The following is a 126,853-nucleotide window of genomic DNA, read 5'->3' as shown; positions in this document are numbered from 1 at the left end:
GTATATGTAATCACACTATTATAACCCACCACATACCAACCATTAAAATATGGCATGAATTCTTGTTTTACCAGTCTGTATTTTCCATGAAACATAAAATGGTAACTATGGTATATGTAATCACACTATTATAACCTACCACATACCAACCATTAAAATATGGCATGAATGCTTGTTTTACCAGTCTGTATTTTCAATGAAACATAAAATGGTAACTATGGTATATGTAATCACACTATTATAACCTACCACATACCAACCAAAAAAATATGCCATGAATGCTTGTTTTACCAGTCTGTATTTTCAATGAAACATAAAATGGTAACTATGGTATATGTAATCACACTATTATAACCCACCACATACCATCCAAAAAAATATGGCATGAATGCTTGTTTACCAGTCTGTATTTTCCATAAAACATAAAATGGTAACTATGGTATATGTAATCACACTATTATAACCCACCACATACCAACCAATAAAATATGGCATGAATGCTTGTTTTACCAGTCTGTATTTTCAATGAAACATAAAATGGTAACTATGGTATATGTAATCACACTATTACAACCCACCACATACCAACCAATAAAATATGGCATGAATGTTTGTTTTACCAGTCTGTATTTTCAATGAAACATAAAATGGTAACTATAGTAAATGTAATCACACTATTATAACCCACCTCATAACAACCAATAAAATATGGCATGAATGCTTGTTTTACCAGTCTGTATTTTCAATGAAACATAAAATGGTAACTATAGTATATGTAATCACACTATTATAACCCACCTCATAACAACCAATAAAATATGGCATGAATGCTTGTTTTACCAGTCTCTATTTTCCATAAAACATAAAATGGTAACTATGGTATATGTGATGACACTATTATAACCCACCACATACCAAGAAATAAAATATGGCATGAATGCTTGTTTTACCAGTCTGTATTTTCCATAAAACATAAAATGGTAACTATGGTATATGTAATCACACTATTATAACCTACCACATACCAACCATTAAAATATGGCATGAATGCTTGTTTTACCAGTCTGTATTTTCAATGAAACATAAAATGGTAACTATGGTATATGTAATGACACTATTATAACCCACCACATACCAACCAAAAAAATATGCCATGAATGCTTGTTTTACCAGTCTGTATTTTCAATGAAACATAAAATGGCAACTATGGTATATGTAATCACACTATTATAACCCACCACATACAAACCAATAAAATATGGCATGAATGCTTGTTTTACCAGTCTGTATTTTCCATGAAACATAAAATGGTAACTATGATACAGTAACTGTATATGTAATCACCCTATTATAACCCACCACATACCAACCAATAAAATATGGCATGAATGCTTGTTTTACCAGTCTGTATTTTCCATAAAACATAAAATAGTAACTATGGCATATGTAATCACACTATTATAACCCACCACATACCAACCAATAAAATATGGCATGAATGCTTGTTTTACCAGTCTGTATTTTCCATAAAACATAAAATAGTAACTATGGCATATGTAATCACACTATTATAACCCACCACATACCAACCAATAAAATATGGCATGAATGCTTGTTTTACCAGTCTGTATTTTCCATGAAACATAAAATGGTAACTATGGTATATGTAATCACACTATTATAACCCACCACATACAAACCAATAAAATATGGCATGAATGCTTGCTTTACCAGTCTGCATTTTCCATGAAACATAAAATGGTAACTATGATATATGTAATCACACTATTATAACCCACCACATACCAACCAATAAAATATGGCATGAATGCTTGTTTTACCAGTCTGTATTTTCCATGAAACATAAAATGGTAACTATGGTATATGTAATGACACTATTATAACCCACCACATACCAACCAATAAAATATGGTATGAATGCTTGTTTTACCAGTCTGTATTTTCCATGAAACATAAAATTGTAACTATGGTATATGTAATCACACTATTATAACCCACCACATACAAACCAATAAAATATGGCATGAATGCTTGTTTTACCAGTCTGTATTTTCCATGAAACATAAAATGGTAACTATGATATATGTAATCACCCTATTATAACCCACCACATACCAACCAATAAAATATGGCATGAATGCTTGTTTTACCAGTCTGTATTTTCCATAAAACATAAAATAGTAACTATGGCATATGTAATCACACTATTATAACCCACCACATACCAACCAATAAAATATGGCATGAATGCTTGTTTTACCAGTCTGTATTTTCCATAAAACATAAAATAGTAACTATGGCATATGTAATCACACTATTATAACCCACCACATACCAACCAATAAAATATGGCATGAATGCTTGTTTTACCAGTCTGTATTTTCCATGAAACATAAAATGGTAACTATGGTATATGTAATCACACTATTATAACCTACCACATGCAAACCAATAAAATATGGCATGAATGCTTGCTTTACCAGTCTGCATTTTCCATGAAACATAAAATGGTAACTATGATATATGTAATCACACTATTATAACCCACCACATACCAACCAATAAAATATGGCATGAATGCTTGTTTTACCAGTCTGTATTTTCAATGAAACATAAAATGGTAACTATGGTATATGTAATCACACTATTATAACCCACCACATACCAACCAATAAAATATGGCATGAATGCTTGTTTTACCAGTCTGTATTTTCAATGAAACATAAAATGGTAACTATGGTATATGTAATCACACTATTATAACCCACCACATACCAACCAAAAAAATATGCCATGAATGCTTGTTTTACCAGTCTTTATTTTCAATGAAACATAAAATGGTAACTATGGTATATGTAATCACACTATTATAACCCACCACATACCAACCAAAAAAATATGGCATGAATGCTTGTTTACCAGTCTGTATTTTCCATAAAACATAAAATGGTAACTATGGTATATGTAATCACACTATTATAACCCACCACATACCAACCAATAAAATATGGCATGAATGCTTGTTTTACCAGTCTGTATTTTCAATGAAACATAAAATGGTAACTATGGTATATGTAATCACACTATTATAACCTACCACATACCAACCATTAAAATATGGCATGAATGCTTGTTTTACCAGTCTGTATTTTCCATGACACATAAAATGGTAACTATGGTATATGTAATCACACTATTATAACCCACCACATACCAACCAATAAAATATGGCATGAATGCTTGTTTTACCAGTCTGTATTTTCAATGAAACATAAAATGGTAACTATGGTATATGTAATCACACTATTATAACCCACCACATACCAACCAATAAAATATGGCATGAATGTTTGTTTTACCAGTCTGTATTTTCAATGAAACATAAAATGGTAACTATAGTATATGTAATCACACTATTATAACCCACCTCATAACAACCAATAAAATATGGCATGAATGCTTGTTTTACCAGTCTGTATTTTCCATAAAACATAAAATGGTAACTATGGTATATGTGATGACACTATTATAACCCACCACATACCAAGAAATAAAATATGGCATGAATGCTTGTTTTACCAGTCTGTATTTTCCATAAAACATAAAATGGTAACTATGGTATATGTAATCACACTATTATAACCCACCTCACAACCAATAAAATATGGCATGAATGCTTGTTTTACCAGTCTGTATTTTCCATGAAACATAAAATGGTAACTATGGTATATGTAATCACACTATTATAACCCACCTCACAACCAATAAAATATGGCATGAATGCTTGTTTTACCAGTCTGTATTTTCCATAAAACATAAAATGGTAACTATGGTATATGTAATCACACTATTATAACCTACCACATACCAACCAATAAAATATGGCATGAATGCTTGTTTTACCAGTCTGTATTTTCAATGAAACCTAAAATGGTAACTATGGTATATGTAATCACACTATTATAACCCACCACATACCAACCAAAAAAAATATGCCATGAATGCTTGTTTTACCAGTCTTTATATTCAATGAAACATAAAATGGTAACTATGGTATATGTAATCACACTATTATAACCCACCACATACCAACCAATAAAATATGGCATGAATGCTTGTTTTACCAGTCTGTATTTTCAATGAAACATAAAATGGTAACTACGGTATATGTCATCACACTATTATAACCCACCACATACCAACCAATAACATATGGCATGAATGCTTGTTTTACCAGTCTGTATTTTCCATAAAACATAAAATGGTAACTATGGTATATGTAATCACACTATTATAACCTACCACATACCAACCATTAAAATATAGCATGAATGCTTGTTTTACCAGTCTGTATTTTCCATGAAACATAAAATGGTAACTATGGTATATGTAATCACACTATTATAACCTACCACATACCAACCATTAAAATATAGCATGAATGCTTGTTTTACCAGTCTGTATTTTCCATGAAACATAAAATGGTAACTATGGTATATGTAATCACACTATTATAACCCAACACATACCAACCAATAAAATATGACATGAATGCTTGTTTTACTAGTCTGTATTTTCCATAAAACATAAAATGGTAACTATGGTATATGTAATCACATTATTATAAAAAACCACATACCAACCAATAAAATATGGCATGAATGCTTGTTTTAGCAGTCTGTATTTTCCATGAAACATAAAATGGTAACTATGGTATATGTAATCACACTATTATAACCCACCACATACAAACCAATAAAATATGGCATGATTGCTTGCTTTACCAGTCTGCATTTTCCATGAAACATAAAATGGTAACTATGATATATGTAATCACACTATTATAACCCACCACATACCAACCAATAAAATATGGCATGAATGCTTGTTTTACCAGTCTGTATTTTCCATGAAACATAAAATGGTAACTATGGTATATGTAATGACACTATTATAACCCACCACATACCAACCAATAAAATATGGTATGAATGCTTGTTTTACCAGCCTGTATTTCCCATAAAACATAAAATGGTAACTATGATATATGTAATCACACTATTATAACCCACCACATACAAACCAATAAAATATGGCATGAATGCTTGTTTTACCAGTCTGTATTTTCAATGAAACCTAAAATGGTAACTATGGTATATGTAATCACACTATTATAACCCACCACATACCAACCAAAAAAAATATGCCATGAATGCTTGTTTTACCAGTCTTTATATTCAATGAAACATAAAATGGTAACTATGGTATATGTAATCACACTATTATAACCCACCACATACCAACCAATAAAATATGGCATGAATGCTTGTTTTACCAGTCTGTATTTTCAATGAAACATAAAATGGTAACTACGGTATATGTCATCACACTATTATAACCCACCACATACCAACCAATAACATATGGCATGAATGCTTGTTTTACCAGTCTGTATTTTCCATAAAACATAAAATGGTAACTATGGTATATGTAATCACACTATTATAACCTACCACATACCAACCATTAAAATATAGCATGAATGCTTGTTTTACCAGTCTGTATTTTCCATGAAACATAAAATGGTAACTATGGTATATGTAATCACACTATTATAACCTACCACATACCAACCATTAAAATATAGCATGAATGCTTGTTTTACCAGTCTGTATTTTCCATGAAACATAAAATGGTAACTATGGTATATGTAATCACACTATTATAACCCAACACATACCAACCAATAAAATATGACATGAATGCTTGTTTTACTAGTCTGTATTTTCCATAAAACATAAAATGGTAACTATGGTATATGTAATCACATTATTATAAAAAACCACATACCAACCAATAAAATATGGCATGAATGCTTGTTTTAGCAGTCTGTATTTTCCATGAAACATAAAATGGTAACTATGGTATATGTAATCACACTATTATAACCCACCACATACAAACCAATAAAATATGGCATGATTGCTTGCTTTACCAGTCTGCATTTTCCATGAAACATAAAATGGTAACTATGATATATGTAATCACACTATTATAACCCACCACATACCAACCAATAAAATATGGCATGAATGCTTGTTTTACCAGTCTGTATTTTCCATGAAACATAAAATGGTAACTATGGTATATGTAATGACACTATTATAACCCACCACATACCAACCAATAAAATATGGTATGAATGCTTGTTTTACCAGCCTGTATTTCCCATAAAACATAAAATGGTAACTATGATATATGTAATCACACTATTATAACCCACCACATACAAACCAATAAAATATGGCATGATTGCTTGCTTTACCAGTCTGCATTTTCCATGAAACATAAAATGGTAACTATGGTATATGTAATCACACTATTATAACCCACCACATACAAACCAATAAAATATGGCTTGATTGCTTGCTTTACCAGTCTGCATTTTCCATGAAACATAAAATGGTAACTATGATATATGTAATCACACTATTATAACCCACCACATACCAACCAATAAAATATGGCATGAATGCTTGTTTTACCAGTCTGTATTTTCCATAAAACATAAAATTGTAACTATGGTATATGTAATCACACTATTATAACCCACCACATACCAACCAATAAAATATGGTATGAATGCTTGTTTTACCAGTCTGTATTTTCCATAAAACATAAAATTGTAACTATGGTATATGTAATCACACTATTATAACCCACCACATACCAACCAATAAAATATGGCATGAATGCTTGTTTTACCAGTCTGTATTTTCCATGAAACATAAAATGGTAACTATGGTATATGTAATCACACTATTATAACCCACCTCACAACCAATAAAATATGGCATGAATGCTTGTTTTACCAGTCTGTATTTTCCATAAAACATAAAATGGTAACTATGGTATATGTAATCACACTATTATAACCTACCACATACCAACCATTAAAATATGGCATGAATGCTTGTTTTACCAGTCTGTATTTTCAATGAAACATAAAATGGTAACTATGGTATATGTAATCACACTATTATAACCCACCACATACCAACCAAAAAAATATTCCATGAATGCTTGTTTTACCAGTCTTTATTTTCAATGAAACATAAAATGGTAACTATGGTATATGTAATCACACTATTATAACCCACCACATACCAACCAATAAAATATGGCATGAATGCTTGTTTTACCAGTCTGTATTTTCAATGAAACATAAAATGGTAACTACGGTATATGTAATCACACTATTATAACCCACCACATACCAACCAATAAAATATGGCATGAATGCTTGTTTTACCAGTCTGTATTTTCCATAAAACATAAAATGGTAACTATGGTATATGTAATCACACTATTATAACCTACCACATACCAACCATTAAAATATAGCATGAATGCTTGTTTTACCAGTCTGTATTTTCCATGAAACATAAAATGGTAACTATGGTATATGTAATCACACTATTATAACCTACCACATACCAACCATTAAAATATGGCATGAATGCTTGTTTTACCAGTCTGTATTTTCCATGAAACATAAAATGGTAACTATGGTATATGTAATCACACTATTATAACCCAACACATACCAACCAATAAAATATGACATGAATGCTTGTTTTACTAGTCTGTATTTTCCATAAAACATAAAATGGTAACTATGGTATATGTAATCACACTATTATAAAAAACCACATACCAACCAATAAAATATGGCATGAATGCTTGTTTTACCAATCTGTTTTTTCTATGAAACATAAAATGGTAACTATGGTATATGTAATCACAATATTATAACCCACTACATACCAACCAATAAAATATGGCATGAATGCTTGTTTTACCAGTCTGTATTTTCCATGAAACATAAAATGGTAACTATGGTATATGTAATCACACTATTATAACCCACCACATACCAACCAATAAAATATGGCATGAATGCTTGTTTTACCAGTCTGTATTTTCCATGAAAAATAAAATGGTAACTATGGTATATGTAATGACACTATTATAACCCACCACATACCAACCAATAAAATATGGCATGAATGCGTGTTTTACCAGTCTGTATTTCCCATAAAACATAAAATAGTAACTATGGCATATGTAATCACACTATTATAACCCACCACATACCAACCAATAAAATATGGCATGAATGCTTGTTTTACCAGTCTGTATTTTCCATAAAACATAAAATGGTAACTATGGTATATGTAATCACACTATTATAACCCACCACATACCAACCATTAAAATATGGCATGAATGCTTGTTTTACCAGTCTGTATTTTCCATAACACATAAAATGGTAACTATGATATATGTAATCACACTATTATAACCTACCACATACCAACCATTAAAATATGGCATGAATGCTTGTTTTACCAGTCTGTATTTTCAATGAAACATAAAATGGTAACTATGGTATATGTAATCACACTATTATAACCCAACACATACCAACCAATAAAATATGACATGAATGCTTGTTTTACTAGTCTGTATTTTCCATAAAACATAAAATGGTAACTATGGTATATGTAATCACACTATTATAACAAACCACATACCAACCAATAAAATATGGCATGAATGCTTGTTTTACCAGTCTGTATTTTCCATGAAACATAAAATGGTAACTATGGTATATGTAATCACACTATTATAACCCACCACATACCAACCAATAAAATATGGCATGAATGCTTGTTTTACCAGTCTGTATTTTCCATGAAAAATAAAATGGTAACTATGGTATATGTAATGACACTATTATAACCCACCACATACCAACCAATAAAATATGGCATGAATGCTTGTTTTACCAGTCTGTATTTTCCATAAAACATAAAATGGTAACTATGGTATATGTAATTGCACTATTATAACCCACTGAATGCCAAAGTCAATTTCACAAATTAAACATACATTTTTTTCATTATTTTTTTTCAAAAAGGGCAATTCATAATTCTAATACATAAAAATACATAGAAATGTGCAAAATGCAGCAGTACAAAAAGTTTTGGAGATGATCAGAGTGTTGTGAAAAACTCTGCAGGGCAGTGTTTATGTGACAATAATTCACTATAAATTAAAATGACAGTTTTACAAAAAAATGGACAAATTACGCAACACTGAAAATGCCATTTTGGCAAGATTTGCAGGTCATATTCCTGGTACTGTGTGGATTACTTGAGTTTTGTTTGCATTGACAGAAAAGCTGGTAGTTGCACTTCTTCTTCTACATCTAAATAACAGTACAGCAAGACCAATGATTCGATAACCCACCATTAAGCTGATCAATCCCACAACATCAACTATTATTTGATTCTGTAAAAGAAATACAGTAATAATGAAAGAAAGTGTACAACGAAATCCTGCATGTGGGAGTATTGGAGACATATTAAAAATTAATGCAAAATTAGCCTTTTAAACAAGAAGCTTGGAAACCAATTTTTGTCTGGTATTTGAGATGCACAACATGAAGCTATAATTACCAGTAAATATAGAAAATAAATTTTGTTATATTGCATCTGTAGTTTTCAGTCTAATTTATTCCAGAGCACCTCAATTTAAATTTAAATCTCCAGTTCAATTTAAATCTAATATTGAATATACATTGTCAACAGTTTTATTACTTTTGTCACAATTTTTCTTTGAAATGTTCCTGACTGAGTCTATGAGTATATTGTGTCATGCATGTGTATGCACACTGATCCTTTAATTAAGAACCATTTGTTCATACCTAAAGATAATTTAAAAGTAATGGTTGTTTTCAATGCTGCTGCTATTAAATATAACTGTACAAGTTTCTAATAATAAAACAACAGCAACTCTCATAGCAGATTGTGAGCTAGTGTGAGTGATATTCAGCTGCTGATTGGCAATAAATGTAAACAAAAAACATTACAGTGTGACAGACTACACTAGGTACAAATTGTAGAGGATTGGGTAGATGTTGAACACTCACTTGGTCATGTGGAATCCATATGGTGTAGCATTACATAATATAAATACTTGTTGATCACTCACCTGGTCATGTGGGAATCCATATGGTGTAGCATTACATGATATAAATACTTGTTGATTACTCACATGGTCATGTGGGAATCCATATGGTGTATAATTACATGATATAAATACTTGTTGATTACTCACCTGGTCATATGGGAATCCATATGGTGTAGCATTACATGATATACATACTTGTTGATCACTCACTGAGTCATGTGGGAATCCACATGATGTAGCATTACATGATATAAATACTTGTTGATTACTCACCTGGTCATGTGGGAATTCATATGGTGTAGCATTACATGATATAAATACTTGTTGTTCACTCACCTGGTCATATGGGAATCCATATGATATAGCATTACATAATATAAATACTTGTTGATCACTCACCTGGTCATGTGGGAATCCATGTGGTACAGCATTACATGATATAAATACTTGTTGATCACTCACCTGGTCATGTGGGAATCCATATGGTGTAGCATTACATGATATAAATACTTGTTGATTACTCACCTGGTCATGTGGGAATCCATATGATGTGGCATTACATGATATAAATACTTGTTGATCACTCACCTGGTCATGTGGGAATCCATATGGTGTAGCATTACATAATATAAATACTTGTTGATCACTCACCTGGTCATGTGGGAATCCATATGGTGTAGCATTACATGATATAAATACTTGTTGATTACTCACCTGGTCATGTGGGAATCCATATGGTGTATAATTACATGATATAAATACTTGTTGATTACTCACCTGGTCATATGGGAATCCATATGGTGTAGCATTACATGATATACATACTTGTTGATCACTCACTGAGTCATGTGGGAATCCACATGATGTAGCATTACATGATATAAATACTTGTCGATTACTCACCTGGTCATGTGGGGATACCATATGATATAGCATTACATAATATAAATACTTGTTGATCACTCACCTGGTCATGTGGGAATCCATGTGGTACAGCATTACATGATATAAATACTTGTTGATTACTCACATGGTCATGTGGGAATCCATATGATGTAGCATTACATGATATAAATACTTGTTGATTACTCACCTGGTCATGTGGGAATCCATATGGTGTATAATTACATGATATAAATACTTGTTGATTACTCACCTGGTCATATGGGAATCCATATGGTGTAGCATTACATGATATACATACTTGTTGATCACTCACTGAGTCATGTGGGAATCCACATGATGTAGCATTACATGATATAAATACTTGTTGATTACTCGCCTGGTCATGTGGGAATCCATATGGTGTAGCATTACATGATATAAATACTTGTTGATCACTCACCTGGTCATGTGGGAATCCATATGATATAGCATTACATAATATAAATACTTGTTGATCACTCACCTGGTGATTACTCACCAGGTCATGTGGGAATCCATATGGTGTAGCATTACATGATATACATACTTGTTGATCACTCACTGAGTCATGTGGGAATCCACATGATGTAGCATTACATGATATAAATACTTGTTGATTACTCACCTGGTCATGTGGGAATCCATATGGTGTAGCATTACATAATATAAATACCTGTTGATTACTCACCTGGTCATGTGGGAATCCATATGATATAGCATTACATAATATAATTACCTGTTGATTACTCACCTGGTCATGCGGGAATCCATATGATATAGCATTACATAATATAAATACCTGTTGATTACTCACCTGGTCATGTGGGAATCCACATATGATATAGCATTACATAATATAAATACCTGTTGATTACTCACCTGGTCATGTGGGAATTCATATGGTATAGCATTACATAATATAAATACTTGTTGATTACTCACTTGGTCATCTGGGAATCCATATGGTGTAGCATTACATAATATAAATACCTGTTGATTACTCACCTGGTCATGTGGGAATCCACATATGATATAACATTACATAATATAAATACCTGTTGATTACTCACCTGGTCATGTGGGAATTCATATGGTATAGCATTACATAATATAAATACTTGTTGATTACTCACCTGGTCATGTGGGAATCCATATGGTGTAGCATTACATAATATAAATATGTGTTGATTACTCACCTGGTCATGTGGGAATCCATATGGTGTAGCATTACATAATATAAATACCTGTTGATTACTCACCTGGTCATGTGGGAATCTATATGGTGTAGCATTACATAATATAAATACCTGTTGATTACTCACCTGGTCATGTGGGAATCCATATGGTGTAGCATTACATGATATAAATACCTGTTGATTACTCACCTGGTCATGTGGGAATTCATATGGTGTAGCATTACATAATATAAATACTTGTTGATCCCTCACCTGGTCATGTGGGAATCCATATGGTGTAGCATTACATGATATAAATACTTGTTGATCACTCACCTGGTCATGTGGGAATCCATATGATATAGCATTACATAATATAAATACTTGTTGATCACTCACCTGGTGATTACTCACCAGGTCATGTGGGAATCCATATGGTGTAGCATTACATGATATACATACTTGTTGATCACTCACTGAGTCATGTGGGAATCCACATGATGTAGCATTACATGATATAAATACTTGTTGATTACTCACCTGGTCATGTGGGAATCCATATGGTGTAGCATTACATAATATAAATACCTGTTGATTACTCACCTGGTCATGTGGGAATCCATATGATATAGCATTACATAATATAATTACCTGTTGATTACTCACCTGGTCATGCGGGAATCCATATGATATAGCATTACATAATATAAATACCTGTTGATTACTCACCTGGTCATGTGGGAATCCACATATGATATAGCATTACATAATATAAATACCTGTTGATTACTCACCTGGTCATGTGGGAATTCATATGGTATAGCATTACATAATATAAATACTTGTTGATTACTCACTTGGTCATCTGGGAATCCATATGGTGTAGCATTACATAATATAAATACCTGTTGATTACTCACCTGGTCATGTGGGAATCCACATATGATATAACATTACATAATATAAATACCTGTTGATTACTCACCTGGTCATGTGGGAATTCATATGGTATAGCATTACATAATATAAATACTTGTTGATTACTCACTTGGTCATCTGGGAATCCATATGGTGTAGCATTACATAATATAAATACCTGTTGATTACTCACCTGGTCATGTGGGAATCCATATGGTGTAGCATTACATAATATAAATATGTGTTGATTACTCACCTGGTCATGTGGGAATCCATATGGTGTAGCATTACATAATATAAATACCTGTTGATTACTCACCTGGTCATGTGGGAATCTATATGGTGTAGCATTACATAATATAAATACCTGTTGATTACTCACCTGGTCATGTGGGAATCCATATGGTGTAGCATTACATGATATAAATACCTGTTGATTACTCACCTGGTCATGTGGGAATTCATATGGTGTAGCATTACATAATATAAATACTTGTTGATCCCTCACCTGGTCATGTGGGAATTCATATGGTGTAGCATTACATAATATAAATACTTGTTGATCCCTCACCTGGTCATGTGGGAATCCATATTTTTCTAGAACCTGTTCTCCACTTGATATACAGAGAGATGTAATGTTTAGTTCACATGCTGTTCAGATACAAAATAATTGTCATTGGCAGCTTTAAAGTAGCATATATATTTCCTTTTATTAATAGGCTGATGTTATCTTCAATTTGCATATATCAGCTGTATGTAGTTTAGCTGCACACCATAAGGAGGTTAAATTGTGTTATAGAAATCCATTACAACTGTATAAGATATATTATTATCACTCCAAAGAATAACCACATGGCCATGCACTGACCCGCTCTAGACAGAGTCTATGGTAGAGGTAATCTGATGTAGGTACAGGCATAGGCTTTTTATAGTCTATGGTAGAGGCAATCTGGTGTAGGTAGAGGCATATGCTCTTTATAGAGTCTATAGTAGAGGTAATCTGATGTAGGTAGAGGCATATGCTCTTTATAGAGTCTATGGTAGAGGTAATCTGATGTAGGTAGAGGCATAGGCTTTTTATAGTCTATGGTAGAGGTAATCTGATGTAGGTAGAGGCATAGACTTTTTATAGTCTATGGTAGAGGCAATCTGATGTAGGTAGAGGCATATGCTCTTTATAGAGTCTATGGTAGAGGTAATCTGATGTAGGTAGAGGCATAGGCTTTTTATAGAGTCTATGGTAGAAGCAATATCTGATGTAGGTAAAGCATAGGCTTTTTATAGTCTATGGTAGAGGCAATCTGATGTAGGTAGAGGCATATGCTCTTTATAGAGTCTATGGTAGAGGCAATCTGATGTAGGTAGAGGCATAGGCTTTTTATAGAGTCTATGGTAGAGGCAATATCTGATGTAGGTAGAGGCATAGGCATTTTATAGTCTATGGTAGAGGTAATCTGATGTAGGTAGAGGCATAGGCTTTTTATAGTCTATGGTAGAGGCAATCTGATGTAGGTAGAGGCATATGCTCTTTATAGAGTCTATGGTAGAGGTAATCTGATGTAGGTAGAGGCATAGGCTTTTTATAGAGTCTATGGTAGAGGTAATCTGATGTAGGTAGAGGCATAGGCTTTTTATAGTCTATGGTAGAGGCAATCTGATGTGGGTAGAGGCATATGCTCTTTATAGAGTCTATGGTAGAGGTAATCTGATGTAGGTAGAGGCATAGGCTTTTTATAGAGTCTATGGTAGAAACAATATCTGATGTAGGTAGAGGCATAGGCTTTTTATAGTCTATGGTAGAGGTAATCTGATGTAGGTAGAGGCATATGCTCTTTATAGAGTCTATGGTAGAGGTAATCTGATGTAGGTAGAGGCATAGGCTTTTTATAGAGTCTATGGTAGAAGCAATATCTGATGTAGGTAGAGGCATAGGCTTTTTATAGTCTATGGTAGAGGTAATCTGATGTAGGTAGAGGCATATGCTCTTTATAGAGTCTATGGTAGAGGTAATCTGATGTAGGTAGAGGCATAGGCTTTTTATAGAGTCTATGGTAGAGGCAATATCTGATGTAGGTAGAGGAATAGGCTTTTTATAGTCTATGGTAGAGGCAATCTGATGTAGGTAGAGGCATATGCTCTTTATAGAGTCTATGGTAGAGGTAATCTGATGTAGGTAGAGGCATAGGCTTTTTATAGTCTATGGTAGAGGTAATCTGATGTAGGTAGAGGCATAGGCTTTTTATAGTCTATGGTAGAGGTAATCTGATGTAGGTAGAGGCATAGGCTTTTTATAGTCTATGGTAGAGGTAATCTGATGTAGGTAGAGGCATAGGCGTTTTATAAAGTCTATGGTAGAGGCAATATCTGATGTAGGTAGAGGCATAGGCCTTTTATAGTCTATGGTAGAGGTAATCTGATGTAGGTAGAGGCATATGCTCTTTATAGAGTCTATGGTAGAGGTAATCTGATGTAGGTAGAGGCATAGGCTTTTTATAGAGTCTATGGTAGAGGCAATATCTGATGTAGGTAGAGGCATAGGCTTTTTATAGTCTATGGTAGAGGCAATCTGATGTAGGTAGAGGCATATGCTCTTTATAGAGTCTATGGTAGAGGTAATCTGATGTAGGTAGAGGCATAGGCTTTTTATAGTCTATGGTAGAGGTAATCTGATGTAGGTAGAGGCATAGGCTTTTTATAGTCTATGGTAGAGGTAATCTGATGTAGGTAGAGGCATAGGCTTTTTATAGTCTATGGTAGAGGTAATCTGATGTAGGTAGAGGCATAGGCGTTTTATAAAGTCTATGGTAGAGGCAATATCTGATGTAGGTAGAGGCATAGGCCTTTTATAGTCTATGGTAGAGGTAATCTGATGTAGGTAGAGGCATATGCTCTTTATAGAGTCTATGGTAGAGGTAATCTGATGTAGGTAGAGGCATAGGCTTTTTATAGAGTCTATGGTAGAGGTAATCTGATGTAGGTAGAGGCATAGGCTTTTTATAGAGTCTATGGTAGAGGCAATATCTGATGTAGGTAGATGCATAGGCTTTTTATAGTCTATGGTAGAGGTAATCTGATGTAGGTAGAGGCATATGCTCTTTATAGAGTCTATGGTAGAGGTAATCTGATGTAGGTAGAGGCATAGGCTTTTTATAGAGTCTATGGTAGAGGTAATCTGATGTAGGTAGAGGCATAGGCTTTTTATAGAGTCTATGGTAGAGGCAATATCTGATGTAGGTAGAGGCATAGGCTTTTTATAGTCTATGGTAGAGGTAATCTGATGTAGGTAGAGGCATATGCTCTTTATAGAGTCTATGGTAGAGGTAATCTGATGTAGGTAGAGGCATAGGCTTTTTATAGAGTCTATGGTAGAGGCAATCTGATGTAGGTAGAGGCATAGGCTTTTTATAGTCTATGGTAGAGGTAATCTGATGTAGGTAGAGGCATAGGCTTTTTATAGTCTATGGTAGAGGCAATATCTGATGTAGGTAGAGGCATAGGCTTTTTATAGTCTATGGTAGAGGTAATCTGATGTAGGTAGAGGCATAGGCTTTTTATAGTCTATGGTAGAGGTAATCTGATGTAGGTAGAGGCATAGGCTCATTAAGGTAAACATCACAGCAGGGAAACAATTAACATTGACTTTGTTCACATTCTATATACTGGTAAGTTTAGATAAGTTGGATTTGTCTGTGAATTAGTAGTGTGTTTGCCTTATGTCAATAAAAGTCAACAAAAACATTTTTAGGCCAAAAATTACAAATAGATAATGAAGATATCAAGTATAAAACCAATAGAGTTAACAGTTATCAAGAAAAAGTGGAAAGCATGCATATTTCAAGAATGTAAATATGTAAAATCATAGAAGGTCAAAGTTCATTGCTTACTTATATTCTGAATTCCATGCCACTGATTGATGCACAATCCTTCAAAACCATAACGAAACGGTGATATATATTCTAACCATACTAAATACCAGGGTATTGAACTGTAGAGAAAATAACTCACAATTATACAAAATATAGCATATAGAACTTGATGCAACATCATTCATACAGTTTTATCTCTGGTTTTTATTTGTTTATTAATTTGTAAAAATAAACAAGCCATGCATGGCACAGTCCCTGTTAGTTATCAAATTTAAGATATATAGTTTTGTTTATAGTAATATAGTTGGAACATATAAACATGTCAGAGATATGGATCCAGAAGCTGATGCCTGATTATGATGATTTTTTAACATTAAAATTGTTGACATTCAGTCATCTTGTATCTGATCATCAAATGAGTACTTTTCCATACTGATCGAGTGATATTGCTCTGGGACAGCAATAGTTAAAACAAAATGGCCACCAGTCGGCCATTTTGAATATAAAATTTAAACATAATATCAGTCAAAGCATGTCAGAGATATGGCTCTAGAACTACATTCATTAAAACAATATGGCTGCCAGTTAGCCATTTTAAATCAGTCTCGAAAACAAAATTACGTGCATCAAGAACCAATAATGTCTAATGTATGTACCAAGTTTGAACAAAATCCATCCATGAAGGAACGAGAACAGGTTCTGAAATGCCAGAAATGCTTGATTTTTGATAATTTTGTAGTAGAAAAATGGTAATCATTCGGCCATTTTGAATCAAATGGTCAAACCAATACATTTGTATATCTATCACATAATGAATAATGAATATATAAAATTTGAACTTAAAATATGGCTCTAGAACCACATTCATTAAAACAAAATGGCTGCCAGTTAGCTATTTTAAATCTGTCTTGAAAACAAAATTACGTGCATCAAGAACCAATAATTTATAATGTATGTACCAAGTTTGAACAAAATCCATCCATAAAGGATCGAGAACCGGTTTTGAAATGCTAGAAATGCTCGACTTTGTACTAGAAAAATGGCCACCATTCGGCCATTTTGAATCAAGTGTTCAAACCAACACATTTGTACATCTATCACATAATGAATATATAAAATTTGAACTTAATCAGTCAAAGCATGTCAGATATATGGCTCTAGAACCACATTCATTAAAACAAAACGGCCGCCAGTCAGTCACTTTGAATCTGATCAGAATAACAAAATGACTTGCATCAAGGTGCCACATTGTCCAATGTATGTACCAAGTTTAAACAAAATTCATCAGTAAACAGCCAAGATCCAGTTCTGGAATGCCAGAAGTGCTTGATTTTTGATGATTTTGTAGTAGGAAAATGGCCACTATTCGGCCATTTTGAATCAAATGTTCAAACCAATACATTTGTATATCTATCACATAATGAATAATGAATATATGAAATCTGTCAAAGCATGTCAGAGATGAACAAAATTTATCGGTAAACAGCCAAGATCCGGTTCCGGAATGCCAGAAATGCTTGATTTCAGTACAAAAATGGCAGTCATTCGGCCATCTTCAATCAGATTGTGAAACAAATTGATGTGCATATGTATAATTTTATGAATGATGTATGTGTGAAGTTTGAATGTAATTGGTCCAGGCATGTCTAAGATATAGGTCTGAACAGGGACTAAAAATAGACATAAACATATCTTTGAGATGCATCCATTAGATAAATAGTGAATTTTCACATCATATGTGAAGACTAAAGATGCCCAACTGGGTTTTGGTTTTTTGACAAATTTTGGTAAATTAGTCTTCATATACAGGTTTGAACATTATTTGAAAAATCTGAAATCTACTTCTGTGACTTGACAATTGAAATTTTCACAAGAATTACATAACATTGATTGTTTGTGTGCAAGTGTATATATTAAATGTACTTACTTTACATTAATGTAGAAGCCACCTACAACATACAAAGAAATGTTGACCATTACTGCAACCACTGATGCTACAAATATTGTAGGACAGAAGCACGATATAGTTATTCCTGTCAACAAAGAAATTAATATGTCAAATCATTAAAGGCCACCACCTACCAAATGCTGCTTTCTGACCAATCAAAATGACAAAAAGACAAGCCATGAATGGCACAGTCCCCATTAGCTATCAAATTTAAGATATATAGTTTTGTTTATAGTAATATAGCTGGAATATAACCATGTCAGGAATATGATTATGATAATTGTTTAACATTAAAATGATTGACATTTGTATCTGATTGTCAAACAAGTACTTGTCCATATTGGGAGATATTGCTCTGGAACAGCATTGATTAAAACAAAAACCGGCCATTTTGAATACATGTATATATCTATAACATGATGTATAACGAATATATAAAATTTGAATATAATCAGTCAAAGCATGTCAGAGATATGGCTCTAGAAGCCTAATCACTAAAACAAAATGGCCGCCAGTCAGCCATTTTGAATCTGATCTGAAAAGTAAAATGATGTGCATCAGGAACCCGTAATGTCTAATGTTTGTACAAGTTTGAACAAAATCCATTCATAAATGCCAGAAATGCTTGATATTTAATGATTTTTTTATTACAAAAATGGCCACCATTGGGCCATTTATAATGGGACTGTCAAACCAATATATCTGTATATCTATGACATGATGTATAATGAATATTAAAAATTTGAACATAATCAGTCAAAGCAAGTCAGAGATATGGGTCTAGAAGCCCATTTATTAAAACAAAATAGCTGCCAGTCAGCCATTTTGAATCCGATCTGACAAATAAAATTGTTTGCATCAAGGTCCCATAATGTCTAATGTATATACCAAGTTTGAACAAAATCTATACCTAGTTAAACAGCAGAGAAATGCATGATTTTGATGATACAGGTCCGACACACGCACGGAAGCACAGACGCAAAAGGGTCAAAACATAAGTCCCAGTTTTCGGACTGCATCTGAATGGGGACTAAAAAAGATCCGATTTTTAAAATGATACATCACATCAAGGCTTCATTGACAAATGTTTATGGAAGTATGGGTGGAAGGTGATTTAAATTACTGCGCACAAATTCCACACTGTGTTGCTTTACTGTGAAATACTTTATTTTAGCTGCAATAAATTTTCGCTGAAAAAGCTTTTTGGGTGTTTTGTATGGAATTTATTTTCACTGATTTTTGATGAATTGAATGTGAGACATAGGAAAAAAGAATATTCGCTGGATTTTATTTTCACTGAAGCATTCCTTCAGCGAAAATAGCAAAAATAAATTCCAAGCAAAAATAAAGTATTCTACAGTAGTTTGTTGCATTTATTTTGTACTATTTTGCAATAGAGGAATGAATGTTTAACAAAAAGAATTACATTTGTCCACATTAACATACCCAGCATATACTTACCAATGGCTGTTAATGCATCCGTAATCATAACACACAGCAACACACAAATCAAATATCTTTCAATAAGTGGAGTTAGACCTGGCGATGATCAACGAAATGTAAAAAAAAAATTGTTTCCTAAATATCACTGAAGTTCTACAATTTTCACCAAAAATATAATATTTATAATTTCTTAATATGGTGATTAATTCGCAATAGATGAAGGAGTTTGATTTCTGGTAACTAATCAAATTAAAAACTATAACTAATCAAAACTGTTGATATTCATATTTTAACAGTTTAGTGGATGACTATCAATAAATATAGATTAATGTGAAGATAGTGTAACAATCTGTAATTGTTATATAATTGGAATTCAAATTTCCTAATATTGTAATGGGGTACATGCCAAGTATATGATAATTTGAGACTATATTATGAGGGGATGGTACAGCAAGTGTGTATAGACTGGTGTACAGGATAATTGACATGAGCGTATACTGTCAGAGTGTATACTGTCAGAGCCTATACTGTCAGAGCCTATACTGTCAGAGCCTATACTGTCAGAGCATATACTGTCAGAGCATATACTTTCAGAGCATATACTGTCAGAGCCTATACTGTCAGAGCGTATACTGTCAGAGAGTATACTGTCAGAGCCTATACTGTCAGAGCGTATACTGTCAGAGCGTATACTGTCAGAGCCTATACTGTCAGAGCCTATACTGTCAGAGCCTATACTGTCAGAGCATATACTGTCGGAGCCTATACTGTCAGAGCGTATACTGTCAGAGCCTATACTGTCAGAGCGTATACTGTCAGAGCCTATACTGTCTGAGCGTATACTGTCAGAGCGTATACTGTCAGAGCGTATACTGTCAGAGCCTATACTGTCAGAGCCTATACTGTCAGAGCGTATACTGTCAGAGCCTATACTGTCAGAGCGTATACTGTCAGAGCGTATACTGTCAGAGAGTATACTTCAGAGCGTATACTGTCAGAGCCTATACTGTCAGAGAGTATACTGTCAGAGCGTATAATGTCAGATCCTATACTGTCAGAGAGTATACTGTCAGAGCGTATACTGTCAGAGCCTATACTGTCAGAGCGTATACTTTCAGAACATATACTGTCAGAGCCTATACTGTCAGAGCCTATACTGTCAGAGCGTATACTTTCAGAGCATATACTGTCAGAGCGTATACTGTCAGAGCCTATACTGTCAGAGCATATACTGTCAGAGCATATACTTTCAGAGCATATACTGTCAGAGCCTATACTGTCAGAGCGTATACTGTCAGAGAGTATACTGTCAGAGCCTATACTGTCAGAGCCTATACTGTCAGAGCGTATACTGTCAGAGCCTATACTGTCAGAGCCTATACTGTCAGAGCCTATACTGTCAGAGCATATACTGTCGGAGCCTATACTGTCAGAGCGTATACTGTCAGAGCCTATACTGTCAGAGCCTATACTGTCAGAGCCTATACTGTCAGAGCCTATACTGTCAGAGCGTATACTGTCAGAGCCTATACTGTCAGAGCGTATACTGTCAGAGAGTATACTTCAGAGCGTATACTGTCAGAGCCTATACTGTCAGAGAGTATACTGTCAGAGCGTATAATGTCAGATCCTATACTGTCAGAGAGTATACTGTCAGAGCGTATACTGTCAGAGCCTATACTGTCAGAGCGTATACTTTCAGAACATATACTGTCAGAGCCTATACTGTCAGAGCCTATACTGTCAGAGCGTATACTTTCAGAGCATATACTGTCAGAGCGTATACTGTCAGAGCGTATACTGTCAGAGTGTATACTGTCAGAGTGTATACTGTCAGAGCGTATACTGTCAGAGCCTATACTGTCAGATCCTATACTGTCAGAGCGTATACTGTCAGAGCATATACTGTCAGAGCATATACTGTCAGAGCATATACTGTCAGAGCGTATACTGTCAGAGCGTATACTGTCAGAGCCTATACTGTCAGAGCCTATACTGTCAGAACATATACTGTCAGAGTGTATACTGTCAGAGAGCTTACTCTGTGGTATCTTCCTCATTAAATTGCTTGATGTAAGTAATCAAGAACTGAATAAAATTAATTTGAACTACTTTTCTAAAACTGTGCCTTGCATACTTTTAATTATTTTCATTTTCCAATATGATACAAGGCAGAGTATACCCCATGCCAATATAAAAAATATATTGAGTGATATCAGAGGTACATTACTTGGGGTTTGCAATGTGCATAGTACTGTATGGGGACATCATGCCAAGATTCCATTCAAGTCTCATCTCGTAGATAGCGAGACTGATGCTACGACCTTCTGACATGACATTGGCGGTTTGTAATAAAACAATAAAACATGTATTACCACATTCATAGTAAAAACATGTAATACATCGAAAATGTACAGAAAATATAGTTATCGTAATCCGTCATATCGTGGGCAACTATTTTGATCCACCTGGACATCTCAGTATCCTAGTTACTTTGAACATGCGCATTCGCATTTTTCTGAGTTGGAACGCTTATGCGAGAGCGAGACTGAAACGGTATCTTGGTATCATGTCACCGTAGTTCCAAACTCCAAGTATTATACATTGTACCTCTAGTGATATTTAATATTACAATTTGTAATGAAATCCTAATACTTTATAATAACCGTGTAATAAAGTGTACCATCAACAGCCATGCATAGTGTTCAGACTGTACTGACCCATTATCCAATATAAAAATGTTGTGTACAACACTGAAATGGTGAAGAAAGCTGGAATCTGTAAAAAAAAAAAAGCATTATTGAGAGAGTATAACCTAAGTTAGAAAAGCATAATTAAACTAATAAAGACTTGAAAATGACATTAATTCCCTGTCATTAATTTAGTGTTCTTGACATTCAGCATCATACATTTACCCAGCATGCACTATACAACACATTTCAGCTCAAGCACAGGTGGTCTAGGTATGAGGTAAAATATGATGTAAGCATACAATAAATCAAACAAAAGAAATAATATAATTTTGATGTGCATAATTTAATAACATACTTGTATTTTCACTGTCATTTATTCTTATATTTGTATTAATATATGTGTCATGGTCTAACTTATGGAGAGGAAGGCAGACATTCATAGAGAGAGATACGCATGGACACCTCAAGCAGTGAAACAAAACAAAAATGTTGAAATGATGTTTTTTGGTGAATGAATATGATTACAAGCATCAAAATGAAAAACATGTCTTTTTTCCTACTTTGAACAACTGGTAGAAGTGTATCAGAGAAGTTTTAAGTTTCATATGAAACCTTTTAGGAAGACTAACTTGTGACATTCAGATTGTAAATAGAAATATTATTCACATAATTTTCAAATACCTGTGATAGAATCTTAGTCAAGAAATATACATCAATACGATACATTCCACTATTGTTTTCTTTCGTGAAAATTGGCATTTCACCCTGAACAGCCTGGAATAAAACAGAGCACAGAGCCATTATTAGAAGGGTTTCATCCATAAAATACACAATTATCACACCAACAGTACCTTTGCTATTGCATCTAATCACTAAGAACTGGGCAATGGTTTTGATGGCTATACTATACTTACTCGTAGAACTGGTCCGAAAGCTTCACCACTACCACCCCACATCAGACCAAACAAGGAACCTGTAATATTCATTATCCCACTCTGATTATATTCTAGTTGAAAATATGAAAGACCCATAACGAGTGCCAGAAACTGAAAGGCAATCAGGTTGAAATAATTAGATTTAAAAAATTGTTACATTCAAAAACTGCTCCAGTAAAAATAAAAGTTCAAACATCATTTTAAACGGTTGTTTCACTATGGTACATCTATGCTAGCTGTTGTTTTCTCACTGTGAACTAAAATATTTCAGTTAGTGTCTTTGGTGTAATTGTATCTATTTCGTTTTCACTTATTCATATTAGAGCAGTGAAAATTATATCATTTTCTTGCATCTTCTGAGTTAATAAATCTATTACGGGCAGCTGACATTGACAATAACTATATTATGTCAATGTAACAATATTGTGATCCATAATACCGGTACTCACTTTTCACGTAACATTGTTTCTAGTTATCACAAATAAATACATTACATAATCTCAGTAGTCATAAAATTAAGGAAATATAGACAGTATGAACTGTCAGAGCGTGTCAGGGATCCAGCTCAAGAATTGCACAACTGGTAGCATAGTGGTTGTCGCATCAGACTCATGATCGGTAGACCCAAGTTCAAATCATACCTTAGGCTGAACATCAAAAGGGTCGACCCCTACCCTGGGTGAGAGTACCACAGACTCAATGGGATGGCCGATTCCACTGGCCAAGATTCATTCACTAACGAATGCGACTTTAAGGTCCGCAGGTGCTTGTGTTCGACCGGGCCTGGTTGACGCCAGGATAGCGCATTAGAAATTGCCATTTGACAGAGAGATGGCCACACAGCCCTGTCATGTAGTCCCAAACATGAATATGACTTCTGTGGCAAAATGCACTATGTGTCGTCACTAGCACTTGCAATTTGCACTTACAAAAAAAAAAAGTCAGGAGAGACAACAGAGACACTGAATGTCCGGAACTGTCGCCTGGCACAAAAAATATTTAAAAAAAAAAAAAAAAAAGAACTGTCAGAGCGTGTCAGGGATTCAGCTCAGGAATTGCACAAATTCCTGATTTTTGATATTAAAATGATCAACATTTGGCGATAATGAATGAGATCAAAAAACACATAGATGTGCATATGTGCAATGTATAACATATGACAGATATATAAAGATGAAGGCACGTCACACTATTGGTGTGTGACCATTAGATTCTGCAATTAGCTGTCATTTACAATATTTCAAAGAATGCATCCAAACGAATGACTAATTATTGTCATACTATCACCTCAGTAGACCATTCCCATTGACCATGCAGCTGAGCAAAGCCATGCTGAACGCATTTCTGAACTGAGAGTGACAAACAAAAATGCCATTTAAAATTTGAATTTGAAACAATTACTGAACAGCAGAAAATAACGTACAGTTCACTGTCCTGGTTTGGATTGGAAAGCAACCGTGCAGGAACACATTGTTAATGTGTAGAATTCCTGAATTGATTTATTTGTTTATGTGTTTGCACATAATGCATGACCTGAGATCAACAAACCGAAAGGTACACAGTACAGTAGATGACCTGAGGCCACTATTACCCGGTATTAGTAGTAGTCTAATATCTCGACGTCACAAATGCATGAACTAACTTTATGATAGTCACTTTTCAAACAGAGTCCAAATTTTACTAATGCGTGCAAAGTACGCACAAATCTGATTAATATGGTGCCCTAAATCACCATCAGTTTCAAAACGGACTCGATGATTACAAACTGAGTAAAATTAACGAGTAAAAATGCCTTCATGGGGGGCCTTCTAAAGTGTAAACAGAATCGGATGTTGATGATGATGATAAGAAGTCAAACAAGATATTGTATGAACGATCTGTAAGATAGGAAGTGAATCATTGTAGAACTGTACCTGTAATATCAAAACAATGTTGAAGACACTGAATAAAAATAGAGTGATCCGGGGTATCAAATGTGGCAAAAAGATTGAGCATGACCAACGTCATTTTTAATGTTAAACAAAGTATAGGTCGAGGAAGCTGAAAAACCCAAGAACAAACACATACCAAAAATACTTACCATTGCACCACCAAATCTGGCTCTGGTGACATTGGGTTCCCTGGTAGACACCAACCAGCTTCTCCATAACAAGGCATTGAATTGAGGCCACCAGCCATTCTTATACCTATAATGGTGAAAAACAGATTGCTGTTATGGATCCTGCTATAGCAGATGCGGTGTATCCTGCAGCCGTACTTTCACGAGCTTCGCTGTTAGCAATGCATATTTCAATTAAAGAACAGAAGATATCATTAGAAAATGAACAATACTGTATGTATAGTATCAAAGCAATCGGACAACAAGAATTCAAAAATATCACTTTTCACCAAAAATGACAAAAATATTCATCAAAATTAGATAATTGAAGATATCATCACAAAATGAACAAATCTGAGAGAGGTACACATGTAGTACCTATATGTATAATATCATAAAGCAATTGGACTTGTGGTTTTCAACAAGAAATCGAAAATATCACTTTTTACCAAAAATGACAAAAATATTCACCAAAATTAGAGAATTAAAGATATCATCACAAAATGAACAAATCTGAGAGAGGTCTACCCAAGGTACATATACACCAAGTATCAAAGCATTCAGACTTGTTGTTTTCAAGAAGAAGTCAAATAAGGAAAAACATTGAAACGGACGGCAGACGACGAACGCTGGACAATCACTCATATGATAAGCTCTGCTTGACAAAGTTGACAGCGGAGCTAAAGAAAACTATTTAATTCAAGATGACATATTTAATTTGACCTTTTGATTTTCAATCCTAACCAGCTATCTACAGATTCTAATTTTAATATAGACATGTATAAAAGATACACACTGTACCTGCATCCACTTTGTAGTTTTACCTCTTCTGTATCTCGCTGCAAAAAAAAACAAGTCAATTATCAATATTCTACATATGACACATATATTCTAAATCTTCATTCAGCATCACCCAAAGACAGTCTCAGTATAGTCTTGTTTTCATATAACTGGATTTCTTACCTCATGTACTACATTTATAGTTGATAGAACGTTGGCAGTAGTTTCTGCATAGCTGGATTTGGCATAGTTGCTGCATAGCAACTGTAAACAAAAATCAAGAAAAAATTTATTCTTTTTCAAAGATTACAATGTTATGTCAAATTTATATATCTATAGCAAAAAAGTTTATCCTGTTCAAGTGAACAACATGAGTGACCATCAAAATGTGTCATTATCATACTGAAATGACACAAAGATAGAACCACAGTAATTGTCATCATATTTGATGGGGACTAGAGGAGATGATAGCAATTGTATCATCAATAAACTTAAACTTTTAGATATATGTGGCTGTTTTGTCGTATAGCTATGACTTTAGATATATGTGGCTGTTTTGTCGTATAGCTATGACTTTAGATATATGTGGCTGTTTTGTCGTATAGCTATGACTGCAATGACATCTTCATTTTCTCCAGCTTGTACAACTCCCATATCTAACTCCTATACATATATCTAACTCTCTCCCAAGTCCTAACCCCCCCCCCCCCAACTTACACACACCCTATATAGTTACAAATAATTATACTTAACCTGAATTCGTTCTGTATCCTCAGCCAAAGAATCCATCCGACAAGATAACAAGATCAGAAAGTAATCCATTGGGGAATAATCTTCTGGACATCTGAATCCCTGATTGGCAAAGTAATTGACAGCTTCCGCAGATGATCCAAAATAAACAACACTGCCCTCACACAACAAGTATAGTCTATAGAAATACAGTTTTTTAATCTTTATTAACTTTTTAACTTTTTAAATAAATACATTTTTAACAAAATAGATATAATTTCCTGTTAGCTGAAGGTTTGACAATAATTAAGTTTTGTAAGTGTCAAATGTTGGCTTTCAATGAGTCAACTGCAATCTGCATTTGATGAATAAATATATAAATGAATCAGTATAATCAAATCATAAAAATTAGAAACTTGAATGAATCACTTTTAATCCCATTCAGCCATTGACCTAATATAGTGATTCATAATATGCACATCAACAGTGGATTTGCTTCTGATTAAATTACAATGTTCTCAGTAACTATGGTTACATAATTTGAAGTTGGTTACCTGTCAATCAATAGAAAGGTCTCAGATGATGGTTGATGTACGGTGCATATTACAGTGTGTCCTTTTAATGCTAAATCCTGTAGTTTGGTCACAACAATCTCAGCCATACTACTATCTAGTCCTGTAGTTGGCTCATCAAGAATAAACAGTGGTGGATTTGTAAGAAGCTAATTGGATTAATAAAGATAAACAGTGGTGGATTTGTAAGAAGCTAATTGGATTAATAAAGATAAACAGTGGTGGATTTGTAAGAAGCTAATTGGATTAATAAAGATAAACAGTGGTGCATTTGTAAGAAGCTAATTGAATTAATAAAGATAAACAGTGGTGCATTTGTAAGAAGCTAATTGGATTAATAAAGACAAGTCATTGTCAATGACACATTCCTGTTCCGTTCATATTTGAGTGACATATACATTCAAAGCAGATCATGACCAAAATGCACCTGCATATGTACAACACATTGTACTAAATCTGAACAAAATCCATCCATGCATGACTGAGATCCGGTTCCGGAATTGTGAAAATACGTGATTTTGATGCATTTTCGACCTTAAAATGGCCATCATTCAGCTATTGTTAAGCGGATCATGAAACAAATGCACATATCTATTTGTGACATGATGTACCATGTGTGTGTTAAGTTTGAACTTGATCAATCCAGACATGTCTTGGATACGGATCCAGAACTGAATTCTTTAAAACAAAATGGCCGCCAGTCGGCCATTTTGAACTTGATTGGAAAAAAAAAACGACGTGCATCAAGGTCCTATTATGTTTAATGTATGTACCAAATTTGAACGAAATCCGTCCATGCATAAGTGAGATCCGGGAGCGGAATGGTGAAAATGTGCGATTTCAATGCATTTTTGGCCTTAAAGCGGCCGCCATTTGGCTATGGTTAATGAGATCATGAAACAAATGCACATACATATTTGTGACATGATGTACCTTGAGTGTGTGAAGTTTGAACTGGATCAATCCAAGCATGTCTCAGATACAGATCCAGAACTGAATTCTTTAAAACAAAATGGCCGCCAGTCAGCCATTTCAAACCCGATCCAAAAAAAAAATGACGTACATCAAGGTCCTATTATGTTTAATGTATGTACCAAATTTGAACAAAATCCGTTCATGCATAACTGAGATCCGGGTCTGGAATGGTGAAAATGTGCGATCAGGATGCATTTTCGACATTAAAATGGCAGCTATTCGGCTATCGTTAATCGGATCATGAAAAAAATGCATGTGCATATGTCCCATATAATGTGTGATGTATGAGTGAAGTTTGAACTTAATCGGTCCATGCATGTTCGAGATACAGGTGATCACGGACGCACGGACGCACACACGGACGCACACAGGGCAAAACATAAGTCCCCGTTTTCGGACTACGTCCGAACGGGGACTAATAAACAGTGGTGGATTTGTAAGAAGCTAATTGGATTAATAAAGATAAAGAGTGGTGGATTTGTAAGAAGCTAATTGAATTAATAAAGATAAACAGTGGTGGATTTGTAAGAAGCTAATTGGATTAATAAAGATAAACAGTGGTGGATTTGTAAGAAGCTAATTGGATTAATAAAAATAAACAGTCGTGGATTTGTAAGAAGCTAATTGGATTAATAAAGATTATAAGTTAAGTCAATAATCCATAAATGAGTAGGGAGAGAAATTTTAGTACTCACAATGCAATGTGTCAACAAATAGAAAATTGTGGTGGAACATGCGGTAGAGACATTGTGAAACTTAAAGGGGATAAAAAAGTGAAGGCTAACAACATAATACTCTAGGCACATGTAAAAACATGCAATGTTTTTTTATATCACTTTTCATTCTCTAGATATTCAACTTTTCATCAATTTATGTAGTCAGCCATCTTGAATTTTCAGCAAAGGATCATGGATAGAGTATGACATCATAGAATCTGTTGTCAGAAATTGAGAAAATAATTTCATCTATAACTTCAAAAGTTGAACTTCGAATTGACTGAAAGCAAAGAAACATGGTAGCATACATGTACTGGTGCCATCCATGCTTATAAAATAGTTGTCTCGGAAACAGAACTGAAAATATTTATTTTTATGTTTTTCTACCAAATGCTCCAATTTCCTTATATTGTATAGAATTTACCGATGTGAGTAGGTTATATAGGTGATATATTACCTGTTGACCACAAAAAGTGGACAAACAAGTGTCATTCTATACTTCACGACTAAAATAATGATTTTTATTTTTTTAAGGTTTATGTGTATTTGTAATATTCTAATTTCCATTACAATAATTCTATACATAATATATGCACAACGAAAATTTGAACTAATTCGCATCAACATTTCTCATGTCATAGATGAAATTAATTTCTCACAACTGATTCTATGATGTCATACTTTACCCATAATCCTTTGCTTGAGAATCAAGATGGCTGACTACATAATACTGATGAAAAGTTGAATATCTAGAGAATGAAAAGTGATGTAAAAAAACTGTAAATTGCATTTCCCTACAATTGTAGAGCTTTTTCTTGAGCGGTCATTGTGTTGTTTGGATTGATGTTTCCTTCAACATTTTGCTAAATTTAATTTTGCACAAGATTGTTTTTTTTTCAAAAAGTAGGTTGCTTTTTTTACCTGCAACAACATTGTATGTGGCACTAACCTCAGAAGCTACAGCCAATCGTTTTCTTTCTCCACCAGAAATTCCCCTAAATTCTCCAGCGCTTCCAATCTTAACATTGGAACATTTGTACAAGCCTAGCTGTAAATGATAGAGAATATGGAGTGATTACTGTCATAGTGAATCTACAAGAATCTACTGTAATAAAGCAATACAAACTAAAATAACATTTTGACATATTTTAGTTTCTACAATAAAAAACGCTTGTTGTTTTGCTAGAAAAAAAAGAATATGAAAATACAGGGAAGATAATAATTAGCTTTAATGGAAGTAGAGCTCATTGATGAAATTATGGCAAGAATTTACATTTTGAAAGTTTGTTTGTTTGTAGATGTTTTTGTTTAAAACAAATGCCTTCTTTCTTGCAACATTTCTTTAGGTGCAATAACGCATTCACATTCAATGGAGAATTTTGTATGCAAAGAAAATCAAAGAAATCTTAGAACGAATTTGAGATGTACATTTACATCATGAAAACAATGTGATCCACAATATTAAAGTTTATATAATACATCTGTGTTCAGTCAAATTTATTCCAGAGCACCTCTACCCACAAGTTCAATTTAAATCTGATTTTTTGAGATATCTGAAATTACCCCAGAGCAAATATGAACCAAATTTCAAGAATAGTATTTAGAGTATTTATGTACTAATTAAAATAAGATAATGAGTGCTTGAAGCTAAAAACTGACTAATTATTAGATTTCATTGTAATGTGATGATTAATAAAAGAGATACACTGTATCAGTGGAAAGTTGAATATTGACTAATCATTATGCAAATTAGGTAATTAAAATGCATGTATTTTCACCCAAAACAAATTAGGACTGCGCATTGTCCCAGAGCATCTATGTACCAAGTTTCATCAAAATTCAATGAGTGGCTCTTTAGATATCAGTGGAACAGTCATGGGACAGCTGCAATTTAGTTAGTTATCATGCAAACCAAACCAAAACCATTAACTGAGTGAATGCTAATCAGCCAATTGCAATTTCAGCATGCTACAATCCCTGTCAAAAATGAGAAAACAAAACTAAAATGAATTGCTATGTATAGAAGCTACATATTAGACCCAGTCAATGCCAATGGTAGAATTGTGCTTGTGATACTTAAATCACTGACTATGTATCTATGGATTCATTTTTAATGTAAATCACTGTGGGCAATTTGTCATTTGTACATCTCAAGAACAGCATTATTTAAAAATGACTGTCATTCAAATCAGATCCATAAAACAAAAATGTCCCATGATGGCAAGCAAGTTTGAATCCAATCTGTCAATACATTACTAAGATACAATTTTAAAATCAAAGAAATACATTGGTGATTTTTAAAATTACAATGTTCAAAAAAAAGAAAGCAAACTTCAATTGTTTAGCATAGATAAACAAACATTGGTTTAAATGAAGAGATCATTAAATTATTTTTAGATCTCAAAATTAATTTATATATTCTGAGAAGCAAACACTACACACACAAACATAGTTGTTACTACAGACAGATAAAAACATGCAAAATGAACAAATCTGATAGAGGCCAACCCAAGCAGTTTAAATACTGTACAGAGGTCATCACATGTCCATTACTATTGTAAACCACTTAAATATGATGAGTTCCTAATCTTTATAAGTTACAAAAATGTCACTGTTTTTTTCAACTGTGACTTCCATGGGGTCTTCATAAAAGAACAGCTACAATTCTAAATAGCAGGTGAGAGGTGGGATGATACATATGTTGATTTATCACATGATTATGTTGGGTGCAGGAATAACTCATAATAATGCAATAATGAAAAAATAATGCTAAGAAAACCATCGGTAGCTATAACAGCAAATGAAATTAGACCCCATCACTAATTAGCATATGGTTAAGTACAGTTCTGTACAAAAAAATTTAAAAATAAGATTTAATCATGTGATATCTTTTATTCATAGAGCTTGTTGATATGTGTGTCATCATGAATTGTATTGTTAGATAATACATCCCATGACATCACTTGTATAAACCACCTTTAACCTCATATTATTGTGCTATATTTTTTAGACTAGAGTGCACCAAAAATCAATCTCATTAATATAAAATAAACTTCACAACATTTTATTACCAACCTCTTCCATCACTTCTTCAACCCGCTCCATCCTCTTCTCTTTAGAAATGAACTTGTCCATTCTTACAAGGGCCTGTAAAGTATTCCTTATAAGATGTTGATAATGCATTGTGGGTATTTAAAAAAAATCTTTTTATATAGCCTTGTGAAAAGGATAAGCAATGAATTATGGGTAAATCTCCTATATACAATATTTCACAATTGAATTGCCATAGTAATATCAAGTTGAATACCTGGACTCAGCAGGCGTCATTGTTATTACTATGTAAATATTGTTTTTGTGTTGTTTTTAGGAATTGAAACAATACAAGACAACAATGGATACTTCTTAGATGTGTCAGGAGTAAAAAGAAATGGGCCCCGGAAGTAGCATTTGAGATATACTGAGCAGCAGCAACGGGCCCCTGAAGTAGCATTTGAGATACACAGAGCAGCAGCAATGGGCCCCGAAGTAGCATTTGAGCACAGTCCCTCTATAGGGACTGTGATTTGAGATACAATTCCTACTCCAAAATCTAGTTTAGGAAACCATAATGTACATTACACTTTATTTGACCAATAATGCCTTACCTGAAATTGCAAATGTTCTCTGACAGTCAACAAACTAAAGAAGAGGTCATTTTGAGGTACATATGCCATCAGACTGGACATGTGATCTGATAAAGGTTCTCCATTTATTGTAACTTGACCTTTGACCTCAAGCTGACCAAAATCATGAAACGCAAGAACATTCAACAAAGATGTTTTTCCTGCACCACTGTAGATAAAACAAATCATCACAGTGAACAAAATTGACAGAAATGATAAAAAATACAATAATAATATAATAAAGTCACAAACCTAGATCCAAGTATTGCCAGCAATGAACCAGGATGTCCATACCCATCAACTGTGGAAAAAGAAATAACCTATTACAACATTTTTGTGAATCAGCCTACAGGGCTTGAAATTAATGGTTGTACATCCAATTTTAAGGTAGCGAGACTATTATTTGTGTTGAAAATTACGATTTTCACATTTATTTATTAATTGATGAAATGCACCATAAACTTTCATATGATAAAGTCAATATAACATAGAATGTCATGTAAGTTGGTTAAAATGTAGATTTTCTGAAGGGAAGCAAGGCAGCCTCAGTAGTGTTTTCCAAAATCAACAACACAGGTTTAATCTGTGTGCCTATAAGTTTCAAAGATAACCTCAAGACAAAGCAATGTTAGGATGTGTTATCAGTAGCTATCTGACACACAATGAGTGTTTCCAAACATTTGAGTGGTTTGTCTCCGCCCCTGTTTGTTTCACAGATTAGTCATTTGCATATGAATGTGTCAGACACAAGGTCACACAGCCACTGAAAAAAATCATTGATTTTGGTGTTTTCATATGCCGAATTTATCCAATTATAGCTATCCCATTCCTTTATTTTTTTGGTTTCCAATAGCCTCACACATTTGGATGTCCCTACACATGGTAAAACAGACCTTGATGGGAAAACAAATTGATTGTGCCGATAAACAAGCTTGAAAATCTTTGCTGTTACTTCATGGACCTTTTCTAGGAGTTTATGTTTTTCAAAATACAAGGTCTTTAACAAAAAATAACGTATACTTATTGTCGTCGGATTAACACCAAATTTTAACAGCTTTAAGGTGACAATGAGAGGAACTTGAATGTGTCCAGACAAACTATTTCATCGATTATTTACCAACGAGTTGTGGTTTGAGTTGGGGGCAATGCGACTAAAACAGTAATTGAAATTCAGGACACTATTTTTTAAAACGCGTTGCTTGAATAAAACTAACCAGACACATTCAATTTACCAGACTATTGAACAACTAGGAAAAGTGAAAAAAATACTTCTTATCGCCATCATAAATGCGTAATTTTTTATTTTACAGAAAAAGTAATTTTTCACCTTTGATTGAGTAACGCGTCGTAGAATGCAGATACGGGCATGCAAAAATACACTTGTGAAAAGCTTGAAGTCTGGCGATTCTAAAAATATATACTTTCCCAGGTCTATTTGTAGTCATTTAGTCACAATTAGAAGATGAAAACAAGTATGCAAATAATAGTCCTGCTACCTTAACATGACACAAGTACATTTGAGAACTAGTCGCCCCTTAAAACAACAATGAAAATAACATAAAAATAAAAATTTTGTTTCAATATTATAACCTATATTTTCGCTGAAGGAAAACAACACTTTCAAATACTTTCTGACTACAAAGTTTTGAGCAATTTTAAACCATAAGAACCCTTGTGGGGGATAGGGGTGGAGACAGGTGTCTGAGTTGCATCGTTTGAACTTTCTGGAGAGGACAACTATCTGAGGGGTACCATTTGAACACCCTGATGGTGGAGGGGCAGGTATCTGAGGGGTACCATTTGAACACCCTGATGGTGGAGGGGCAGGTATCTGAGGGGTACCATTTGAACATCCTGGTGATGAAGGGGCAGGTATCTGAGAGGTACCATTTGAACACCCTGGGGGAGGGGCAGGTATCTGAGGGGTACCATTTGAACACCCTGGTGGTGAAGGGGTAGGTATCTGAGGGGTACCATTTGAACATCCTGGTGATGAAGGGGCAGGTATCTGAGGGGTACCATTTGAACACCCTGGGGGAGGGGCAGGTATCTGAGGGGTACCATTTGAACACCCTGGTGGTGAAGGGGCAGGTATCTGAGAGGAACCAATTGAACACCATGGTGGTGGAAGGGCAGGTATCTGAGGGGTACCATTTGAACACCCTGGTGGCAGAGGGGCAGGTATCTGAGGGGTACCATTTGAACACCCTGGGAGAGGGGAAGGTATCTGAGGGGTACCATTTGAACACCCTGGTGGTGGAGAGCCAGGTATCTGAGGGGTACCATTTGAACACCCTGGTGGTGAAGGGGCAGGTATCTGAGAGGAACCAATTGAACACCCTGGTGGTGGAGGGGCAGGTATCTGAGAGGAACCAATTGAACACCATGGTGGTGAAAGGGCAGGTATCTGAGGGGTACCATTTGAACACCCTGGTGGCAGAGGGGCAGGTATCTGAGGGGTACCATTTGAACACCCTGGGAGAGGGGAAGGTATCTGAGGGGTACCATTTGAACACCCTGGTGGTGGAGAGCCAGGTATCTGAGGGGTACCATTTGAACACCCTGGTGGTGAAGGAGCAGGTATCTGAGAGGAACCAATTGAACACCATGGTGGTGGAGGGGCAGGTATATGAGGGGTACCATTAGAACACCCTGGGGAGGGGCTGGTATCTGAGTGGTACAATTACATTGTACACACGTACGTTGCGTGTAAATATTCGTTTTGTGAGCCTGATTTTATGTCTCACAATTAGCATGACTTTATCAAGTTGTATATATCTTTGTTTTATAAATCATTATTATTTTGTAATAATAATAACTGAGTAATGTGCTGAGTAAAAGTTGAAAATCAACTACAGTACTGTCAAAATAAATTTGAAGGAAAGAAAATGCAATCTTTGAAAAGTTTTCCATTAATAACTGAAAGAAACACTCATTAATAATTACATAATCATCAAGTTCATAAAAAACAATGAATTTGTGGGTTAACTTGTGCTCTTTCCTTGTATTTATCATACAGAACCATCTGGTGGTTTTAGTAGTTTAATAAAAGTAATTATTATAATCGCTATTATTGATATACATGTATATTTAAACAAAATGTCATGATTTATAAAGCAATGTAAACAGCTGAAACAGACGTTGATAAAATCTATCTCCAGTAATGGGGTAGGTCACATTAAAGGCTGCCATATTAATGCACTATTAAAGGCTGCCATATTATGTCATGTCATTGATGCTGCAGGCCGGCATGCGATCACATGCATATGATGTAAAGAAAGACAGAAGTTTGTGCAAAAATAAGAATTTTTCAATGTGAGTTGAGTTGTCAGATATTACGGATATAATAATAATTTCTTTACTAAATAATGATAAATGAAACTTAGAAACATTGTAAAAATAATCTGAACCTAAAATTATGTATTCGGCAATCAGTTTACATTGCTAGTAGATTGCAGTGCCTTTATTAGCTTTAATTGTGTGTTAATTTCTGTTGTTTCAAAGATTGAATTGTGTATAACATTAATATTTCACTCAATAAACCATACGCAATAAATGAAATAATTGTGATTAAACAGAAATAATAAATTCTGTGTATGTAAAAACGTGAGGCGTGTTATGAAAGCCAAAATTGGATAGTGATGTGACAACACAATACTGTCATGTAAGGGTGGAATATCACAAGGGGGTTGGAAGAGGTAACAAAATGGTTTCAAAATAAGAAAAGTATTTTTGAGAAAGGAAAAACAAAAAAAATGGCTTGCATTTAACTTAAGCGATTTGTGTATATAGAGTGACCGTATTTAAAATGATGTCCATTTCATCACAGATCGTAACTACTACTCTGATGAAAGGAATACTATTGCGGGTTATTACAGCAAGTCTCAGAAGTTTTGGGGCAGCCAATTTGCAAACTTGCTAGCAAATTGGCTAACTGCTCGAGTTTTGACTAAACGGTTGGCTTTCGAATTTCGCTGGCGCCAGTTTTGTGACCGCGTCCACTCTTTGCGAGTCTATATTGCATTAGGGGACATAGAATGTTTTTACGCATCCTCAGCCTGGTACATGTCTGGATCCCCCGAATGATTTGAGCCCGAAAGAAATGGCCACAGTCAGCTGGCGTGATAATATTATAAATGCGATTAATCTACCGATATTTATTATAGGAGGTTAACCTTCTTGAACACTGCTTGAAACTAAATAGACAAGTTGAGAAACAGTTTCTTACAAATCAGGGAGGAAATAACAAACTTTCACACTTAAATGATCCGTTGGGGTAACATTTAGCCAATCGCTGAAAAAATCGACCTCATTCGTTGTTTTTGTGTGGACCATATAATACTTTCCCTGGTATATTTCAAAGCGAAGTCGCCATCCAACTATAAGACCATCGCTGATTAGCTCCTAAATTATGATGATCGTCCCTAGCTACTGTTACATAGATTTGTCTTAAGTAGGCGTGACCGCAAGACGGCGCCAGCGTGATTCGAAAGCCAACCATTTAGTCAAAACTCAAGCAGTTAGTCAATTCGCTATCGAGTTTGCAAATTGGCTGCCCCAATACTTCTGAGACTTGCTGTAATACTATTATTATTACCACCATTTTAAAATAATTAGACATGTGACACTGTATTTAAAAATGTGTTTTGAAAAACACAATCTGCATTAGTTTTTACTTATGTTATTTCACTGGTAACATTTTATTTTTCACTTGTTACTTTTCTTTTATTACTTTAAGCCAAAAATGAATTTGTAATTTCATTACAGCGTGCCGTAATTTTGAGGTAATTGCACTGGGTATATTCATCCTACCATATTAGGAAACACAAATTCTAAATATATAATTATTATGCGTATATGCATTACTTTAATAAAAACAATCATGGCTGCCCCTAGGGTTTGACCGCGGTCCCCACACAAGCAAGTTTGCTAAATCTGTTCTAAATGTTTTGAATTTGGGCATTTCCATGATGTATCGATCCCTGGGAGGGAAAGATGTAAATAATAATAAGGTTATTATAGGATACTGTGCTGCAGGTCGGTCGATACTGTCGCCGTACTTTCGTCGTGCATACTTTGAGTATCCTTGTAGTAACCTCATATTATTCTTAATATAGTCAGCGGTTAAGAAAACAATATCACATAATGAAATTAAACAAGCCATCAGATTATTGAAAAACAACAAATCAACTGCAGAAGACCAAATCTGTAATGAGATACTAAAATGCGGTGAACATTACCTCATCAAACCTATTAAAAAATATTTAACTCTATTTACAATGCAAATATCTTCCCACATGCATGGAGTACAAGTTTAATAATACCCATACATAAAGCAGGATCTAAATTAAATCCCTCAAACTACAGGGGAATAGCAATCTCCAGTTGCCTTGGCAAACTATTTACAAGTATCCTTAATACAAGGCTAACCACTTTTATTGAGAAAAATAACATTTTGTCCCACCAACAGTTTGGTTTCAGAAAAGGTCGTTGTACAACTGACAACCTATTTATATTGAAAACTATTATTGAAAAACACACCAACAACAATCAGCATGAAAATACAGTGAATGAAAAAAAAAAAAAAGCTAAAGCAAACAAACAAAATTTATGCCTGTTTTTTAGACCTGAAAAAGGCTTTTGATAGTGTTTGGCATGATGGTCTATTCTGGAAACTATTAAACAATGGAGTGACAGGTAAAATGTATCAAATTATTAAAAGTATGTACAGTAATATAAAATATAAAATAAAAATGAAAGATGGACTAACCAATCAATTTAATTCAACACTGGGTGTTAAGCAAGGGTGTAATCTGAGCCCTTCACTCTTTAACATTTTTATTAATGATAGAGGGACTGTGACATAACTAATACCCTGGACCATGAATCATGTGATCCACCAAATTTAAATAACACACCAATCAGCTGTCTAATGTATGCAGATGATATAGTTATTCTTTCTAAATCCAAAAGTGGCCTCCAGAATGCCCTTGATAATGTCTCAAAATACACACAGAAATGGAAACTCGCTGTGAACACAGAAAAAACAAAAATTATGGTTTTTAATAAAAATAATAAACTCTATGACAGTGATTTATTCTTTTTTGAAGGGAATGAGATTAACATCGTGAGAAATTATAATTATTTAGGTATTGTTCTCAGTCCTAATGGAAAATTTAAAGCTGCTATGAAACATCTGAAATACAAAGGAATGAAAGCATTATTCTCTTTGAAAGCCAAATTAGGTCATAATGAAAGCCTCAGTCCCTCATTATTGTTATCATTGTTTGATAAACTAATAAGACCAATTCTTATATATGGATGTGAAGTATGGGCTGAAGAAAGTTCATTCAACTCTACTATAGAAGATGTACACCTCAGCTTTTGTCGCTTCATCCTAGGCGTTTCAAAAAACACTCCGAAATTGGGAATTTATAGTGAGTTGGGTAGATATCCTATCGATTTATTCATTAAAAAACAGTTAATAAAATATACAAACCACCTAAACAAAATTCAAAACCCCATTATTAAGGAAGCCTTCCTACTTAACAAGACTATAAAAAGTAAGTGGTACAATGAACTTAACTCAGTACTGAAATCTACAAATACAACACTATCAGATATTGACAATAATGAGCTAAAATCATCACAAATGTCACGGATATATGATAAAATAAAAAATGTATTTATAAAACATTGGATTAACTCAATTAATGATGATAACAGACAAAACACTAATACAAAAAACAAACTGAGGACTTACAACAAATTTAAAACAAACTTCATTTTGGAAAACTACTTAATTAAGCTAAAAAATAAAGAACTGAAAAGTACCCTAACTAAATTCAGACTGAGCAATCACAGTTTAGAAATTGAAAAAGGAAGACACAACAGAATCAAAAGTAGCAACAGAATCTGCAAATTGTGTAATAAAAATGATATTGAAGATGAACATCACTTCCTCATAATATGCCCAGTATATAGTAAAGAGAGGGTCGTTTTATACAATGAAGCTGAAAAGATTATTCCAGACTTTACTAATCTCACACCTGAAAATAAATTCATAAAAATAATGTCAAATAATAACTTAGCAATTCCTCTGGCACAATATCTGAAATACAGCTTTGCTATTAGACAGCAGCACCTACTTAGTCATTAACCTATTCATTGGGTTTTTGTTTTTATATTCAGTTTATAGTTTTTTTTGGTGGTGTTTCATTTTACTTTATTATATATTTCCGTTACTAACTTCAATTTAGTCTGTTTCTGGTTGTCTTTAAACTATTAGTCATTGTAATTTGATTAATTTTTTTCTGTAATTTTTGTTGTTGTTGTAACCTTTAACCTCCTTCAGAAGGTTGTTATGAGTTAATAAATTGTTTGTTTGTTTACATCAGTTTGATTTGCAAGGTGGACATGAGAATGAGTGGGCGTTATTTACTTTCCGTTGTCAGGGCAACCAAAATGCCGAAAACCGAATGTTAATATTAATAATTCTCCAAGGGAGAACAAAGCTTGCCACACCCTGACGTATCAAAACTGGACACCATACAGGAAACACTACTCGAACTAACATCGAAGGTGGAATAGTTTGCAGATGTTCAAACCAAACTAGCAAATCTTCAAAAGTCAGTCACATATGTATGTGACTTTTTTGAGGACTTCAAAACCCAGTTGATTAGCCTCAAAAATGAAAACAAAGATCTACAAACCCAGCTAGCTAGAACGCAAGTGGATTTGAACGATCTACAGCAATACACACGCCGCAATAACATTGAAATTAAAGGAATCCCTGTTATGGAAGACGAAGACACCGACGACATAGTAATTAAGGTCGCGTCGTCCGTTGGAGTTGAGATCACCCGCGGCGACATCGACATCTCACACCGTCTACCAAGCAGATCTACTCGCCATGACTACAATCAACTAGAAGAAACACGACATTCAATGATTATTGCGAAGTTTACAAGACGTACTGTGCGTAACAAAATATACAGTTCCAGAAAATACCTGAAAAACAAAACCACAAATGATATTGTTAATACCGGCAGCAATCCAATTTACCTCAACGAAAACCTGACTTCATTGAACAAACAACTATTCTACAGCGCAAATCAAAGACGCAAAGCAGCTCAATATCGCTACATATGGACCAACGCTGGTAAAATATATGTAAGGAAGGACAAAGGTGAACCAGTGATAAGTATAACACAACTTAGTGACATTCATCGCATCATGTAACTGTATTCAGTTTTAGCATCCATTATTATCATTATCCACAACCATGGAATCAACACCTTTAAAGTACAATTGTAATTCATATACTGTTAACCAATTCAATAACAGTCTTAATTCTTCCTCACAATCATGTGCTTTTATTCACCTGAATATTAGATCACTGTCTAAACATTTTGATGAGCTAACAACTTTTCTTAATGTATTGGAGAGAACATTTATGTTTTTTGGCCTCAGTGAAACCTGGCTGCATTCTGAAACTAATTGCGATTTATATAATATTCCAGCTTACAACTTGATCACCAATCACAGAGATAACTTACGGGGTGGTGGTGTGGCACTGTACATTCATAGCTCTTTGTCTTTCACCCATATTGACATTTTATTATGCACTGTGAATCGGTCTTTGTGAAAACTACCATTAACAACAAAACAGTTATCATAGGTGTTAATTACAGAAAACCCAATACTCCCTATTCAGAATTCCTCAACAGTTTAGAAGCATGTCTAGATCAGCTGTCTGCTAGTGGTAATGAATGCATTATCCTTGGCGATGTGAACATTGACACCTCTTCAGATTCACCATCTGCCTCCCAATATCTAACATTAACAAGTACTTACAATTTTACCCAGGTAATTAACATCCCAACACGCGTCACTGACAACACAAGCACGACCATCGATCACCTCCTTACTAACATTACAAATTATTTCTTCGATTGCGGTACTATTCAAACCGATATTACTGACCACTACCCCATATTTGGTGTCATTGAACGTCTTAATCACGTGTTTCAGACAGATAATCATGTTCAGAAATACGACTTTTCCTACTATAATAAAGACCGGTTTTTGACCGACTTAAGTGATGCATCTTGGCAGTCAGTTTATAATTGTACCGATCCTAATGTCGCGTACACATTATTTTATAATATTTACTACGGTATTTCATCTAAACATCTTCCAATTAAAACCATTCACGTTAAATCTAAATCTCTTCGAAAAACCTGGCTATCCCAAGGTCTCCTTAAATCGGTCAAAACCAAACATAAATTATTTGGCAAATTGAAAAACAAACCAACTGATATTAAATTGTTAAAAAAATATAAAACCTACAGAAACTTGTTAACTAAATTACTAAAATTGGCCAAGAAACGGTATTATTCAAACAAATTTTCAGCATCCCGTGGCAATAGCAACAAAACATGGCAAGTGGTCAACGAAGTCCTTAATAAGTCTAATCGTTCAACCGTTCCACAGAAATTAATTTCAGGCAATTCTGGCAAAATACTGACCACTAGTTCAGATATTGCAGATGAGTTCAATGACCACTTTGTTAATATCGGTCCAAATCTTGCCGCTCAAATTACTAGCTCTGGTGATTTCATTGATTACCTCACTGGCAATTTTCTAAACTCTTTCTTCTTTCATCCTGTAAGCGACATCAACGTTTTCAAAGAAATTATTTCCCTTGACCCGAATAAATCTGTTGGACATGACAGCATTCACCCAAAACTAGCAAGAGACGCCGCGCACCTAATCTCTCATCCTCTCGCACATATTATCAATTGTTCACTGAGCCAAGGCATTTTTCCAGACTCTCTCAAAACTGCTAAAATTACCCCAATTTATAAAAAAGGACCTACTACAGATACCAACAATTACAGACCCATATCTATCCTGCCTACATTTAGTAAAATTGTTGAATCAATTGTTAATAAACAGCTGATTAATTTCATAGAGAAAAAAAGTATACTTATCAAAACACAATTTGGTTTTCGTAAAAAACACAGCGCAACACTTGCCCTAGCCGACCTGATCTCAGACATAGCCGAGAAACTGGACAAAGGTTATATTACTTTTGGAATTTTTATCGACCTGAAAAAAGCCTTTGATACTATAGATCACAATATTCTGTTCCACAAATTACAATATTATGGGATCAGAGGGCTCCCGCTACTCTGGTTTAAAAACTACCTTTCTGTCCGTTATCAATCAGTGAAAATTAACAATATTACATCTACATATAAACCAATAAAGTGTGGTGTTCCACAAGGATCGATTCTTGGCCCACTTTTATTCCTAATTTACATAAATGATATCAATAACTCAACTAATGCTTTTGACTTTCGCCTATTTGCAGACAATACTAACCTCTTTCAGTATATTAAAAGTAACACAATCAAACTTGCACATACTAACAACGATTTTCAAAGAGTCTGTGAATGGTGCAGTGCCAACAAACTTACAGTCAATGTAGAAAAAACCAAATGCATGACTATTAAAACGCCTCATAAACACCTGGGCATTGAGGGCAGCTTGGATATAAATGGGTTTGAGATAGAGGGCGTTTGTTCAATCAATTATCTTGGCGTGTCCATTGACCAGCACCTCAACTGGAAACCTCACATTGAAAAAGTAAAAAAAATAATTGCCCCCAAAGTTGGTATTATCTCCCAGATCAGACATTATGTGCCCAAATCAGTTTTACTTTTGTTATACAATTCCCTGATTCTCCCGCATATTAGTTATTGTTTAGAAGTATGGGGAAACGCCTATCATACACTATTAGAGCCTATCCTTCTTTTGCAAAAGAAAGTTGTACGGCTTATCTCTTTTGCTGTTTACAATGCACATACTGCCCCTCTATTTAAAAAACTGGGCATACTTGATATTCACAAGTTGTGTAAATTTAAGATATGTCTGTTCATTTATGATCTGAAAAGCAACCGCTATGCCCATACTATCAATGACTATCTCTCCCCTCTACCTCATTTATATCGAACACGACTTGCGTCAGGTAATAACTACTATGTCCCCAGGATGAATCTTTCACTTTCCCAACATACTTTAAAATATACAGCCGTAAAACATTGGAATTCTCTACCTGAGCCAATCAAACAAATTACTAATAGAATAACTTTCAAAAGTTCCCTAAAACAACATATACTGAACACCGTACTTTAATATTTAAATACTAGCTTTATCATATGTATGATACAAATATTATTTGCAGCTAAACTTTATTTGTACTTGCCCACGATTGTTCTCTCTCATTTTTTTTTTTATTATTATTATTTTACTTATTTATTTCTGGAGATTTTGTTTTTTGTTTGTATGTGTATATATGTATGTGTGTGCACGTATGTGTACGTATGTGTATGTGTGTATATGTGTATATATGTATATATGTATATATGTATATATAGCCTGCATAGAAATGTATATTGGTTAGGATTGGGCCACAGACTAGATTAGTTCGGATGAACTACCTCTGTGGTCCACACCAAGAAATTATTATTATTATTATTATTATTATTATAAGATTACTAGAATTGTTATTATTATTGGTGAAATAAATCATAAATAGTCAATATCGCCCACTCTGACAACGCTGATTCAGAATTCGGAAGAATAAAAAAAAATAAGACAACACAGAGAATGAAATTCATGTACCTCCTTTCAAGATAATTCTCGACGTCGTTTCAGAAGATTTGCTCCACGGAAGATCTCTTGTTTCTGTGGATGGAATACTGATAGTGAGATCTCGCCAGGCCAAAGTCAGTCCTTCCTCACGTCTGACGGTTGAACCGGATCTCTCAAATGAGTGTTCGTCGCCCGACGAGATGCTACCACTACGCTCCTCTTGTAGGAGACCGACATGTTCGCCATTTTTTGCATGATAGTACGCCATATCTAATCGAATCACTCAGCCTTGACTAGCTTTGGTCCATAGCCCCATGTCTGACCGTCCATGGCTTGCCCAAAGATAGCGACCCAACAATAGAAAACGGAAATAATAACACAATAAATGAGAGTAACCTCGGTCGCAATCTGGAACTAGGTACGGAATCGCAGCTAACTCTTTTTACACGTATGTCAAAGGTCAGCAACGATGCTAAACGATTGCTCGATTTTTATTGTAAATCTACATGAATATTTCTTTTTAACATAGGGTTGCATCAAAGTCATGACAGAGAGTTGTGACTAATGAGGGCCATTGACTAGAGTTCGTTATTCACATTCGTTACAGAATATAATAAAACTGCGCCCTCACTGACGTAATAATAACAATCTTCTATATCAAGTCTCTTATAACAATAATCGTTATTGTTTTCTGAGATCATGGAGGTATAAACTGTATCTGTTTATACCTCCATACTGAGATCGAGTATAATAAACGAGTATAATCATTTTCTATTAAATAACCATTATATTGAAATATTTCTACAAAAAATTCTAATGGAATCCCATAGCACATTATTGCGTATGTTCCAACAAAGGGGACAAATAAAAAGAACAAATCAATTAAAACAACTCTAAAACATTGAAATCAAACTGTGCTAAATAATTGAAAATAAAAAACATCAATGTATGAAAATGCCACTCACTCGTGTTGGAAATTTAAAACAAACACACCAAAAAACAAACAAAAAACACTGCGGTAATGTACAATAAAAAATGCTGTTGAGCAGTGTAAGGCCATTGTCATAATATTGATAGAGAATTTAAGAGAAATCATGTACATGCTGCATTCCTGGATATGACGTTAAAACTGCATCCGGTTGTGGAGTCTTTGGACTTGGGAGAATTAGGTTACCCGTTGCCACAACTACATCCAGGTCACTCTTGGGCAAGGTGTAGTACCTGTAAGTGCCAACTTCCCACATAACAAGTTTGGTTGACGTCAGTAAGGGCATACGATCGTAAAACTCCCACACAAACTTACCCGTAAATGAAAAATCACTATAGTGAGAATTTGCAAGGCTATTTATCGTTATCCTATTTATCCTATTTAAAGGGCGGTAGATATATGGCCTCATGTAAACAAAAATGGCTTCAAACCTCATACTCATGATTTCCAAGCATTGGATTGTGGGAAAATCAATGTTTATCAACACAAATGGACCATCGCCCTTTAACTACTTAACAAATATGAAAAACAGTAAATTTCGCAAATCCTCAACAAAATTTAGACTTAGTAACTACTGTCTGAAAATTGAAACAGGCCGGTATACGGGAATGGATATTTAAGACAGAATCAAAAATTGTACTCCTTACAATGAAATAAGGTTAAAACTTTATATTTTAGCTAATAAAAGTATACCAAAATTTAACAAACTTGGTAATGAAAATAAATTCATATCATTACTAAGTGATGAGAAAATATTAATTCTTTTAGCACAATATTGAAAAAAAAAATTGTTTTAATACAAGACAGCAGCACCTACATAAACTAAGCCAGTAACACATTCCTTTAAACAAATTGTTATCATTTTTTTCTTTACTTTTCATGTAGTTATTTTTCTTTTACTAATATCTGATTTGTAACCATCCGGGGGATGTTATGTGGTAATAAATAAATGTTAAATGTTATCTTACAAACTACATAATCCGTCAATGAATTGCAGCTGATTGTTAAACAGGTGCACACCATTCTGAAAAATATCGATAAATCATATTAAACAAATAAAAACCAAATGTGTGTATGTTTGTTCTGGCGAAGGCGAATCCTCTTACAAACAGTCTTCGACAGGGACTACATTCGCATCTGTTGCGAATGGAAGATCATATGTAATATCGTACTGTTTTAGTGGATGAATGTACACAGAAGTAAACACAGATACACAGATATCGTACTGTTTTAGTGGATGAATGTACACAGAAGTAAACACAAATACACATATATCGTACTGTTTTAGTGGATGAATGTACACAGAAGTAAACACAGATACAAAGATATCGTACTGTTTTAGTGGATGAATGTACACAGAAGTAAACACAGATACACAGATATCGTACTGTTTTAGTGGATGAATGTACACAGAAGTAAACACAAATACACATATATCGTACTGTTTTAGTGGATGAATGTACACAGAAGTAAACACAGATACACAGATATCGTACTGTTTTAGTGGATGAATGTACACAGAAGTAAACACAAATACACATATATCGTACTGTTTTAGTGGATGAATGTACACAGAAGTAAACACAGATACACAGATATCGTACTGTTTTAGTGGATGAATGTACACAGAAGTAAACACAGATACACAGATATCGTACTGTTTTAGTGGATGAATGTACACAGAAGTAAACACAGATACACAGATATCATACTGTTTTAGTGGATGAATGTACACAGAAGTAAACACAGATACACAAATATCGTACTGTTTTAGTGGATGAATGTACACAGAAGTAAACACAGATACACAGATATCATACTGTTTTAGTGGATGAATGTACACAGAAGTAAACACAGATACACAGATATCGTACTGTTTTAGTGGATGAATGTACACAGAAGTAAACACAGATACACAGATATCGTACTGTTTTAGTGGATGAATGTACACAGAAGTAAACACATATACAAAGATATCGTACTGTTTTAGTGGATGAATGTACACAGAAGTAAACACAGATACACAGATATCGTACTGTTTTAGTGGATGAATGTACACAGAAGTAAACACAGATACACAGATATCGTACTGTTTTAGTGGATGAATGTACACAGAAGTAAACACAGATACACAGATATCGTACTGTTTTAGTGGATGAATGTACACAGAAGTAAACACAGATACACAGATATCGTACTGTTTTAGTGGATGAATGTACACAGAAGTAAACACAGATACACAGATATCGTACTGTTTTAGTGGATGAATGTACACAGAAGTAAACACAGATACACAGATATCGTACTGTTTTAGTGGATGAATGTACACAGAAGTAAACACAGATACACAGATATCGTACTGTTTTAGTGGATGAATGTACACAGAAGTAAACACAGATGCACATATATCGTACTGTTTTAGTGGATGAATGTACACAGAAGTAAACACAGATACACAGATATCGTACTGTTTTAGTGGATGAATGTACACAGAAGTAAACACAGATACACAGATATCGTACTGTTTTAGTGGATGAATGTACACAGAAGTAAACACAGATACACAGATATCGTACTGTTTTAGTGGATGAATGTACACAGAAGTAAACACAGATACACAGATATCGTACTGTTTTAGTGGATGAATGTACACAGAAGTAAACACAGATACACAGATATCGTACTGTTTTAGTGGATGAATGTACACAGAAGTAAACACAGATACACAGATATCGTACTGTTTTAGTGGATGAATGTACACAGAAGTAAACACAGATACACAGATATCGTACTGTTTTAGTGGATGAATGTACACAGAAGTAAACACAGATACACATATATCGTACTGTTTTAGTGGATGAATGTACACAGAAGTAAACACAGATACACAGATATCGTACTGTTTTAGTGGATGAATGTACACAGAAGTAAACACAGATACACAGATATCGTACTGTTTTAGTGGATGAATGTACACAGAAGTAAACACAGATGCACATATATCGTACTGTTTTAGTGGATGAATGTACACAGAAGTAAACACAGATGCACATATATCGTACTGTTTTAGTGGATGAATGTACACAGAAGTAAACACAGATACACAGATATCGTACTGTTTTAGTGGATGAATGTACACAGAAGTAAACACAGATACACAGATATCGTACTGTTTTAGTGGATGAATGTACACAGAAGTAAACACAGATGCACATATATCGTACTGTTTTAGTGGATGAATGTACACAGAAGTAAACACAGATGCACATATATCGTACTGTTTTAGTGGATGAATGTACACAGAAGTAAACACAGATACACAGATATCGTACTGTTTTAGTGGATGAATGTACACAGAAGTAAACACAGATACACAGATATCGTACTGTTTTAGTGGATGAATGTACACAGAAGTAAACACAGATGCACATATATCGTACTGTTTTAGTGGATGAATGTACACAGAAGTAAACACATATACAAAGATATCGTACTGTTTTAGTGGATGAATGTACACAGAAGTAAACACAGATACACAAATATCGTACTGTTTTAGTGGATGAATGTACACAGAAGTAAACACAGATACACAGATATCGTACTGTTTTAGTGGATGAATGTACACAGAAGTAAACACAGATACACAAATATCGTACTGTTTTAGTGGATGAATGTACACAGAAGTAAACACAGATACAAAGATATCGTACTGTTTTAGTGGATGAATGTACACAGAAGTAAACACAGATGCACATATATCGTACTGTTTTAGTGGATGAATGTACACAGAAGTAAACACAGATACACAAATATCGTACTGTTTTAGTGGATGAATGTACACAGAAGTAAACACAGATACAAAGATATCGTACTGTTTTAGTGGATGAATGTACACAGAAGTAAACACAGATACACAAATATCGTACTGTTTTAGTGGATGAATGTACACAGAAGTAAACACAGATACACAGATATCGTACTGTTTTAGTGGATGAATGTACACAGAAGTAAACACAGATACAAAGATATCGTACTGTTTTAGTGGATGAATGTACACAGAAGTAAACACAGATACACAAATATCATACTGTTTTAGTGGATGAATGTACACAGAAGTAAACACAGATACACAGATATCGTACTGTTTTAGTGGATGAATGTACACAGAAGTAAACACAGATACACATATATCGTACTGTTTTAGTGGATGAATGTACACAGAAGTAAACACAGATACACAAATATCGTACTGTTTTAGTGGATGAATGTACACAGAAGTAAACACAGATACACAGATATCGTACTGTTTTAGTGGATGAATGTACACAGAAGTAAACACAGATACACAGATATCGTACTGTTTTAGTGGATGAATGTACACAGAAGTAAACACAGATACACAAATATCGTACTGTTTTAGTGGATGAATGTACACAGAAGTAAACACAGATACACAGATATCGTACTGTTTTAGTGGATGAATGTACACAGAAGTAAACACAGATACACATATATCGTACTGTTTTAGTGGATGAATGTACACAGAAGTAAACACAGATACACAAATATCGTACTGTTTTAGTGGATGAATGTACACAGAAGTAAACACAGATACACAGATATCGTACTGTTTTAGTGGATGAATGTACACAGAAGTAAACACAGATACAAAGATATCGTACTGTTTTAGTGGATGAATGTACACAGAAGTAAACACAGATACACAGATATCGTACTGTTTTAGTGGATGAATGTACACAGAAGTAAACACAGATACACAGATATCGTACTGTTTTAGTGGATGAATGTACACAGAAGTAAACACAGATACAAAGATATCGTACTGTTTTAGTGGATGAATGTACACAGAAGTAAACACAGATACAAAGATATCGTACTGTTTTAGTGGATGAATGTACACAGAAGTAAACACAGATACACAGATATCGTACTGTTTTAGTGGATGAATGTACACAGAAGTAAACACAGATACAAAGATATCGTACTGTTTTAGTGGATGAATGTACACAGAAGTAAACACAGATACACAAATATCGTACTGTTTTAGTGGATGAATGTACACAGAAGTAAACACAGATACACAAATATCGTACTGTTTTAGTGGATGAATGTACACAGAAGTAAACACAGATACACAGATATCGTACTGTTTTAGTGGATGAATGTACACAGAAGTAAACACAGATACACAGATATCGTACTGTTTTAGTGGATGAATGTACACAGAAGTAAACACAGATACACATATATCGTACTGTTTTAGTGGATGAATGTACACAGAAGTAAACACAGATACACATATATCGTACTGTTTTAGTGGATGAATGTACACAGAAGTAAACACAGATACAAAGATATCGTACTGTTTTAGTGGATGAATGTACACAGAAGTAAACACAGATACAAAGATATCGTACTGTTTTAGTGGATGAATGTACACAGAAGTAAACACAGATACACAGATATCGTACTGTTTTAGTGGATGAATGTACACAGAAGTAAACACAGATACACAGATATCGTACTGTTTTAGTGGATGAATGTACACAGAAGTAAACACAGATACAAAGATATCGTACTGTTTTAGTGGATGAATGTACACAGAAGTAAACACAGATACAAAGATATCGTACTGTTTTAGTGGATGAATGTACACAGAAGTAAACACAGATACACAGATATCGTACTGTTTTAGTGGATGAATGTACACAGAAGTAAACACAGATACACAGATATCGTACTGTTTTAGTGGATGAATGTACACAGAAGTAAACACAGATACAAAGATATCGTACTGTTTTAGTGGATGAATGTACACAGAAGTAAACACAGATACAAAGATATCGTACTGTTTTAGTGGATGAATGTACACAGAAGTAAACACAGATACAAAGATATCGTACTGTTTTAGTGGATGAATGTACACAGAAGTAAACACAGATACAAAGATATCGTACTGTTTTAGTGGATGAATGTACACAGAAGTAAACACAGATACAAAGATATCGTACTGTTTTAGTGGATGAATGTACACAGAAGTAAACACAGATACACATATATCGTACTGTTTTAGTGGATGAATGTACACAGAAGTAAACACAGATACACAAATATCGTACTGTTTTAGTGGATGAATGTACACAGAAGTAAACACAGATACACATATATCGTACTGTTTTAGTGGATGAATGTACACAGAAGTAAACACAGATACACAGATATCGTACTGTTTTAGTGGATGAATGTACACAGAAGTAAACACAGATACACAAATATCGTACTGTTTTAGTGGATGAATGTACACAGAAGTAAACACAGATACACAGATATCGTACTGTTTTAGTGGATGAATGTACACAGAAGTAAACACAGATACATAAATATCGTACTGTTTTAGTGGATGAATGTACACAGAAGTAAACACAGATACATAAATATCGTACTGTTTTAGTGGATGAATGTACACAGAAGTAAACACAGATACACAAATATCGTACTGTTTTAGTGGATGAATGTACACAGAAGTAAACACAGATACACAGATATCGTACTGTTTTAGTGGATGAATGTACACAGAAGTAAACACAGATACACAAATATCGTACTGTTTTAGTGGATGAATGTACACAGAAGTAAACACAGATACAAAGATATCGTACTGTTTTAGTGGATGAATGTACACAGAAGTAAACACAGATGCACATATATCGTACTGTTTTAGTGGATGAATGTACACAGAAGTAAACACAGATACACAAATATCGTACTGTTTTAGTGGATGAATGTACACAGAAGTAAACACAGATACAAAGATATCGTACTGTTTTAGTGGATGAATGTACACAGAAGTAAACACAGATGCACATATATCGTACTGTTTTAGTGGATGAATGTACACAGAAGTAAACACAGATACACAAATATCGTACTGTTTTAGTGGATGAATGTACACAGAAGTAAACACAGATACACAAATATCGTACTGTTTTAGTGGATGAATGTACACAGAAGTAAACACAGATACAAAGATATCGTACTGTTTTAGTGGATGAATGTACACAGAAGTAAACACAGATACAAAGATATCGTACTGTTTTAGTGGATGAATGTACACAGAAGTAAACACAGATACACAAATATCGTACTGTTTTAGTGGATGAATGTACACAGAAGTAAACACAGATACACAGATATCGTACTGTTTTAGTGGATGAATGTACACAGAAGTAAACACAGATACACATATATCGTACTGTTTTAGTGGATGAATGTACACAGAAGTAAACACAGATACATAAATATCGTACTGTTTTAGTGGATGAATGTACACAGAAGTAAACACAGATACACAGATATCGTACTGTTTTAGTGGATGAATGTACACAGAAGTAAACACAGATGCACATATATCGTACTGTTTTAGTGGATGAATGTACACAGAAGTAAACACAGATACAAAGATATCGTACTGTTTTAGTGGATGAATGTACACAGAAGTAAACACAGATACACATATATCGTACTGTTTTAGTGGATGAATGTACACAGAAGTAAACACAGATGCACATATATCGTACTGTTTTAGTGGATGAATGTACACAGAAGTAAACACAGATACAAAGATATCGTACTGTTTTAGTGGATGAATGTACACAGAAGTAAACACAGATACACATATATCGTACTGTTTTAGTGGATGAATGTACACAGAAGTAAACACAGATACACAAATATCGTACTGTTTTAGTGGATGAATGTACACAGAAGTAAACACAGATACACATATATCGTACTGTTTTAGTGGATGAATGTACACAGAAGTAAACACAGATACACAGATATCGTACTGTTTTAGTGGATGAATGTACACAGAAGTAAACACAGATACACAAATATCGTACTGTTTTAGTGGATGAATGTACACAGAAGTAAACACAGATACACAGATATCGTACTGTTTTAGTGGATGAATGTACACAGAAGTAAACACAGATACATAAATATCGTACTGTTTTAGTGGATGAATGTACACAGAAGTAAACACAGATACATAAATATCGTACTGTTTTAGTGGATGAATGTACACAGAAGTAAACACAGATACATAAATATCGTACTGTTTTAGTGGATGAATGTACACAGAAGTAAACACAGATACACATATATCGTACTGTTTTAGTGGATGAATGTACACAGAAGTAAACACAGATACACATATATCGTACTGTTTTAGTGGATGAATGTACACAGAAGTAAACACAGATACAAAGATATCGTACTGTTTTAGTGGATGAATTTACACAGAAGTAAACACAGATACAAAGATATCGTACTGTTTTAGTGGATGAATGTACACAGAAGTAAACACAGATACAAAGATATCGTACTGTTTTAGTGGATGAATGTACACAGAAGTAAACACAGATACACAAATATCGTACTGTTTTAGTGGATGAATGTACACAGAAGTAAACACAGATACACAGATATCGTACTGTTTTAGTGGATGAATGTACACAGAAGTAAACACAGATACACAAATATCGTACTGTTTTAGTGGATGAATGTACACAGAAGTAAACACAGATACAAAGATATCGTACTGTTTTAGTGGATGAATGTACACAGAAGTAAACACAGATGCACATATATCGTACTGTTTTAGTGGATGAATGTACACAGAAGTAAACACAGATACACAAATATCGTACTGTTTTAGTGGATGAATGTACACAGAAGTAAACACAGATACAAAGATATCGTACTGTTTTAGTGGATGAATGTACACAGAAGTAAACACAGATGCACATATATCGTACTGTTTTAGTGGATGAATGTACACAGAAGTAAACACAGATACACAAATATCGTACTGTTTTAGTGGATGAATGTACACAGAAGTAAACACAGATACACAAATATCGTACTGTTTTAGTGGATGAATGTACACAGAAGTAAACACAGATACAAAGATATCGTACTGTTTTAGTGGATGAATGTACACAGAAGTAAACACAGATACAAAGATATCGTACTGTTTTAGTGGATGAATGTACACAGAAGTAAACACAGATACACAAATATCATACTGTTTTAGTGGATGAATGTACACAGAAGTAAACACAGATACACATATATCGTACTGTTTTAGTGGATGAATGTACACAGAAGTAAACACAGATACACAAATATCGTACTGTTTTAGTGGATGAATGTACACAGAAGTAAACACAGATACACAGATATCGTACTGTTTTAGTGGATGAATGTACACAGAAGTAAACACAGATACACAGATATCGTACTGTTTTAGTGGATGAATGTACACAGAAGTAAACACAGATACACAAATATCGTACTGTTTTAGTGGATGAATGTACACAGAAGTAAACACAGATACACAGATATCGTACTGTTTTAGTGGATGAATGTACACAGAAGTAAACACAGATACACATATATCGTACTGTTTTAGTGGATGAATGTACACAGAAGTAAACACAGATACACAAATATCGTACTGTTTTAGTGGATGAATGTACACAGAAGTAAACACAGATACACAGATATCGTACTGTTTTAGTGGATGAATGTACACAGAAGTAAACACAGATACACAGATATCGTACTGTTTTAGTGGATGAATGTACACAGAAGTAAACACAGATACACAAATATCGTACTGTTTTAGTGGATGAATGTACACAGAAGTAAACACAGATACACAGATATCGTACTGTTTTAGTGGATGAATGTACACAGAAGTAAACACAGATACACATATATCGTACTGTTTTAGTGGATGAATGTACACAGAAGTAAACACAGATACACAGATATCGTACTGTTTTAGTGGATGAATGTACACAGAAGTAAACACAGATACACAAATATCGTACTGTTTTAGTGGATGAATGTACACAGAAGTAAACACAGATACACAGATATCGTACTGTTTTAGTGGATGAATGTACACAGAAGTAAACACAGATACACATATATCGTACTGTTTTAGTGGATGAATGTACACAGAAGTAAACACAGATACACATATATCGTACTGTTTTAGTGGATGAATGTACACAGAAGTAAACACAGATACACAGATATCGTACTGTTTTAGTGGATGAATGTACACAGAAGTAAACACAGATACACAGATATCGTACTGTTTTAGTGGATGAATGTACACAGAAGTAAACACAGATACACAGATATCATACTGTTTTAGTGGATGAATGTACACAGAAGTAAACACAGATACACAGATATCGTACTGTTTTAGTGGATGAATGTACACAGAAGTAAACACAGATACACAAATATCGTACTGTTTTAGTGGATGAATGTACACAGAAGTAAACACAGATACACAAATATCGTACTGTTTTAGTGGATGAATGTACACAGAAGTAAACACAGATACACATATATCGTACTGTTTTAGTGGATGAATGTACACAGAAGTAAACACAGATACACATATATCGTACTGTTTTAGTGGATGAATGTACACAGAAGTAAACACAGATACACAGATATCGTACTGTTTTAGTGGATGAATGTACACAGAAGTAAACACAGATACACAGATATCGTACTGTTTTAGTGGATGAATGTACACAGAAGTAAACACAGATACACAAATATCGTACTGTTTTAGTGGATGAATGTACACAGAAGTAAACACAGATGCACATATATCGTACTGTTTTAGTGGATGAATGTACACAGAAGTAAACACAGATACACATATATCGTACTGTTTTAGTGGATGAATGTACACAGAAGTAAACACAGATACACAGATATCGTACTGTTTTAGTGGATGAATGTACACAGAAGTAAACACAGATACACAAATATCGTACTGTTTTAGTGGATGAATGTACACAGAAGTAAACACAGATACACAAATATCGTACTGTTTTAGTGGATGAATGTACACAGAAGTAAACACAGATACACAAATATCGTACTGTTTTAGTGGATGAATGTACACAGAAATGCGTACTATTCTTACGAATGCATGTACAAAGTAATGTTTGTATCTCAAGAGTAAAAAAAAAATTACGTAATTTGCCAACTTGACTATATATTATATTATATTATATTATATTATATTATATTATATTATATTATATTATATTATATTATATTATATTATATTATATTATATTATATTATATTATATTATATTATATTATATTATATTATATTATATTATATTATATTATATTATATTATATTATATTATATTATATTATATTATGCTTTTTGGTTCACGGGTAAAATAAAATAAAGACGATCACGTAACAGTACAAAAACACCTTGGAACCCCGTAGGCAGGCCGGTGACACCGGTTCGCACTTAAGGGGGTACCAACCCCCCTGCCAAATTCCAAGGGAAAATCAAAACATTTAAAACACAGAACAAGTAACATAAAACATATATGCGCTGCTGTAAGTGTGTGCAATGATAGCCCACCAAGAGGACAAAACTCTTGGCTCCTGTGCGTGTGCTAAGTTTGTAAATACAATGATGTTCGTTTGTATCGATGTTTAACAACAAGACAAAGCAACTTCCTGCTTTAAATAGATCGTACCTGCCATGTTTACAGTAGAATGCGAAGTGTGTTATCCTCGATTTTACATAGTGCATCCTCTACCGTCCACATAATCTCAAATTCAGGCAGTTGGTTCATGATCAGGAAACATTCATATTCTGTTTCAAGCCTCGACTTAATACTTTGAATAAAAATGTCCAGAGGCTCACTCGATCCTTTGTTTTGCCTTTTATTACGACGGCTGACATGAATTGCAACCTTAGCCATGCACGCTAAGAAACAAAATAAACCTTGTGCCTTGCTCGACATAAAGTGTTTTGAGCGATGGGGTGGTAAAATAGTGAACCACCAAATCGGAATGCGAAAATCTGGTTGAAGCAGTCGCGACGCGATGTTATTAAAATAATGGAGTAAGGCGCTATTTGATGGACAATCATAAAAATGTGTTGAAGTGTGTCAACTTCATCACAAAAGGGACATTTATCTGAATTGTTCAAACGAGCTTTGAACAGAAATCTCCCCGTTGGAAAGGCACCATGGACAATACGCCACTGCAGATCCCCATATTTGTTAATGACTGGTGTTTCATAGCAATCCTTGAAGTTGGGTTTAGCACTTTCAGGCAGACTAAGGATGTCCCGCCAAACAGTGTCAAGTTTTTGTAAGTGTTGTGTTATTGACTGGACACGTATTAGATATTTATAGATTGCGCCTTTTTCAAACTTATATAGTGGCAAATTTAGTTCATCAGAAAAGTGCAGTTCAAAGCTATGATGTGAAAGAGGTTGATTACACTTCCCATTCCCTTTGAAGTAGGTGTTGATAGTATCTTTCCATTTGGTAGGAATAGAATCGTGAATGACCTTGATACTGAGATGGAGAATACGCTCGGAATGGATTTTAATTTTATCCGACATATCAGCGGCCTCCAACCAAGTTTTATTCGTTTCTGATACGAAATCACATACTTTGGTTATTCCCGCGTCAACAAAATGTCTGAGCGCAAAAGGCTCATTTCGTATGGGATGTATGATGAGTGGGTTGTTAAACAGTGGCTCATTAAGAATATCAGTTACGTTATTATCATTGAACTTACGCACTTTCTCTACAGATTTCCAACACTGGAGGAGCTCATAATAAAATAATGGCAATCTTTGTAAAGGTGCTTTGATAGTGGTGCATAGAAGTTGACTTGCATATGACATATTGCTCGCTTGCATAAAAAAGTAGTCTGTGAACTTAAAACAGGGGTGGTCATGGTTATTATATAGATATCTTTGAATATAGGAAAGTCGCATAGTACTTATGCGTGTTGGAAGATGTGTAACATTTTGTCCACCTCTTTCCAAAGGGAGGTACAGTGTTGCAGCAGATACCCAATGTCGCCCTTGCCAAAAGAAGTCGAGCAGCATTTTCTGTACCTTCAGAACTACGTCCGATGGCGGCACAAGGCTATTAAAGCGATACATTAACTGCGATGAAATCAGATTATTAATGATAAGAGCGCGCGTTCTGTAAGACATGCTGTAAACAAAATGATTCCAGAAGTTGATCTTATTATTTACTTTTGCAACAAGTTCAGCCCAGTTCTGATTCGTATAAGTTAGATTATTCCCAAGATAAACACCCAACAGTTTCAACCCCTCGCTGTTCCATTTTATATTGAGAGGGGAGTAGGTGATGTTGCGCCAGCTACCTACCCATAACCCTTCTGATTTTTCGAGATTGATTTTAGAGTTTGACGCAAGCTCGTAGACATGTAACCAGCGACTTAGTAAGTTGAAATCCTGCTTGCGAGTTATGAAAAATTCCACGTCGTCGGCGTAAGCGGTGAGTTTAGAACGTTGGTTTTTGCTGTGAGGTATAACCAACCCTTCAATGTTTTCATCATTCCTAATTTTATGAAGTAGTGGTTCAATGGCAATGACGTAGAGGGCAGTGGACATTGAACACCCTTGCCTAATGCCACGGGCCACTGTGATGGGTGTAGTAAGGGCGCAGTTAACGCGGACCAGGGACTGGGCATTGGTATACATGAGGCGAATGTAAGAAAGGAAACGGTCACCAAAACCAAAGGCACGAAGCGTATTAAAGAGGTATCCGTGATGTATCCTATCAAATGCCTTTTCCTGGTCAATGGCAACAATAGCCAGGGGCGAGTTAGTTAAGTTGGCATAGTCAATACTGTCACGAAGTAGATTTATATTGTCGTGAATATGCCTGTTTGGTATGCTGCAAGTTTGGTCTGGATGAATAATGCTGCCTAAAACACCGCGCAAACGCAATGCAAGCGATTTAGTGAACATTTTGTAATCGCTACATAACAGACTCACGGGTCGCCAGTGTTTTACGTTGGTAACGTCACCTTCTTTAGGGAGAAGAGTGACCACGGCCCTTGTGCAGGATAGGGGGAGCACATTTTCGTTTGTGGCAGCAGTAAATACATCGCACAGATCACTTCCAATGATATGCCAAAAAGTTTGGTAAAATTCGTTTGGTATTCCGTCGATACCGGGAGTACGCCCATGGGGAAGTAGTTTGACCGTGGCACTCAGTTCGTCAAACGTGATTGGTTTGTCAAGGTCATCACGATCTGTTTCATTTAGTTGAGGTAGCCCTTCAAGGAGGCTATTTTGAGCTTCAATGTCAATGTTATCAGGTGTATACAGGTTATTATAAAAGGTGTGTATGATTTTCCGTATTTCAGTTTGATTTTCAGTAAGAGTATTATCCTGGTGCCTCAACTGAAAGATCGCCTTTTTGGTTCCCTTCTTTTTCTCTAACTGGAAAAAGAAGGAATTGCAAACATCACTTTCATTTAAAAACTTATGTCGCGCACGCGTAGCACTGCCTTTGTGTTCACGTTGAACATGGCGTGCGAGAAGTTTTTTCTTTTCAGTGTAACTGTTTAAGAGCGGTGCATCGTGTGCAGTACAACGTTCGATGGTTTTAATTTCCATTTCCAATGCTTGTTTTTCGGTTTTGTATTTATTTTGTTTGAGTGTGCAATACTGTTGTGTGAGTAACTTTATTTTATTTTTGCCAATATCCCACCATGTCTGTATATTTACATAATTATTTCGAAGTGTTTGCCACTTCGCCCAAAAATCAGTTAAGATTGCCACATACACTTCATCGCGCAGAATTTCTGTATTCATACACCACACTGGACTTTTGTTTTTACTGTCACCAATGGCGATGTTGATGTGGACAAGGGAATGGTCAGAAAAAGCTAATGCGCCATTGCTTATGTCAATATTCTTAATTTTCCCACGCATACATTTGCTGACATAAAACCTATCAAGGCGCACAAGCGTACCACCACGCCCCCAAGTAAAGTTTAATGTGTTCCCGTGGTATTGGCGCCATGCATCAAACAGTTTGTGATGATTCAGGACAGATTTGAGGAGCTTTGCAGTGCGCATGTTCGGTTCAGTCCCTCTATTACGGTCAATGTCGGGTTCAGTAGTACAATTAAAATCGCCTCCCATGATTACTGGGTCATTATTTAGAGAACTGATGAATTGTTCAATTTTAGTGAAGCATTCCACACGCTCAGCGCCATTAATAGGTGCATAGACATTAATTATGTGAACAAGATTTTCATTAATTTGAACATGAGCGTGCAACACGTACCCAGGCATGATCTCAGATTGTGATAAAATATTCACAGTTGCTCCTGGCGAAAACAAAATAGCCACACCCGCACGATTAACAGTGCCATGGGAAAAAATACCAAGGCCACGCCACACAAGTTTCCAAATATTTTCATCGGAGACAAGAGAGTGTGTTTCTTGTAGCATATAAATATTACAGGGATGGTCACGCTTGAGATAATTGAAAACACTGTACCGTTTGAGGGCGTCCCGGCAACCATTGACATTGTAAGTTGCGCATGTAATTGTGTTTGCCATCATAACAAGGGAAATTAAAAATCAGCGATAAAGTTACCCGTTTTGATTTGCTGTTTAATTTTTTTAATGAGTCTGTGCATGCGAGATTTATCAGATGTGTTCAACTGCGTGGTATTGCGGTAGTTTATCAGATGTCGAACCAATATTTTAAGATTAGGGCAAAATTCAAAACACTTGTCTATAAATCTACGTGAGTGAAGTGTAGACACTAAAAAGGTTTTGATATTAGCGTTTGATATCGTTGATTCGCTGTTATCAGTACATGTTGAAACATTTGAAATGATAGACCCCTCATTCTCACTACATTCGCTGGCAGTTTCCTCCATATCATCAGCGGTTTTATTTTGTGACATAGGTGTGCTGAAAAGGTCTTGTGATTAATCAGTTAAACCACTTAAATCAATGGGGAGTTCGGATAGCGGCGAATCGCGCGGGGATTCAACTGTGAACTCAAGTAAGGGAGATGATGGAAATGGGGCCGACTCCGTAAGCTCGGGCTGTGGCTTTGGAGTGCACACTGTTACATTGGCATATACGTGGGGAAAGGGTTTGTGGGGTGGAGGGGGTGGGGGGGGGCGATGGTGGTGCAATGGAAGGGGAAGGAGGGGTTCGTACCCTCTCTTCATCAATCGGACAATTTTGTTCAACAATTTCGATTGCATTTTCATCGTTACGCTTTTTAGGACTTGGTTCACCTTTATTTTCGTCATTTAACTGGTCATTGTTTTGTTCTTCTCTATGAACTGGTGATCTAGAGCGCGTGCGCTTTTTGCTCATATATTTGGATGAATCTGTATTCATTTCAGTTTCAATTTCAATGTTATCTGTTGTACCATCGGTCTCATGATTGTTTATCTCAGTATCTGATGCTTGGGTGTTAATTATATCAGTTATGTCATCGTCTTTGTCGTGCAATGTGTCAGGGGAATTTAAATTAGTTATTACATTCACCTGTTGAGAGTCTGTTTGAGTGCTATTTTGGGCACTATTGTTTTCATCATTCATCATTTGCATATTCGTTGTTTGAGAGTTTGGGCAAGTTTTACGTGTATGTCCCTTCATGTTACATGAAAAGCACGTCAATTCGTCAGACGAAACGTAAATATTATATGTCTGACCTTGAAAAGTAATAGGTAATAAACCGTTGATATTGAGATCTTTTAAATATACATAAACTTGGCGGCGAAAAGACTTTACATGTTTCAGTGCTGGTCTTTTGCACCCGAGTGGGATCGCTCGCACCGCGCTCATGACACGCCCATATTTAGCTAAGGCATCTGTAATAAAATTGTCAGGTAAAAAAGGGGGAACATTTGATAGCACAATTTTTGTAGAGGGCCGGACAAGAGGTTCAACAGAAACATGGAGGTCTCCAATGTCAAGGCCAGCGGCAGAAACCATGTCGACCCATGTAACCTTATTTAAAAAGACAATAACCGATCGGTTCATACGGGATGCAGCCACAATATTACTGGCCCCGACTAAATCTGCAACCGACTCCACATAAGTTTCAACAGGAATGCCATCAATGTTTTCACACCGTACCGCATGGTTTCTAGTAAGGTGACCTGTTGGTGTTGACGGTGGTATCAGGGGGAAAATCTCTCTCTCGGGGTTCTCCACACTGTCAGGGGGGAAACTCGTCTCGTCTCTCTATCTCGTCCCCTTGAGGTACGGGATCGGGAAAGTCACTTTAACTTTACAGTCAAATAAGACACACACAACGAAATACGTTTCAGCTCTCGTCTTAGTCGATCTTTCGAGCACTCTATAAGACACAGCGCCCTGGGGAAAAAAATCCCCAAGACTCTCTTAGACTGCGTCAAGGCTCGCCCCAAGGCTCTCCAGGACTCTCGACTTCCCAGGACTGCACTCGACTCTCGTGGAGTATTCGCCAAGACCAACTCAAACTCTCTTTATTCATTTTCAAAACTCTAACCAATTACAAAACAGTAAAAGACTCTAGGGCGTAACCTTCAATCATAAAGCCAATCACACTAAGTACTGAATACGTCATATCTTTTGATTAATCGTTCACTACATTAATAACTATGAATATAAACTGTCAGAATGAGTAGTCTAAAAAGCGGTGGTTATCTGGTAATTAGTTCCAAATCACTGAGCCAAGTTCCGTCCAAAACTTCAAATAGGCCTACACGATGACAGACATAACACAGCAATTCGCTAATAATCAGTTAATTAAGTCGGTCAACAAATACGCGAAAACAAATTCATGACAGTGGCCTTGTGTGAGCGGCAGCCATCTTGGTTGCCGACCACCTTGCCAAGGCAAAGGCAAAAACACTCCAAAACCCACAATAATAACGAAAACAACAACTATAAATTACTCACGTAAAAGGTAGACACACTACATATACAGCTGTGTAGAAACACGGGCGCACAACGAGCGCAAAAACGCAAAACAGGCAGAAAATCGGGGAGCGCTGAAAAGCACCGCGTTCACCCGATTATATTATATTATATTATATTATATTATATTATATTATATTATATTATATTATATTATATTATATTATATTATATTATATTATATTATATTATATTGGAAGTTTGAAGTAAGGCAATAATAAAGTAATAAATAAAGTAATAAAGTGGTGTATCCGTGTTTACTTCAAGTGTGTATTCCTTTGAGTAAAACCTTGTATCTCCACAGTATAAGTATTATCTGCCAAGCAAGTCGAAGTTCCCCACACACTACGCTCCCTACGTAGCGCTATGTTAAACTAAAAATCATGGCGGTTGAGAATTGTAAAAATTGTAATAATACACTTCTTTTGGGAAGTATTTTTTTCAATATTTCGACATTTATATTGAGTAACAGTACTATGTATGCCGTAACCTAACAAGCATGAACATCGGATCGTATCATAAATCCCGATTTGATCGCTTATGAATCAAACTTGTATGTATGTATTACTAAATTCACGCTAGAAATACACATGCTAACCGTCTATTAACTGGACAGAAAATACACACATACACAGATTTGTTCGTCTTTCAAATTATCAGGAAGACAGTTAGTTCATAGCCTAGCCTTAGTACTCAAACGTTTTTTTACAGATATAATGAGCTCGTGGTTAAATATATTACTGTTAGAATATGTCACTTGTCTGGTGTAGACCTCATGTATCTTACACAAACCATTTAATCGGAATGACATATAGCGGCTTTCACGCATAGAGCTGGATATGCTCACCTGGCATCGTTTTATGTATACCATGAGTCCATAAAACTTACAGTGATTTGACTATGTAAAATGGTAGAGTTGTTTTCGTGGATTGTATGTCAGTCATTTGCTTTGAGTGATTAGACTTATAAATTTCCTTTGATGGCTATGAATTTACATATAGTTTGGGTATATGGCATATCTGCTTTAAAATATGTATAACGTTGTCCAATTTAACCTACACCAAGGCAGGCGAGGTCAAGGTCAAAACTATATTGTATTTGATAATCGTCATGTATCAAGGTCAACAATAACATTTTAAGTGATATTGATTAAACCAATTCGATATCATAGTGTTTGATTCATTGTGTTGTCCATCATGTTGTGTTTTCAACGCAGTACTGGCGACCAGCTGTTTTTTCACAATAGTGTCAGCTTAAGTGATAGATAGGTAAATTGTTTCATTGTAATGTTTTATAACCATATTGTAAACATTTACAGTGTGTGTCAAGGTGAAGAAATGGACCGATTCATATTTTAGACATATAAGCAAGATAGTGATAAAAATAAATCATTGTCCATTTGAATTTCAAACGTTTTTAAGACTGTTATTGCGATTATTACAACTTCAAATAAATAATTAAATTCAACACACCAAGTATGTATCCGTTGATTGTCATCGTATTCGGACGAAATATACGTCATCGTTGCTCCCTTTTCTTTTATTAATGACTATATTTCATATTTTACCCACAATGAAAACGACATTCCTGAGTGCTAGTTACACTACACTCATCTATCATGTAGTAAACATGTTTCTAATATACAAAGAAATATACACAGATAGTTTAATTACAGTAGTTACCGCATTTATGACGTGCTTTCAACAGCCTTTTTCTCATAACACTGAGAAACCAGCCGAGGTGTAGGCGAAGTGTCGGCGGTATACTGGATACGTAGCTGTGTCCTATTAGTTTACCTACTCAGAGTAAGAACTGATTGTTTTTAGATGACCTTACTCATGCTTGTCACAAAGAATGATAATATATTTAAATATACTTGAATTTAACTTAGTTGCAAACTTTATTTCAATCTTCGAATATTAGTTATGTTGATATCGTATTGTGATTCATTGCAACTGAAAACGTTGTCTTTGAAGCACACAGCATTTTAATAAAACATTGAATGTACACAGACTTTGAATATATAATACGTGAAACATTTGTTGAATCGGACGTTCTAGTTATTAATAAATGTGTTTGAAATGACATTTCTGGAACAGCTTCCACGGGATTCCATGCTGTTTTCCCGTAAAACAAATAAAAAGTACCTGTCTTATATATGATAGAAATACAAACAAAATTTTGAAATATAACGATAACTTTTTACAGTAAAAACATTGATAAATAGCTCAAACATTTTTATAGATGTTTTACGTGTATTTTGTTCATTGACCATATATTTGTACCCCTGGGTGGGTTTTACAACATGAAATAAACATGTATGTAAAGAACACACAAATCCGACTATTCGTTTTAAGAGTAGCCAATCACCGTAAGCTCGACACATGATAGTATGTTATTCTTGACAAATACATAATTATTGATTCCTCGTTACACCAGATCGAGGCTGGCAAGTTGTTTTCTAGGTAACATGATAAAGTGTGACTGGAAATACGGCGTACTTTGTCAGGAGTCGTCTCACTGTCATCACACTATATCAGCGAATCAAGGTACGTATATCAAACATTATTATGTGTGGGTGTTATCAAATGCTGTTACACACGTTAATATAGTATACACACCATTGATGCATCCCATCAAATTTTCTCTCAGTTTTGTTTGCTGAGCTTCATTTCAAGGGGGCAAAGGGGGATAGCTGGTACAGGTTACAGGAAATAAAAAGGGCATTTTACATTTTAACAGGAAATAAAATGAAAGTTCCATTTACAGTAGAAAATAGATTTTTACACTTAACAGATGAAGCAAATTTCATTTTACATTTATATAATATGATAATATGATATGTATTTAGCAATCAAAATAGGAAATTGCGTAAGAATTACGACATTTAATGTGGAAGATGCTTTATACGCTTACAGAAAATAATATCTTTGTACTAATTACGGACGTATAAAATAGCTGATTACATTTTACATTTTGCCCATGTCTATGAATTTACGTTTTTTATTTATTTGAATTAGATTATTAAGAAAATAAAAAACAATTGATTACAGCTTACGAAAATATCTTTTGCCACCCTTCTCGTTTCTCAACAAAACACGTATCTTCCACTGATAACTGGGCTTGCTCCTACTCTTATAACATTCAGTGTAATATTATGAACATAAATAGTCAAGCTGAGTATGTTTACTTGTGTTTAGAAAGTAAAACCTGCTGGTCATTTTCTGTCTTTTCTTTGAACTCATATTCACACTGATATATAACTATCAGTCAATAGAACAGTAAGTCTTGTTATTGTGATAAATTGTAGCTTCACAATTTTCCTGCTAAATATAATGTTCAAACTCAATAATGTAGCGATGACAATGATGCATATACATAATGTTATCAAATCTAGTATATTAATGCATAATCGAACGTAATTTTCAATAACAAATATATTCTGTTTTCACCCTTTGAATGATTAAGTTATTATATCTTCCAATTCGCGATTTTAGAGTAGGATGTCGTCCGAGGTAAGGGATATAAAAACGTAACATTCTTTGTGATGGTGATTTAAATCTTTTTGATCTTTTCGTTGGAAGTAAAACATAAAATATACAAGGAAACATTATTTGTCTTAACTGTGCATTTCCGGTATCTTCAATATAAAATGTGCCATGTAGTTTTAGAGTGAAAAATATGCTGAATTGAAAGTAGATATCTTGGCTTTACTTCATATTGAGAATAGTGGAGTGTCTTACCCCTTAGACAAACACAAAACTAGTTCAATTCAAAAGGCTTGGCAGTTAATTTCTTATTACCCATCCACAATATCAATATTGTGTACTAGTCAGTGGGGTGTACTTCAAAGATTTGTAAAGTGGAAATGTAATTTTAATACAAGATAGCTGCTCTGAAGTTTTGTTTAAATCATGGTTCTTTGAAGAAACCAGGTTTAAATAGATCTGGTTTGTTTGTTTGTTTGTTTATTATTTATTTATTTATTTATTTATTTATTTATTTATTTATTTATTTATTTATTTATTTATTTATTTATTTATTTATTTATTTATTTATTTATTTATTTATTTATTTATTTATTTATTTATGGATGTTATAGTTATCCTGTAGTATTCACTTATTACTGTGCAATGAACGATGTAGAATCCTTGTGACCACACTCTGAGAGTATAGCCTTTCTGATTTTTTTGAAAGATTGCATGAATTGCTTTGAAATCTTCTTCTCCAGAACCACTGACATATTGGACTGACATTTGTTTTCTAATGTCTATATTTAAGGCGAACATCGTGATTGATCATGTGTTTTAACCGCCATCTTGTATCTATTTTTAACAGAAAGTATTTTTACCAAAGTCACAATTATCTGACTGATTTGAAATTTGGCATGTTCCATCTCTACACGATTTTTGTCTGTCACATCAAACATGAAAAAAAATGTTGAACAATCAACTTGATATTTTGTATTTCGCATGTAAGTGAAAGGCTTGTTACCAGAAAAATAAAATAATTTTGATCAGTTACAGAGTTTGGCCGTCATCTTGACTTGAAGTTAAACCTCTTTCTTCTAACTTGGAACTCTGATTGTTTTATAGTAGTATTATTACTATATAGACTACCAGATTGTTTTATAGTAGTATTATTACTATATAGACTACCAGATTGTTTTATAGTAGTATTATTACTATATAGACTACCAGATTGTTTTATAGTAGTATTATTACTATATAGACTACCAGATTGTTTTATAGTAGTATTATTACTATATAGACTACCAGATTGTTTTATAGTAGTATTATTACTATATAGACTACCAGATTGTTTTATAGTAGTATTATTACTATATAGACTACCAGATTCAAGAAATAAATGCTTTAATTGTTATGTGGCCTTTACCCTATATTGAAAAAATCGAAAAATGACAGTAAAAGATTGAAAGTCTTTTTCAGAATCGTTGAACAAAATATACTGTTATTCGTTGACGAGCATTTATGTATAAAGATCATTACAGTTTGTGAAGTTCCGGTGTGAATGGTCACATGGTTTGCTTCAGTTATCTGATTGATTTGAAACTTAGTATGTTACATCTTCACGCTGAACTTCTTCAGAAACAAGCAAAATAATCCATTTTGTTTCCTATCCATTAAGTGAGTGCTTTAACCTATCAAGTCGATTGTTGGCATTTATAATATTATAATTTTGATCAGTTACGTGTTTTGGCCAAAATCTAAAATTTTCCTAAAAAATGGCCAAACATACTAGTGAGGGCATCTCACGAATATTTCATCCTATGAATTTGATTTTTCGCATATAGCAAATATGGCCAAAGCTTATTATGCGAAAAATATATAATTCCCAGAGATTTCTATACAGCACTGACGAGAAAAATAGCACATAGATGAAGTGAAGTGATTGAACTATTCACTATATACTTCATCTGATGTTTTGTCGTCAAGTCTTTTGAGAAAACACACATCACATCATTACATATTCGGTCAGTGTACGAAAAAAATACAGCGTTTATTTTGTACAAAAATACCTATCAAGGGAGATAAGAATAGTCTAATATATTATATCTGTTATATCTATTATATCTATTTTGTCTATCAAAAGTATACTGCGATAACATCTTTTCTAATAAGTGGCATAAATATACTTTAAACCATAAGTATACTTTTTAAGCCTTTGCTGGCAGATGCGATGAGTTTATGGTTAATACTATGATACCGTTACACAGATGATCTGATACATCGGACATGAGATTTCATATAGAAACCACTTGAGTTAGAATGACATATGGCGGGTGACAGGAAACACCTGACATCACTTCATGTATACCATGGGATTCATATATCAAATTTGTTTTGTTGTTCGTTCTCTTCTATTGTTGCCAATCGTTTGTTTGTTTGTTTGTTTGTTTGTTCATACAGGGAGTATGACTTTCGATAGATCTACGATTGGATATCATGGGTTTTTTACTTCACAGCAAAATAAAGCAAATGAGATACTTTATAATAGGCAAAATGTTATACTAAATTTAGACGGGAATCTGAAACGACTCTATCGATAAACTTTAAACAGAAGCATAGGCTATTTTATTGATCATTATATTATATTAATCGTATCCAAGTAGAAACAGTGTTTAAATGTCTAAATGAATTCATAGCACATATAAGTGTGTAAAACACGTCGAAAGATATATCATAATAAAAGGTTACAGTTTTAAGAGCTTTATTTTGCATTTTTTGCTGCGTTATTAGCCTCACATTTCATGGCTGACATACGGTATTACTATTTTACGGAAATGAAAATAAATCATCCTTTTGAAATTAACACCAAATTTAATGGACCGTAAACATACCACAACCGCTCATCTTTGTGATAATGTTGTCGTTTTCAAAGTGTTACCAGATGGTATTTGTTGGATTTAGCCAACTAGAAAGCACTAATGCATTGCTAATTACATGATGGAAATCTATATACATACTAGTATTACAATCTTGAATTTCTGAATAAAAGTAGTTCTCAGAAACTATTCATGCAAATATATGTCATTTATCCATGATATGAACTTGTATGTATTGTCCAGAGTGCATGATTGATATTTGTTTATTTTATCGTGAATTTATGTAAGTATTTCCCAAATTATCAAATACTTGGGTTATTCCGTTTAACAAATATATCATAATGAAATAACACAGAGTGTGCTCAAATAAATAATTTAGGTATTAATCTTGTAAATAAAACGTCTGGTAAATTTGTACTTTTATTTTTTTGATCGTATCTCCGTAAACGAGTATGGCGATGATGTGGGCACAAACACTATGAATAACACATCATTGCGATGTACATGCCCAGGACATAAATTAACGCCTAGTAACAATACAAGCTTTTATTGAAATGTACCTATCATTAGTTATATTAATTATTTGAAATGGTTCTGTCTTTTAGGTTCACTTCACAACGATGAAGTTCACGTTTGCTATCATCGTAGGCATAGTAACCATTTCAGTGAATGTGTTATTATTAGTAAAGACGGATGAATTGCCTCTGATTGCCCGTGCTCGGTCTGGCAGAGTGAATAACCATTACACTGTTATCATGCAGGTATATATGAATTATAAAGTACATGAATATGTGATAATGTGTGCGATTACCTCAATGTATATTACCACTGTATATTACTTGTGATACATGCATGTGTATGTTCGACAGTTAAACTAAATACAACAAATCGTACGTAATTATCTCCACTTTTGATACAAGGGTATATGACAATCAACAAAATGTCCAACCAGGGGTGAAATAACCCTGAATAAATACACGTGGTGCTGTATCTTGGTTTGTTCAATGCTCAATAATTTGATTATGATGTTATAAAGAAACACATGAGTGATTTTTAATTAAAATTATACATGATTTGTTGCAGCCAAGCACAACAGACATTGAGATAGACGCAGTGGTAGATAGCTTGGTAGCTGCTGTTGGTAACAACGAAATAAAAGCGAATAAAATTAGAAAATATGTCTGTGTTTTGAAAGGTTTTGCACTGGAAATTAGCCAGGCATATGAAATACTCGTAAGTTACCACATGGACCCTCTAGGGTCTATGGTTACCATAACTCTTCTTTTATATTTGCTGCATGCTTGACACAATTCAAGAATGGAAAGTGATTGACCTTTTAATTGTTCAATATTTCTATCTATTCAATATACCCAACTGGACAATATAGCTAACTGGACAATATAGCTAACTGGTCAACATACCTAGCTGGACAATATTCAGTTTTATAACAATATATCAGGCTAGTCAATATACTTAGTTGGTTAATATACTTACCCGGGTAATATACCTGGTTGGTCAACTACATATTTTGTACCACTGAATTACATTCCTATCAGTATTTCAATTTATCAAAGTATAACATTACGACTGTAAACCAATCTTATTTATTGGTATTAATGTTATGTAGAACCACTCGATTATACGACTACAGATGTAATCCACGGAACCGTAGATATAACTTAAGTGTTCTAGGACTCGTTATATTGAGTTTGGAACACACTTATATGTTTAAAACATCACTGGGAAATGTACGTTAAACACAATTGGAACTATTTCGGGATAATTAGATTCGCTTAAAATGTGCTATTGTAGGGTAGTATTGTTCTTAATTTTCTCAGTTCTGATATCAATACAAGAAATTATCAGAAACAAATCTAAAACGAACAAATAAAATATTTTTGTGAAAACAAACCATTACAGTAGCACATTTTAAGCGAATCCAATTATCCCGAAATAGTTCCAATTGTGTTGTTACTCTTTTTTCTGTAAATAGCAATTTTATTATATAATATAAAAAAATACGCAATGAAAATATAACTAAACCGTTTTATTGAAAACTGGTAAAAGTTAACATGTTCTTTTTCGGTGTTTCGTAATAAGAATTGTCATAAACAGTATATCATGATCGAGATGTCAAAGTTGTTTGTGCCATTGTGTGAAGCCGTTTTGTACTCTTAATTTGTGTCACGCTGTGCTATTTATCTTATATAGCAGTACTCTCTTTACTGAACACGTATGAAATGAAAGTAATGACAATTCAATGATTTATTGCTATGTTTATCTAATGAATATGTAATGTCAATTACCAAAAATATGCAACATACATTTCAAAAGTTAAGGTCAATAATACCTTCTGATTTTAAACAAGCATGTCGACCATGCTAACTAATTTACATAACATAATATATTATTCTTAATATATGCATTCGTCGTCATTCTTAGGCATTAACAACTAATGTTTTCTTTTCAACTGGCGGGACACTCCTGAAGAAGGGGTGTAGTATTTTCGTCTCCTTTGCTTTATTTGCACTAAATAAACCATACCCCAGAATTAGCTCACTGTTGAAGTAATATATTAATACTCAGTCAATTAAAACTACTTAGATATAATAAATGTAGTCATTAGGCACACATTAATATACGAGTCAGTTAGAAAGGCTCTGATCAGAGTCGAATTATGTATACTAAATTAATTAAACATTGCGAAATCAATCAATCTATACTTGAGTGTAAGACAAGTCAAATTGTTCACGTTTATTCGAAAATGGTCACAATCGATGATCTTGAGCGCTTTACGTTGTGGAAATATTGCTAAATCAGGCGAATCTCTCGAAGACATGCTCGACAAATAACGGTTTTATGTCAACTTATTGATTAAAATACTACTCTTTGACAAACAGTTTATACACATCACATACATTGTTATACTAATAAGATTGTTTCACAACTCAATAAATTAAACTCGGTTTTAAATATAAAATCTCTTTGCCTTTGTTAAATTACAGACGGCAAAGAAACTTACAGTCTGCTTAAGACAAGTTAATTTCTCTATTTTGTCATCGGTTCGCTATCTCGGTAATTTTGTTTCTATCCACCTTACGCCAACAAAAATTATATGAGTAGCGTTATTGTGCTTTTGCAAATTTGTGCTCGTGTTCTTCTGGTAAATATTATTATATTCTGTGGGTTTAAAGCACAATAATTACGCAGACACTTGCATTGCAGTATTATGATATAGCTTGGGAGATTAGTCATATTACGTATTACGTCAGCAGATCGTTAAAGTGTATGGTAACGTACAACTTTGCTATTGATAACAATTTTTTTTTACAATGTCATACAAAAGGGTAACGCTAATGTTTACGTGATTATATCGAAATGAAATATTGGAATTTCCCTTTTAAATGCTTTTTTATATGAAAATATCAATTTATCAGTTTTTATTATGAGACTTTTCTTCTCAAACTGAGTAGTATACCTAATATAAGTGTACTTCCTGTCTGACTAGTTACCTAATATACATGCATTTCCTGTCTGAATAGTAATATAATATAAGTGTACTTCCTGTCTAACTAGTTACCTTATATAAGTATACTTCCTGTCTAACTAGTTACTTAATATTAGTGTACTTTCTGTCTGACTAGTTACCTAATATAAGTGTTGCTTTCTGTCTGACTAGTTACCTAACATAAGTGTACTTCCTATCCGACTAGTTACCTAATATAAGTGTTGCTTTCTGTCTGATTAGTTACCTAATATAAGTGTACTTCCTATTCGACTAGTTACATAATATAAGTGTACTTCCTATCCGACTAGTTACCTAATATAAGTCTACTTCCTATCCGACTAGTTACATAATATAAGTGTAATTCCTGTCCGACTAGTTACATAATATAAGTGTATTTCCTATCCGACTAGTTACATAATATAAGAGTACTTCCTATCCGACTAGTTACCTAATATAAGTCTACTTCCTGTCCGACTAGTTACATAATATAAGTGTACTTCCTATCCGACTAGTTACATAATATAAGTGTACTTCCTATCCGACTAGTTACATAATATAAGTGTAGTTTCTATCCGAATAGTTACATAATATAAGTGTACTTCCTATCCGACAAGTTACATAATATAGGTGTACTTTCTATCCGACTAGTTACCTAATATAAGTGTACTTCATATCCGACTACTTACCTAATATAAGTCTACTTCCTGTCGGACTAGTTACCGAATATAAGTGTACTTCCTATCCGACTAGTTACATAATATAAGTGTAATTCCTGTCCGACTAATTACATACTATAAGTCTACTTCCTGTCCGACTAGTTACATAATATAAGGATACTTCCTATCCGACTACTTACCTAATATAAGTGTACTTCCTATCCGACTAATTACATAATACAAGTGTACTTCCTGTCCGACTAGTTACCTAATGTAAGTGTACTTCCTATCCGACTAGTTACATAATATAAATGTACTTCCTATCCGACTAGTTACATAATACAAGTGTACTTCCTGTCCGACTAGTTACCTAATATAAGTGTACTTACTATCCGACTAGTTACATAATATAAATGTACTTCCTATCCGACTAGTTACATAATACAAGTTTACTTCCTGTCCGACTAGTTACCTAATATAAGTGTACTTCCTGTCCGACTAGTTACCTAATATAAGTGTACTTCCAATCCGACTAGTTACCTAATATAAGTGTACATCTTATCCGACTAGTTACCTAATATAAGTGTACTTCCTATCCGACTAGTTACCTAATGTAAGTGTACTTCCTATCCGACTAGTTACATAATATAAATGTACTTCCTATCCGACTAGTTACATAATACAAGTGTACTTCCTGTCCGACTAGTTACCTAATATAAGTGTACTTCCTATCCGACTAGTTACATAATATAAATGTACTTCCTATACGACTAGTTACATAATACAAGTTTACTTTCTGTCCGACTAGTTACCTAATATAAGTGTACTTCCTGTCCGACTAGTTACCTAATATAAGTGTACTTCCAATCCGACTAGTTACCTAATATAAGTGTACTTCTTATCCGACTAGTTACCTAATATAAGTGTACTTCCTATCCGACTAGTTACATAATATAAGTGTACTTCTTATCCGACTAGTTACCTAATAAAAGTGTACTGCCTGTCCGATTAGTTACATAATAGAAGTGTAGTTCCTATCCGACTAGTTACCTAATATAAGTGTACTTCCCATCCGACTAGTTACATAATATAAGTGTACTTCCTATCCGACTAGTTACATAATATAAGTGTACTTACTATCCGACTAGTTACCTAATATAATTGTACTTCCTATACGACTAGTTACATAATATAAGTGTAGTTTCTATCCGACTAGTTACCTAATATAAGTGTTGCTTTCTGTCTGATTAGTTACCTAATATAAGTGTACTTCCTATTCGACTAGTTACATAATATAAGTGAACTTCCTATCTGACTAGTTACCTAATATAAGTCTACTTCCTATCCGACTAGTTACATAATATAAGAGTAATTCCTGTCCGACTAGTTACATAATATAAGTCTACTTCCTATCCGACTAGTTACATAATATAAGAGTACTTCCTATCCGACTAGTTACCTAATATAAGTCTACTTCCTGTCCGACTAGTTACATAATATAAGTGTACTTCCTATCCGACTAGTTACATAATATAAGTGTACTTCCTATCCGACTAGTTACCTAATATAAGTGTACTTCCTATCCGACTAGTTACATAATATAAATGTACTTCCTATACGACTAGTTACATAATACAAGTTTACTTTCTGTCCGACTAGTTACCTAATATAAGTGTACTTCCTGTCCGACTAGTTACCTAATATAAGTGTACTTCCAATCCGACTAGTTACCTAATATAAGTGTACTTCTTATCCGACTAGTTACCTAATATAAGTGTACTTCCTATCCGACTAGTTACATAATATAAGTGTACTTCTTATCCGACTAGTTACCTAATAAAAGTGTACTGCCTGTCCGATTAGTTACATAATAGAAGTGTAGTTCCTATCCGACTAGTTACCTAATATAAGTGTACTTCCCATCCGACTAGTTACATAATATAAGTGTACTTCCTATCCGACTAGTTACATAATATAAGTGTACTTCCTATCCGACTAGTTACCTAATATAATTGTACTTCCTATACGACTAGTTACATAATATAAGTGTAGTTTCTATCCGACTAGTTACCTAATATAAGTGTTGCTTTCTGTCTGATTAGTTACCTAATATAAGTGTACTTCCTATTCGACTAGTTACATAATATAAGTGAACTTCCTATCTGACTAGTTACCTAATATAAGTCTACTTCCTATCCGACTAGTTACATAATATAAGAGTAATTACTGTCCGACTAGTTACATAATATAAGTCTACTTCCTATCCGACTAGTTACATAATATAAGAGTACTTCCTATCCGACTAGTTACCTAATATAAGTCTACTTCCTGTCCGACTAGTTACATAATATAAGTGTACTTCCTATCCGACTAGTTACATAATATAAGTGTACTTCCTATCCGACTAGTTACATAATATAAGTGTAGTTTCTATCCGAATAGTTACATAATATAAGTGTACTTCCTATCCAACAAGTTACATAATATAGGTGTACTTTCTATCCGACTAGTTACCTAATATAAGTGTACTTCATATCCGACTACTTACCTAATATAAGTCTACTTCCTGTCGGACTAGTTACCTAATATAAGTGTACTTCCTATCCGACTAGTTACATAATATAAGTGTAATTCCTGTCCGACTAGTTACATACTATAAGTCTACTTCCTGTCCGACTAGTTACATAATATAAGTATACTTCCTATCCGACTAGTTACCTAATATAAGTGTACTTCCTATCCGACTAGTTACATAATACAAGTGTACTTCCTGTCCGATTAGTTACCTAATGTAAGTGTACTTCCTATCCGACTAGTTACATAATATAAATGTACTTCCTATCCGACTAGTTACATAATACAAGTGTACTTCCAGTCCGACTAGTTACCTAATATAAGTGTACTTCCTGTCCGACTAGTTACCTAATATAAGTGTACTTCCAATCCGACTAGTTACCTAATATAAGTGTACTTCTTATCCGACTAGTTACCTAATATAAGTGTACTTCCTATCCGACTAGTTACCTAATGTAAGTGTACTTCCTATCCGACTAGTTACATAATATAAATGTACTTCTTATCCGACTAGTTACATAATACAAGTGTACTTCCTGTCCGACTAGTTACCTAATATAAGTGTACTTCCTATCCGACTAGTTACATAATATAAATGTACTTCCTATCCGACTAGTTACATAATACATGTTTACTTTCTGTCCGACTAGTTACCTAATATAAGTGTACTTCCTGTCCGACTAGTTACCTAATATATGTGTACATCCAATCAGACTAGTTACCTAATATAAGTGTACTTCTTATCCGACTAGTTACCTAATATAAGTGTACTTCCTATCCGACTAGTTACATAATATAAGTGTACTTCTTATCCGACTAGTTACCTAATAAAAGTGTACTGCCTGTCCGATTAGTTACATAATAGAAGTTAGTTCCTATCCGACTAGTTACCTAATATAAGTGTACTTCCCATCCAACTAGTTACATAATATAAGTGTACTTCCTATCCGACTAGTTACATAATATAAGTGTAGTTTCTATCCGAATAGTTACATAATATAAGTGTACTTCCCATCCGACTTGTTACATAATATAAGTCTACTTCCTATCCGACTAGTTACATAATATAAGAGTACTTCCTATCCGACTAGTTACCTAATATAAGTCTACTTCCTGTCCGACTAGTTACATAATATAAGTGTAGTTTCTATCCCAATAGTTACATAATATAAGTGTACTTCCTATCCGACAAGTTACATAATATAGGTGTACTTTCTATCCGACTAGTTACCTAATATAAGTGTACTTCATATCCGACTACTTACCTAATATAAGTCTACTTCCTGTCGGACTAGTTACCTAATATAAGTGTACTTCCTATGCGACTAGTTACATAATATAAGTGTAATTCCTGTCCGACTAGTTACATACTATAAGTCTACTTCCTGTCCGACTAGTTACATAATATATGTATACTTCCTATCCGACTAGTTACCTAATATAAGTGTACTTCCTATCCGACTAGTTACATAATACAAGTGTACTTCCTGTCCGACTAGTTACCTAATGTAAGTGTACTTCCTATCCGACTAGTTACATAATATAAATGTACTTCCTATCCGACTAGTTACATAATACAAGTGTACTTCCTGTCCGACTAGTTACCTAATATAAGTGTACTTCCTGTCCGACTAGTTACCTAATATAAGTGTACTTCCAATCCGACTAGTTACCTAATATAAGTGTACTTCTTATCCGACTAGTTACCTAATATAAGTGTACTTCCTATCCGACTAGTTACCTAATGTAAGTGTACTTCCTATCCGACTAGTTACATAATATAAATGTACTTCCTATCCGACTAGTTACATAATATAAGTGTACTTCCTATCCGACTAGTTACATAATATAAGTGTACTTCTTATCCGACTAGTTACCTAATAAAAGTGTACTGCCTGTCCGATTAGTTACATAATAGAAGTTAGTTCCTATCCGACTAGTTACCTAATATAAGTGTACTTCCTATTCGACTAGTTACATAATATAAGTGAACTTCCTATCTGACTAGTTACCTAATATAAGTCTACTTCCTATCCGACTAGTTACATAATATAAGAGTAATTCCTGTCCGACTAGTTACATAATATAAGTCTACTTCCTATCCGACTAGTTACATAATATAAGAGTACTTCCTATCCGACTAGTTACCTAATATAAGTCTACTTCCTGTCCGACTAGTTACATAATATAAGTGTACTTCCTATCCGACTAGTTACATAATATAAGTGTACTTCCTATCCGACTAGTTACATAATATAAGTGTAGTTTCTATCCGAATAGTTACATAATATAAGTGTACTTCCTATCCGACAAGTTACATAATATAGGTGTACTTTCTATCCGACTAGTTACCTAATATAAGTGTACTTCATATCCGACTACTTACCTAATATAAGTCTACTTCCTGTCGGACTAGTTACCTAATATAAGTGTACTTCCTATCCGACTAGTTACATAATATAAGTGTAATTCCTGTCCGACTAGTTACATACTATAAGTCTACTTCCTGTCCGTCTAGTTACATAATATAAGTATACTTCCTATCCGACTAGTTACCTAATATAAGTGTACTTCCTATCCGACTAGTTACATAATACAAGTGTACTTCCTGTCCGACTAGTTACCTAATGTAAGTGTACTTCCTATCCGACTAGTTACATAATATAAATGTACTTCCTATCCGACTAGTTACATAATACAAGTGTACTTCCAGTCCGACTAGTTACCTAATATAAGTGTACTTCCTGTCCGACTAGTTACCTAATATAAGTGTACTTCCAATCCGACTAGTTACCTAATATAAGTGTACTTCTTATCCGACTAGTTACCTAATATAAGTGTACTTCCTATCCGACTAGTTACCTAATGTAAGTGTACTTCCTATCCGACTAGTTACATAATATAAATGTACTTCCTATCCGACTAGTTACATAATACAAGTGTACTTCCTGTCCGACTAGTTACCTAATATAAGTGTACTTCCAATCCGACTAGTTACATAATATAAATGTACTTCCTATCCGACTAGTTACATAATACAAGTTTACTTTCTGTCCGACTAGTTACCTAATATAAGTGTACTTCCTGTCCGACTAGTTACCTAATATATGTGTACATCCAATCCGACTAGTTACCTAATATAAGTGTACTTCTTATCCGACTAGTTACCTAATATAAGTGTACTTCCTATCCGACTAGTTACATAATATAAGTGTACTTCTTATCCGACTAGTTACCTAATAAAAGTGTACTGCCTGTCCGATTAGTTACATAATAGAAGTTAGTTCCTATCCGACTAGTTACCTAATATAAGTGTACTTCCCATCCAACTAGTTACATAATATAAGTGTACTTCCTATCCGACTAGTTACATAATATAAGTGTAGTTTCTATCCGAATAGTTACATAATATAAGTGTACTTCCCATCCGACTTGTTACATAATATAAGTCTACTTCCTATCCGACTAGTTACATAATATAAGAGTACTTCCTATCCGACTAGTTACCTAATATAAGTCTACTTCCTGTCCGACTAGTTACATAATATAAGTGTACTTCCTATCCGACTAGTTACATAATATGAGTGTACTTCCTATCCGACTAGTTACATAATATAAGTGTAGTTTCTATCCCAATAGTTACATAATATAAGTGTACTTCCTATCCGACAAGTTACATAATATAGGTGTACTTTCTATCCGACTAGTTACCTAATATAAGTGTACTTCATATCCGACTACTTACCTAATATAAGTCTACTTCCTGTCGGACTAGTTACCTAATATAAGTGTACTTCCTATGCGACTAGTTACATAATATAAGTGTAATTCCTGTCCGACTAGTTACATACTATAAGTCTACTTCCTGTCCGACTAGTTACATAATATAAGTATACTTCCTATCCGACTAGTTACCTAATATAAGTGTACTTCCTATCCGACTAGTTACATAATACAAGTGTACTTCCTGTCCGACTAGTTACCTAATGTAAGTGTACTTCCTATCCGACTAGTTACATAATATAAATGTACTTCCTATCCGACTAGTTACATAATACAAGTGTACTTCCTGTCCGACTAGTTACCTAATATAAGTGTACTTCCTGTCCGACTAGTTACCTAATATAAGTGTACTTCCAATCCGACTAGTTACCTAATATAAGTGTACTTCTTATCCGACTAGTTACCTAATATAAGTGTACTTCCTATCCGACTAGTTACCTAATGTAAGTGTACTTCCTATCCGACTAGTTACATAATATAAATGTACTTCCTATCCGACTAGTTACATAATATAAGTGTACTTCCTATCCGACTAGTTACATAATATAAGTGTACTTCTTATCCGACTAGTTACCTAATAAAAGTGTACTGCCTGTCCGATTAGTTACATAATAGAAGTTAGTTCCTATCCGACTAGTTACCTAATATAAGTCTACTTCCTGTCCGACTAGTTACATAATATAAGTGTACTTCCTATTCGACTAGTTACATAATATAAGTGTACTTCCTATCCGACTAGTTACATAATATAAGTGTAGTTTCTATCCGAATAGTTACATAATATAAGTGTACTTCCTATCCGACAAGTTACATAATATAGGTGTACTTTCTATCCGACTAGTTACCTAATATAAGTGTACTTCATATCCGACTACTTACCTAATATAAGTCTACTTCCTGTCGGACTAGTTACCTAATATAAGTGTACTTCCTATCCGACTAGTTACATAATATAAGTGTAATTCCTGTCCGACTAGTTACATACTATAAGTCTACTTCCTGTCCGACTAGTTACATAATATAAGTATACTTCCTATCCGACTAGTTACCTAATATAAGTGTACTTCCTATCCGACTAGTTACATAATACAAGTGTACTTCCTGTCCGACTAGTTACCTAATGTAAGTGTACTTCCTATCCGACTAGTTACATAATATAAATGTACTTCCTATCCGACTAGTTACATAATACAAGTGTACTTCCAGTCCGACTAGTTACCTAATATAAGTGTACTTCCTGTCCGACTAGTTACCTAATATAAGTGTACTTCCAATCCGACTAGTTACCTAATATAAGTGTACTTCTTATCCGACTAGTTACCTAATATAAGTGTACTTCCTATCCGACTAGTTACCTAATGTAAGTGTACTTCCTATCCGACTAGTTACATAATATAAATGTACTTCCTATCCGACTAGTTACATAATACAAGTGTACTTCCTGTCCGACTAGTTACCTAATATAAGTGTACTTCCTATCCGACTAGTTACATAATATAAATGTACTTCCTATCCGACTAGTTACATAATACAAGTTTACTTTCTGTCCGACTAGTTACCTAATATAAGTGTACTTCCTGTCCGAATAGTTACCTAATATATGTGTACATCCAATCCGACTAGTTACCTAATATAAGTGTACTTCTTATCCGACTAGTTACCTAATATAAGTGTACTTCCTATCCGACTAGTTACATAATATAAGTGTACTTCTTATCCGACTAGTTACCTAATAAAAGTGTACTGCCTGTCCGATTAGTTACATAATAGAAGTTAGTTCCTATCCGACTAGTTACCTAATATAAGTGTACTTCCCATCCGACTAGTTACATAATATAAGTGTACTTCCTATCCGACTAGTTACATAATATAAGTGTAGTTTCTATCCGAATAGTTACATAATATAAGTGTACTTCCCATCCGACTTGTTACATAATATAAGTCTACTTCCTATCCGACTAGTTACATAATATAAGAGTACTTCCTATCCGACTAGTTACCTAATATAAGTCTACTTCCTGTCCGACTAGTTACATAATATAAGTGTACTTCCTATCCGACTAGTTACATAATATAAGTGTACTTCCTATCCGACTAGTTACATAATATAAGTGTAGTTTCTATCCCAATAGTTACATAATATAAGTGTACTTCCTATCCGACAAGTTACATAATATAGGTGTACTTTCTATCCGACTAGTTACCTAATATAAGTGTACTTCATATCCGACTACTTACCTAATATAAGTCTACTTCCTGTCGGACTAGTTACCTAATATAAGTGTACTTCCTATCCGACTAGTTACATAATATAAGTGTAATTCCTGTCCGACTAGTTACATACTATAAGTCTACTTCCTGTCCGACTAGTTACATAATATAAGTATACTTCCTATCCGACTAGTTACCTAATATAAGTGTACTTCCTATCCGACTAGTTACATAATACAAGTGTACTTCCTGTCCGACTAGTTACCTAATGTAAGTGTACTTCCTATCCGACTAGTTACATAATATAAATGTACTTCCTATCCGACTAGTTACATAATACAAGTGTACTTCCTGTCCGACTAGTTACCTAATATAAGTGTACTTCCTGTCCGACTAGTTACCTAATATAAGTGTACTTCCAATCCGACTAGTTACCTAATATAAGTGTACTTCTTATCCGACTAGTTACCTAATATAAGTGTACTTCCTATCCGACTAGTTACCTAATGTAAGTGTACTTCTCCTATCCGACTAGTTACATAATATAAATGTACTTCCTATCCGACTAGTTACATAATACAAGTGTACTTCCTGTCCGACTAGTTACCTAATATAAGTGTACTTCCTATCCGACTAGTTACATAATATAAATGTACTTCCTATCCGACTAGTTACATAATACAAGTTTACTTTCTGTCCGACTAGTTACCTAATATAAGTGTACTTCCTGTCCGACTAGTTACCTAATATATGTGGACATCCAATCCGACTAGTTACCTAATATAAGTGTACTTCTTATCCGACTAGTTACCTAATATAAGTGTACTTCCTATCCGACTAGTTACATAATATAAGTGTACTTCTTATCCGACTAGTTACCTAATAAAAGTGTACTGCCTGTCCGATTAGTTACATAATAGAAGTTAGTTCCTATCCGACTAGTTACCTAATATAAGTGTACTTCCCATCCGACTAGTTAAATAATATAAGTGTACTTCCTATCAGACTAGTTACATAATATAAGTGTACTTCCCATCCGACTTGTTACATAATATAAGTGTACTTCCTATCCGACTAGTTACATAATATAAGTGTAGTTTCTATCCGACTAGTTACATAATATAGGTGTACTTCATGTCCGACTAGTTACCTAATATAAGTGTACTTTCTATCCGACTAGTTACCTAATATAAGTATACTTTCTATCCGACTAGTTACATAATATAAGTGTACTTACTATCCGACTAGTTACATAATATAAGTGTAGTTTCTATCGGAATAGTTACATAATATATGTGTACTTCCTATCCGACAAGTTACATAATATAGGTGTACTTTCTATACGACTAGTTACATAATACAAGTGTACTTCCTGTCCGACTAGTTACCTAATATAAGTCTACTTCCTGTCCGACTAGTTACATATTATAACTCTACTTCCTGTCCGATTAGTTACATAATATAAGTATACTTCCTATCCGACTAGTTACCTAATATAAGTGTACTTCCTATCCGACTAGTTACATAATATAAGTGTAATTCCAGTCCGACTAGTTACATACTATAAGTTTACTTCCTGTCCGACTAGTTACATAATATAAGTATACTTCCTATCCGACTAGTTACTTAATATAAGTGTACTTCCTATCCGACTAGTTACATAATACAAGTGTACTTCCTGTCCGACTAGTTACATAATATAGGTGTACTTTCTATCCGACTAGTTACCTAATATAAGTGTACTTCATATCCGACTACTTACCTAATATAAGTCTACTTCCTGTCGGACTAGTTACCTAATATAAGTGTACTTCCTATCCGACTAGTTACATAATATAAGTGTAATTCCTGTCCGACTAGTTACATACTATAAGTCTACTTCCTGTCCGACTAGTTACATAATATAAGTATACTTCCTATCCGACTAGTTACCTAATATAAGTGTACTTCCTATCCGACTAGTTACATAATACAAGTGTACATCCTGTCCGACTAGTTACCTAATGTAAGTGTACTTCCTATCCGACTAGTTACATAATATAAATGTACTTCCTATCCGACTAGTTACATAATACAAGTGTACTTCCTGTCCGACTAGTTACCTAATATAAGTGTACTTCCTGTCCGACTAGTTACCTAATATAAGTGTACTTCCAATCCGACTAGTTACCTAATATAAGTGTACTTCTTATCCGACTAGTTACCTAATATAAGTGTACTTCCTATCCGACTAGTTACCTAATGTAAGTGTACTTCTCCTATCCGACTAGTTACATAATACAAATGTACTTCCTATCCGACTAGTTACATAATACAAGTGTACTTCCTGTCCGACTAGTTACCTAATATAAGTGTACTTCCTATCCGACTAGTTACATAATATAAATGTACTTCCTATCCGACTAGTTACATAATACAAGTTTACTTTCTGTCCGACTAGTTACCTAATATGAGTGTACTTCCTGTCCGACTAGTTACCTAATATATGTGGACATCCAATCCGACTAGTTACCTAATATAAGTGTACTTCTTATCCGACTAGTTACCTAATATAAGTGTACTTCCTATCCGACTAGTTACATAATATAAGTGTACTTCTTATCCGACTAGTTACCTAATAAAAGTGTACTGCCTGTCCGATTAGTTACATAATAGAAGTTAGTTCCTATCCGACTAGTTACCTAATATAAGTGTACTTCCCATCCGACTAGTTAAATAATATAAGTGTACTTCCTATCCGACTAGTTACATAATATAAGTGTAGTTTCTATCCGAATAGTTACATAATATAAGTGTACTTCCCATCCGACTTGTTACATAATATAAGTGTACTTCCTATCCGACTAGTTACATAATATAAGTGTAGTTTCTATCCGACTAGTTACATAATATAGGTGTACTTCATGTCCGACTAGTTACCTAATATAAGTGTACTTTCTATCCGACTAGTTACCTAATATAAGTGTACTTACTATCCGACTAGTTACATAATATAAGTGTAGTTTCTATCGGAATAGTTACATAATATATGTGTACTTCCTATCCGACAAGTTACATAATATAGGTGTACTTTCTATACGACTAGTTACATAATACAAGTGTACTTCCTGTCCGACTAGTTACCTAATATAAGTCTACTTCCTGTCCGACTAGTTACATACTATAACTCTACTTCCTGTCCGATTAGTTACATAATATATGTATACTTCCTATCCGACTAGTTACCTAATATAAGTGTACTTCCTATCCGACTAGTTACATAATATAAGTGTAATTCCAGTCCGACTAGTTACATACTATAAGTTTACTTCCTGTCCGACTAGTTACATAATATAAGTATACTTCCTATCCGACTAGTTACTTAATATAAGTGTACTTCCTATCCGACTAGTTACATAATACAAGTGTACTTCCTGTCCGACTAGTTACCTAATGTAAGTGTACTTCCTATCCGACTAGTTACATAATATAAATGTACTTCCTATCCGACTAGTTACATAATACAAGTTTACTTTCTGTCCGACTAGTTACCTAATATATGTGTACTTCCTGTCCGACTAGTTACCTAATATACGTGTACTTCCAATCCGACTAGTTACCTAATACAAGTGTACTTCCTGTCCGACTAGTTACCTAATATAAGTGTACTTCCTGTCCGACTAGTTACATACTATAACTCTACTTCCTGTCCGATTAGTTACATAATATAAGTATACTTCCTATCCGACTAGTTACCTAATATAAGTGTACTTCCTATCCGACTAGTTACATAATATAAGAGTAATTCCTGTCCGACTAGTTACATACTATAAGTTTACTTCCTGTCCGACTAGTTACATAATATAAGTATACTTCCTATCCGACTAGTTACTTAATATAAGTGTACTTCCTATCCGACTAGTTACATAATATAAGTCTACTTCCTGTCCGACTAATTACATACTATAAGTCTACTTCCTGTCCGACTAGTTACATAATATAAGTATACTTCCTATCCGACTACTTACCTAATATAAGTGTACTTCCTATCCGACTAATTACATAATACAAGTGTACTTCCTGTCCGACTAGTTACCTAATGTAAGTGTACTTCCTATCCGACTAGTTACATAATATAAATGTACTTCCTATCCGACTAGTTACATAATACAAGTGTACTTCCTGTCCGACTAGTTACCTAATATAAGTTTACTTACTATCCGACTAGTTACATAATATAAATGTACTTCCTATCCGACTAGTTACTTAACACAAGTTTACTTCCTGTCCGACTAGTTACCTAATATAAGTGTACTTCCTGTCCGACTAGTTACCTTATATAAGTGTACTTCCAATCCGACTAGTTACCTAATATAAGTGTACTTCTTATCCGACTAGTTACCTAATATAAGTGTACTTCCTATCCGACTAGTTACATAATATAAGTGTACTTCTTATCCGACTAGTTACCTAATAAAAGTGTACTGCCTGTCCGATTAGTTACATAATAGAAGTGTAGTTCCTATCCGACTAGTTACCTAATATAAGTGTACTTCCCATCCAACTAGTTACATAATATAAGTGTACTTCCTATCCGACTAGTTACATAATATAAGTGTACTTCCTATCCGACTAGTTACCTAATATAAGTGTACTTGCTATACAACTAGTTACATAATATAAGTGTAGTTTCTATCCGACTAGTTACCTAATATAAGTATTGCTTTCTGTCTGATTAGTTACCTAATATAAGTGTACTTCCTATTCGACTAGTTACATAATATAAGTGTACTTCCTATCTGACTAGTTACCTAATATAAGTCTACTTCCTATCCGACTAGTTACATAATATAAGAGTAATTCCTGTCCGACAAGTTACATAATATAAGTCTACTTCCTATCCGACTAGTTACATAATATAAGTGTAGTTTCTATCCGAATAGTTACATAATATAAGTGTACTTCCTATCCGACAAGTTACATAATATAGGTGTACTTTCTATCCGACTAGTTACCTAATATAAGTGTACTTCATATCCGACTACTTACCTAACATAAGTCTACTTCCTGTCGGACTAGTTACCTAATATAAGTGTACATCCTATCCGACTAGTTACATAATATAAGTGTAATTCCTGTCCGACTAGTTACATACTATAAGTCTACTTCCTGTCCGACTAGTTACATAATATAAGTATACTTCCTATCCGACTAGTTACCTAATATAAGTGTACTTCCTATCCGACTAGTTACATAATACAAGTGTACTTCCTGTCCGACTAGTTACCTAATGTAAGTGTACTTCCTATCCGACTAGTTACATAATATAAATGTACTTCCTATCCGACTAGTTACATAATTCAAGTGTACTTCCTGTCCGACTAGTTACCTAATATAAGTGTACTTCCTGTCCGACTAGTTACCTAATATAAGTGTACTTCCAATCCGACTAGTTACCTAATATAAGTGTACTTCTTATCCGACTAGTTACCTAATATAAGTGTACTTCCTATCCGACTAGTTACCTAATGTAAGTGTACTTCCTATCCGACTAGTTATATAATATAAATGTACTTCCTATCCGACTAGTTACATAATACAAGTGTACTTCCTGTCCGACTAGTTACCTAATATAAGTGTACTTCCTATCCGACTAGTTACATAATATAAATGTACTTCCTATCCGACTAGTTACATAATACAAGTTTACTTTCTGTCCGACTAGTTACCTAATATATGTGTACTTCCTGTCCGACTAGTTACCTAATATATGTGTACATCCAATCCGACTAGTTACCTAATATAAGTGTACTTCTTATCCGACTAGTTACCTAATATAAGTGTACTTCCTATCCGACTAGTTACATAATATAAGTGTACTTCTTATCCGACTAGTTACCTAATAAAAGTGTACTGCCTGTCCGATTAGTTACATAATATAAGTGCAGTTTCTATCCGAATAGTTACATAATATAAGTGTACTTCCCATCCGACTAGTTACATAATATAAGTGTACTTCCTATCCGACTAGTTACACAATATAAGTGTAGTTTCTTTCCGACTTGTTACATAATATAGGTGTACTTCCTGTCCGACTAGTTACCTAATATAAGTGTACTTTCTATCCGACTAGTTACCTAATATAAGTATACTTTCTATCCGACTAGTTACATAATATAAGTGTACTTACTATTTGACTAGTTACATAATATAAGTGTAGTTTCTATCGGAATAGTTACATAATATATGTGTACTTCCTATCCGACAAGTTACATAATATAGGTGTACTTTCTATACGACTAGTTACATAATACAAGTGTACTTCCTGTCCGACTAGTTACCTAATATAAGTCTACTTCCTGTCCGACTAGTTACATACTATAACTCTACTTCCTGTCCGATTAGTTACATAATATAAGTATACTTCCTATCCGACTAGTTACCTAATATAAGTGTACTTCCTATCCGACTAGTTACATAATATAAGTGTAATTCCTGTCCGACTAGTTACATACTATAAGTTTACTTCCTGTCCGACTAGTTACATAAAATAAGTATACTTCCTATCCGACTAGTTACTTAATATAAGTGTACTTACTATCCGACTAATTACATAATACAAGTGTACTTCCTGTCCGACTAGTTACCTAATGTAAGTGTACTTCCTATCCGACTAGTTACATAATATAAATGTACTTCCTATCCGACTAGTTACATAATACAAATTTACTTTCTGTCCGACTAGTTACCTAATATATGTGTACTTCCTGTCCGACTAGTTACCTAATATATGTGTACTTCCTATCCGACTAGTTACATAATATAAGTGTACTTCCAATCCGACTAGTTACCTAATATAAGTGTACTTCTTATCCGACTAGTTACCTAATATAAGTGTACTTCCTATCCGACTAGTTACCTAATAAAAGTGTACTGCCTGTCTGATTAGTTACATAATAGAAGTGTAGTTCCTATCCGACTAGTTACCTTATATAAGTGTACTTCCCATCCGACTAGTTACATAATATAAGTGTAGTTTCTATCCGAATAGTTACATAATATAAGTGTACTTCCTATCCGACAAGTTACATAATATATGTGTAATTTCTATCCGACTTGTTACATAATATAGGTGTACTTCCTGTCCGACTAGTTACCTAATATAAGTGTACTTTCTATCCGACTAGTTACCTAATATAAATGTACTTTCTATCCGACTAGTTACATAATATATGTGTACTTACTATCCGACTAGTTACATAATATAGGTGTACTTCCTGTCCGACTAGTTACCTAATATAAGTCTACTTCCTGTCCGACTAGTTACATAGTATAAGTGTACTTCCTATCCGACTAGTTACATAATATAGGTGTACTTCCTATCCGACTCGTTACCTAATACAAGTGTAGTTCCTGTCCGACTGGTTACATAATATAGGTGTACTTCTGTCCGACTAGTTACATAATATAAGTGTAATTCCTATTCGACTAGTTACATAATATAAGTGTACTTCCTATCCGACTAGTTACATAATATAAGTCTACTTCCTATCCGACTAGTTACATAATATAAGAGTACTTCCTATCCGACTAGTTACCTAATATAAGTCTACTTCCTGTCCGACTAGTTACATAATATAAGTGTACTTCCTATCCGACTAGTTACATAATATAAGTGTACTTCCTATCCGACTAGTTACATAATATAAGTGTAGTTTCTATCCGAATAGTTACATAATATATGTGTACTTCCTATCCGACAAGTTACATAATATAGGTGTACTTTGTATCCGACTAGTTACCTAATATAAGTGTACTTCATATTCGACTACTTACCTAATATAAGTCTACTTCCTGTCGGACTAGTTACCTAATATAAGTGTACTTCCTATCCGACTAGTTACATAATATAAGTGTAATTCCTGTCCGACTAGTTACATACTATAAGTCTACTTCCTGTCCGACTAGTTACATAATATAAGTATACTTCCTATCCGACTAGTTACCTAATATAAGTGTACTTCCTATCCGACTAGTTACATAATACAAGTGTACTTCCTGTCCGACTAGTTACCTAATGTAAGTGTACTTCCTATCCGACTAGTTACATAATATAAATGTACTTCCTATCCGACTAGTTACATAATACAAGTGTACTTCCTGTCCGACTAGTTACCTAATATAAGTATACTTCCTATCCGATTAGTTACATAATATAAATGTACTTCCTATCCGACTGGTTACATAATACAAGTTTACTTCCTGTCCGATTAGTTACCTAATATAAGTGTACTTTCTGTCCGACTAGTTACCTAATATAAGTGTACTTCCAATCCGACTAGTTACCTAATATAAATGTACTTCTTATCCGACGAGTTACCTAATATAAGTGTACTTCCTATCCGACTAGTTACCTAATGTAAGTGTACTTCTTATCCGACTAGTTACATAATATAAATGTACTTCCTATCCGACTAGTTACATAATACAAGTTTACTTTCTGTCCGACTAGTTACCTAATATAAGTGTACTTCCTGTCCGACTAGTTACCTAATATAAGTGTACTTCCAATCCGACTAGTTACATAATATAAGTGTACTTCCTATCCGACTAGTTACATAATATAAGTGTAGTTTCTATCCGAATAGTTACATAATATAAGTGTACTTCCTATACGACAAGTTACATAATATAGGTGTACTTTCTATCCGACTAGTTACCTAATATAAGTGTACTTCATATCCGACTACTTACCTAACATAAGTCTACTTCCTGTCGGACTAGTTACCTAATATAAGTGTACTTCCTATCCGACTAGTTACATAATATAAGTGTAATTCCTGTCCGACTAGTTACATACTATAAGTCTACTTCCTGTCCGACTAGTTACATAATATAAGTATACTTCCTATCCGACTAGTTACCTAATATAAGTGTACTTCCTATCCGACTAGTTACATAATACAAGTGTACTTCCTGTCCGACTAGTTACCTAATGTAAGTGTACTTCCTATCCGACTAGTTACATAATATAAATGTACTTCCTATCCGACTAGTTACATAATTCAAGTGTACTTCCTGTCCGACTAGTTACCTAATATAAGTGTACTTCCTGTCCGACTAGTTACCTAATATAAGTGTACTTCCAATCCGACTAGTTACCTAATATAAGTGTACTTCTTATCCGACTAGTTACCTAATATAAGTGTACTTCCTATCCGACTAGTTACCTAATGTAAGTGTACTTCCTATCCGACTAGTTACATAATATAAATGTACTTCCTATCCGACTAGTTACATAATACAAGTGTACTTCCTGTCCGACTAGTTACCTAATATAAGTGTACTTCCTGTCCGACTAGTTACCTAATATATGTGTATATCCAATCCGACTAGTTACCTAATATAAGTGTACTTCTTATCCGACTAGTTACCTAATATAAGTGTACTTCCTATCCGACTAGTTACATAATATAAGTGTACTTCTTATCCCACTAGTTGCCTAATAAAAGTGTACTGCCTGTCCGATTAGTTACATAATAGAAGTTAGTTCCTATCCGACTAGTTACCTAATATAAGTGTACTTCCCATCCGACTAGTTATATAATATAAGTGTACTTCCTATCCGACTAGTTACATAATATAAGTGTAGTTTCTATCCGAATAGTTACATAATATAAGTGTACTTCCCATCCGACTAGTTACATAATATAAGTGTACTTCCTATCCGACTAGTTACCCAATATAAGTGTAGTTTCTATCCGACTTGTTACATAATATAGGTGTACTTCCTGTCCGACTAGTTACCTAATATAAGTGTACTTTCTATCCGACTAGTTACCTAATATAAGTATACTTTCTATCCGACTAGTTACATAATATAAGTGTACTTACTATCCGACTAGTTACATAATATAAGTGTAGTTTCTATCGGAATAGTTACATAATATATGTGTACTTCCTATCCGACAAGTTACATAATATAGGTGTACTTTCTATACGACTAGTTACATAATACAAGTGTACTTCCTGTCCGACTAGTTACCTAATATAAGTCTACTTCCTGTCCGACTAGTTACATACTATAACTCTACTTCCTGTCCGATTAGTTACATAATATAAGTATACTTCCTATCCGACTAGTTACCTAATATAAGTGTACTTCCTATCCGACTAGTTACATAATATAAGTGTAATTCCTGTCCGACTAGTTACATACTATAAGTTTACTTCCTGTCCGACTAGTTACATAAAATAAGTATACTTCCTATCCGACTAGTTACTTAATATAAGTGTACTTCCTATCCGACTAATTACATAATACAAGTGTACTTCTGTCCGACTAGTTACATAATATAAGTGTAATTCCTATTCGACTAGTTACATAATATAAGTGTACTTCCTATCCGACTAGTTACATAATATAAGTCTACTTCCTATCCGACTAGTTACATAATATAAGAGTACTTCCTATCCGACTAGTTACCTAATATAAGTCTACTTCCTGTCCGACTAGTTACATAATATAAGTGTACTTCCTATCCGACTAGTTACATAATATAAGTGTACTTCCTATCCGACTAGTTACATAATATAAGTGTAGTTTCTATCCGAATAGTTACATAATATATGTGTACTTCCTATCCGACAAGTTACATAATATAGGTGTACTTTGTATCCGACTAGTTACCTAATATAAGTGTACTTCATATTCGACTACTTACCTAATATAAGTGTACTTCCTGTCGGACTAGTTACCTAATATAAGTGTACTTCCTATCCGACTAGTTACATAATATAAGTGTAATTCCTGTCCGACTAGTTACATACTATAAATCTACTTCCTGTCCGACTAGTTACATAATATAAGTATACTTCCTTTCCGACTAGTTACCTAATATAAGTGTACTTCCTATCCGACTAGTTACATAATACAAGTGTACTTCCTGTCCGACTAGTTACCTAATGTAAGTGTACTTCCTATCCGACTAGTTACATAATATAAATGTACTTCCTATCCGACTAGTTACATAATACAAGTGTACTTCCTGTCCGACTAGTTACCTAATATAAGTATACTTCCTATCCGATTAGTTACATAATATAAATGTACTTCCTATCCGACTAGTTACATAATACAAGTTTACTTCCTGTCCGACTAGTTACCTAATATAAGTGTACTTCCTGTCCGACTAGTTACCTAATATAAGTGTACTTCCAATCCGACTAGTTACCTAATATAAATGTACTTCTTATCCGACGAGTTACCTAATATAAGTGTACTTCCTATCCGACTAGTTACCTAATGTAAGTGTACTTCTTATCCGACTAGTTACATAATATAAATGTACTTCCTATCCGACTAGTTACATAATACAAGTTTACTTTCTGTCCGACTAGTTACCTAATATAAGTGTACTTCCTGTCCGACTAGTTACCTAATATAAGTGAACTTCCAATCCGACTAGTTACATAATATAAGTGTACTTCCTATCCGACTAGTTACATAATATAAGTGTAGTTTCTATCCGAATAGTTACATAATATAAGTGTACTTCCTATCCGACAAGTTACATAATATAGGTGTACTTTCTATCCGACTAGTTACCTAATATAAGTGTACTTCATATCCGACTACTTACCTAACATAAGTCTACTTCCTGTCGGACTAGTTACCTAATATAAGTGTACTTCCTATCCGACTAGTTACATAATATAAGTGTAATTCCTGTCCGACTAGTTACATACTATAAGTCTACTTCCTGTCCGACTAGTTACATAATATAAGTATACTTCCTATCCGACTAGTTACCTAATATAAGTGTACTTCCTATCCGACTAGTTACATAATACAAGTGTACTTCCTGTCCGACTAGTTACCTAATGTAAGTGTACTTCCTATCCGACTAGTTACATAATATAAATGTACTTCCTATCCGACTAGTTACATAATTCAAGTGTACTTCCTGTCCGACTAGTTACCTAATATAAGTGTACTTCCTGTCCGACTAGTTACCTAATATAAGTGTACTTCCAATCCGACTAGTTACCTAATATAAGTGTACTTCTTATCCGACTAGTTACCTAATATAAGTGTACTTCCTATCCGACTAGTTACCTAATGTAAGTGTACTTCCTATCCGACTAGTTACATAATATAAATGTACTTCCTATCCGACTAGTTACATAATACAAGTGTACTTCCTGTCCGACTAGTTACCTAATATAAGTGTACTTCCTATCCGACTAGTTACATAATATAAATGTACTTCCTATCCGACTAGTTACATAATATAAGTGTACTTCTTATCCGACTAGTTACCTAATATAAGTGTACTTCCTGTCCGACTAGTTACCTAATATATGTGTACATCCAATCCGACTAGTTACCTAATATAAGTGTACTTCTTATCCGACTAGTTACCTAATATAAGTGTACTTCCTATCCGACTAGTTACATAATATAAGTGTACTTCTTATCCGACTAGTTACCTAATAAAAGTGTACTGCCTGTCCGATTAGTTACATAATAGAAGTTAGTTCCTATCCGACTAGTTACCTAATATAAGTGTACTTCCCATCTGACTAATTACATAATATAAGTGTACTTCCTATCCGACTAGTTACATAATATAAGTGTAGTTTCTATCCGAATAGTTACATAATATAAGTGTACTTCCCATCCGACTAGTTACATAATATAAGTGTACTTCCTATCCGACTAGTTACACAATATAAGTGTAGTTTCTATCCGACTTGTTACATAATATAGGTGTACTTCCTGTCCGACTAGTTACCGAATATAAGTGTACTTTCTATCCGACTAGTTACCTAATATAAGTATACTTTCTATCCGACTAGTTACATAATATAAGTGTACTTACTATCCGACTAGTTACATAATATAAGTGTAGTTTCTATCGGAATAGTTACATAATACATGTGTACTTCCTATCCGACAAGTTACATAATATAGGTGTACTTTCTATACGACTAGTTACATAATACAAGTGTACTTCCTGTCCGACTAGTTACCTAATATAAGTCTACTTCCTGTCCGACTAGTTACATACTATAACTCTACTTCCTGTCCGATTAGTTACATAATATAAGTATACTTCCTATCCGACTAGTTACCTAATATAAGTGTACTTCCTATCCGACTAGTTACATAATATAAGTGTAATTCCTGTCCGACTAGTTACATACTATAAGTTTACTTCCTGTCCGACTAGTTACATAAAATAAGTATACTTCCTATCCGACTAGTTACTTAATATAAGTGTACTTCCTATCCGACTAATTACATAATACAAGTGTACTTCCTGTCCGACTAGTTACCTAATGTAAGTGTACTTCCTATCCGACTAGTTACATAGTATAAATGTACTTCCTATCCGACTAGTTACATAATACAAATTTACTTTCTGTCCGACTAGTTACCTAATATATGTGTACTTCCTGTCCGACTAGTTACCTAATATAAGTGTACTTCCACTCCGACTAGTTACCTAATATAAGTGTACTTCTTATCCGACTAGTTACCTAATATAAGTGTACTTCATATCCGACTAGTTACCTAATAAAAGTGTACTGCCTGTCTGTCTGATTAGTTACATAATAGAAGTGTAGTTCCTATCCGACTAGTTACCTTATATAAGTGTACTTCCCATCCGACTAGTTACATAATATAAGTGTAGTTTCTATCCGAATAGTTACATAATATAAGTGTACTTCCTATCCGACAAGTTACATAATATATGTGTAATTTCTATCCGACTTGTTACATAATATAGGTGTACTTCCTGTCCGACTAGTTACCTAATATAAGTGTACTTTCTATCCGACTAGTTACCTAATATAAATGTACTTTCTATCCGACTAGTTACATAATATATGTGTACTTACTATCCGACTAGTTACATAATATAGGTGTACTTCCTGTCCGACTAGTTACCTAATATAAGTCTACTTCCTGTCCGACTAGTTACATAGTATAAGTGTACTTCCTATCCGACTAGTTACATAATATAGGTGTACTTCCTATCCGACTCGTTATCTAATACAAGTGTAGTTCCTGTCCGACTGGTTACATAATATAGGTGTACTTCTGTCCGACTAGTTACATAATATAAGTGTAATTCGTATTCGACTAGTTACATAATATAAGTGTACTTCCTATCCGACTAGTTACATAATATAAGTCTACTTCCTATCCGACTAGTTACATAATATAAGAGTACTTCCTATCCGACTAGTTACCTAATATAAGTCTACTTCCTGTCCGACTAGTTACATAATATAAGTGTACTTCCTATCCGACTAGTTACATAATATAAGTGTACTTCCTATCCGACTAGTTACATAATATAAGTGTAGTTTCTATCCGACTAGTTACATAATATAAGTGTAGTTTCTATCCGAATAGTTACATAATATATGTGTACTTCCTATCCGACAAGTTACATAATATAGGTGTACTTTGTATCCGACTAGTTACCTAATATAAGTGTACTTCATATTCGACTACTTACCTAATATAAGTCTACTTCCTGTCGGACTAGTTACCTAATATAAATGTACTTCCTGTCCGACTAGTTACATACTATAAGTCTACTTCCTGTCCGACTAGTTACATAATATAAGTATACTTCCTATCCGACTAGTTACCTAATATAAGTGTACTTTCTATCCGACTAGTTACATAATACAAGTGTACTTCCTGTCCGACTAGTTACCTAATGTAAGTGTACTTCCTATCCGACTAGTTACATAATATAAATGTACTTCCTATCCGACTAGTTACATAATACAAGTGTACTTCCTGTCCGACTAGTTACCTAATATAAGTATACTTCCTATCCGATTAGTTACATAATATAAATGTACTTCCTATCCGACTAGTTACATAATACAAGTTTACTTCCTGTCCGACTAGTTACCTAATATAAGTGTACTTCCTGTCCGACTAGTTACCTAATATAAGTGTACTTCCAATCCGACTAGTTACCTAATATAAATGTACTTCTTATCCGACGAGTTACCTAATATAAGTGTACTTCCTATCCGACTAGTTACCTAATGTAAGTGTACTTCTTATCCGACTAGTTACATAATATAAATGTACTTCCTATCCGACTAGTTACATAATACAAGTTTACTTTCTTTCCGACTAGTTACCTAATATAAGTGTACTTCCTGTCCGACTAGTTACCTAATATAAGTGCACTTCCAATCCGACTAGTTACCTAATATAAGTGTACTTCTTATCCGACTAGTTACCTAATATAAGTGTACTTCCTATCCGACTAGTTACATAATATAAGTGTACTTCTTATCCGACTAGTTACCTAATATAAGTGTACTGCCTGTCCGATTAGTTACATAATAGAAGTGTACTGCCTGTCCGACTAGTTACCTAATATAAGTGTACTTCCCATCCGACTAGTTACATAATATAAGTGTACTTCCTATCCGACAAGTTACATAATACAGGTGTAATTTCTATCCGACTTGTTACATAATATAGGTGTACTTCCTGTCCGACTAGTTACCTAATATAAGTGTACTTTCTATCCGACTAGTTACCTAATATAAGTGTACTTCCTGTCCGACTAGTTACCTAATATAGGTGTACTTCCTGTCCGACTAGTTACCTAATATAAGTGTACTTTCTATCCGACTAGTTACCTAATATAAGTGTACTTCCTGTCCGACTAGTTACCTAATATAGGTGTACTTCCTGTCCGACTAGTTACCTAATATAAGTGTACTTTCTATCCGACTAGTTACCTAATATAAGTGTACTTCCTGTCCGACTAGTTACCTAATATAGGTGTACTTCCTGTCCGACTAGTTACCTAATATAAGTGTACTTTCTATCCGACTAGTTACCTAATATAAGTGTACTTCCTGTCCGACTAGTTACCTAATATAGGTGTACTTCCTGTCCGACTAGTTACCTAATATAAGTGTACTTCCTATCCGACTAGTTACCTAATAAAAGTGCACATTTTGTCCAACAATCGAGTAGCTTCAAAATTTTCTGTCTAAGGAATATGATAGCGACCAATCCCTCGCTGTTATACTTGCATGTTTAGCGTGAAGATTGTAAACATATATATCAGGAATTTGATAAATAGATTGTTTACTTATTGTATTTAGTAGTCACAACTTCGCAAGGCTTTAACCGTGAGACACATTCCTGGTAATCACGTGATCGTGCCTAAAGCGATTGGCTGATCGCATGTTTACTCCGCCACGCCTTAGTGTTTTGACCTTTAATATAGAGTATGTAACCTTGGTAAGAGGAGGGAGAACGAGCGAACGGTACAGCGAGGGGTAACCTCAGCTGATTGCTTGTGTGAATAAACCTGGACTACCTGTAATGAACTAATGTGTATTCATGTAAGTAACATTAGCCAAGCGAGACAAAGTTCCTGACCCCGAACACAACGCATGTGTTCACAACAAATGTATAAAACAGCTCTTTTTTTAGGATAGCATCATCTTGTAAAGGATGAATTATCGGATCTACCAATAGTTTATCCAATGTTTATCCAACTTACTTTCATGTTGTATTCAGCTTCAACAACTACCTGGAGTGTGGTACATAGAAGAAACTGTTATGGTTAATGGATCTGATATCTCATGGGGACAAGACCGCATTGACCAGAGATTGTTACCACTTGACAACACTTACACACCAGCAGGTGAGATGATTTGTTCTGTAAATCTGGTGGATTGGTATTTGGGGTTGGCATGGGAGCTTGTAATATAATGTAACGTATTTTGTAGTGTTGTATGGTTCAAAATAGTACAGTGCTTGTTCTACTGTGATAGGGTTTTATGTTTTGCATTGATGTATTGATAGTGTCGAATAACGCAATGTTAGATGTAATGTAATGTAATGTAATGTGTTTATGCTTTTATGTAATGTAATGTGTTTTTATGATGCATAACCAATTCTTGAAACGCTTCACTACAGGTGATGGACAAGGTATTAATGTTTACGTATTGGACACAGGAATAAAGTTGAGTAATAAGTATTTTGGTAACAGAGTTAATTTGATGTACGACTATGATTCTGTTAAAGTAAGTAAATAAAATAATTCTCTATAATATAAAAACCCATTGTGGCTATTTCATACAAAAATATCGTGATAATAACGAGAAGTTTCGTAATAACACATTGTCTCATGATATGACAATAACACGAGATTTCGTGATGATTCATATGTATAGAGTGAATATCTGTATTACAAGCTAAAGTGATACTGTATACAGTGTTAGGATAATTACTCTCACACTAAGTTGGTCATTTATTATGCTATATTGTGTATGTCAATACATAATCTATTACATAATCTAAAAACCGTTGATACGAAAACATGTTTAATTATTATTTTTTATGATGTGTTTATTATTACCATTGTAATACTGTAACGGACTGATCACGTGAAAGGCAGTGGTCGTCGCGCCACGCATGCGCGAGATATGGGTCTCATATATGAGCAACTTTGGGCGACTTTGAATGTTGCTCAGGACAACGAGTACAATCTGATACGTTATCAAGCTTTAACTAGATAATTCCTTTCGTGATTGGAAGGTTTCGAAGAATCACTGGCGGTAATTAGTTCATGCAACGCCCAGGTACAAACTTGTGTGTACTTGTGATTTCCGCTAGAAGAGCGCATTGGTAAAACCAATGTTTATCAACACAAATGCCGCTCATACGAGGTACGACGACTACCGTCCTTTAATTACAAGCACACACTTTGCTTAATGTAAGATATGTACGATTTCAGCCACGTAAAAAGATGTGTCACGAACACGGCACGCACGTAGCTGGTGTGGTCGGCAGTAACATATATGGTGTAGCGAAAGGAGTTACATTGAACTCAGTACGAATCCTTAACTGTAACAATGCAGGCACTTCATCCAACATAATTGCTGGTAGGTATTGATGTGAATATATATCAATGTTACACATATGTTATTCCAACGCATTCACTGGTCACTTACTCCCACGTACTATATATATATATATATCAATGATACACATATGTTATTCCAACGCATTCACTGGTCACTTACTCCCACGTACTATATATATATATATATCAATGTTACACATATGTTATTCCAACGCATTCACTGGTCACTTACTCCCACGTACTATATATATATATCAATGTTACACATATGTTATTCCAACGCATTCACTGGTCACTTACTCCCACGTACTATATATATATATCAATGTTACACATATGTTATTCCAACGCATTCACTGGTCACTTACTCCCACGTACTATATATATATATATCAATGTTATACATATGTTATTCCAACGCATTCACTGGTCACTTACTCCCACGTACTATATATATATATATCAATGTTACACATATGTTATTCCAACGCATTCACTGGTCACTTACTTCCACGTACTATATATATATATATATATATATCAATGTTACACATATGTTATTTCAACGCATCCACTGGTCACTTACTTCCACGTATTATATATATATATATATCAATGTTACACATATGTTATTCCAACGCATTCACTGGTCACTTACTCCCACGTACTACATATATATATATATATCAATGTTACACATATGTTATTCCAACGCATTCACTGGTCACTTACTTCCACGTACTATATATATATATATCAATGTTACACATATGTTATTCCAACGCATTCACAGGTCACTTACTCCCACGTACTATATATATATCAATGTTACACATACGTTATTCCAACGCATTCACTGGTCACTTACTCCCACGTACTATATATATATATATATCAATGTTACACATATGTTATTCCAACGCATTCACTGGTCACTTATTCCCACGTACTATATATATATATCAATGTTACACATATGTTATTCCAACGCATTCACTGGTCACTTATTCCCACGTACTATATATATATCAATGTTACACATATGTTATTCCAACGCATTCACTGGTCACTTACTTCCACGTACTATATATATATCAATGTTATACATATGTTATTCCAACGCATTCACTGGTCACTTACTCCCACGTACTATATATATATCAATGTTATACATATGTTATTCCAACGCATTCACTGGTCACTTACTCCCACGTACTATATATATATATATCAATGATACACATATGTTATTCCAACGCATTCACTGGTCACTTACTCCCACGTACTATATATATATATATATATATATATATATATCAATGTTACACATATGTTATTCCAACGCATTCACTGGTCACTTACTCCCACGTACTATATATATATATCAATGTTACACATATGTTATTCCAACGCATTCACTGGTCACTTATTCCCACGTACTATATATATATCAATGTTACACATATGTTATTCCAACGCATTCACTGGTCACTTATTCCCACGTACTATATATATATATATCAATGATACACATATGTTATTCCAACGCATTCACTGGTCACTTACTTCCACGTACTATATATATATCAATGTTATACATATGTTATTCCAACGCATTCACTGGTCACTTACTCCCACGTACTATATATATATATATATCAATGATACACATATGTTATTCCAACGCATTCACTGGTCACTTACTCCCACGTACTATATATATATATATATCAATGTTACACATATGTTATTCCAACGCATTCACTGGTCACTTACTCCCACGTACTATATATATATATCAATGTTACACATATGTTATTCCAACGCATTCACTGGTCACTTACTCCCACGTACTATATATATATATCAATGTTACACATATGTTATTCCAACGCATTCACTGGTCACTTACTCCCACGTACTATATATATATATATCAATGTTATACATATGTTATTCCAACGCATTCACTGGTCACTTACTCCCACGTACTATATATATATATATCAATGTTACACATATGTTATTCCAACGCATTCACTGGTCACTTACTTCCACGTACTATATATATATATATATATATATATATATATCAATGTTACACATATGTTATTTCAACGCATCCACTGGTCACTTACTTCCACGTATTATATATATATATATATCAATGTTACACATATGTTATTCCAACGCATTCACTGGTCACTTACTCCCACGTACTACATATATATATATATATCAATGTTACACATATGTTATTCCAACGCATTCACTGGTCACTTACTTCCACGTACTATATATATATATATCAATGTTACACATATGTTATTCCAACGCATTCACAGGTCACTTACTCCCACGTACTATATATATATCAATGTTACACATACGTTATTCCAACGCATTCACTGGTCACTTACTCCCACGTACTATATATATATATATCAATGTTACACATATGTTATTCCAACGCATTCACTGGTCACTTATTCCCACGTACTATATATATATATCAATGTTACACATATGTTATTCCAACGCATTCACTGGTCACTTATTCCCACGTACTATATATATATCAATGTTACACATATGTTATTCCAACGCATTCACTGGTCACTTACTTCCACGTACTATATATATATCAATGTTATACATATGTTATTCCAACGCATTCACTGGTCACTTACTCCCACGTACTATATATATATCAATGTTATACATATGTTATTCCAACGCATTCACTGGTCACTTACTCCCACGTACTATATATATATATATCAATGATACACATATGTTATTCCAACGCATTCACTGGTCACTTACTCCCACGTACTATATATATATATATATATATATATATATATATATATCAATGTTACACATATGTTATTCCAACGCATTCACTGGTCACTTACTCCCACGTACTATATATATATATCAATGTTACACATATGTTATTCCAACGCATTCACTGGTCACTTATTCCCACGTACTATATATATATATCAATGTTACACATATGTTATTCCAACGCATTCACTGGTCACTTATTCCCACGTACTATATATATATATATCAATGATACACATATGTTATTCCAACGCATTCACTGGTCACTTACTTCCACGTACTATATATATATCAATGTTATACATATGTTATTCCAACGCATTCACTGGTCACTTACTCCCACGTACTATATATATATATATATATATCAATGTTACACATATGTTATTCCAACGCATTCACTGGTCACTTATTCCCACGTACTATATATATATATCAATGTTACACATATGTTATTCCAACGCATTCACTGGTCACTTATTCCCACGTACTATATATATATCAATGTTACACATATGTTATTCCAACGCATTCACTGGTCACTTACTTCCACGTACTATATATATATCAATGTTATACATATGTTATTCCAACGCATTCACTGGTCACTTACTCCCACGTACTATATATATATCAATGTTATACATATGTTATTCCAACGCATTCACTGGTCACTTACTCCCACGTACTATATATATATATATATATCAATGATACACATATGTTATTCCAACGCATTCACTGGTCACTTACTACCACGTACTATATATATATATATATATATCAATGTTACACATATGTTATTCCAACGCATTCACTGGTCACTTACTCCCACGTACTATATATATATATCAATGTTACACATATGTTATTCCAACGCATTCACTGGTCACTTATTCCCACGTACTATATATATATCAATGTTACACATATGTTATTCCAACGCATTCACTGGTCACTTATTCCCACGTACTATATATATATCAATGTTACACATATGTTATTCCAACGCATTCACTGGTCACTTACTTCCACGTACTATATATATATATCAATGTTATACATATGTTATCCCAACGCATTCACTGGTCACTTACTCCCACGTACTATATATATATATATATATCAATGTTACACATATGTTATTCCAACGCATTCACTGGTCACTTACTCCCACGTACTACATATATATATATATATCAATGTTACACATATGTTATTCCAACGCATTCACTGGTCACTTACTTCCACGTACTATATATATATATATCAATGTTACACATATGTTATTCCAACGCATTCACAGGTCACTTACTCCCACGTACTATATATATATCAATGTTACACATATGTTATTCCAACGCATTCACTGGTCACTTATTCCCACGTACTATATATATATCAATGTTACACATATGTTATTCCAACGCATTCACTGGTCACTTATTCCCACGTACTATATATATATCAATGTTACACATATGTTATTCCAACGCATTCACTGGTCACTTACTTCCACGTACTATATATATATCAATGTTATACATATGTTATTCCAACGCATTCACTGGTCACTTACTCCCACGTACTATATATATATCAATGTTATACATATGTTATTCCAACGCATTCACTGGTCACTTACTCCCACGTACTATATATATATATATATCAATGATACACATATGTTATTCCAACGCATTCACTGGTCACTTACTCCCACGTACTATATATATATATATATATCAATGTTACACATATGTTATTCCAACGCATTCACTGGTCACTTGCTCCCACGTACTATATATATATATCAATGTTACACATATGTTATTCCAACGCATTCACTGGTCACTTATTCCCACGTACTATATATATATCAATGTTACACATATGTTATTCCAACGCATTCACTGGTCACTTATTCCCACGTACTATATATATATCAATGTTACACATATGTTATTCCAACGCATTCACTGGTCACTTACTTCCACGTACTATATATATATCAATGTTATACATATGTTATTCCAACGCATTCACTGGTCACTTACTCCCACGTACTATATATATATATATATATATATATATATCAATGTTACACATATGTTATTCCAACGCATTCACTGGTCACTTACTCCCACGTACTATATATATATATCAATTTTACACATATGTTATTCCAACGCATTCACTGGTCACTTACTTCCACGTACTATATATATATCAATGTTACACATATGTTATTCCAACGCATTCACTGGTCACTTACTTCCACGTACTATATATATATCAATGTTACACATATGTTATTACAACGCATTCACTGGTCACTTACTCCCACGTACTATATATATATCAATGTTACACATATGTTATTCCAACGCATTCATTGGTCACTTACTCCCACGTACTACATATATATATATATCAATGTTACACATATGTTATTCCAACGCATTCACTGGTCACTTACTCCCACGTACTATATATATATCAATGTTACACATATGTTATTCCAACGTATTCACTGGTCACTTACTCCCACGTACTATATATATATATCAATGTTACACATATGTTATTCCAACGTATTCACTGGTCACTTACTTCCACGTATTATATATATATATATCAATGTTACACATATGTTATTCCAACGCATTCACTGGTCACTTACTCCCACGTACTACATATATATATATATCAATGTTACACATATGTTATTCCAACGCATTCACTGGTCACTTACTTCCACGTACTATATATATATATATCAATGTTACACATATGTTATTCCAACGCATTCACAGGTCACTTACTCCCACGTACTATATATATATCAATGTTACACATACGTTATTCCAACGCATTCACTGGTCACTTACTCCCACGTACTATATATATATATATATATATATATCAATGTTACACATATGTTATTGCAACGCATTCACTGGTCACTTACTCCCACGTACTATATATATATATATCAATGTTACACATACAGTTGTATGTTATTCCAACGTATTCACTGGTCACTTACTCCCACGTACTATATATATATATATATCAATGTTACACATATGTTATTCCAACGTATTCACTGGTCACTTACTTCCACGTACTATATATATATATCAATGTTACACATATGTTATTCCAGCGCATTCACTGGTCACTTACTTCCACGTACTATATATATATCAATGTTACACTTATTCGAAGCAAATGGAATGTCATAAATTAGCCATTACGAAAAAATAAATCATCTGCTCAATAACTGTCACGTGACGTTAATGTGCCTTGACAGGTTAGGAGTAAGAGATATCGCCCCAAATTCATCTGCTCAACTAATAAAAACCTAATGTTATTTCTCAATAATGATTTACATCTGATTTGCTTTTATGACTTCTTTACTTTATAAAAGACATACATACACACTTGATGAAGTGACATTGTACATGTTAGGTTCTTTGATTAACATTGAATTTTATAACTTGGGTATTTGGCCATCTTAACCATCTGCTTTGCCGGGTTTCGTTTTACTAATCTCTGTAACAGTTTCTGGTTCATCTATAGACGAACCCAAATACTATCTGCATGTAACATAGCGCTAACTGTCATTAAATGTAGTCATTGCTCAATGTTATCTTTAAACATATATTAAACGAGTTGTGATCAATATGAATACACTCAAATTGGTCTGCCAATTTTTTAGTATTTTTGTTGATCTGACATAATGATGTACTTGTGATGTGCTTTATATGTGTAGATATATCGACATATTGTTCGTATTGTCTAACTAGGCTTTGAACTAGTCACAATATAATTGCATTCCATACATGCCATTACGAAATACATTGTTGTGCAGGATGTACTTACACATTTCGATACATCACTGACTGGCTTGATGTAAGTTCGAACGTTCATCCACATGTAAGTGTGGCAGATCCACATGTAAGTGTGACAGATCCATATCTCAGTGTGACAGATCCATATCTCAGTGTGACAGACCCACATCTCAGTGTGACAGATCCACATTTCAGTCTGACAGATCCACATCTCAATGTGAAAGACACACATCTAAGTGTGACAGATCCACATCTCAGTGTAAATAATCCATATCTCAGTGTAAAAAATCAACATCTCAGTGTAACGGATCCATACCTCAGTGTGACAGATCCACATCTCAGTGTAACAGATCCATACCCCAGTGTGACAATTCCACATCTCAGTGTAACGGATCCATACCTCAGTGTGACAGATCCACATCTCAGTGTGATAGATCCACATCTCAGTGTAACAGATCCATATCTCAATGTGAAAGTCCCACATCACTGTGTGGCAGATCCACATTTCAGTCTGACAGATCCACATCTCAATGTGAAAGACACTCATCTCAGTGTAACAGATCCATACCCCAGTGTGACAGATCCACATCTGAGTATTAAAAATCCACATCTCAGTGTAAAAAATCCACATATCAGTGTGACAGATCCATATCTCAGTGTGACAGATCCATATCTCAGTGTGACAGACCCACATCTCAGTGTGACAGATCCACATCTCAGTGTAAAAAATCCATATCTCAGTGTAAAAAATCAACATCTCAGTGTAGCGGATCCATACCCCAGTGTGACAGATCCACATCTCAGTGTAACAGCTCCTTACCCCAGTGTGACAGATCCACATCTCAGTGTGACAGATCCATATCTCAGTGTGACATATTTATATCTCAGTGTGACAGACCCTCATCTCAGTGTGACAGATCCACATTTCAGTCTGACAGATCCACATCTCAATGTGAAAGACACACATCTAAGTGTGACAGATCCACATCTCAGTGTAAAAAATCCACATCTCAGTGTAAAAAATCCACATCTCAGTGTGACAGATCAATATCTCAGTGTGACAGACCCACATCTCAGTGTGACAGATCCACATCTCAGTGTAAAAAATCCATATCTCAGTGTAAAAAATCAACATCTCAGTGTAACGGATCCATACCTCAGTGTGACAGATCCACATCTCAGTGTAACAGATCCATACCCCAGTGTGACAGATCCACATCTCAGTGTAACGGATCTATACCTCAGTGTGACAGATCCACATCTCAGTGTGATAGATCCACATCTCAGTGTAACAGATCCATATCTCAATATGAAAGACCCACATCACAGTGTGGCAGATCCACATTTCAGTCTGACAGATCCACATCTCAATGTGAAAGACACTCATCTCAGTGTAACAGATCCATACCCCAGTGTGACAGATCCACATCTGAGTGTTAAAAATCCACATCTCAGTGTAAAAAATCCACATCTCAGTGTAACGGATCCATACCTCAGTGTGACAGATCCACATCTCGGTGTAAAAAATCCACATCTCAGTGTAAAAAATCCACATCTCAGTGTAACGGACCCATGCCTCAGTGTGACAGATCCACATCTCAGTGTGATAGATCCACATTTCAATGTAACAGATCGATATCTCAATGTGAAAGACACACATCATAGTGTGACAGATCCACATCTCAATGTGAAAGACCCACATCATAGTGTGGCAGATCCACATCTCAATGTGAAATACCCACATCTCAGTGTGACAGATCCACATCTCAATGTGAGAGATTCGCATCTCAATGTGAGAGATCCACATCTCAGTGTAACATATCCATACCTCAGTGTTACAGATCCACACCTCAGTGTGACTGATCTACATCTCGGTGTAACATATCCATACCTCAGTGTGACAGATCCATACCTCAGTGTAACAGATCCATACCTCAGTGTGACAGATCCACATCTCAGTGTGATAGATCCACATCTCAGTGTAACAGATCCATACCTCAGTGTAACAGATCCATACCTCAGTGTAACAGATCCATACCTCAGTGTGACTGATCTACATCTCGGTGTAACAGATCCATACCTCAGTGTGACAGATCCATACCTCAGTGTAACAGATCCATACCTCAGTGTGACTGATCTACATCGCAGTGTGCAAGATCCACATCTCAATGTGAAAGACACACATCTCAGTGTAACAGATCCACATCTAAGTGTGACAGATTATCATCTCAGTCTGAGAGATCCATATATCAGTGTGACAGATCCATATCTCGGTATGACAGATCCACATCTAAGTGTGACAGATCCATATCTCAGTATGACAGATCCATATCTCAGTATAACAGATCTACATCTCGGTGTAACAGATCCACATCTCAGTGTAACAGATCCATATTTCAGTATGACAGATCCATATCTCAATATGACAGATCCACATTTAAGTGTGACAGATCCACATCTCAGTGTGACAGATCCATATCTCAGTATGACAGATCCATATCTCAATATGACAGATCCACATTTAAGTGTGACAGATCCACATCTCAGTGTAAACGATCCACATTTCAGTGTGACAGATCCATATCTCAATATGACAGATCCACATCTAAGTGTGACAGATCCACATCTCTGTGTAACAGATTCACATTTCAGTGTGACAGATCCATATCTCAGTGTGACAGATCCATATCTCAGTATGACAGATCCATATCCCAGTTTAAATGATGCAGCTGTGTGTGGTTCAGTTGAATTATGGGAAATCCTGAAGAGATTTATTCAGAACAAAAGTAAATCATTGAATAACATCAGCTTGCATGAATGGTATGTCCATTTCAGTAACCTGTATAGTGTGAATCATGGCAAATCGAGGGATCATGTTTTCATGAATACAGTTGATGAGGCAGTTTTACATGGGGAAATTTCGGGGTTGTCCGTCCAAAATAATGGTGGGGTTGATCATTTGAACCAAGAAATTACGGAGGATGAAATTTTGAAAGTTTAAATAAACTCAAGCATAGTAAAACGCCAGGTGACGATGGGCTTCCAAATGAGTTTTTTAAATTTTCGGCCCCAATTATTCTTCCTGTTCTAACCCTTCTGTTCAACTTTATTTACAATTCAGGTGACTTTCCGAAAGAGTGGGCATCGGGTGTTGTTATTCCCATATTGAAGCACGGGGGGAAAAATGATGTAAACAACTACCGAGGGATATCATTATTAAATGTTTTAGGAAAGATTTTTACAGCAATCTTAAATGAAAGGCTAAGTTTAAGGGCAGAACATAATGGCGTGTTATCTGATTGTCAATCGGGTTTTCGAAAAAATCACAGTACTATAGATAATATTTTTGTTTTGTATGCTATTGTGCAGAAGTATTTGGCTAAAAGGGGTGGTAAATTTTATTGTCTCTTCGTGGATTTTTCTAAAGCATTCGACAGGATAAATCATTCACTATTATTATATAAATTATTAACAATCGGTATCCATGGTAACATGTTTTGTATCTTGCGTTCTATGTATAGTAATGTTAAGTCTTGTGTCAAATCTGAATCGAATCTTTCAAGTTCCTTTGAATGCCCGATAGGGGTCAGACAAGATGTATGTTGAGCCCTATTTTATTTAGTTTCTTTATTGAAGAATTAAATTTGATGTTGGTTAACTCGGGAAATTTGGGGATTCAACTAACACAGGACATTTATAATCTGTTCGCTTTATTTTATCCAGATGATGTAGCCATTTTTAGTGACTCAATTCCAAACCTGCAGAATTTGATTAATATTTTATCGCAATTTTGTAGTAAGTGGTGTATGAAAGTTAATTTACAAAAAAACAAAAGTTATGGTTTTCCGCAAAGGCGGTCACGCTTCACGAAACGAGAAGTGGTACCTTGAGGGATGCGAGTTACAAGTTGTCTCCTATTATACATTTTGTAAGTATTTAGGTCTCGTGCTTTCTTCCAGGAACATTTGGTCTAAAGCAGTTTCTACTTTAGCGGACCAGGCTGGGAAAACGCTTAGGATTCTTTCATCGGTATCTGTTAATTTTGACACTCATTTCAAATTATTTGATTCAATTATATCTCCTATTCTGTGTTACGGATCTGAAATATGGGGATTTCAATACTACGACCAAATTGAAAAAGTACATAGGACATGGTGCAGGAGGCTTCTTGGGCTCCCTCAAGGTACTGCCAAAGAAGCTATAGTTGGAGAGATATTGAAGATAATATTTGGTAATCGTAGTCCTAAATAACTATTAAAATAGCTAGACGTTTCGAGCAATGGCTCTTTATCGATAGCATAGAAGCAAGTGTGATAACGTACAGGTAGAACATAGGAACGTAAGAACGCGCATGAACTATAAGTTAGAATCACAAAAAATTCCACAATAGAACAAATAACGCGCCTTAGGTAGTGAGCTCAACAAATGAGTTGAACTGTTTGTTAATACCATGGGGTTCTTTAATTCCAAGGCGGAATATAGTTTCCTCCTCGACACGCCTGAGCTGATTTTCGTTGCCATTGACAACACATACACCAGAAATAGACATATCTGTAATATTATGTCCACTAGAATTAAAATGAAGTGAAACCGGATAATAACGATTTTTCTGTCTAGTTTGCCGTAGATGCTCAGCAAACCGATCACCCAGTCGACGAACTGTAGAACCAATATAAAGTTTCCCGCATCCAATACATGAAATGCAATATACAACATTCATAGTGACACAACTGAACGGATATTTGACCTCAACATCTCCCTTGGGACCAAATATACGATTAGTGTCTGTAATAAAAGGACAAGTATTACACCTAGGACGATTACACGGGACAGAACCATATTTCTCAGGGTCTCCCCTTTCACCCGTATGCACCAATAACCTCCTTAAATTAGTGTCACGGCGCCAGGCAGTAGTAGGCATTAGTGGAAACGTAGAACTTGTCTCCTCACTGGTCTGTAAAATGTGAAAATGTTTGTACATAATGTTTTTAATCCTGACATTTAAAGGATGGTACGTAAGTGCCAAAATTACACGATCCTGATTGTCACGGGAAACCGTAGAACCAATACAATCAGTTCTTGACATTGACACAACCTTGGCCAATGCTTTCCCAGTGACATTACGAGGATAACCCCGTTTACTGAAATAATCACATAAAATCCTCGCCTGGTTACGGAAATCAGTATCATCGCTGCAAATACGACGTACCCGGAGTAACTGTGAGTAAGGTATGGAATCCTTCATTCTAGTAGGATATGATGATTCATACTGTAAATAACAATGTGAATCAGTAGGTTTTGTGTAGATTGATGTAGAAATGCGATCACCATCTACCATCTGTTATTTCTGATATCTCATGTGTGTATTGTATGGCGGGATTAAAGTTCTTCACAAAGTCAATGAACTGTAATAACTCATCCCGACTGCTGGACATGGCACCAAAGCCATCATCAATGTACCTGACATAAAATTCAGGTTTAGTGCCTTGAAAGGACGAAAAAATTAAATCCTCTTGATATGACATGAATAAACATGCATAGCTCGGACCAAAACAACTGCCCATAGCCACACCTCGTTTCTGTATATAATGTTTACCATTAAAAGAAAAGCAATTCCCGTTCAAAACTAATTCCGCTAAGCGCACCAACACAAACGTAGGAGGATCCTTAACTGTCCTTTTATTCAGAAAATGCTGTAAAGCCAACAGTCCATCAGTGTGCGGGATAGATGTATAAAGGGATTTTACATCCATAGAAAACAAAAATCTGGGTTTATCCGGTAAAATCTGGGTTTATCTGGGTTTATAGTTGGAGAGTGTGGGCGACTTCCAATCTTTGTTTCCACACTTAAACGTTGTATTAAGTATTGGCTTAGACTCTTAGAACTCCCCCCCCCCGACTAGAATTCCCAGGCATGCCTATTCAATGTTGCGTAATCTCAATGACCTAGGTAGAAATAACTGGGTGACGGCAATTAAACATATTTTGTATTCATATGGCTCTGGGTATGTCTGGCTAGCTCAAGAAGTAGGTAGCAAGGACTTTTTTCTTTCTGAATTTGTACTGCGAGTCTCCGACACACAGAGGCAGCTTTGAAAAGCAAATGCGTCCTTGAAACCTAAATTACGTAATTACAATGAGTTCAAGAGTACCTTACAACCGGAGAAATATTTATTTTTAAATTGCAATCTGAACCTCGTCCGCATTTTTGCCTGTTTTCGTTGTGGGGTTTTACCACTTAGAATTGAAGAAGGTAGGCGCGAAGGTTTGCCTTCAACGGAAAGATTCTGTAAATTATGTCGTGCTAATTTTGTTGAGGATGAATATCATTTTCTGTTGATTTGCCCAGCCTATAACACATTAAGACGAGAGTTAATCCCCCAACATTTTTCATTCCAACCAACCATGGATAAATTTCAAAGGCTTGTTCAAGCAAAAAATGATGTTATTCTACGAAATATTTGTGTGTTTGTGCACAGAGCATTTGAAGTTAGGAAACAATTGTTAACAAATTAATTATTATTTAATTCCATGTGATCATTAACCGAGAATATTATCATATTCTTCTTGTACCCGTTACATTTTAAGCATTGGTTTGCTATGTTTGTATATGGGCCGGTGGCCTAGGAAAGCAATAAATACTTATTATCTATATACCGTCCATATCCCAGTATGACAAATCCACATCCAAATATGACAGATCCACATTCAAATGTGTGGACCCGCGTCATTTCTTCTTGTCTGCAGGATTTTCCACACCACTTAACAATACATGTGTATTTTTTTTAAATTGTCGCCTTGTATTTTGTCATCACGGTAAAAGGTACATCTGTTCATGCATCTCATATCTACCAGTAACCCATTGACATAGAATGTGGCTATTTGTATGTGATTATATGTGAAATTTCAATCACCCACTAAAATTACATACAATTATTTTATATATATACAATTCCGTGTGATAATTGTGTATTGCTTCATACTATATGCCCTATATTCTTTTTATAGGTTTGGAGTATGTGGTGGCTAATGGGGTGAAACCTGGACTCATTGTTATGGCCCTGAGTGGTCAATTTCTGCAGTCAATGCATGATGCTGTAGAATCTGCCATAGCAAGTGGATTTTCTGTTGTTGTGGCGGCTGGAAACGAAGGACAAAATGCGTGCGATTTCACTCCCTCTAGTTCGCCATCGGTAAGGCTTACACTTAGTTAAAATATCTTTCAGTTTTCAGTCAACACTTTCCTCCAATTTACGCCTTCTTTTATATCCATCAATGCATAAATGTAGTCACGTGTCTATTTATTTGGATAGTTTTATGTGAATATCATTATCGCTGTCACGTGACATTACATGCTAGTTTGTGTGGGACAAACACATTCCAATGATGTACCATATGGGGCAAGTTCAATAATAGGTATGTAATTAGAGATACAATCGACACGCTTCCGTTTCTGGTAGTGAACTATGATCTTTGGGCAAATCTTTCCTGGATAGGTCTCATGTCCGATATCTTGTTGTATTTTTACTGGTACCAGTTAGGTGCCAGGACATATATATATATATCAGTTTCTTCCATAAATATATAGCAAATTTATTTGATAGTCTATCACAGTGGCAGCTACGGCAAGTGACGACCATGCTACCGACTACAGTAACTATGGTTCGTGCGTTGATATATACGCACCGGGCAATTTTATCAGAACACCTGGCTTCTCCAATAAAGATACACGTCTTATAAGTGGCACTTCGATGGCATGTCCTTTTGTAGCAGGTACACATACACTACTTCCTTATTTCATAATTTATCACCCTCAACTCTTGTTTATGGTATCAACAACTGTTGATATATATATATATCAATTTTGCTTAATTTTCGCTTAACCAGTGATTATTATAATACAGAATCTAAGCGCTTTCTGAGGTCAGCGTCACATCAACACATATATAAACGGTGACCTCAACAAATAGTTATTGATTAACGGTAATTTGGTTGATTGACAATTTTAACAATGTTAATCATCCTGAGGTCACGTGGGGATTACCCGACGTGCTGCATTCAAGAGGTCAATGCACAGAGAATATTGCACTTGGCAGCGATGCAGCCTTGACTGCGGTGGAGCCGGCACAGAGTACATGTCATTCGCAGAGCCGGCACAGAGTACATGTCATTCGCAGAGCCGGCACACAGTACATGTCATTCGCAGAGCCGGCGGCACGAAATTTTGCATGGGGCGGGGAATATGCTCACCAACCTTGCACCGAAGGCGCAACCTTAAACATTTTGAAATATATACCTTCTCAAACGCTATTTTCTGCATTTTGAAGATCAAATTTTGCTGACACAAAGGTTTCAGCTTGATTTTGGCGACGCCCACGATTTTGTTCGAGAAGGCCACCGCCCTTCTGCCCCCTCCTGGACCGCCGCCCTTCTGCCCCCTCCTGGACCGCCGCCCTTCTGCCCCCTCCTGGACCGCCGCCACTAATTCGTAACTCGGAGAGCGCATAATTGCTAGGCTAAAGTAGTAATAGTTTTATTTATTTATTTATTTATTTATTTATTTATTTATTTATTTATTTATTTATTTATTTATTTATTTATTTATTTATTTATTTATTTATTTATTTATTTATTTATTTATTTATTTATTTATTTATTTATTTATTTATTTATTTATTTATTTATTTATTTATTTATTTGTTTGTTTGTTTAGTTATTTAGTTATTTATATTTGTTTATATTATATATATGGCGCTAAGGCTGGGTACTAAGTACAGAAATACGAAATACGACTCCCTTACACATACAAGCCAAACAACAACAAAAACATATTATTTTCCTCTTTTTGAGTCGGCAAATCACATAAGCACATCAGTTTTGTAAGGTGATTTAAGTAAAATGCCTGATTGGTGGCCATGTTTTATCATTTCCAATGCATACGTTGACTGTCTCACTGAGAAAGCTGCTTATTCATTTGGTAGCATGTTATTATGCTGAATACTCTCACAACATTTAATTACAATAACTATTTTTCATTGTTTGTGATTTAGAAAATTACTTTGGAGTATGCCCACGCTTATTATTGTGCTAATAACAAATTTGATGATGATCAACTCAATTTCTCCCTCTTCAAAAGGATATTTAAATTCACAATAAAATAATGTTTTGCCGCGAGATTTTTCACTTGTTTTCCATGTTCTGTGACTATGATGACTTTTAATAACATAGCATGTATTTATCTATATATCAATATTAATTAACAGTAATTATGTTAGATGTTTGTTTATTTAGCATATAGATAATATTGACTGTCACGATTACATATATGTCTCTGGTTTCTCTTGTTGTGTTGTGTGACTGACAGCATATTTTCAATGTTTAACCATTTATTCACAGGTATTGTTGCTATCCATTTACAGAAGAACCCAAACCTTACACCAGATGAAGTTAAAACGGCTATTTTAGATACTTGTACCCACAATCAAGTTTATGGTGATGGTATCGCGAACGGAAGTCCAAACAGATTGGCTTATTTAGATCCTCTCTTTATGACTATATGATAGCTACGATATGTTTTAATGATCACAGTCTGTCTGTCTTATGTACTGTATTCTATTGCCATAATAATAATAATCTCAACTTGTACAATTTAGCCTTGATATTAGTACAACTGACAAATTTCAAAGTAGCAGAGTTAATCATCCTACGAATGAGCAAAGTCCTGGCTTGCCCTATTCTGATTAATTTGTACCATAATTAAGTAAAAATATAAGTTGAAGAAATGAATGATCACTAAATAGTGGTAAAATCTCGCTCTTATTTATTTTACTTATTTTAATTAGAGAAAATCATCCAAATTACAGCCAGTCTATTGCGCAAGCATATCCCCTATTTCATATATATGATTCAAGTATGGTGACCTGTATGCTGTGGTTTCTGGTCGAAATGAACAAACTGTGAATATGTGTTTGTAGACGTTTGTGGTGATAAATTATACGACGTTTGTCACATATTGATTTCACTATCCAGTCAGCAAAAACGGTACTGTGTAATTTCCTGTTGTTGAAGCTACAATTATTGACACACACTGAGTTAGGTATCATCCATGCCTGAAATTCAGTGAAACATGTAAACTAATGATTTAGTGTAACTATAAATTTTATTCTATTACAGCTACTTTCATGGTTCAATAAGGGACGACGTCAAATGATCGATGTCGGATAACAAACTTATTTGCTTTAGTTTTGGGGGTAAAAACAGTTTCCACCTTACAAAAACGATTGTATTTTTTAATGAAGTCAAAACAATCTTGAAGTATTTGCAGTTCGTTCTTTTTTTCTATCCAATCATGGACAAAAATAACAGAAAATGAAATAAAAACATCCGAGAAAATGGTTTGGTCAGACTGTGAATATGTGCGTCAAATGAGGTCAATTTCAGGGCATGCACCTAGAGCATGCGCAGAACCCAGACATGTTTGCGCATGTGTATATTCCCCTTCATTATTTCCTCTTGAACGGCTGAATGTTTGGTGGCTGGGTTTTTTGGGCGTGAGTTGGTAAGACGCCATGATCAATATTTATCAATTAGGTTTCGGTGGGTTTTTGGAAAAAAACTAAAAGAATTAAGTTTTTTATTCTACATTGAACTTTTGATGCTGTCCCTAAGGATTATAGATTGACACTCATTAGCATTCCCTGAAATTCACTATATTTATGTCAGCAAAATATAGTTATGGATGGAAAAAAACGGGCCTTGCTTCATATAAATAAGTAAGTTGTATTATATTTTGCACAGTGTATATTTGTTTGCGCTATGTTAATTTATGCACTGTTATTTTGTTTTGTTCCTTGACGATCATAAAGGGTAAATTAAAGAAGCAATATGAGTGATAATTATCGGCATGTTTTTCTGACTAAAATCCTCGTTTTTATTTTCATATTTCAATTATTGCTATCACATGCATAACGAACGTATCTCTATTATGTGACGTAATACATGACATGAATACTGCATAGTGTGACGTCACAAATTTGTGTAATTGTACGCGCTACAAAAAGTCCGTCCAGAATTTGCCGATTTAAAAACAATACAATGATGGTTCGTGTTGGTAAGCTAGTGTGTTTATTTTCAGCATCGGCTGTAAGTGAGAGACTCTTAGCGAATGTGAGCAAATATTCCGAAAAAAATACACACATTGTACGTGTGAAGTACACTGTTACAATAACATAATTAGCATATTTGGCGCGCCCAATGGCTGCTTCTTGATTGTTGTAATTTCAGCAATAGTTTCTCATACGGTTATGAAAAACTAAATAATAAATAAAACCAAAATATAGACTTAAGACGCAGGTTTGTGGGCACTTGGGAGTGAAATTTTATTTTTTGCTTTTTATTATCTAAATAGTCTTGGCTATAGACTGTTAAAATTTTGTAGAATTGTGAATAGTGGAAAATACTCAAAACACGATTTTAAAATATAGATAACAGGCGCAAACATTCTCTCTTTTGAATGCTTAGCAAAATTTAGCAAAGCTGTACATAAATAATAAAAAAGAAACATGGTGAAAAAAAGAAATGACGGGATCTCCATATTATGCACTATATTTAACTGTTAACAAAACTAAAATACATTTAAATTTGGAACTGTTACAGCCATTTTAATTATGAGCATTAGCAAACTTCTCACTGAGTGAATTTTTATGCAAATTAGCAATTATCTCAGCTCCTTTTTAGTGCACATCCCAGAACTTTAAAACAAAAAAGCTCCTAGACGCTTTGACCTTTTGTTTTGAAATTTTCACAAATGATTGACAATGTGTTTATCTTCAAAACGCTGCCGGGCATTGTTTTTGGTTGAACAGTGTTACAAAATCGTACAGACAACTAGCCTGGGTGTTAATTTATGCATAAACGTGAAGTAGTGAAATTTGGGCTGCTGCCCTGCAAAATTGACAACTGGTAGACAGTTTTCAAGACGGCACTTTTTTCATAGTAAACAGATGTACCCACAAACCAATTTTGACAGGAAACAGAAGCATGGTTTAGGAGTTATTTTTTTTAAATCACTTTTGACCAAAAAAGCCCATTTTTGTGCATATTGCAAACTACAGTGTCCATAAAAAAATGCTAACAAAATTTTAAAATTCATACAATAAGCTTTCCGAAAACATATAGTTTTGTGGACAAGAGAGGTCATCTTGGTTTCCTAATTAACTAATTAAAATACCTGTCAGGTAAACTGCATCTCTACCTTAAGTAAACAAAAAATAACAAGAAATTGAATATGTAAATCAAAAAAAAAAAAAGAAAACAAAATAGGCTTCTATAATTTGCCGTACTTCAATCGATGTGATTTTATCCAGAACAAAAAGTACGTGATTATGTTCAATACAGCGCCCTCAACTCTCATAATAAGGTAATACAATATATACCAGTAGCTGACATGAAAAATATCTCACGCTGTAGTGTCTCGTTTTGCCAAACCAGCACCCACTTTTATACTAAGAACAGCAAAGATATAGAAACGATTGATACGTATAATATTGAACTGTATTTTATTTCTCAACAAATACAAGTCTTACATACCACTGTAGTGTTTGACTAACTACCAGGCACATACACTGCCCAAAGACAGATTGAATTAACTTTTTATTCTGTATCCAGTTTTATCTGTCATTGCACCGCACCGTACAATGATGTGAATGAATTGTTTATTTTGTTCAAACTATTGCACGTGTTCCTCAATGGAATGATTTTAATTTACCACCGACAAAAGTTCACTGTGACCCTGCAAAGCATTAGTAGCCCAGACACGTTGATTGTATGTTACAAATCGGTAACCTCGGTAAATATGACAACTAAATGACTCGTATCCAGGATGTTAATATACGCTACGTGAAGTTCTAATGAATCACTGACTAAATCATGGGTGATTGTGGAATTGTCAGTGAATCACATATGTTCTGTAAATGTTGTAATGAGATTCGAAATTATGATTGTCTTACGTGAAATTAGTTAATTTTGCAAAATGGAAATTATGTAGTAACGGTAATATCGTCTGCGGTTTACAAGCGTTCGTGTAATGGTTCATACGTGATAACTATTCCATTCGTCAACAAGCCATGCATGGCACAGTCACCGTTAGTTATCGAATTTAATATATATAGTTTTGGGATATGATTATGATTTTCAACATTAAAATGATTGACATCTTGTAACTGACCGTCAAACTAGTACTTGTCTATATTGCGAGATATTGCTCTGGAACAGCATTAATTAAAACAAAATCGGCCATTTTGAATACATCTATAACATGATGTAAAACGAATATATGAAATTTGAACATATAATCAGTCAAAGCATGTCAGAGATATGGCTCTAGAAGAACATTCATTAAAACAAAATTGTCGCCAGCCAGCCATTTTGAATCTGATATGAAAAATAAAATGACGTGCATCAGGAATCCCTGATGTCTAATGTTTGTACAAGTTTGAACAAAATCAATCCATAAATGCCACAAATGCTTGATTTTTGATGATTTTTTTAGCAGAAAAATAGCCGCCATTTGACCATCATTCAAAGCATGGTAGAGATATGGCACTAGAACTACATTCATTAAAACAAAATGACCACCAGTCGGCCAATGTAAATGCGATCTGAAAAATAAAATGATGTGCATCAGGGATCCATGTTGTCCAATGTATGTGCAAATCCATCCACAAAGGCCAGAAATGCTTGATATTTGATGATTTTTAAGCACAGAAATGGCCGCCTTTTGGCTATTTTGAGTCAGAACGTGAAACAAATTTTTCGTGCATATGTAGAATATTGTGTATGATGTATGGGTGAAGTTTGAATGTAATTTGTCCATACATGCCTAAGATATAGGTCTGGACGCACGGACACGCCAGGTCAATCCATAAGTCCCCGTTTCGGACTGCATCCGTCCGAACGGGGATTAATTATCGCACCACGCAATCTGCTATTTGAACAACAATCTGTAGTCAGGTAACTGAAATGTTAAAGGGCGGCAGTCGTCGTGCCGCGTCCTGTTCGATATGGGACTTATAGCGACATATACAACGCGTGTAAAATACATTGTTTATTTACATGAAATTCGAACACGCGCTGTGCGACGACCTTAAGCAATTGTACAAAAACTACCTATTTTATTTTCAAATCTAGCATCAAAGTGACATATAAGAACAATACTAATTTTAATTCATTGAAAACTGGCATGCAAATATTGATATTGAATGACGAAACGATTGAGACGACGAACTAATAAATTATCGACATATCATAAAATAGTGGAATTTTATATATTAAAATATGTCAAAAAGAATTGTACAAATATATATATATATATATATATATATATGTGTGTGTGTGTGTGTGTGTGTGTGTGTGTGTGTGTGTGTGCGTGCGTGTGTGTGTGTGTGTGTGTGTGTGTGTGTGTGTGTGTGTGTGTGTGTGTGTGTGTGTGTGTGTGTGTGTGTAATAACTATTCGCCACGAATTCTAATGATATATTCGGAAACTCTGACATGTCTGTTTGTTCGAAATAGTAAATGCATCACCAACAACGTGGCATGAGGTTTTGAAACATTTATGACGCGGATTTTAATTAAATATATGAACACTTATGTGTCCTGTTAACAATACGGCACGCCATCACTCATCATAACTATCCTCATTGTGAAGGGTGCATGACACTAAGCAGTAACTTTGTACGACATATCCAGTTGTACTGTACCGCTTTTAATGGTCTGTATTATGTCGTACGTGATTGCAAGACTCATTATTGGCCGGGTAGAAACAGTTCTAGCCTCGTTTGAATCCTTACTCTCCCTATATACTAGACACGATACTTACACATGTAGTAATATAACACAGCCCCGTGACCTCACCCTGATATTTGCGTAGTACGTTAGTAATTTTCACAATAGTGCGGCCATATACTCTCGACGAAAGCGGTGAATATACAGCATGGATACACGTCACATTGAAAATATGTTGCATAGGTAAAATACAAGTTCACGAACAAATGTATAAAATATGGTCATATGATTTAAATGATAATACACGAAACGTGAGGTATACAACCAAGAGGCGACGTGATGAAGTCAGCTTGATGTGGTTTTCATTAGAAACAACTTCAATAGTTGTGCCAACTTGTGTGTAGCATCCTGACGTCGCTTTAACGAACCAGGACATGTTCAGTTCTACTGGCGAGCAGATGTCATGATTTATTCCTCAGCTCCTGAGAGCGAGGTTATTTGTAGATATGTTGGCGATCGCCGCTGTGTCTGTGGCAAGAATGCAAGGTCAGAATCCGGGGGTCAAAATACGTTACAATACAAACATCATCATCCATCGGCTGTCAACAACTATGGATGCGGTAAAAGTCTTGATTTGTAGTTTACGTGAATGGCCGGGCAAAAAATTCATGCCAATTCTGTGCTTCAGTAACAGTATTTGCTGCTTTTTTGTGCAATGGAAATTAATTCAAGAAATGCTGCCAAAGGACATTTCATTCTAGTAAACAAAACAACCCTGGGACGTTTATCTTGAGAAATTGAGAAGACGAAAATCTCTTGGGACAGTCGTTGTTGTGAAACAATGGACATACTTCTTCAGGGTATCAAGGGTAGTTTTGATTATTAGAAGAGACAAACTGCTGTTTAATGGAAGAGCAAATTTCAATGTCATTGGCCACAGTAATTCTAAATCGATGTTGGTTTTAATTGGTGTTACCTGGCGTAGAAGTAATAACATTACGATGTTTTCGAGTTTAATAGTAAATTATTAATATTAAGAAATTAATGGTAAATGGCAGACTCCCTTTTGAATAACATCAACCAGTCTAACCTGGTTGACAACAATGAAATTCTAACAGCAAGGCAATTAGGACAAATTAATTACAATATACAAACATCATTTATATCATCTTGAAAAAGTGAATTACGTAACGACAATCAATCAAAACAAAATGAAATATAAATAATTAAGAACATACAGATAATTAAAAAAAAAACAATTTTGCTTTTGAAAGCTACCTTGTTACCCTGCAAAATATTGAGATGCGCGAAAATTTAAATAATTCCGCCTCAGTGACCATAACTTGAAAACTGAGACTGACAGACACAACGGAATACCCGTTGCTAATAGATTATCTTTTTATTGTATGATAATTTAGTCTTAATATTTGTTTTCTCTGTTACAGTAATATATTAGCTTAGTTTTTTGTATGTTTTTATTTTATTTTATTTATTTAATTTTTTTTAACCTTTTATTCTTTCTTAGCCATTTGCCCCACACAATAAGACATCTATGGATATGTGCGAGTATGTTTCATGGGTTAATAGGCCACTTCTTTATATCCCACAATGTCTGGTAACTAACTAACTACTATTTTGCAAAATTTGCGTAGCCTTGCTTCTACTCCTATATTGTCCTTAATAGTGAAGGTTAATCCAGATATATTGTAATCTATACAGAGGTAACATTACAATACATTTCCCTTTACATTCCCTGGTATTACACAACAGCCTTTGTGCTGAGGCAGTTATGGTTCATAACCATCACCAGTTCTCTTGTATTTTCATGTGTTTAGTAGAGACCGCTTCTATCGGTCATAGCGGCTTCCAATGGTGACCCCTGGATAATCCACATCTGCTTACAATTTATCACGATAGCGTTCATGGCATGTTATTGAGATTTATCAAAGGACAACTGGCGGTTATAATTGTCGAATACGGAATCTTAGTTGGAATAACAAGACGCCGATAAATATGATAGTTATGTTCCGGCATAAGGGGTAATTAAGCGTGTTAAAGACTTTGTGTGATTGGCTATATGCGAATTGGATGAGTGGAGGCCACGCCTCTAGCTCTTAAACTACGCTGTAATTGGTTAACAGTTGGAAAAGTTAATAAAGTGGTCTGTGCACGAGAGAGTTAGTCTGGGCGCGGCCGAGAAGCAACACGGCTGTGACCAAATGTAACGCAATTCGATCCTTTGTGTGTCTTTGTTCGATTGAATGGGTGGCGAATTCCCCGATCACCGGCTACCTGACTTGAAGGTTTAATAACTCGATAATTAAGCCATCATACTGATACCCTTTTGTGGTTTAGATCTAATCGTATTTATTGATTACTGTCCTCTCAATCAAATCAGGTTTCTTGTTAATTGCTGAAAATTCTACTCGTTTTAAACGAAACAATTTGTTTTGTTATAAAAACGGGCATGGAATGATTGTGAATGGAGAATTGAAGACAAATTAAATAATTAATTAAAATACCAGAAAATATTTAAATTGGTGTAATAACACTCGGCATAGGCTTCGAACTCTCGCACACTGCGCAAATAACACTGAATAAAGCATTGATCCAATGTATTTCATTGACATGACAAATGTTTTGTGGTCTGATTACATTAAAGTAATTGACAATTTTTGTTTTCTGTATTGGCATCAGTAGTTTGATTGACCCTTTGCCATACGTCATATAACAAATGTAAATTTACAATGAAATTTGCATGTAATTTGTAAAGTTAAAATTGGTGCCAGTGGAAAACAAGATCACGTGTATCAAACTCCAGGTAGTTTCAATAACGTACGAGAAGCGTTCAATAAGTAATGCCCTGACCCACTTCCAGTTGTCTGATCTAGATGAAATTTTCCATGTGTAATGATTTACATCTTCATTGGTTATGTAGCAAAAACAGCTCTGAACTATTTGTGGTTTCTGATTTCCCAGTGTTTGAAATGAGTCAGATGTGAAATGGAGCCAGTTGAGTGTCGCCAGTGATCCGGTTTTTGTATTTGAAAGAGCGCACATTAAAAAGGGACTTTTGATGAAATGAAAGAAACTTATGGTGATGATGCCCCATCATATGACCTTGTAAAACGCTGTCACTGTGAATTCAAACATGGCTGGAAGTCTGCGGAAACAGCTCCCATGCCGGTCGTCCCTCTTCTGCCATTGTTGAGACAGCAATTTTGGAAGATCGACGCATTACTGTTCGCCAAATAGCCCCAAAAGGCAAGATTAGAACAGGGTCTGTGGAAACTATCACCCTTAGTATATACATAAGGTGTCTGCCAGATGGATTCCCAGGCTGCTCACACCTTTCCAGAAGCAAGAACGCGTTGAGTGCTCGAGGATGAATTTGGAAATGTGCCAAAAAGATGAGTCATAGTTTTTCAAAATACTGATTACACAGGATGAAACTTGGGTCCATCACTATGATCCAGAGATCAAGTGGAAGCACTTGGACTCATCACCCCCAAAGAAGGCAATGATGTAGCCCGGGGGGGGGGGGGATTACATAGAACTTGCCTAATGGAGACGTGCCCCTGAAATGGGTCTCGTTTTTTGGATTTTAGGTATAAGTATCGGTCTTATTTATGGTTAAATTAGGTATAAATAGCGGTAATAAATATGCTTTTATGTAAGTGACAGAGGTGTTTCTATGGTCAACATACATATTTTAATAATTCAATATACAATGCAACTGTTGGCTTACATGTGCTTCTATTGGAGATGCTCTTCTAATAGAGCAAATACGGTAACTGTTTTATTTGGAATAAACAGGATGACAGAAATGGTACTTTGGTATAAATACGGTATAGATTTTGCCACTATCCAGATATAAAAATGGTAAAATGTTTGAGCACTCAGGAGACCTTCCTACCCAGCTATGTATCAACTGCCCTCGGGGATGCAGTCCTCCACTGACAATGTTATGATCACAGTCTTCTGGGACCAGGTAAGATCAGCAAAGGTATCCTCCTCCTGCAGGACAACGCTGCGGTCCACACATCGTATGTCGCCAGATCAGAAGCACGTGCGTGTAGAAGTCCCACCATCCCCAATACTCTCCTGACCTTGCACCCCCTGACTTTCATCTCTTCCCAGTCATGAAGTTGTCTTCGAAAGGAAAGCATTTCCCAGATGATGCAGCCTTGATTTCTGAAGTTACGACGTGGTTGGAGGACCAACCTGGGGTGCTGATGACACTCCTCGTGCTAGTTTAAACAACCTGAAAACAGCTATTATTTAGTCATATTTGAGAAATGTTATTTCATATCATACGCTACGTGTTTTCTTATTTAATTTTGTTTTAAGTATAC

General features: G+C 34.6%; 3 protein-coding genes across 4 annotated transcripts; 2 read left to right on the top strand and 1 right to left on the bottom strand.

Moving 5' to 3' along the window:
* Positions 1-8,533: 8,533 nt before the first annotated feature.
* On the bottom strand, positions 8,534-45,610 carry LOC146734338 (protein white-like). 2 transcript variants are annotated; one of them, XM_085490752.1, is made up of 18 exons: positions 45,185-45,610; positions 33,746-33,794; positions 33,476-33,662; positions 32,907-32,978; positions 30,781-30,879; positions 28,123-28,289; positions 27,593-27,767; positions 27,023-27,103; positions 26,861-26,898; positions 26,042-26,147; positions 23,941-24,072; positions 23,708-23,800; positions 23,054-23,111; positions 20,352-20,429; positions 18,870-18,975; positions 16,961-17,061; positions 13,648-13,727; positions 8,534-9,378 (listed from the first exon to the last, which is right to left on the bottom strand). In XM_085490752.1, exons 1-18 carry the CDS (start codon positions 45,420-45,422, stop codon positions 9,214-9,216), a joined length of 2,025 nt encoding a protein of 674 aa, XP_085346878.1. In that variant the 5' UTR covers positions 45,423-45,610; the 3' UTR covers positions 8,534-9,213. The 2 variants fall into 2 exon arrangements, with proteins under 2 accessions (XP_085346878.1, XP_085346879.1); XM_085490753.1 differs by having other exon boundaries at positions 9,282-9,378; positions 13,648-13,690.
* Positions 45,611-66,519: 20,909 nt separating this feature from the next.
* Positions 66,520-115,456, top strand: LOC144355832 (uncharacterized). The gene is made up of 9 exons (XM_085508583.1): positions 66,520-66,562; positions 70,965-71,120; positions 71,443-71,592; positions 99,656-99,782; positions 100,058-100,164; positions 100,878-101,025; positions 114,725-114,909; positions 115,321-115,386; positions 115,442-115,456. Exons 2-9 carry the CDS (start codon positions 70,980-70,982, stop codon positions 115,454-115,456), a joined length of 939 nt encoding a protein of 312 aa, XP_085364709.1. The 5' UTR covers positions 66,520-66,562; positions 70,965-70,979.
* Positions 115,382-117,364, top strand: LOC102809659 (uncharacterized). Its single transcript, XM_085508400.1, has 2 exons — positions 115,382-115,489; positions 117,113-117,364. The coding sequence occupies exons 1-2, from the start codon at positions 115,468-115,470 to the stop codon at positions 117,274-117,276; spliced, it is 186 nt and encodes a 61-aa protein (XP_085364526.1). The 5' UTR covers positions 115,382-115,467; the 3' UTR covers positions 117,277-117,364.
* The last annotated feature ends 9,489 nt before the right edge of the window (positions 117,365-126,853 follow it).

The sequence above is a fragment of the Saccoglossus kowalevskii genome, chromosome 15 (genome assembly GCF_978046115.1).
Source record: "Saccoglossus kowalevskii chromosome 15, keSacKowa6.1, whole genome shotgun sequence".
Taxonomy (NCBI): domain Eukaryota; kingdom Metazoa; phylum Hemichordata; class Enteropneusta; family Harrimaniidae; genus Saccoglossus; species Saccoglossus kowalevskii.
This window is presented reverse-complemented; position numbering and strand designations above follow the sequence as displayed.

Bases quoted from the DNA above. Each gene is read 5' to 3' on its own strand.
- LOC146734338 (XM_085490752.1), bottom strand. From the start codon at position 45,422: ATGGCGTACTATCATGCAAAAAATGGCGAACATGTCGGTCTCCTACAA. The intron at 33,663-33,745 runs GTTTGTGACTTT...TTTTATCTACAG, and splicing joins CTGGCAATACTTGGATCTAG to TGGTGCAGGAAAAACATCTT. The intron at 26,148-26,860 runs GTACAGTGTGTA...TCACCATTATAG, and splicing joins AAACTACAAAGTGGATGCAG to GTATAAGAATGGCTGGTGGC.
- LOC144355832 (XM_085508583.1), top strand. From the start codon at position 70,980: ATGAAGTTCACGTTTGCTATCATCGTAGGCATAGTAACCATTTCAGTG. The intron at 99,783-100,057 runs GTGAGATGATTT...GCTTCACTACAG, and splicing joins CAACACTTACACACCAGCAG to GTGATGGACAAGGTATTAAT. The intron at 101,026-114,724 runs GTAGGTATTGAT...TTCTTTTTATAG, and splicing joins TTCATCCAACATAATTGCTG to GTTTGGAGTATGTGGTGGCT.
- LOC102809659 (XM_085508400.1), top strand. From the start codon at position 115,468: ATGGCATGTCCTTTTGTAGCAG. The intron at 115,490-117,112 runs GTACACATACAC...ATTTATTCACAG, and splicing joins GGCATGTCCTTTTGTAGCAG to GTATTGTTGCTATCCATTTA.